Source organism: Ambystoma mexicanum, chromosome 3q (assembly GCF_040938575.1).
Source record: "Ambystoma mexicanum isolate Mex_15411 chromosome 3q, UKY_AmexF1_1, whole genome shotgun sequence".
NCBI classification, from domain to species: Eukaryota; Metazoa; Chordata; class Amphibia; order Caudata; family Ambystomatidae; genus Ambystoma; species Ambystoma mexicanum.
The window spans coordinates 792,152,419-792,296,597 of NC_090926.1; positions in this window are offsets into that span (position 1 = coordinate 792,152,419).

A 144,179-nucleotide genomic window follows, 5' to 3' on the forward strand; every position below is an offset into this window, starting at 1 on the left:
GGGGCACCCTCCACCAGGCCCCCACTCATGTCTCCCACCACCCCCACACCCCAGCAGTGCAGGGTCACCCTCCACCAGGCCTCCACTCATGTCTCCCACCACCCCCACCCCCCAGCAGTGCAGGGTCACCCTCCACCAGGCCCCCACTCATGTCTCCCACCACCCCCACCCCCCAGCCACCAGGGTCACCCTCCACCAGGCCCCCACTCATGTCTCCCACCACCCCCACACCCCAGCAGTGCAGGGTCACCCTCCACCAGGCCCCCACTCATGTCTCCCACCACCCCCACACCCCAGCAGTGCAGGGTCACCCTCCACCAGGCCCCCACTCATGTCTCCCACCACCCCCACCCCCCCAGCACTGTGGGGCACCTGCCAGCAGGCCCCCACCCATGTCCAATCCATGCCCCCCTGAACCTGGGTCCCAACATTCCCCAATCATGTCCGTAATGCCCATCCTCCCCTGCCAAAAGGCCCAACCAACTATCACACCCACCCACATATCAAAGGCAATTACATGTTACACCCCCAATTTAAATAATGCAATTGAACACATGTCTGTCACACACAATGGCTGCAAGTGAATGACAAAACACCCAACATGACATGCCTGAAAGCAATGAGATGATACGACACATTGAAGAATAAAAAAATAATATGTATTGAACAGCAAGTAGAATGGAAATGAAATAAGAAAAAACACAAAGCAAATCAAACAAAACAAGATGAATGTCCAAGAAAATAATCTGAAAAATTAAAATAAGCCAATGAAGAACCATGAAGAAGATCATCCTGGGTCCATGAGCCCAACCAAATTAAACCTAACTATGACTACTAACTAAAAACTGAACTATATACAAAAAAGTGGTGCATTGTCCAATCGCAACCAAAAAAAAATCAAAAAAACAAAGGAAACCTAACCCTAACTATACAACTATATACAAAGGCAGCGGGCTATTCGGACGGCTCACTGGTTGTTGTCATGGGCCAGGGCATCATCGAACTCCTGGTCAATGGCTTGGAGGCGGGCATGTTCCCTGGCCCCGAGGTCCCGCAGGGATAACGCAGTGTCAAGCTCAAACTCCCTGCGAAGACCCTCGAGGCACTCAGCCGCCTCAGCGCCCTCCGCATGGAGTCCTCCGCCCTGACCATCGTGAGCCGTTCCTCCTCTGCCCGCTGCCGCTCCGCACCTATCCGCTGGCACAACCGCTCCCACACGGAAGCCACTCCCATTCCAGGGTTCTCCTGCCCTCCGGCCGATGCCTGCACCCCTGATGTTGATGGCCCCGAGCCATGATGCCTCCCACGTTGAGCCTGCTGCTGCCTCCGACGCAACTGCCTGTGCCAGCACGACGGCATCCAGGCTGATGGAAACCACCGACGCCGTCGTGCACGTGCCCTGCCCGATGATGCCGTCACATCCTCCATCTGCTGGGGTCCAGTTGCTCTGGTGTCCACCCCTGCTGGATCTCTGACTCCCGACTGTGGCAGGGATGGGATCCCCACTGAGCTGGCTGCATTGGTCGGGGCAGGTCCACAGGGGGCCCTGGTGGCATCTGGGCTGGAAGACGGCAAGGAGAACGACTGGTGGATAGCCTGCACAGAGGAGGAGAGGGCCGCCACATTGGCCAACACATGCAGGAAACCCCCGAACATGGCCGATCCCAATTGGGCCATGTCGGCACGGTGCACTTCGTGATGACGTGCGTGCTCCTCCCGGGAAGCACGCACGGCATCACGAATCACAGCCGTGCGCATCGCGACCCCAATCAGGACCTTCTCCGCACGGCCAGGGGTTCCCACGTCCGCAGGTGGAGGGGATTCAGGTGACATGGACATCCCCTCTACCTGCGGACAGGCCTGGGACGGGGTATCCCTGCTGGTGCACGGTGGTGCACTCACAGGGTCAGGGACAGCGACATGCACAGGCCCCTCCACGGTGACCTGTGCTGCCTCCTGCCCCTGGCCCTGGACTGCACCACTTGCACCAGCAGGGATGCCCCCACCAGGCCCCATGTGTGCCCCAGTGGCGGCCTCCTCCTCCTCTGTGCAAACCACCAACCTGGATGGCTCCTCACCGTCTCCCACCGTAGCAGGCCCCTGTGGGGGCTCACCCACCCCTTCCGCTGCAGCCGTAGGGGCATCCCCGCCGCCTTGCTCCACAGCGCCGTCTCCGCCCTCTTCTTCACTAGCCGCTGCGTAGAGGGAGACAAAGAACACAAGCATCAGGGCACTGTACAATGGTCCCCTAGACAGGAAGCAATAGCAGATGAGCACCACAGTCAAAGTACACTTCCATCATGTCCCTCCACAACACATGGGTCAGTCCAGGCAAAACACACACAGTAACAGGCATGGTGCATGCCATGGACATTTCCATGCATGTCCAATGGACTCTTGAAACATTCAATGATATGTAACTCACATGCATCATGGCTCATGCCCATCACATGCACACACTTCACCTCAGTCACATCCATCTGGCCCCAAACACACCAAACACAGCGGATACAAGGGTAATTTGGCTGCTTTACTGAATCTGTGCATTGTCACGCACAGACACGCAGGTCAGGCACACAGACATGGCTACCATATATGTACCTGGCATCAGCACCCATCCCTCACCCCCACCCATGTCCAGGTACAGAGACTGGCATGCTCTCATGCTCAAAATCTGCATAGGGCTCCCCATGCGGCATTTCAACACATGCAACAACCATGTGCATCACACATCACTGGTCGCACATGCATTACCATGATGTCCCTGCACACATACATGCATACATGGCCTATGGCACACATACAGGCAAGTATCATAGAACCAGCACACCGCAACATGCCCTGTCTCACACAGTAATGCATGGACACTTACCGCTCAACTCCAGACGGGCCTCCCTCTCAAGGATCTGGGCGTGGAGCGCTGGGCGTACGCGTTCCAGGACCCTCATCTGGATGGAACTCATGCGGCCCCGGCCCCCCTCCACGAGGCGCCGGGCCTTCACAAGGGTCCTGGACCTCAAGTCCTCCCAGCGCTTCTTGATCTTCAGGACGTCGCGGGTTGCCACCCCCTCCGCGTTGATGGCAACCACACAGTCGGCCCAGATCCTCTGCCGTCCTTCCTTGCTGGCGTGGGACGATCCAAAGAGGGCATCATACTGCCCCAGGACATGCTCCACCAGGACACCAACTTCGGTGACAGTGAAGCTGGTGCCCCTCTGCCCCTCTGGCCTGGGGTTGCCACTGGTGCCAGATGTGGAAGTGCCCGACATGGCAACCCCAGAGGCAGGTGTGGGTGGGCAACTGGGTCCTGGGGCTGGGCTGTGGAGCGATGTAATCCCAGTCGGGAGTCTTCAGTTCCAGCAGGGGTGGACACAGCAACTGGACCCCTGCAGATGGCTGATGTGCAGGCACCAAATGGCAGGGCACGGTGGCAGCAGGCAGGCAGGCAGGCAGCAGCAGATGGCACGTGGGAGGCTGCTCGGGGCACTGGGGGGCAGTAACTCGGCCTTCTGGGCAGGAGCGTGGTCTTCCGTGTGTTTTCGCGTGGCCAGCTTGATACGGAGTGATTTGGCACGTGAAAATCCTGCACGTCAGCGTGAAATCCGAGGAAAGGCCCTTAGCGCGTAAGCGCGTCAGCACGCATACGCGATTCTATTGGACCAGAGTCCCTCAGCGCGTAAGCGCGTCTGTGACGTGACCCGCACGGGTGTTCCCCACTCAGCACGTGATGACGGGGCACACGTGGAGATACTGCACGTCAGAGTGTCATCGCGTGTAATTGGACAAAAGTGCGCGTACACGCGATTGGCCTATGTACGTGTATTTAATGGGTGCGCGGGCACTTACACACGCAAGTACGTCAGCGAACCTGTATCCCGTGGTGCGTGTGAATTTCCACACGCTATTGGACTGGGAACTGGATTCCAGGGGTGCGCGGGTCACACGCTCGCCTAGAACACGCGCAAAGCATAAATTTGCGGACTTTAACAATAACAAGCTCAGACGGCAGGATGAACATACCGTTCCTAGCAGCAGTGGCAGTGGGCTACCAAAGGAGGAGGAGGAGGATAGTCAGGGCCAGAATATTCACACCCAGAACCAGCCTTTTCGGGATGCCTGATGACCAGGTGTATGGGAGGTACAGGTTTCCACCACACATCATACTGGACCTGGTGAGTGAGTGGGAGGATGACCTCACATCACCCACCCTGTGCTCCCAAGCACTCAGCCCCCTGGAGAAGGTCCTCAATGTACTGCACTTCTTAGCCACTGGATCATTTCAGCGGACAAGTGCCATAGTGGGTGGGGTGTCACAGGCCCCCCAGTCACGCTGCCTACACCAGGTCTTGAACATCATCACTGCACGCCCATCAGTCCGCAGGCACATATACCTGCCCAGAACACCTGCAGAAAGGCATGCTGCCGCCCTGGATTTTTACGCTGTGGCACGATTCCCCAAAGTGCTAGGTGCCATCGACTGCACCCATGTGGCTCTACGTCCCCCCAGGGCATCTGAGCACATCTATAGGAACCGCAAGCACTGGCATTCCATCAACGTGCAGGTAGCATGTAATGCCAAGGGAATCATCACCTCAGTATATGCCAACTATCCCGGCTCCACCCACGACAGCTTCATTTACCGAATGTCCACCTTAAGCCGGGACCTAGAAGCTGGGCGGCATGGCGATACATGGCTGCTTGGTGAGTATGTATGCCACTGCACATGCATGCATGTTGGATACTGAGCAAGGTCACAACCCCACCAATGATACCAATCACCACCTCCACAGGGGACAGTGCCTACCCTCTCAGCCCCCACATGATGACGCCAATTCGGAACCCCACCACGCCACCCCAGGTAAGATATAACACAGCCCACATTACAACCAGGGGCATAGTGGAGCACACATTCGGAGTGCTAAAGTCACGCTTTCGCTCCCTTGACCGTTCTGGCGGGCAGCTGTTATACGCTCCCCCAGTAGTGTGCAGGATCATAGTGGCAGCATGTGTCCTGCACAACGTTGCAACACGCCGGGGCCTGGCCGTGGACATGGTGGTGGCCCCACATCCCCAACCACATGCACAGCCGCTGCGCATGGGAGGGGAAAGGGCACGGGGGAGGCAGCCCGTACACAGCTAGTGGCTAATTACTTCACATAGAAATCACACCCCTGTGGAGTGCACACTGCCCTGGCACATTCCATCTGACAATCAATGATGACTCAACCTGACACTGATCCTGAATGTCTGGAGAATGAACCGGGAATACCATGTCAGCCTGAGATTGTTCACCTGGAAGTGTCACAATGTGTGCATCCCTACCCACACAGACACCACCAATGCAGTTTTGTGAAGTTACACATTGAAGCAGCTAAAATGAATACCCACTTGCAAAATGCAACAAGAGGACAGTGCCATGTCAGCCAACCCAACCCCAGCACCGCCACACGACACACCGTGCCATGTCATGCTAATTGCAGGTAAACAAAGTAATCCCCACAACATGACATCAGTCTCACTATGTACAGTGGCACTATTAGAAACCTGCAACACCTGAAATGCTCACAGCAATGCCGGACCAACAACATACTTGAGCACGTAGTACCATTAACATGACATCACAAATGTTACATATTAGTAGTCTCACCACCTGGAAATGCCTGCACTCCCACCACTACCAACTGTGCAGTGTTGTCGCCATGTAGAGTTGTAGGTGCACTGCTGCCAACATGGTCCCCATCTCCAGACTAGAGGTCCTTGTGTGGACATGAGGAAGGGACCTGCAAATTGGGAGGTAGACACAGAAGAAGAGTTACACATCAATGCAACATGCAGTGTACAACACAACAGCAATATGCACTATGAATGTATACACAGTATTGACTACAGACTGGCCACACAGCTCATGAGAGTCCAACGTCACTGTGTAATTCACTGTCACTTGGGCACACCCTTTGCAAGCCCATGGAAACGGGAAGCAGGAGGGGTGTGTGTGACTCAAACCCAAGCATCTGAACCAAATACATTACAAGCCTGCATGTGCCCAGCCACAATGCAGCGTATGCCCACAGGAACCACGGAAGCCAACAGATCGTCCCAAAAAAATTGGGAATAAAAGAAATCAAAATAAAAATAAAAATAAGAAACAATCAAAAATGGCCATTGATGGGCCCGGGGGGTTGGGGAGGCCACCCAGGAGGTCCGAGGACAGGATGCACACCAGAACCCACCTGCGTGGATCCTGGGAAGATAAAACACCTCCATGGGCTCATGGCCCACACGGCTACCCTATTGTGGGAGTATCACTGCTGTCGCTATTATCACCCTGTGCAGCTGCATCCGGAGGTGGTTGCACTATGGGAGGCAGCCCACGCAAGGCCCTAGTCTGCTCCTCCATGGCTGCAAGCATGCGGGTGTGGTAGGTCTGGTTCTGGAGGATGAGTGTGCGGAGGTCCCCATGCAACAACTCACGGGATGCCCGGACCTCCGCCCTCGTTGCCTGCATCTCAGCTGAGAGCGTACGGGTGAGACGCTCCAGCTGCTGTTCTGTCCTTTGGTGTGTTGAAGCCTCAAGCTCAACAAGAGTCGTCCTGAGGTGAAGGAGCTCCTGCCTCAGGGCTTCCCTGTGGCCCTGGGACTCAATGGAGATGGCCTCCTGCAGAGTCGCCAGTGCCGCCCGCCTGTCCCTGTTGGACCCCAACATGTCCTCCCTGTGTGACTGGCAGATGGAGTCGGTTGCCTGCTCTAGTCGCTCCATCAGCCTTTCTGGGGGGACAATGGAAGTGGCCACCCTATCCAAGGCCTGAGCCATCATCTCGGATGATGCAGCCTGTTGGGTTGCCATACCGTAAATGGATTGCTCCCATGCGGTATTGCCGGGTGGCGTACGGCCACCACGTCAGCGGGCACCACACCTGTCTGGGGCAAGGCGAACTGCGCCTTGCTGTGCCGGCACTGCCTGAGGCTGCAGGACTGCATTCCCCCTCTGATCTGCTGGCCCAGGAACAGGATCAGATGTCGCGGAGTGTGACCCTGCATCCGTAACCACCGAAGGCGTAGCTGCCAACACTGACATCCCCATGGAGGGTCCTGACCCTGGTGCAGGTGGGTGAGACAGAACAGAATCCCTCCCTGGAACACTCACCTGCGATGGCACGTAGGTCTCATCCGAATCAACACCTGAGTACAGCTCGGGGGAGGTGCAGCCAGAGACACCCCTTGAGAGCACGACCTGCAGCACTTGTGGGTTCTCCCCCACCACCACACCACGTCCCTCACTGGTGGTTGGTCGGCCCTCGGACCCCTCCTGGGTCTGCACCATCTCCACAACCCCAGCAGTATCAGGTGCGTCTTCCCCTGCAAAGACATGAAAACAAAGAAATGGAAACAGGCATTAGCACCATGGCACACAATGAGGGCTGAGAAGCAAGAGAACCAGTACTTGATTGACACATGTCCCACATGACTAAAACCCTCCCATGCATGCACCCTCACTGCGTATGAAGTGCAGGCAAATGGCACACACTGATGACACCAAGATGGAAGATGAACACATTTTCTGCATGCTGCCTGGCAGTGGCATCACACATTGGCCTGTGATTGCCAGGTGAAACACACATGCCATCACACAGATGGCATGTACCATTGCTATTGAGTGAAGATGGAGAGGAGGGCAGCACCTATTCATTCAGTCCAGTTCCCGCATGTAATTGCTTTTCTAATTCTAACAGGTCAGATTTTTCACCTGGAGCTGCCAGTCTGAAATGGTCCAATTGCACAGGGACATGTGTGTACAAATGATATCCAGGTAACAAAGTCACTCCACTTTACCATACCCATGTCAGACATGTGACTAGTGGACAGCGACATGCCTAGTGAAAGTGGTGGAATGCAAACAAACTGACTGAATGAACAGTGAAAAATAAGCAAATATGTTGTGGCAAGGTGACACTTCAAGGGCAACTGGCGTGCAGTTGGGCTAGATGTCTACTGTTGGCAGAAGGGATACTGCTATGGCCAAATGCAGCTGCGCAGGAAGGATTGCATGAAGCACATGGCTGACCCATACGACTCAGGCGCACACACTCTCACCTGGCACACAAACAGAAGCCCTCACACACACACCATGCACATGGATGACACACACATGCATGTGCACTCACCGGACAATGCTTCGTAATCAGCCAGATCTCCCACGCCTTGGATCTGTTCCTCCGTGACGTAGGTCCCAGCGACTGACTCATGTGGAGTGAGTTCTATGTCTACTACTGGAGACCCACCTCCAGTCACTAGAGTTGCGGCATGACTTGAGGCCAGCTTACTCTTTGCCCTGCGCTTTAGGTCATTCCAGCGCTTATAGCAATCATTGGCTGTGCGCCTCACAATTCCAAGGGCACTTACGATGTCCGCAACGGTCTGCCAGTGTGCCTGGCGTTGTGCAGGTGTGGTCTTGGATCCTGCAACAATGACCATCTCGTTGTCATGTCCGGACACATACTCGACAAGTGCATTCAGTTCGTCATCCGTGAAGCTGGGCTTCCTGGACGGGCCGGACTGTGTAGCCGTGTCTGGGGCATCAGCCTGTGCCGGACGAGCACTCTTCCTCTTCCGCTTGGAAGGTGGTGGTGATCCTGAGTGTCCTGCGCCGCTCTGGACACTAGGAGCAGGAGCCCTGCTGGACTCTGTATCAGGAGTGTGGGATTGCACACTCAGCATGGGAGTTGGTGCAGGCATTGGCTCTAGTGTGATGGTGTCAGGGGGAATGTCAGCAGCATGGACTAGGACCGACACTGTCCTGGCTGGGTGTGTGAGGGCTGGGGTGGATGGAGCCGCAGCTGCCCCTGCAGCCTCTCCGCCCTGCCTCCTTGGTGCAGCAGATGACCTTGCTGCCCCAGATCCACGTGGCATGATGGCATCAACGTGCACCAGCGCACGTGTCGTAGCCCTGCTGACCTGGAAGTCAGCCATGGAGTCAGCCAGGTCTGGTGCCACAATGGGCTGGTCCAACAAGGGCTGAGCATGGATGGTGTCAGCCACATCAGCCTCAATGGGAGGGGGGAAGGGGGGGGGGATTATGGGTGCCCGTGACTGGTCCTCCACACATGGGGGGACAGGCTCACCCTGCAAGTTACGACCACGTCCCCTACCGGATCCACCACGGCCACCACTTGTGGCTCTTCCACCTTTGCCACCCTTACGGAATCCTCGCCTCCCAGCCATGGCACTGATGTTAATGTGCGTATGGGAGTGGATGTAGACTATTGTCCTGGGCAATTGGGGGTCAAAGGGGTTGGGTACCAGATGGTAATTGTACCCTAGTGCTCTAGCAAGGCTGAATGTAACCCCTGGGGAAAGATGACGGGTCACGCAACGCACAGGAGGCCCAAAAAAGGGAGATGACGTGCACGCAACCCCTCCTAGACCACGTGTGCAGAAAGAAAAACCTGCACTACGCTGTGGCACCCAGAAACACAAGAATGAACGTATGCGTGTCACACGCAGCCTAGAATGACCTCTGAAGGGGTAGGCTACACACGGGGCAAGCACAGAAGTTAGATACGTGCGTGACTCACCGTCTGCCTGGTAAACGAGCGTGTAAAAGGAGCACGTTTGGTTGGCAACACCCCCGCCAAAAGAAGATTTGTACACTGTCTGAGGAGGCAGGACAACAGTAGAAGGGAACACTGTTTGAGGGAACAGGCCCAGGTAAACCAGTAAAAGCGAAAGAAGAGAAAAAGCTGTCAGAGGTAACAGGGAATACGAACTTGAAACGCCGTGAAGTAAATCGCGTGTGAAACGACAAGAAGTACAGAATTCACCCACTCGCTCTCCACGAAAAGCACGTACAAGGAAGTGGTGTTCTACGCGTACCTTTTATACATGCCCACACGTCCAGCGTCACTTACGCGGCATGTACACGCTAGGGCCATTTCCACCAATTACACGCTTTGTCACTTCTGCGTGTAGGGACATTTCCTCCAATTACACGCTTTGTCACTTCTGCGTGTCGGGACATTTCCTCCAATTACACGCTTTGTCACTTCTGCGTGTAGGGCCATTTCCACCAATCACACGCGATGAGACTCTGACGTGCAGTCTTTCCACGTGTGCTCTGTCATCACGTGCTGTGTGGGAAACACCCGTGCGGGTCACGTCACAGACGCGCTTACGCGCTGAGGGCCTTTTGTCCAATAGAATCGCGTATGCGTGCTGACGCGCTTACGCGCTAAGGCCTTTCCTCGATTTTCACGCTGACGTGCAGGATTTTCACGTGCCAAATCACTCCGTACCAAGCTGGCCACGCGTAAGCACACGGAAGACCACGCTCCTGCCCAGAAGGCCGAACTACTGCCCCCCAGAGCCCCGAGCACGCTCCCACCTACCATCTGCTGCTGCCTGACTGCCTGCTGCCCACGTGCACTGCCATTTGCTGCCTGCACATCAGCCAGGGGTGCTGTTGCTGTGACCACCCCTGCTGGTACCGAAGACTCCCGACTGGAATTCCATCGCTCCACAGCCCAGCCCCAGGACCCAGTTGCCCACCCACTCCTGCCTCTGGGGTTGTCATGTCGGGGCAAACACCATCTGTGACCACTGACACCCCCCGGCCAGAGAGGCAGAGGGGCACCAGCTTCAGTGCCACCGAAGTTGGTGTCCTGGTGGAGCAAGTCCTGGGGCAGTATGATGCCCTCTTCGGAAGTTCCCGCGCCGACAAGGAAGGACGGACTCGGATCTGGACTGACATCGTGACTGCCATCAACGCGGAGGGGGTGGCAGTCCGGGACTTACAACATGTCAGGAAGCGCTGGGAGGACTTCAGGTCCAGGACCCTGAACAAGGCCCGGGGCCTCTTGAAGGCAGCGGATGCCAAGGGGCGCCGGGGCCACTTGTCGGAAGAACAGATGGGGGTCCTGGAACGCATATCCCCAGCGCTCCACGTCCAGGTCCTGGAGAAGCAGACCCGTCTGGAGTCGAGCGGTGAGTGTACATGCATCCTGATTGTGAGCAGTGCGTGTGGTGATTATTCGGTATTGTGCAGGTTGCACATCTGTTTGTATGGGGTCGAGTATGGGTGGGGGTGTACATGGCCGTGGGGCTGACACATGCGAGGGCTGTAATGTGTGAGACATGGATGGTGCTTGTGTGTGTAGGCTTGCATGGCAAATGCAGTTGTGCATGCACACATGTTTGTATGTATGTGTATGTAAGTAGACATGTCCGTGATGTCACGCATGTATGTTGTATTGGGCTGCATGTATGAGCACTGTGTACATGTGCATGTGTGTGTATTTGACAAGGGTGCAACAGTGATGCAACATGGATGCATGTGACTGCAGTATGTGTAAGCCTGATTGGCAGATGTGACATGGATGCCCGTCTGAACAGTGCGACACTTGGCAGAGGTGTACACATGCATGCAAGTGTGGTGGTGTGTGTACATGTGTGGTGCACTTCCTGTGTTGCGTGTGATGTCTGGGTCACCTTTGGCTGCTCATGCTGTTGTATGTGTATGGATGGTGGTGGCAGTTGCGATATGGCTGTGGTATGGCTCATGTGTGCGAGTTGCAATGACGTGTGTTGGGGATTGTGATGACATGTCTGAGGTTTGCCAATGCCACTCATGTGCAACTGTCATGTGTGTATGTGTCCATTGTACAGTGCCCTGATGCCTGTGTTTTGTTTCTCCCTGTCTGCAGCGTCAACTGATGAAGAGGGCGGAGAAGGTGCTGTGGAGCACAGCGGCGGGGATCCGACCGCCAGCCGGAGACGCAAGGCCCGGCTCCCCTCCCGTGTTGTCATCTCGTCGGGGAGTGAGGAGTCCGGTGCCGCGTCCCAGGCCGCAGCTGCCGGGGGGAGGTCCAAGAGGCGGAGGTTGGAGTTGGACTCCTCGGCAGCAGAAGGGGCAGCTGGGACCCCACAGGGCCCAACAGGGGAAGATGGCACGGAGTCATCCAGGTTGGTGGGGGGTCTGGTGGAGGAGGAGGCCGTGCAAGCACCAGAGACGGGGTCTGGAGGTGGGGATCCCACTGGTGCTAGTGGTGCAGTCCAGGACCAGGGACAGGAGGCAGCACAGGCCGCCGCAGAGGTGCCTGTGTGCAATCCTGTCCCCGATCCTGTCCCTGCATCATCTTGCACCAGCAGGGATGCCTACGTCCAGACCCGTTTCCAGGCAGGGGATGAGCTGACGTCAACTGGCCTTCCTCTGCCTGCGGACGTGGCTATCCAGGTCCGGGTTGAGCCTGTCCTGGCTGGTGTGGCGTTGCGTCAACGGGCCATGCGAGGTGACCTGCAGTCTTTTCATGGAGAGACTGCACGTCATCTCGAATGGCTCGTTGACCACGTCAGCCTGCTGGGACAGGTCACCCAGGCCGGATTCCTCCGTCTGATGGGGCTTGCTCCGACCCCCTCCTCAACTGGACCCCCTACGCGCCAGTCGTCCTCTGTGCCATCTTCCCACCCATCAGTCACCTGGGTGCCCTGTGGAGCTGCCTCTGATGGTGCGGCCAGGCTGGTGGAGGAGGCATCCCTGCCACAGTCGGGAGTCGGTGGTCCAGCAGGGGTGGCCACATCAACAAGTGCACCCCAGCCGGCGGAGGATGTGCAGGCAGCAGGAGGCAGTGCACGGGCAGAGGCAGAGCAGCAGCAGCAGCAACATGGTGGGAGCCATGAAGGCTCGGGGCTTTCGACATCGGAGGGGCAGGCATCGGCCGGAGGGCAGGGGGACCCAGGACAGAGAGTGTCTTCCGTGTGGCAGCGGTTGGGCCACGCCATAGGTGCGGAGCGGCGGCGGGCGGAAGAGGCGCGGCTCACAATGGTCAGGGCGGAGAACTCCATGCGGAGGGCCCTGAGGCGGGCCGAGTGCCTCGAGGCAATCCGCAGGGGGTTGGAGGAGGACACAGCGTCGTCCCTGCGGACCCTCGGGGCCATGGAACTGGACCGCCTCCGGGACATCGAACAGGAGTTCGATGATGCCCTGGCCCGGGACACCACAGAGTGAGCCGCTGGACTTGCCCGCCGCCTTTGTATATAGTTCTTTAGTTTTAGGTTTCCTTTCTTTCGTATTATGATTTGGAGTCGACGGACACTGCTCCACTTTTTGTATATAGTTGATTTTTATTAGTAGGTTTCCTTTGTTCAGTTGGGCTCATGGACCCTTGTTATTTCTCTACATAGTTCTTTATTGCATGGAGATTTTTTTACATTTGACTTTGGACAAAAAAAATTTCTATTTGGATTTCAAGTTTCATTTTTTCATACGGACATGCAGCTTACTTTTTTCTCATTCACATTGTAGTTAGTTTTCTTTCTTTAGCATTCTTATTTTTTTTCAATACAATTTTGTTTGCATACTTCACTGTGTGGTATCATCTCATTGGTTTCATGCATGTCATGTTGTGTGTTTTCCCATTCAATTGCAACCATTGTGTGTGACGGACATGGCTTCATTAGCTTCATGAACATTGGGGGTGTAACCTGTGATTTCCATTTCCATGTGGGTGAATGGGTTACTTGGTAGGGCTTTTTGGCTGTGGAGGCTGACCATTGCGCACATGATTGGGGATTGTGAGGACCTGGTGGGGGCTGCCCATGGTGGCAGGGCGGTGGGGGGTGGTGGGAGACATGATTGGGGGCCTGGTGGAGGCTGCCCCTGGTGGCTGGGGGGTGGGGGTGGTGGGAGACATGAGTGGGGGCCTGGTGGAGGGTGCCCCTGGTGGCTGGGGGGTGGGGGTGCAGGGGGACATGAGTGGGGGCCTGGTGGGGGCTGCCCATGGTGGCTGGGGGGTGGGGGTGGTGGGAGACATTAGTGGGGGCCTGGTGGAGGATGCCCCTGGTGGCTGGGAGGTGGGGGTGGTGGGAGACATGAGTGGGGGCCTGGTGGAGGGTGCCCCTGCACTGCTGGGGGATGGGGGTGCAGGGGGACATGAGTGGGGGCCTGGTGGGGGCTGTCCATGGTGGCTGGGGGTGGTGGTCGACATGAGTGGGGGCCTGGTGGAGGATGCCCCTGGTGGCTGGGGGGTGGGGGTGGTGGGAGACATGAGTGGGGGCCTGGTGGAGGGTGCCCCTGCACTGCTTGGGGGTGGGGTGGTGGGGGACATGAGTGGGGGCCTGGTGGAGGGTGCCCCTGCACTGCTTGGGGGTGGGGTGGTGGGAGACATGTGTGGGGGCCTGGTGGAGGGTGCCCCTGCACTGCCTGGGGGTGGGGTGGTGGGAGACATGAGTGGGGGCCTGGTGGAGGGTGCCCCTGCACGGCTGGGGTGTGGGGGTGCAGGGGGACATGAGTGGGGGCCTGGTGGGGGCTGCCCATGGTGGCTGGGGGGTGGGGGTGGTGGGAGACATTAGTGGGGGCCTGGTGGAGGGTGCCCCTGGTGGCTGGGTGGTGGGGGTGGTGGGAGACATGAGTGGGGGTCTGGTGGAGGGTGCCCCTGGTGGCTGGGGTGTGGGGGTGGTGGGAGACATGAGTGGGGGCCTGGTGGAGGGTGCCCCTGGTGGCTGGGGGGTGGGGGTGGTGGGAGACATGAGTGGGGGCCTGGTGGAGGCTGCCCCTGCACGGCTGGGGTGTGGGGGTGCAGGGGGACATGAGTGGGGGCCTGGTGGGGGCTGCCCATGGTGGCTGGGGGGTGGGGGTGGTGGGAGACATTAGTGGGGGCCTGGTGGAGGGTGCCCCTGGTGGCTGGGTGGTGGGGGTGGTGGGAGACATGAGTGGGGGTCTGGTGGAGGGTGCCCCTGGTGGCTGGGGTGTGGGGGTGGTGGGAGACATGAGTGGGGGCCTGGTGGAGGGTGCCCCTGGTGGCTGGGGGGTGGGGGTGGTGGGAGACATGAGTGGGGGCCTGGTGGAGGCTGCCCCTGCACTGCTGGGGGGTGGGGGTGGTTGGAGACATGCATTGTTGATCAGTAGTGCAAGGTGACATGTGGGTTGGCTGGGGGGCATGCCCATGGTGGATGGGCTGCCTGCGGGACATGAGCAGGGGTGCAGGGTAGTCCCCCGTGGTGTGGGCTGCCTGCAGGGGCCGTGGAGGTTGTGGAGCATACACCTGGGAGGACCCACACGGCCAATTCACGTGTAGTACTCCCCAGAACCCCTGAAATACACATACCCTGCAGAAATCGCGTGTGGAACTTCCCGCGCACCCCTGGAATACACATACCCTGCTGAAATCGCGTGTGGAACTTCCCGCGCACCCCTGGAATACACGTACCCTGCTTGCACGGGGCCAATCGCGTGTGGAACTTCCCGCGCAGCCCCTGAAATACACTTAGCCCGCTCCCCCGGGCCGATCGCGTGAGAAAGTTCACGCGAACCCCTGTAATACACGTAGCCCGCTCCCCCAGGCCCGATCGCGTGAGAAACTTCACGCGAACCCCTGAAATACACGTAGCCTGCTCCCCCAGGCCCGATCGCGTGAGAAACTTCACGCGAACCCCTGAAATACACGTAGCCCGCTCCCCCAGGCCCGATCGCGTGAGAAAGTTCACGCGAACCCCTGTAATACACGTAGCCCGCTCCCCCAGGCCCGATCGCGTGAGAAAGTTCACGCGAACCCCTGAAATACACGTAGCCCGCTCCCCCAGGCCCGATCGCGTGAGAAAGTTCACGCGAACCCCTGTAATACACGTAGCCCGCTCCCCCAGGCCCGATCGCGTGTGGAACTTCCCGCGCACCCCTGAAATACACATACCTTGCTCGCACTGGGCCAATCGCGTGTGGAACTTCCCGCGCACCCCTGAAATACACGTTCCCCGCTTGGCGTTTGCTGTTTGCCAGCACGGTGAACTGGTCCAGGGTTAGCGCTTTGCGATGATTTAGCGATTTTGATGGCTTTTCCTTGCGCGAGGTCGTTCTTCGGGGCGTTACTGGCGCTGCTGCAGGGTCGCTGCGATTCTCTGCGCCACGGCTGGTTTGGGAGCCTAAAATCCATGAATACGCTGTGCGCGGAAATCGGTTTTAGCGCACGTGCCTGGCGCAGTCAATCGCACGCGGACACTCTGCGCCAGCCGCTTGCGACACTTTTCTGCGAAATTCTATGAATTACCCTCTTTGTGTACAGCAAAAAGCCCTCGCAATTCAGAAATATCACTGGCAACATTATTAAGGATAGCAAACGCATGTCAACTATTCATTTTGTCAGAACTAAAGATATACTGTAGTAATTACATCAAACAAAACTTCATAAAAGTCAAGGAAAGAGGAAAGAAGGCAACATCATATGTATCAAATATAGGTATATCACAATAATACATGAAACTCATGATCTGAATTAAGGCCTCTGGTGACCATTCTATGTTTGAAAATGAGGTGTGCTTCAAGTTGTCTAAGCTTAAGTTCCATATTGCCCCCTCTCTTGGGCAAAGAGACCTGATATAATCCTGTAAATCTTAAATCCTTGGTATTATCCATTTGATGACAGGTCTGCCAATGATTGGCCAGTGGATATTTCGAGTCTTGTTTAGACAAGGTAGAAAAGTGCTCACGAATACGAATCTTGAGAGGCCTAATTGTGCTGCCAATATACATTTGACCACAAACTCAAATAATACAATACACTACGAATTTCGAATTGCAATTAATAATTGCATTGATTACATGTTTGCCAGTTATTCCAAAATCAACAGTCTCAGTCTCCCAAGTATACATGCACATATTGCAGCTCCCACATTTGTGGAATCCTTTGATCCTGCTTTGTGAAAGCCATGTCCCCCCACTTAATGGTTGAGGCAGAAAGGATGGGCATAAGATATTCTTAAGGGTCGGTGCTCTGCTAAAAGTAATAGCAGGGTTGGGCTCAAGAAATTTAGCTAAATCTTGATCTAATTGCAGTAAATGCCAGTGATGTTTTAGAATCGCATAGATGCTGTTGCTGTCACTGTTGTAACGGGTAATAAGTCTTATTTTGTGAGGGCGCCCTTGAGCACAATTGGATTTATTTTTAGGTGTTAGCAGATCAGCTCTCTTCATACTCAACACTACACGTTTGGCTTGAGTGTGTATGTGGGACTTATATCCCCGAGTTTTGAATTGACCATGAATAAAGTCTTTTTCCGCCACAAAATCAGCATCCATAGAACAATTTCTCTTGGCTCGAATGTATTCCCCTTTCAGGATATTATTGATCACTGAGATTTTATGAGAACTTGAAGAATGTAGGACCGCATTGACAGAGGTGGGTTTCCTGTATGTTTTAGTCTGGAAACCATCCTGAGATACAGAGATATTAAGGTCAAGAAAATCAATGGTGCGGGTACTGTGCTGATATGTAAATTGGAGACCCCAACAATTAGCATTGAGAAAGTTAACACATTGAGATAAATGATCCTCAGTACCTCTCCAAATCAAAATAACATCATCAACATACCTTTTCCATAGGTACACTGATTGAATAAAGTCAGTGTTGGTAAACACATATAGCTGTTCAAAATGGTGCATACAAATGTTGGCCACTGATGGTGCAAAGCTAGCACCCATGGCTATGCCAATTAATTGCTTATAATATGTGTTGTTAAACAGGAAGACATTATTCTGCAAGGCACAAAGAAGCAATTCTTTAATCATTTCGATATGTAGATGATAGGATGCAGATTGTTGGCGAAAAATGAAGTTAATGCTTTCAATAGCTTTAAAATGATCAATAGATGTATAAAGAGCATTGACATTGAGTGTGACCAATAAGACATTAGATGGTGGTGGAAAGTTTTCAAGTATATGAAGAATGTGCATAGTATCACGAACATGAGTAGGTGTGGTGCATACTTTGCAAACGGTTTATGAATTATTGGTAAAAAATAGGCCGTTGGCATGGTGGGATGGTCAGGAGCCAAAAAGATTTTTTCGACATCGGTGATAACCCCTAACTTATGCCATTTGTCGACGATCATTTGTACTTTCTTGCAAATACTCTGTGTTGGATTGCCATTCAAAATTTCCTAGCAGCCCGGCAAATTTAAATGAGATAGTGCCATACTGATATAATCATCTCTGTCCATAATTACAACGTTCCCCCCCTTGTCAGCTTCCTTAATCACCAGTGAATCATTGGAAACTAGCTTGTTCAAAGACAGAACTTGTGCTTGTGATAAATTAAATGATTTATGGTGAGGTCGCTGGGCACTACGGTCACAGAGTAAATGGATGTCTTTGGTCACAGCCTGGTGGAAGGTATCAATAATATTGTCTTCTGCAAAAACTGGCGTAAATTTTTATTGCTTTGAAAATTCTTTAATTTCAAAATTGTGTTGCTGTATATCCAATTCTTTCAATGTGTCCAGACATTAGATTCTCTGTCAGTAAGAGCATCATCAATAGACATCAGCAAGTGTGTTGACAACATGAGTTGTAAGGAAAACTCAGAAGGTTGAATAGTGGGTGATTTAGGGGAATATTTTTTAACTTGAGTAGCGAAATATTTTTTCAGTTTCAACTTTCTAATGAATTTAAATAAATCTCTCTGAATCTGGACATAATCATTAGTGCTAGAAGGTGCAAATAAGAGTCCTTTGTTAAGTAGGGAGTGTTCTGCTGGAGAGAGCTGATATTTGCTCAAATTATATACTAGATCTATCTGAATTGGCTCTGCGCATTCTGGTTCAGAAGAGATTTCTGATAGGATGCTCTTGTTAGACGTTGGCCGAGTGGAGTGGCGCTGCCTACGCCTATGTTGGCCACCCCTGTTGCCCCTTGGTTTGGCCCTGGGATTGTAGTATTGGCAATGGGTGGTAGACGAAACCTGACCTGTTTTCTTATAGCTTCTTGTCTGTTGCCCTTTTTGAACCGCCTGATTTGTTCTAAAAAAGGCACAGGGATCGGGGGTTCTGGTGGATCCACAGAATCTCCTTCTTCTTCATTAGCAAGCTCATATTCGAGTGGTGCAGTTTCATCCGAAATCTTCTTATTAGACCCCTCTATGTCACTGTCTATATCAGAACTGACAGGAGATGATGCTGCACTACTTGAGCGAGATCGTGAGGCATCATCAAATTTTGACTGGTAAGTGTATACACGATTATCTCTATAATCCCTATCATCTCTGGAGAATTTCCTGGATTTTCTCATTTTTACTTCATCCTGATGTTTCCTCAATATGTTATACATGGTTTTGAAATTCTTATCAATAGTGGCGCTGGGTGCGTCATAGAGCGCAATTTCATGTTTGAGTTCGTCAATTTGCTTAACAATACGAGCGTGCTCCCTTTCTGCATGTATAATAAGTAGTTGCATCATTTTGTTGAAAGTGGAGGTCAGGTTAGTTTCCCACTCAGTTGCTAAGTCACTATCTTGAGGATCCTCAAAGTCAGGTAGGATAATTATACGTAAACCCCGTGGTATTTTCTGTTCTTGTAGATAGTGTTTGAGCATTGTCATCTCCCAAAATGTATTGATCTCCCTTATGCTCAGCATTTATAATTTGATGAATTTAGATTTGAGGTCCTCATTAGTGCTAGTTAAGCGTTTAAATCGTTTGAGGGTAGACCCTCGAGGTGCAAATAATGCCTTGATATCCTCATCCCTAGTGAGGAGATATTCAGCAGCTTCTACCATGATAGTATAGAAAAATTGCGTAGCAGCTGGAAAGGTAGGCCAGTAATAAAGACAAGGGAAATTGGGCAGAGAGGCCAATTGTGCTCAAGGGCGCCCTCACAAAATAAGACTTATTACCCTTTACAACAGTGACAGCAACAGGATCTATGCGATTCTAAAACGTCACTGGCATTTACTGCAATTAGATCAAGATTTAGCTAAATTTCTTGAGCCCAACCCTGCTATTACTTTTAGCAGTGCACCGACCCTTAAGAATATCTTATGCCCATCCTTTCTGTCTCAACCATTAAGTGGGGGGACATGGCTTTCACAAAGCAGGATCAAAGGATTCCACAAATGTGAGAGCTGCAATATGTGCATGTATACTTGGGAGACTGAGACTGTTGATTTTGGAATAAGTGGCAAACATGTAATCAATGCATTTATTAATTGCAATTCGAAATTCGTAGTGTAATGTATTATTTGTGTTTGTGGTCAAATGTATATTGGCAGCACAATTAGGCCTCTCAAGATTCGTATTCTTGAGCACTTTTCTACCTTGTCTAAACAAGACTCTAAATATCCACTGGCCAATCATTGGCAGACCTGTCATCAAATGGATAATTCCAAGGACATAAGATTTACAGGATTATATCAGGTCTCTTTGCCCAAGAGAGGGGGCAATATGGAACTTAAGCTTAGACAACTTGAAGCACACCTCATTTGCAAACATAGAATGGTCACCAGAGGCCTTAACTCAGATCATGAGTTTCATGTATTATTGTGATATACCTATATTTGATACATATGATGTTGCCTTCTTTCCTCTTTCCTTGACTTTTATGAAGTTTTGTTTGATATAATTACTACAGTATATCTTAAATTCTGACAAAATGAATGGTTGACATGCATTTGCTATCCTTAATAATGTTGCCAGTGATATTTCTGAATTGCGAGGGCTTTTGCTGTACACTAAGCTTTTTGCTTTATGGAGCATATACTATTTACAGTGGCGAGTTCTGTGTAAATAACCATGGTCTTGTAATAAATATGTCAATTCAAAGAATTGCTTACATTTACATAATAATCAGAAGTGCAGTGATTCCCCATGGCCGCGGTGACACCGTTCGTCTTCTTTTTTCTTATTATTTGTATATATTATTTACCCTTTTGTATAATGGTTTTGGCCAATATTTTCTGCTAGCCTAGTATCCATAGCTCAATAATAGTCTGAAAAATGTTTTCTTCATTTTTTCTAATTAGCTGGGCTCCATTGTTGTAATTTACTTTTTACATTGGATTGGGTGCAGTATGACGGCACCCGACACTCCCAAGATGGCGGCGTGAGTGGTTCGCCGTTAGTATTGCAGTAATAGGCTACAGCTTTTAGTTTTAGCTGCTTGGAGACGCGGCAGCGCGCTCTCCCTTCGATTCATTTTTCGCCGACCGGCAGGTAAGCAGGATGTGTGAACCTGCACACGATCCCTGAATTAATTTAGTGGCTTTAATGGCTAATTATACTATTTCAGAGCTAATTAGGCAATTGCCATTTATTTCATTTTGTCTTTACAATTGTTGCACGTTGGAATTATGGACTGATGCCTTGTTGACACCTAATTTTTACAACTATGCCGGCTCTCCGGGATCGCTGCAGCCCGCAGATATATATTTAGAATGACAACTACAAGTTAATCAAGGTAACATTACTTTGATTTATTACTTTTAAATACATGTCTCCGCATGGTGGAGAGGACGCTAATTAGCGTATATATTGTTATTTCTCTTCTAGTTACGCTTTTCTGAGTTCGGCTTTGATTCATTCACTTATCTAATTGGTAAGTGATACTTATTTTCTATTCTTTGCTTGCAAATAGTGTCACATACCATCTCACGTTGGAATTATTTCGGGTTTTGATCCATACTCATTTTTTATTTTTTATTTTTTCTGTCTTATAACCAGTGTTTCAATTTGGAGCAGAATACGTGGTAAATATGCAATTTCCTTCTGGCGTACGCTATTGAATTAATAACTAATGGTTATTGAACAGACTTATTCCACGACTGCCTACCTACCAACTTTGCTAACTGCAGGTTTTGTTCTATTTCTCTCTCCTTCTTTGTTTTGGACTACCTTGGTGATATCCCTGACTGGGTAATATGAATATCGCGTATCGCTTTCTTTATGAATGGCACATGAATACTCTTTGTTAAATGCATAATTGTTTTCTTTTAATCTGTATCATGAATGATGACAATTGATGCTTCTTAATTGTGTATTTGCTGATTACACACTATGTTGACAACTTGTTGCCCACCAATACCTGGCCCATGCTTTCTGAATGGATGTGCTTAACTATTGTGTACATCTCTACATATGCTTGACTGTATGTACTCCAACAGCCTCAGAGGAAGAGCTACGCTCGAAACACGTGTCAGGCTGTTCATGGCATTGATTAAATAACTGTACACTTGTACTTTGTGGCAGAAATCTTTTGTGCGTGGCGCAGTTCGATTGTTATACTTGGTCTAATGGTTTAGATTGTGTTTGGAATGGGAATGACCGTCAAGCGCTGGGAAGGTGGTGTTATAGGAGTATATACGTTGGGAATGTGTATTAATGGTAAATGTGTATAAATATGGTAGCATTTTAGTTGTTCTAACATTTTTTTGAGGACTTTCAGGATATAATGTGCATGCACCATGGACATTTTGGATTAAAGGGACTTATACGAATGGTGCATTATTAGTTGGAATGCCAGAATATGTGTATGTTATTGTACAAGTAGTATAATAGATTTTGAGGATTTTCAGGATTGATGGTGGACGCACCATGGACTCTTAGGAATATTGATGAATTTGGTTTTTAGGTGTATGTGTACATTTAAGGTAATGGAGACCTGAATTTAATGTCATTAAATGAAATATGTACAGCAAATGTTTTATTTGCACAGCAAATGTTTATGCAATGTAACTGATGAAAAAGTGTGTGATGTGAAAAGCAGCAAATGTTTTATGCAATGTAACTGATGTGTGTGATGTGAACAGTAGTGAAGTGAGATGTTTTGGTATATGTAATTGGGCAATTAGATGTGCATGAATATGACATGGTACGTTCATTAGGAGAATGAAGTGCGAGGTGTCATGGAACGGATATATATATATGCAAGTATATGGTCATGAGTACATTTGAGTCAGACTAAGTGTGAGTCCAGATTGAGCAATGGTGGAATGATAAATTGTTGAAGTATATGATATATGTATGTTGTATAAGTGAATGAGAAGCCCATTTGAGAAGTGAATTGAGTTATGATGTATGGGCAGGTGCTCTAGCCGGCATAGTGTAAATTAGTTAATGTGCATGTAGTTACGAGAGATATAATGCATTTTAGGAATAACAACTGGTGTGATAGGGTCTTTGATCAATTCCCTGTCGTGCTGTTTTCTTCTACGTGCTGTGTCTGTGCAGCTACGTTGTTTGCTGGTGTTCTTAGTTATGTTTGTATCTTTTCTCTGTTATTCCTACTTTTGATGTTTCTTTGGGGTAGTGTGTGAGTGAATGAGAGAAGAGGTGCAAATGACAGGTTTCTAGTAGTGTGAATGAGTGGTGGTTCTGTGTGAGGACAAGTGGTGTGTGTTAGATGAGTTCCTGGTTGATTGCGTGTGGTACGCCTTTGAGCTGCAGGCGTGGCCATAGTCTCTGTGTGGCAGACTGAGTGGAAAGAGTGTAAGATGAGAAGGTGATGCAATGTAATTTGGTTATGGTTTGTGCTTGCAGGTGGCAGCTGCGAGACTCAGGTGTGGCATGCCTGAGTAAGTGGTGGATCAGTGTTTTTGGTTGTTGGGGAATGTTAGTTACGTGAATGTTAGTTACACCGAGAGGGTTTTGAGTGTGGTTGGTTTTTCTGGTTGGTTTGTGGTGGATGGTGATGTGGTTGTTGGAGAGAGCCTAGTCTATGAATTCTGTTGTGTGTGTTTTGGTGAAAGAGAAGGGATGTGCAGTATCTGGTATCTGGTTGTATCTGTCCTGTGCCAGGTGCACTGATGTAGGCAGCGGAATGCGGTGAGGTAGCCTGGAACCTAATGGGGCTCAGAGGTTCCAGGACTGGCAGTTGAGGTATTCAGGATGGGAGACATGACAAGAGAGGACGCATATTAAATAGCTCCTACCTCCCTCTTCCTAGCTTACCCTGTAACATAAATAAAGCCTACATTCCTTTTATACACATATTCCTCCTGAGTCATCTTTGCGTACCTGATGAACCCAGATGCTTCAGATGTACACTTTAGTTGTCATTTCAATGTCTCGGGAAGATAGCTCAGTGGCAACGTGCTCGCCTTGGAAACAAAACGACACAGAGCAACAAAGGTTCGATCCCCAGGTCTGCGCTTAGAAACCTCTGGGTATTAAGCGCGTTATAAATAACCTATCATATCATATTAATGGCAGTGTGCTATCCAAATAAACCATCTCATTCTCAAAAGAGCTCTATTAGTACTTACTCAGACAGTCAATGAATTGTCCAAAATAAGATGGGTTAACAGCAGTGATGATAAATATGGCCGAACCATTGGGTCACGTAGGCCCTAGATGTGGCTTCCCGTAGGCTAACAGGCCCACTTACAATACATGTTTCACATAAAGAGGTCCCCTTGACAGCAAATTACAAAGATGGATGAACAATAATTCTGTCCCTTAGTAGGATGTGCTATTTACTATCTGTGTTCCCTTAAACCCTTGATCTCAAATCAAAGCTTCAAATTTACATGGAGTCCTACTCTTCCTCGTCACAATCCTCAAACCTTACGGCTGTCCCCCTCGCCACATGTGCCTTATCCTCCAAAAACACTTGTTTATGGCTTTGCCCCGCAGGGGATGAGTTGGCAATAACCTAGGAGTGGGTCTAGAAAGAGTGGAACTTCATGTAATGTAGATTATCAATAATGATTGGGGTACTGTCCCTCCCTCCTCGTCCCACTCCTCAATCATGGGGATATACAAATCACAACACATGATTTATGCTGTCAAACATTGGGAACTTTAATACAGCAAAGAGGCGGAACCCTAACAGCAGTACCAAAGGATTCGCCTGCCGCCCTAGCATCCAACCTATGGAGGGAAACGAATGTGTCTGGACCACAAGGCAGCCCTACAGATATAAGACACTATGATCCCTCTGCAAGTCGCCCATGAAAAGGTCCTATACTTAATAGATTCCTCTTCCTGATCCAGGGTAGTTCTGAAAATAATCAGCCCATAGAGGTAACTATGGACTGGAGGTGCCAGTGGAGGGCTTCTTACCCTGTGACAAAACAGCAAAAGAAACAAAAAGAGTCTGTAAATGGAAACAACGCCTGCTCAAGATAGATTCTGACAGCCACTCCGAAATCAAGCGGCAGAAGTGGAGAGGAAGAGTCACACCGGAAGTTGACGCTGAGAAGAACCACGTTCCGGGTAAGGGAGAAATCTGTGAAACAATAAATAGCCTGCTGTTGCCGGGGAGAAATCTGACAGGAATGAAAGGTGTCTGGAGGAACACCTGTAAAGTCGATAGAGTAGCCTCACAGAACCCTTCCCATACGTCCATCCCCAGACTGAGGTGATTACAACTAGGAAAGGTACAGAGGCTGGCAAGACATTGAGGGGAGATAAGCCAGGTAGTCAAGAAGAACAACCTAGAAAAGTAATCGAACCATCGGAAGGTGCCAGCGCAGACAATGGAGCTCTTACCCAAGGTCTGCAGAGATTTAAACATCTGGGCAGAAGAGCTCTGCAGGAGGAAATGGTCATGCAAGGTTCTCTAAAACCTGAACAGCCACTAGCTGAGCCTAAAGGCAAGCGACTCAAGCGCCCATGACAAACACTTCCTGATGAAATTCTGTTCTAGTGTTGTCTCATCTCCTGCTGGTATCTCTGTTCCATTTCCGGTATTCTCTTGCACACTCGCATTCTAGAATTAGTTGATGCACTATCTTAATTCAGGAAGATGGTGTATCTACTTAAGCAATAGAACCCGAGCGTCGGAGGCACTACCGACTCAGATAATGCCCTGGGGCCCGTAGGTAAGGACCCGAGCAAAGCGATGGCCTTACTGAAGGAGTCGGTAATGCCCCCGACGCGAGGGTTCTATTGTTATTAGTACCCCGGCCCGCAAAAATTGCTGCAGCGTTTCGGGAGAAAAAAAATAAATAAAAAATAAATGGCCGCCGCCATGGAAAGGGAAAACGGAGTCCGTTTTCCCTTTCCATGGCGGCCATCGGGAGTGGACGCGCTGGGAACACAAGGGGATGGCCCGCTCCGAGTCTCCACACAGCTGGAGGTTTCCCTCGTCCCCCGCCGGGTACGCAGGACCAAGAAGGTAAGTTAGGGGGGGTGGGAGGAAGGGAGGGAAGGGAATTTAAAACTTTTTTAAAAAAAAGACTTACCCGAGTCCCCGGTGGGGGGCGAAGGCAGCCTCTCAGCTGCGGGGAGGCTCGGAGCGGGGATAGCCCCGCTTCGAGCCTCCTCATTGGCTGAGGGGCTGCCACGACCCCCCGCCGGGGACAAAGGCGTGGAATCCCGATGGAGGGATTCCCGGCCATGTAGGGACCTGGCGAGAGCCAATCAGACTGCTTGTTGCATTCAGATTGTCTCTCGCCAGGTTCTAATATGAAATAAACTAACCGAAACCTCCTGTGTGTACATTTTCGTTTGGGTTACAAAACAATCCTACACGTTGAGGAGATCATATGAAAGGGGCAGCAAATACATTCTAAAACAGCACCCCAATAAGGAGAGCCATTAACCGCAATGCACCCTAAGATTGAGTGTTTTCTGGAGTTCTGAGGTAGGCCTGAATTGAAGGTCTCTCTATTCAGATGCCAGGGAACCGGCTGTTATTTACAGAAAACCTAAAACAAGCAGTTCCACCACTGAAGTAGCGACAAAGAAAGGGAGATGCACCATCTCCATTGAACTAGAGGGAGGGAGAAGTAGGCAACTAAGACTTTCTCTTTCATCTTGGAGTAGAGCGAATGACTGACAGCCTCTCTCATCTTATCTTGCTTAGGACCTTTGGCACATGATGAATGGAGGGAAAGGCAAACAAGAGTTCAGGAGTCCAAAGAATGAGCAGCGTGCTTGACCATTTGAAGGGCAGCTTGTTCTGGCGGGATGCAAACAGGTCCATTGTCCGGCACAGAGCCAGAGGCTTGTCTGTTTGAAAAGAACAACGGACAGAGCAGAGCCCGGAGAAGAAGGGCCCACCCAGCTTAATCTCCCTGCCAACACATCCAACTGGGATGCATGAGGCCCTGAGGGAGAGGGGGTTCAGCTCAGCTACCTTGAACAGCTGGTGAGCCATCAGTGCCAATGAGTCGGACCTCGGAAGGGCCCTGCTTGCTGACACGCCTCACAGCGACCAGGCCAGAGTGAACCAGAACGCCTGAGTTCCACAAAAAGGCAGGGAATGGGCATAGCGTGGGGCGACTCCCGTGGGCACAGGAAACGGGGGACGGGGTGATAAATCCCACCACACAATAGTAAGCAGGTGGGATACAATATGATGTATCCCCAGCGCCCACAATCTGAGCAAGGAGAAAGAAGGGCTGTTCATTTTTTCATTTGCAAAGCTGGGCTGTTTATTTAGGAATGTGCATTTCTTTTCCCAAGTGGTCAAAATACAAACAGACACAGATTTCCAACGTGAAGGACAGACAGTATGGGGAGAGTGAGTGCACAGCTGTATGGTGTCAGACCCCTTTCCACCTTCCTATCAGAGACTTGAGCGCTGTCAGAAAACTCAAAAAGATGTCATTGTTAATCCCAAAAAGTCACTCTGCATGATTCTGAGCAAAAGTGCATTGCAGTACAGATAGAATTGCTCTAAGTTTGTAATTTGTTAAATCAAGATGACATGGTTTCTTAATCCTGTGCAGTTTTTCAGAAAATACAACCATTAGGGGTTTCTTCTCCAACTAGGAGAAATAGCGAATAATGATTTGCTAATGCGCCACCACCCTACTGCACTGTGCACTCACACTGATCAGCACTGCACAGGACTGTACGTACGCCTTACCCCCTGCACACCCACACTGATCTGCACTGAAACCACCCCACTAAACTACAGACATGCACACAACGCCAACACTGCTCTGCACATACACCATCCACACACTGCATGAACATACACAGCGCCAACACTGCTCTTCACACAGAGTCTCCAGCCATGTACTCACTCCAGCCCTGTACTCACACCATCCCGGCAGTGCATTCATCCACACAACCCCAACACTGCTCATCACACACTGGCTGCAGCACTAGCCCCGCACTGCAGACACACAACCAGAACACCTCCCTGTACACACTGCCTCTGGCCCTTTACTGCACTCAGACCATCCCAGCACTGCATGCAGGCACAGAGCCCCAACACAGCTATGCACAATGCATCCAGCACTGTACGCACACACACGCCATCAGCACTGAACTGTGTACAAACACACCACCTCGTGCACTGCACACATGCTCACAAACTGCCACAGTACACATACACAGATCACCTTCAGCAACACACACATTGTTCTCAGCACTGCATTTTAATGCACACATACTAACCCCAGAACTGCACAGACATACTGTGTAAACAAACTGCACAGCACTGCACACAGATCACCCTCAGCACTGCCTGCACATGCATGAACACACACAACAGAAGTGCACTTCATAAACACAAATAGGCGCGCACGCGCGCACACACACACACACACACACACACATTTATAGACAACACCATTAGGACTGTACTGCGCACACCATTCGAGCACTGCACTTAACACTCAACAGCCCGGTGTGCACCCTGTCACAACACTGCACTGCACAATCACACAGCAACACATACATACATCCCGTTGCACCACACATATACAGCCCCTACAGAATATGCCAATGCAGTGCTATCAAGGACCACTGAAGGCCGGGTTTATTGTGCTGGTGGTCATAACAGTGCCTTGCTTTACTGCGATAACTACAAGTAATGGAATGTGGCATTACTGTACTAGCTGGACATATTTGAATCCACCATTGCATGTGATCCCTTGGCATATTGTTATAGCCCTTCTGAGCTAAGTGGGCATGTAACAACCAGCACTGCTATGCTAACTGGGCATTGTATATCCAAGGAATTCTTTGCTAACTAGACCTCATGGAATCTAGCACTGCCTCCTAATTGGGCATCATGAAAACTGGCACTCAAATGCCATTGTACACATCGGCAATAATTAAGTTAATACCTAGGCATTGGGTGGTAATGTTGCAAGAAACATGTTTATTGATGGTAGTACCTGCAAAGGTATGAGTATCCTGGATTTTGATAACAAAAACTTTAAATGGTGAGTGCCCAGGTTTTTATTGCATTACTTTTATTGGGTGCCAATATATGGTGCATGGTGTAAGTCACAGAGAACCTAATGCCAATACCTGAAAAAGTGAGGCACTTTCCGGGCCTATGACGGAAATAGCTTTTAATTAGCATGGCCACCTAGAGTTATGAAGTCAATGCCTATACAGGCATATTCATCAGCAAAAACGATTGGCTTTGTCAGTGTTCTAAGTGGAATCTAAAGTGTTATAGCAGGCATGTTAATAGGCATGACTAATTGGTTCTGGAAACCTTTTGTGTGGTCATAATCCATATGTATATTCCACACCCCCCCTGATCATCTTCTTTTACCACCACTCTCACTCTAATCTGTTAACAACGCTCCTCCTGGTCACTCCCTTCTTTCACTCTCCCCCCACTACCACCTTCCAATGTCTTGCCCCACTCTTCCCCCAACCAGGGAGGAGCTCCAAAATGATTGCTAAATACCCCCACACAAAAAATGAATATTTCCTCCTCTCTGCACAACAACCTTATGAAGTATTTTTCAGCTTTGCAATGACTGAAACTACAAAACAATAGAGGTGATGGCTGGAAGGTGCATTGGCATTGCTCTGGGCACCCCTCCAAAACATTGTTCTTTGCCTGCCAAGACATTACAAAAGAGGAAAGACCATATGCAAATCAGGCTATGTTCAACTATGGCTCAAAAAAAATGGAATCCTGTTGCCGTATACAATATGCATAAATTATCATTGATCTGGAAGAAACACAAACAAGAGCAAAAGAATGTGTCATGCTTGCAGATTGACCATAACATTTGACTTTAAAAAAAACAGTTGTGCAGGATTATCACTGTCTATTAAATAATTGTCCCTTTTTACTATGTGACTATGCCTCTGAAGACAGATGGTGAAAGGGAGGGGGAACATCAGTGCACTCAAGGAAGGTAGATGGGGCTGATCAGCCTTGATGTAATTTCATTTTTATCCTTGCAATAAGTTGCCATCTGGCAAGGTCGTAAACGCCCTGGCCATTTTGATTTCTATTAATTAATACAATGGTGCACTATTTTCATCTCTGAAAAAAAAATAGGCTGAGCAGACTCCCCTTTCATAAACTCCATGCCAACAGTATAGTGTGCACCTGTCCCCTGCTGCATCAATATCCATATCTGCAGTGCCTGTTCTACCAGTGGCACAGAGCAGGTTCAGAGGTCACAGTGACAGTCAATTCTCTGCAGTACACAAGCTGCATTTATAGTATGCATACCTGTTCCAAAAACGACATAACTATAAGGGTTATGTGTATTGTTCCCAGACAGGCTGGACCTTGCCTCACTAGCAGGAATATAGTGGGGATTGCCTTTCGTTGTTCCTTTGTAAGGGCAGGTAAAATAAAAACTTTCCCATGGCCAGCCACTCCAAGGCAAGCTGGCCTGGGAACAGGAATCAAACAGCACATCCATTCACAAAAGGCTTGGCCTCAAACCAGGGTACTGCATATCTGAAGGCTGATCCTATTGAGAGGGGAAGGGGCAGCCCCAGTGCAGATAGGGAGAGCTCTATACTGTTGGAAAGGATCCCATCATGTTGCTTCTCTCTGCCTGCCTCTCTCCTTCCTGTCCAACCCACTTCCTGTAGCAGAAAGAACTTTGGGTGTGATGTGAGAAGAGCAAAGTCCACTCCTTTCAAGAGCAGGGATTGTATCCCTAATGCATGCTTTTTTAGACTAATCACCTTTGGACTTTTACCTTTAAAAGAAGGGGTCGCCCACCACTTCTTTGAATCATGTTTTGGACTCCAACCCTTAAAGAAAAGTTCATTTGAACCCTGCCCGGAGAGCAGTTATTTCCATTTGAGGGGTGGAGGCAGGTGTTACAAGGCAGAGGTGAGGTATATGCCCTAACCATCCCTAAGGACCATGGGGAAGAACCTGCTGATGGAACAAGACCTGCCTCTCTGCCGGCCAAAGCTGTACCACAGCTGTACCCAGGACCTCACCATGTTGAATGACCACTGCAATTATGTGCCAGCCTGCCTCATGTTTGGGATCCCGAGAACAATGACCTATTGTGTCCCTGAGAGCTTATATTGAGACTGAGAGCAACCTGAAACATGACCCACTGCTATTACAAAACCTACAGACTGCCAAGATCATTGTTTTTTCTTCATTATTGATCTGCATTGAGCCATGAGTTTCAAAGTGGTGAGGAGTTTTTAGTGTCGGGACAGCCGGTCCTCTGCGCACCTCCTGTTGATGTTTGTAGTTTCGCCTGGCACATGGTTTGTCTGGGGACCAACTCCTAGGTTCCCGGTTGATTTGATGCTTGGTGGGGGTGACAAACCTTTGCTAATTGTGGACGCTGGCTGGATTTGATAGTCCAATTTTAGAAAATTGTGACAGTCTAGTAAGAGTCCAGTCCTTGGCTCATGTGCTTGGTAATTTTATTTGCGTTTTTGTTAAAAGAACAACAGGGCAATACGCATTTGGTGCCAAATTGGTGAAACAAAAAGCCGACGCACGTTTCAACCGAAGTCTTTATCAAGGCAGAGGTCATGTGGCAGCAGACTCGTGGTAGAGCTGGCGGCTGGTGGCCCAGGTTAGGGTTCCAGGTGAGGGCTTGTGAGCCTTGTCTGTTGCTGGGATCGGCGCTTCGTGCTGGAGGCGAGCTGTTCGGAACTGGCTACGACTGGACCATGTTTCAAGAACTGTTTAACACATTTAAACCATCAGAACCCTCCGTTGCTGCACTCACCCAATCTTCAAATTGCATGCACATCGCCAGGATGTCTGGCTTGGTGCTGCTGGTCCATCAAGAACTGGTCAATTTTTGAGCCCTTTAGACTGGTTAGGTCACTTTTATCCATTTTGCACCAAAGAAAATATCCTTTTAAAGAACATTGTGGTGAGTGTGTTTCTTACACCCGGACTCATTACTTAGAGTGCTGCATTTTGCTATCTTTACTTATTCCTTGTTCTTTTGTCAGGGGTGGGTTTTGGGTAGTGTGTTTCTAGTTAGTTATTATTGTACATTGTGTGTGTAATTTAATTATTTATATTTTAATAGAACCTTGTTTGGACATTCATTTATTTTAGACTGTTTGAGTTGCTACTGAACCACATTCACTCCCCTCTTGAGAGTATAGCCTTACCTCAGCAACTTTACAACAAGAGGCAAAGAAGGTATATATATTAACTCTGTTTTACCTTTAGGATTATGTTGGCTCTTATAGATGGTTTGTAGAAGTGTGAGGGCTGAGTGGGTGCTTTAGCCTCTGTTCATCCTTGCGCTCCTGCAGGGCAGAAGTCATTGGGCCTCACAACACGGTAGGCGCTAAGGGATTACCAGCACCGGTAAGGACACTGGTGCCGGTAATCCCTTACCGCCCTACTATGAGGTCTCTTAGCGGGTCCCCTCCTTAACGTCTGGTTTTACCAGGTGTTAAGGACGGGACCCGCTAAGGGACTTCAGAGCTAATAACGGTACCGCAATTTGCGGTACCGTTATTAGCTCCATCCCCATTCCCATTGAGCCCTATGGGGGCTCGAATGGGATTGGGGAATGGTTCCCGGAATGGGGACTTACCGGGTCCTCCAAGGTCGGAATGACCCGGTAAGTCCCTATTGCGGGAACACGGACCCGGAAAGCGGTAAGGGGGTAGCCATGGCGCTAATAGTGCCATGGTTACCGCCTATCGTGTAATGAGGCCCAATTTGTCAAATCTTATTTGTCATATTGTATGTATTTCATATAATTGTATTGCCCGCTTATATTTGTTCATAACTTTGTAGATCAAACAGTTTGCGGTATGTAGTGTATATGTATGAAAACAAAATATATTGCGAAAAACATATTTTTTAATTCAATTTATTGCTTATGGACCCGTGAGATTTTTCATCAATAACACGATTAGCCCGCTCCACACTCTTAATGCTGCCTATGAATCGTGTGTGGCAGCGTCAATGTTGTACACATGTGAATGGTGTGGGGATGCGTCTGTCTTTGTCTCTTCTCATTCACCGTGTGGTAAGGCCAGCATTTTGAGTAAGCTTCAACCAGTAATCCCCAGGTAGTGCTCTGGCACCCCAGCAGTGGCGTGTCAATGGAAAATAAATCACACTTTCTTCCAACTATGCCACCTTACGGCCATTGGACACAGGCAGTTTGGCTTTCGCCACCAATTTATTGTCAGTGAACACAGCCATGAGCTTCTCTCTACTGCATCCAATAATACAGTAATCCAGCAGTGCACAAACATATCTCTGAACTGTATTTCCACATATGGATGAACCTCATTCAAATATTGACTGATGTTACCCCTTTTTAAATAAAAGACAAGCAAATTTGATTGTGACCAGGGGCGGCTCGTCCATAATAGGCGAGGGGGTGTCAACCCACCGTGTCTTGGGCTCCTGTACCCTGTTATGAAGGAGCCAGCCCAGTGCTCCCTCGGCTGTTTTTTTTTAGCTCAGGTAGCTTTCTGAACTGTCAAAAGGAAACACTGTTTCCCTTTGACAGTTACTGTTCCCCGGCCATGCCAGCTCAATGAGCCATGTAAGGCTGGGGGCGTTGTGCTTCCCCAGCCTAGCATGGCTCATTGGAAATGCTGGCTGGGGAACCGCATGTCTGTATGTGCAAGGGGGCGCTCCTGCGCCTCCTCGCACATGCAGACAGAGCAGCCTGGAGTGGGGCGTCTCGTCACCAACGCTCAGGCCCCTGCACACATGTGCAGGAACCAGGAAACTTCTTGATTCCTGTTCATGCTTGCAGGGGCTGGAGCACTGTAGAGGAAAGACCAGCGGCAGAAGGTAACTTTGATTATGTTCATGTATTTATTTATTTATTTAAATTATGCGTGAATGCTTGTGTTGTTAGGTGAATGTATGATGATGGATGCTGGTGTGAATGAGAGTGCTTGCTGTGTGCATGTTATGAAGTTCTGAATGATTGTATGTTCATTAATTTATTATTTAAATAGGTGTATGTATGCATGTATGCTTGTTTTATGAGGGAGTGCATGGTGGGTGCTTGTCTGTATGAGACAGAGAGTGTTTGCTCTGTGTGGGTGTGTGTGTTTGCTTGTTTGTTTATTTATTTGTTGTGTGCACCGGACCCTCGAGTAGCAGGGCGCATAAAACAAGGAAGTTTACAGCTTAGATGCAAAAAGGTTGCAGTTACAGCATATGACAGAAAACAGAAAAACCGATAAGCAGAAAAACAAAATATACAGCCACGCATTCAATTTATGGTTAACATTTGCATAGTAAAAGGTCAGTCTATAACAAGTGAAATGCATGTAGTGATGGGTGGGAGAGTGCCAGTTAAGTGGCATTTTCGGTAAGCCGTTTTATAGTGTTTGTTCTGAATTTATTGAATGTTAGGTCAGATCTAAGTGCCTAAGGTAGGGAGTTCCACAGTAGAGCTGCCTTGACCGGGAAGCTGGAACCTCCTATAGTGGTAAGTTTAAATCTGGGCACTAAAAGGGAGTTAGGGCTGGCTATTCTAGTGAGTCTGGTCGGGTTTTTTCTGGTAAATCGTTCTATAAGGTAAAGGGGGGCTTCGTTGTTTAGTCATTTGTGGGTGAGGGATGCAATTTTAAGGTTGATTTTTTCTTGGGCGGAGAGCCATTTGTGTTTGCATCTTATTTCAGAAATATGTGCTCTTTTCAGGATGCATAGGGCCGCTCTAAGTGCATTGTTTTGGAGCACTTGTATTCTGTTAATTATTTGTTTGGAGGTCCCTATAAAAAGGGAATTGCAATAGTCTAATTTTGATAAGATGAGGGCCCTAGCTAGGATAAGACAGCTGTCTTCTGACAGGAATTGTTTACCGGCTCATATTAATTTGCATGTATAGGCCGTGGATGAGGCCAGTGAATTCACCTATTTGGCAAAGGAGAGAGTCGAGTCAAGGTAAAAACCTAGAGTTTTTACTTCTTTAGCGACCTTAATTGTGTTCCCATTGATGACAAATGCAGAGTAGTTACAGTTGAGTTTGGCGATACGAGCTGCAGTGCCCAGGATGATCAGCTCCGTTTTGTCATCGTTCAAGCAGAGGCCGTGGTTGGCCATCCATGCTTGAACGATGCTATAGACTCTGTTCACCAAAGCCAGATCTTCCCCATAATCCACGGTAAGTGGTAGGAGAATCTGGGTATCATCCGCATAGTTAGTGTAGGTGATACCCAGATTGTCAAGATTGTCAAAGAGTGGCTTGGTGAAGATGTTGTAGAGTGTTGGCGAGACGCAGGATCCCTGGGGCACTCCGCAGGTGATGGGTATCGGGTCTGCTGCCGCTGAGGGGGAGAACACCCTCATGGTCCTGTCACTGAGGAATGATTGTATCCAGACTATGGCCTCCTCTGAGAAGTGGGCCGCCGAGTCCAGATGGTTGCATAGGACTTAATGGTCCACCAGGTCAAAGGCGGCTGAGAGGTCTAGAAGGAGGAGGAGAGCTACTTTGCCCTCGTCTCTGAGTGAATCTATTTGGGCTTTCAAATCAATGAGGGCAGTCTCTGTGCCATGTAAGGGTCGGAAGCCGGATTGGCGGACGCCAAGGAGCTGGTTCACCTCAATGAAATTCTGGAATTGGGTGTAATCTACCTTGTCTAGTATTTTTAGTAAGAAGGGCACCGTGGTGATGGGCCTGTAGTTTGTAGGAATGTTAGGGTCAAGTGTTTGTTTTTTCAATAGGGGGAGGACCCAGGATTCCTTAAGGTTACGTGGAATGGTGCCTGTGGTAAAGGAGGCATTGATGAGTTTAGTGATAAAGGGGGCTAGATCTCTAGCATCGTCCTTGATCAATTGTGCTGGGCATTGATCTCCTTTGCAATTAGATGGTTTGAGAGCCAGAATGGTTTTCTCTACTTCTATTACTGAGACCTTAGAGAAGCTGAATTGAGTACATTCATTAGGTTTGGGTGTGGGGATTTTGTCCCCAGAGGTAAGGATTTTGTCCCCAGAGGTAAGGGTTTTGGCTGGTAATGATGCTTTCTTTAGGGCAATTTTAGTTTGGAGGTTGGATACTTTAGTGGTGAGAGCCAGCTGTATGTCTGTGCACCAGGTTTTATCTTTGATAGAGTCATCCTGTACAGCGATAGGCGTTTCCAGTTCTTTTAGGATGGAGAAGAGCTCCTTCATGCTGGAATTGGCTTGGGTAATCCTATTGTTATATGTTTCTTGTTTGGCCAAGATGATGTCCTTTTTATATTGCTTAGAGATGTTTGTTAGATTGGATTTGTTTTCAACATCCAGGCCGTGCTGCTGCCCAAGAAGACCGAGGGCCACACGGCAGGGGGCAAAGCCAGCAAGTAACAGCCCAAGTTACACCCTCTTCAAAACAAAACCCAGTGTGTGTGTGTGTGTGTTTTCTAGATGTGTGTGTTTGTATGCTCATTTATTTATTATTTAAATATGTGTATGGCTGCGTGTGTGCTTGTGTTATGAGTGAGTGCATGATGGGTGCTCGTGTGAATTAGACAGAAATGCTTTCTGTGTGTATGTTGTGCATATGTGAGTGTGTGTTTGTGATGGTCCGAGCTGATTTGGATGAGTGGGGGGAGGATGTTTGTACAACTAAGCCAAATTCCTTTGTTGCACAATCCCCCTCCCCACCGACCAAAATAAGCTCTCCTTCTGAGGTGCTGTGGGGCCCAGGGGATATGGATGGTATTGTTTTACTGGACATCTATGATAGATGTCTAGTAAAAAATCATACCTGCCCCCCTGTGCCCCCAGTGCATTGCATAGACACATAATTACTTTAATTGTGTGCGTGTGTTTGGTGCTGTGGGGTTCAGGGAACAGGGATGGCATTTCTTTACCGGATATGTAACATAGATGCCTAGTCAAAAATACCATGTCCACCCCCTGGGCACTCCAGCAGCTCACATACACACACAGGGCCTCATTCCGAGTACGGCGCTAACCAATGGCGCTATTAACGCCTTGGTTGACGCCGTACCCGGAACGGCAGCGCCTTGGTGGATGGCGGAATTACCGCCCCATTCCAAGGTTGGCGGGGCGGTAATTCCCCATTCACCAAGGCTCGTCCCCATTCCCAAATGAGCCCCCATAGGGCTCAATGGGAATGGGGAAGATGCAAATAACGGTGACCATTCATTACAGTCACCGTTATTGGCTTGGAGGCCCCTTTGCGCCCTCGACTTTAACACCTGCTCAAAGCAGGCGTTAAGGGCGAGGGCGCAGAGGGAACTTGGAGTATGGCGGTAAGGGATTACCGCCACCGGTCTCGTTACCGGTGGCCGCTATCCCTTACCGCCATACTCGGAATGAGGCCCATAATCATGTTGATGGACTGCACGTGATAGGCGCTGCAGAGCCCAGGGGACAGTCATGGTCTTTTTATACTGGACAAGATGTCTTGTAAAAAATACCTTACCTACCCCTTTGGGCCCATCAGCGCCTCACATACACACACAATCACTATTATTGTGTACGTATGTTTAGCGCTATGGGTCGCAGGGGACAGGCATGGTATTCACTGGACATCTATGAGAGATGTCCAGTAAAAAATACCATGCCCGCCCCCTGGACCCTCAGTGCCTGGCATACACACATAACCACATTGATTGTATGCGTATGTGAGGAGCTCAGAGCTCAGGGGCCAGGCATGTCGTTTTTTTATTGGGCATCTTTGATAGATGTCCAGTACAAAATACCATGCCTGACCCCTGCGCCCCCAGTGCTTCATACACACAATCACACTAATCATGTGAGGCACTGGGGCCCAGGGAACAGGCATGGCATCTTTTGGGTATACCCAGTAAAAAATGCCAGCCCAGTCCGCTGAGATTTCCAGCACCTCACTTGCAATGTCAATCTTGACCCTTAAGCCCCCCAACACCTCGCATGTACACATCATTGATTATCTCTGCATGTGAGGTGAAGGGAAATGAGGGAAGGAATACTGTGTATTAATGGGGATCTGATAAATGCCCAGTAAAAAATAACATGACCCGGTCCCCCAGCACCTCTGACAAGCAGCCAATTAATGTGTGCCTGTGAGGCTCTCGGGTGCACCAGCTCCTGACACGCATCAGCGCCTCGCAATCACACATAATCAAATTAATCATTTTTAATGGGATTAGGATTATGTCTGAGTGCAGGGTGTTGGCGCACCATGGAGCAGGCATTACATTTTTTACAGTGCCTGGTTGATAAAGAAAGTATGATAAATGATATTATGTAGCTATACTGGCAATTTAATGCATACAGTCTAGCCATTTCTTATTGTGGCATGACATTTTATATTGGGCAGCTTTGATAAAGCAAGCATGATCAGTGGTAGTATTCTTTCTGCGGCATGACATTTTGTATTGGGTATTTTTGGTAAAGCAAGCATGATAAGTGTTATTACGAAGCAAGCCTGCCATTTTAGCGCAGTTAGTTTGGACATGTTTTCATACTTTGACATGCATTTTTAATGGTAAAGCCAACTGGAGTATGTACTTACGTGGGGATCATGCCATATATTGGCAGGACAAACATGAACATGTTTTCCTATGGTATCATTACTGGCATTATGCATAAGGCTAACATGAGTCTGTTCTTATATGGAAATACTAGGGTATAATGGTGCAGTCAGCATGGAAATGTATGAGCCAGTGTGAAAATGTTGTATACTTGCACATATTGTGCCAAAAGCATCATAACAATGTTTTGGACAAATCCTCCTGTGCACTGTTGGTGACTTGCATCTATTGGATTTTTTCATGAGCCCAAAACCAATTGCAAGCTGTTTGGCTTTTTAACCACTTTTTCTAAAATGTCTGCTCTAAAATGCACCATTTTAACCCATTATTTTGAAAACGAATACCCCTTTATTGGTGTGCGCTCCCTCGCTACGCATCTGTGGCTGTGGCATATCTGGGACATATATTTACCCCTCTCCAGTTAAAATATTCACCGGCCACCACTGATTGTGACCCTCAAAAACATTGTACAAGACCAACAATTGTCCATTGAACAATACCCCAATCCCCTCACTACAACTGCATTGAGAGTTTCAAACAGATTAAGAGATTCTTGTGCTGTAAGATCACAAATGTTTATATCTTTGTTCTAGCAGTGCACAAATACTTTGTTTCTAACACCACTTTCATGAACATTTGTTTACAATCATCTTTAAACCATCTTTAAATATTGGGTAATAGATGGGAAATCTTCAATTTATTGGCTCTGTTTCTAAAACTGCCAATATTTTGTCACAACACATCTTTATTGGGTATTTAAGGATTGGCAATCTGCCCTTTGCTGTACGTAGTGGGCTGGGCTGTGTCTGTAGAAAAGTCCCCAAGGTGTCCCCTGTCCCTTCCAGATTCTGTGTGTCTCCTATGTCGCTGGCTACTCCAAATGAAGAAAATCGCAGAATCTAGCTGAGAATACATACCCTGCTGGGGAAAGGACTCAAAGGTGGCAGACCCCCCAGGCTAGCATCTGACATCAGGATTAATGGGATGGTGACTCTAGCTCTAGTCTCTCAATAGGTTGAAGTTAGTAATCACAGTTGAAGAGCCTGATGTGGTGAGAGACTGGAATTAGGGGCTTGAGATATAAGGATTCTGGAAAGCCAACACACGTTGCATCAGTGGCTGTAGGTGTGCCCAAGCCCATGAAGACTATGAAGAACTGAGTTGTCATATCTTCCTGATTGTTGTGCCTAGGGGTTAATGCAGGGTGATGGGTTTAACTGCAAAACACCATCTTTTTTTGGAAAACAGTTTGACACATTTCATGATGTGTCTGGCAATCATACATACAGAACAAAACCAGTTGTTGCCTAACAATGGTCCTATAATGCACTCCTTGGAGGACGTATAGTCCCAAAGAATTCAGTGGTCTTGATTATGGAGCACCCAGACTGGGTGAGTCTAAAGCAGACCAGTACAGTAAATATTTTGATGAACTAGCAGTTTAGCAAATCATATTGTAAAAGGGGGTGGGGTAGCCCTCATTGCCAAGGAGTCAATCGCAATCAAAAAGGTCCAAGCTGAACTAGGCTGTAACAGCGACTATCTGTTTGTGAAAGTTAGCCCTTCACCCAACTGCACCATCACCCTCCACATTCTGTACCGTCCCCCTGGACTCATTACAGACTTTCTGGAATCCCTCTTACATGCCATTTCTGACAACCTAAAAAGATCTACCAAATCAATCCTCCTGGGAGACCTTAACCTGGGCCTGAATGATCCCTCTGACTCACACGCTGATGCACTCAACAAAGCCCTCTCTACCTTAGGCTTCAAACAAGCAGTCACCAATCCAACCCACATAAAAGGTTGCACCCTTGATTGGACCCACCACAAGTACTATCCCTCCATCACCCCATTCCTTGGTCACATCACCACACCATCCATTTGAAGTCAATCTTACCAAGGGACCCATGACTCATCTGCCCCCACTCCCACCTTCCCCGGCCAGGAGCTCCCGTCTTATCACCAAGGAGAGACTCCTTCCTCACCTTCTGGTTCCTGCACTTCAACCCCCCTTCTGTACAAACCCAGATACTTTGGCCACCAACTTCATCTCTACCATCAATCAAGCCGTAGACGCTGTAGTGCCTCTCACCCTCAGGAAGGCTTAAACATACCAAACACACTAACTCCTGGTTCTCACTGAACTCCTTCAACTACGAACCAAGAAACATACTGCTCCTCACCCTGGCTAGCCAAACCTAATGCCTGCACTAAACTAACGTTCAAAACCTTATCAAAATAATACAAAAATGCCATTATTTAAGCAAAAATAAACTCATTTAACACCAGGATCTCAAACGCCAAGTCTGGATCTAAAGAGATATTTGGCATTTTTAGAGAATTGGAATCGCCAGTGCCCACCCTGCCTACGCTTTTTAAGGACAAGGAGTCGTGTAACAGTGTCCAGGAAGCCATGTTTGACAAGTTGAATTCACTGCAAAATAAAATCATAGATCGCCAACAAGCCTTGGTAAAACACATCTCAACCGTCCACTGTAAACCCCCCACTGACGTTCCTCTCTTCTCCTTTAAGGAAATGAGCGAGCTAGAAGTGGAAGTGCTCCTTAAATCTATCAAATCTTCTAATTGTAAAGGAGACACTTGCCCAGCCCAGCTGATTAAAGGCAGTGCTACAACCCTCGCCCCATTCATCATAACCTTCATTAATGCCTCTTTCATCTCTGGTCATGTCCCTGCATGCCTTAAAGAAGCTTGGGTATGGCTGTTTTTTTTTTTTTTTTTCAAACTTCTTTTTATTGAGTTTTCAACGCAAAGAAATTATCGGTTCTAGGCTGGACTATTGCAATGCTCTTCTAGCTGGCACTTCTTCCAATAATATCAGAAAACCTCAGATGGTCCAAAACAATGCACTTAGGACAACTACCGGCATCTCCAAACGTGACCACACTTCAGCAACAAGAAAGCTTGCCCACTGGCTTCCGGTCAGGGAACGCATCATGTTCAAAACCCTTGTTCTCACCCACAAATGACTACATGACACCACTCCCCCTTACCTCTCACAAAGGATTGCCAAACCCACCTTCGATAGACCTACCAGAACGGCCTGCCTAAATAGGATCACCATCCCCAAGACCCTTAGGGTGAGGGCTGGAGGAGCCAGCTTTCCAGTCATTGCAGCATCCAACTGGAAATCCCTCCCTCCACACATAAGAAACATTGGGCCTCATTACGAGGTTGGAGGTAGCCATGCCCCCCAAACTCGGGTCCGGCTCCGGGTCCCACGAAAGGGGAATTACCGGCCCATTCCGACCTTGGAGGGCCCGATAATTTCCCTTTCACGGGACCCAGAGCCGGTACACCCCCATTTCCATTTGAGCCCCCATAGGGCTCAATGGGAATGGGGAGGATGGTAGCAGCGGTAACATTCATAACGGTTCCGTTGCTTCCATCCTGTTCTGCTTTCGGGTGCCGCTCTGCACGCCTGGTCTGACCAGGCGTGCAGGGCGGCACCCGCAAGCAGCACTCATAATGTGGCGGCATGGTAACAACGCCGCCGGGAGCACTACCGGCGCCGTTGTTGCCTTACCGCCACAGACGTAATGAGGCCCATTGACTCTTACACTGCATTTAGAAAACCTGTAAAAATGTTATTGTTTGTATAAATGCATTAGCTGAACGTTTTCTGTATCAATCTTCCCGTATGTGAATGACTGTACTGTACTATGCTTGGCCTCCGCTCGCTGTAACCACGCAGGGCATCGTGGGGATAACCCTCAGAGCCTCACAGCCTTGAAGGGAGCACATTTGTTGAACACGTTCCATATTTTAAGGTCTGTGATGACTCTGAACTGTTGCACACGATCACAGCCTTCTTCCAGAGTTCCTGAAAGCCAGTTGTCAGTGACTTTTTCATCTCCGGGACTCTGGTGCAGGGAGGCAATGCTGACCATAGGTCTGAATCAGAAGGCACACCCATAAAGTCGATTGAGTAGCCTTTGCAGACCACTCTCTGTACCCAGGTATCTGAAACATGTGCATCCCAGATGAAAGTGGAGCAAATCAACAGGAAGATGGACTACTCTCAATAGTGTTATGCAGGTTCCATAGTCTGGATGTCTGTTGGGAATCATCCGTGATCTGCCCACCCCGTATGCCAGTTCCTTGATCTACATCTTAAGCTTAACTCAGAGAAGGATTTATTGGAACCAGCCGACCAATATGGGTTCAAATATGCAGGAGCCAGACGTCTTCAGATGCAAGTTGTAACAGAGATAGAAGGGTTTGCATTGTCTGCTGCTACCCTAAGCCCGTTCCACTAGTTTAGATGCAAAATGTTTTTGGCCCATAAAGTGGAGTGCATGGGGCACTGTTTTCAGCAATACTTCTCCCTACCATAACCGGAGCCAAAATCGGCACTTCCCTGCCACAGTCCGTGTCAAGCCTAAGGCTGTGGCATGCAAGACGACAAATGACATTTCAGAAGAAAGTTGTAGCTGCTTCCAAAACTGGCTCAATATCAAGCTGCCCTCAACAGTAGAAGAGTGGCTGAATGTTCCTAGTAAGGGACATGGCCATATATGTGGCACATTTGCCTACCCTGAGAATGAACATAGAGGTGGTCAGTGATATCTCTTGTCTTGTCTTTGTGTCAGTGTTGTCTGTTTGTGTAGCACCCTCGGAGGCGGCTGCAGTTTTCCCTGTGATGCCGCAGAGGAGGGAATCCACATTGATTGACTCAGGATATGTCCTGAGCACATACATGGGGAAGCTAGCCTTACTGGTTCCATCCATTCCTGTATTCCTATGGATATTATGGATGCGTAAAAGCAGAGGTAGCCCTCCCATAAGACCCGGGATGGACCTGAAATAGCCATCTTCCCTAAGTAGGGTAGAGGATGTGCATCAAGTATCATGTAACTCCACAAATTCACTGAGGTGTGCAGTCACTATCTTAATGTCCTCCCTGCAGAGGTATATGCCAGATGTTTCCCAGTTTATTTCCTGTGTGCCATATGAAGAAGTGACATCAGGTACATGGAGTAGGTCTGCAAAAACAGGTAACTGGGATGAGGCTGAGGCAATTGGACACTGGAATAGACTGGAGGGACCGCCAGGTGTGAGTTTAGAGCATTGCATTAACTTGCATTCAACCATCCTTTAAAGATCCCTGGCCAAAAGAGTACTCAGGCCTCCTTGAGTGGGGGATCTGACAACATTCCACGTTGCCGGCTGTTGGTGATGGGACTCGGGTGACTCTGAGGGTCTGGCGCCACCACTGGCATCGTGATGAAGGACCCAGAGGAGGTAGACAGAGGTTCCTGCAGGTTCGCCACTCCATCACCAGCCATAGCTCTCTATTTGCTACCTGTTCATTTTCAATGATATATGGCACATAGTCAGTGATGGTTAGGGTACAGGCCAAAGAGAAGTGTAGGGCCACAGACCAACCTGTTAAGCCCCATGACTATGACGGCTCCCTCCATTACCAAGATGGGATAAAGATAAGGTAGAACATTTTATCTCCCCTCCACAAAAACTGCCAGTATAGCAATGATATCCCTTGTGTTTATACCATAGGGTCTGCTGCCTTCACTACACATATCTCATCAGGTGACCAGGAAAACTGTGTGTATTATCTCACGCATAGATCAGAATTTAATATGTGTGATCAGAGGAGACACTTGTGCGTTCCTGCAGGTGTCTGCAGAGATGAGGAATCCACATGTATTTTAAATCTTTTGTTTAAAAGATTTATGGTTTAGTTTGACAACCTTTATCAGTTCATAGGAAGCAACAAAAGGGAAACAAGTGGACTGATACATTCCCATGACATCTTAACATTTCTAAGCAAAATAGCCATGCCATCAAATGATAACGAAAGACATTACGGAAGCGTCCCCTCCCCCTCTCCTTTTCCAGTTTAATACGAAGCATTCCTTGTTAACCCTAAACTTTCTTTAAAAAAATTAATGATTGCAAATATCAATGGACAAGATTTACCCCCTATAATCTAAGACCAGATAGCTTCTGCATCTCCCATACATCAGCCTTCAATGAGTTTACCATTGTATCTCGTGCACATCTCAGTTAATCCCGGGCAAAACAGAACAATGTGTTTCAATGTTTCAAGATTTTCCTGCGCGGTGCAGAATCTAAATTTGGAATCCAAGACTTGTCCATATAATTTCAAAATGTGTCTGAGCAAGACGTTCAAATTAAATTGCATGAATTGCATTCTATAGCATTCAGATGGAAAATGCTTCAGATATTTGGGCAGGGAGTCATATGCCTTTGTTTTGTCCTTCAAATGTCTTTGACGAAGGTAAGATCCCCTTACCTTCATGGTACCATTCCAGTCATCTTCTTTAAAAGTCTTTTGACTTTCTCTGGGTTTGTTAGAAGAGTATCCAAACAAGAACCTGAGGAGTCCACCAGGGCTAGAAATATTTTCCCCGATTGATCTAGGAGCTTGTTATATTTCAAGTGTTTTTAGATAAGGCACAGGTTTTAGTTCAAAAATGCATTTTCTAAATAGTGATAGCGATATCCAGATCGAACTGGCATAGATCAATGTCAGACCAAGTTTGTATCTGATCACCGCTATTTCAACCTTTTGAGGTAATCTCAGTATCTTTCTCCAAAAGAGAGCCTCTAGTTTACCCCATATTTTCCAGGGGGTGAATGTGCAAGCCTCTGCTCCATAGGTCAAGCATTCCATTACCTTTGTTTTGTAGGACAGTATCGGTAAGATGGAAAATCCACAGTATTTCCTATCGATCAATCAAACGGCCCTGGGCCGTGAGGGCTTGTACTTTTATTTTTCGATCTTGCTAATGTGGAATATCTGCCAAACTAGAATTTGTTTGTATACCAAGGTATATTATGGAAGTGACCTGAGTTAAGACATGGTTGGCTTCTGTCTGCCCTTCCTAGAGGAATAGACTAGAGTATTTGTTTTTGCAACGTTTATTTCTAGTCCATTTTTTTCCATATGTTTGTCGATCTGTTAGCGCTCTCTGTAGATTAAGGGCGTTTGATTCGTAAGGACTGCGGCACCTACATATACAATGCGCAATATTTTTTGCCCATTTATCTAGAGGGGGAAGGTGTTAGTCTGATCCCGTTTGTCCTTAGATCTGCTAAAAACAGACTAAATAAGGTAGGGGCTAGTGGACACCCCTGTTTCAATCCTCGGTATGTTCTTTATTAAGATCTCGAGATCTAGCCTATCCATAGGAAGGGTTCATGGTAAATTCGCATTGTTAGGCTTTCTTCGGAAGGCAGGATTCCAGCCCATAGAGTTCATTATAAAAGTTGCACCAGGCCTCTTCTGTCACCACCTTAATTAAGGCAGATTGATTTGAGGTGGTAAGACTATTTAGCCATTGCCAGATCTGTTTAATGTCTTTCTTCGCGAAGGCCCTAAGCATAGCTTTTGCATCTTTTTGAATTAGCTCTGCTTTGTAGCCTCACATCCAGTTCCTATATTTAGCTCTTCTCTTTTTCAGTAGATTAGAAATGGGCATTTGTTGGCAGATTCCCTATCAGTTTCAGATCTTTGTTAAGGAGTTTTCTCTACTCCCTGATCTTTCTGTCGCTACCGTGATTATGGGGACGGTTGCTGAACTCTTCCTACTTTAACTGGTCTGGAAAATTCTAACAAGTGAGCAGCATTTATATTCGCTAGTTGCTCCCACTGCCTGTCAACATTTTCCAGCATCATTGGAACAGTTTGGGATCTCAATCTTAGTCGAGTTCTTGTAGTGGTGACCTCCACTCTGCTTCCCCAACTGTTCTCACTCCTGTTGTTTATTTTTCCCATGGTAACCTCAAAAGGGAACAATCACTCGTTTGTTTTGGTATAACATCCATTAGATCTGTGTCAGCTAATATATTTAGAGAAACAAATATATAATCTAGAATCGAGGATTGGGTGCCATTTCAGTCGGCTGATCTTCCTTAATTTGGCCATTAAGTAAGTACAGAGTTTTAGATTACATTGGGTCTCATTATGAGTTTTGAGGTATTTCAGAGGAAAATCCTCTAAAATACCACCAAATGGATTTACAGTTACCGCCACTTGGTCAGGCAGAATGGTAGTGGTGTAAATCCTCATTTATTTTCAGTCCATTTGACCCAATGGGGCTTTTTTTGTGGAATAACCCCGGCAGAATTACCGCCAATTCTGCTGATTATTTGGCATTGAGTGGCAATATTGACCTTCAGGGTTTTGCTGGAGGTAAATCTTCCTTTGAAAGCCAAAACTCATAATTTGGCGTAGTGGTAAAATTGGAGCTAACTCAGTTACCTCCAATTTTACCACTCACCGCCATACTCATAATGAGGCCAATTGTCCTAAGCCATGTTGCAGCTCATTGCATTCGTCCACTAAGGTGTGCTTCTTCTTTGTTGATTATTCCCCCGATTTCATCAATGCAAGAAGTGTTTAGGTTGCCTCCCAGTATCAGAAATATCTCCTTGTGTGCTGCGGCAAATAAGTCTAGAATTTCAGTTATCTCGTTCACCAGTACATCTGCTTGATCATCAGGGGATTCCAATAGACGTCTATTAGTAACTCCAATATAAGTTGTTTGGCCGCACCATCTTTTATCGTCTCATGTAACATCGGTAGGAAGGAATTTGGATTACTGACCTTAACTACCTCCATGCCAGTTCCGTTCTTTATTAGAGTTAATAGGCCTTTAGCAGGTATACCCTTCCCACTACTATAGGCTGGATTTAGATAAGAGGTATAACCAGCTAAGAACGGGGGTTCCCTCAACAACTTCTCTTGGAGGCATATAATGTCCATATTCCCCATGCCTTTTTTCGTTTTTACTGGATATGCCTAGAAAGGGCGTTTGTAGCTCCATGATTTGTAGATCTCCACAATACCTTATAGGGTTTATCATCTGTTTATCTAACTTAACGATCAATGTTTCCATTAGTTTTAAAGGACACTTTAAGTGAGCCCCTTTGGCTCTACTTGATGGTATTAAGTGACTCACTCATCTTTCCCTGTGCGATGTGCACTGTTTCCGTTCTCTTTTCTCTTATTGGCTTCGGTCCTTCCTGCTGTCGGACCCTTTAACATCATTTCGGCTAAGTAGTGGTGGTCCATGGGTTCTTTCCTACCGCTCACTTAGCTTTCTGTCCTCAAACCAGTCTGATTTGTTTGCAAAAAAAAATCTTTTAACTTTCTTTTATTCCTTCACTCCAGGCCAAAGCCAAGACCTCGGGGTGAAGGAATAAAAGAAAGTTACAAGAATTTTTTTTGCAAACTGATACACTAACGAAAGACCCAATGGGGGGCTTCAGGAACTTCCATCCTCAGCAACTGGGACAAATGCCAAGAACACACAAGGCTTGTCCCTGCCCCCGGAAGTCCTGCCTTTTTTCTATCTTTTAGAAAACTATCTTGGTTAGCTAGAAAAAGCATAACCTCATGGAGCCCAAAAAGACAAAAAACCTCTGTTCGATCAAAAAAAGGAAATTTAACATGGGAAAGAATTTTGTTTCTCCCAGTGTTTCTCCCATCCCCCTCTGACTATTGGGTTTTTGGTGCATTCCATGCTCCACCATCTCCTCTCCTTCCCTTTTTAATGGAGGGTTTTAATTTTGTCTGCAAAGCCTGTGGGGTTGTAGTATTTGATAGTTAAGATGATGCACTTCTTTTTTCCTGTGCCATTTTCATCAATGAAGTTAAAATCAGATTTTTTTCTTGGCATTTTGCTTCCAATGTCATCTGCAAGATCCTTTGCAATTGGTTTGCTGCTGCAGCCTCTTGGTCAACCCTTGTCTGAAGGGAGGCAATGTAAGCCTCAATATAGATGACTTTCTAATGGACGATTGCAAGTAGAGTAGCTTGGTCTTCAAAGCTCTCCTGCATTGCTTCATATAGTTTTAGAAATGGCACAAGAGATATTGTCAAAGCTGACATCAAGCTGTTTTGGGTATTTATGGTCGATGCTGTTAATGGATTTAAGCAATCTAGCTATTTTTTTGGCACGAAGACTGAGTCGTCCAAGGTTGTGGAAGAAGGAACAGGTGTAATTTCTATGGACTCTCTGTGAGTTGATGTTCGATTTAGAGTTTTAGAAGACATCTGGGTCTTTCCTAGATATGCCTTATTGTTCAGGATTATTATTGGTAACTTATCTTTGCCCAAATTCTTCCCTTCTTGTATAGGGCTGTGCCGGACTGACGACTCTTATCTTTCTGCCATTGGGGGCTGCTTATTCTCTCCCTCTTCATTTGATCAATATAGTTTCTTTCCTAATAACTCTTTGATGTATGCTATGTCTTTCGCTAGTCTTTGCGCTGCAGGCAATGAATTGGCTTCTGACTCCCTTCATTGTGTTACTCCTAAGGGAGAATGCCTTTCGCTTGATATGATATGATGTGGCATTTATAACACGCCTGTACAGAAGTGTTTCTAGACGTGCCAAGAAAGGAGGAGGAAACAAAGGGAGGACAAAATAATGATCTTACTAGGCCTTGTGTCATTCTGATCATGCTAGTGTGGGGAAGAGTGAAGGGAATAAGTACCAGGGGTGAGGGGAAGGGGGAAGTGCAGTTAACTCACAAGTGCAGCCAGCGGGTGGCTCATAAGTGCAGAGAGAAGGGAATGTAGGATTGCAGATACAGACCCTTAAGTGCTGGTGAGCCCGGAGGCAGTGCAAGGGCAACTGGACATGCAGGAGCCAGTGTGCAGAGCAGTCAGTTGCATCAGCAGGGGGGAGGAAGTGAGAAAGTGGAAGCCTGCCACCGCACTGATTTAGCTGAATCCAATTCAACAATTATTGAGGATGTCGATCCAAGTCAGAAAGATGTGGGAATCAGGAGTTAGAGGAGTGAGGTAGACAACAGTGCATTTCAGAGCAGAGAGGTAGAAAGAAAGAGGTTGGTGAGAGCAAGAGAAGCCAGGGTGGAGGAAGAGGAGAGGAGAAGAATGAAGGAGCACAGGGTGAGGTTGGGAGAAATTAAGAGCAACGGGGTTGAAGAAGGAGGAAAGGAGTAGAACAGAGGTAGACAGGAGGCTAGATAAAGTGAGCAGAGTTATGTAGAGAGTGTGGGGCACTAAGCAGGAGGACATGAAGTTATCAAGGAGGAGAAATATAGATAGGAGAAGGCAGAGGAGAGTAAAGAGTGTATGTGGGTGGGAGGAGATTATGGGAGGAGAAAGAGGGGAGGAAGAAAAGAAGAGCATGGCATTATGGAATATCGAGGAGGAACATGTAAGCAAACACCAGAATGAGAAGATAGGGAGATCTGGAAAGCTGAGGTGAGGCTGTCAGACATGTGTTCCCTGACTGCTCTACTAAAGACACCACCAGACACACTCACGGACCTTGCATTAAAAGCAGAGAAATGTCCACCTCCTTCTTATAGTGCTGTGTAAACCTGAAGTACGTTATCTTACTGCCTACACCTCTCACAGCCCGTCGTCCTTGATGACTGCTTGGCATCGTATCCCTGTACCACTTTTAAGACCTTCCCTGCATTAAACATTCATACTGGACAAAGAGGAGAAGGAGGACTGGCATTGCATCTCAGTCCTGGTGCCACCATTCCTTGCAGCATGAAATTGGACCAGGGAGTGGAATGCAGCTGCAGTGGTGCATAGCTGTGCAATCTGTGGTCCTGACCCAGCGTCTTGTGACATCTCATATTCCTATATCTGGTGGAACCAGAATCCTATGGCAAAGAGAAAGAAAATATATTTGAAAACCCACCTGAAGATGGAGCAAGAATCCACACCCCAGCACGGTCCCTCAGACACGACAAACTGAGGAGTCTGAGGCTCCTTTTACCCCTTCCTTGGGGAGAATTATTGATTTATTGATATTTTATTTATATTGTGCTCGTACACATGTGTTTCAGAGCACAACGAGGCATGGGAGGGTAACAAGGGAGTACAAAAAACAATGATCTGACTAGGCCCAGTGACATTGAGAGCGTGCAAGTACATGGGAGAGTGAAAGGGAAAAGTGCATGGAAGGGGGGCAAAAGTGGAAAGCGCTGAGCAAAGGAATACGGATAAACAAATAAAATAAATAAATAGTAAAAAGCAACAAACAGTGGTAGTGCAGCCAGCAAGTGGCAAGTGCTAAGTATAAGGTACAGACAGGATGTGTCTGATAAGTGCAGAAAAAAGGGGGGCTGTATGGTTACAGATACAGACCCCAGTGCAAGGGATCACCAGGAGGCAGTGCGGGTGGGTGGCAGGGTTTGCAGGTACCTGAGCACGAAAGTCAGAGGGTAAGCCAGGTGCACGGTGCCAAGACAGAGCAGATCAGCAGGGGAGAGGAGGATCAAAGGCAGAAGCAAAGAGGAAGTTCTTGAGGTTCTTCTGTTACCGGAGATGGTTCTCCTCAAGTTTCAGGGACGCTGTTCCAGAGGGAGGCCCCAGCCAAAGACAGATCTACACCCAGCTCGTTTCTTAGAAAAACAACTGACCCTAAGGGAGTTAGAGGTAGAGGAGCGAAGATCTCGGGAGGGCAGGTTTGTACGGAGGGACATCTGAATGTATTTTGGACCCACGCCCCAGAAAGCCTTGTGGACAATGCAAAGGGTTTTGGATTTAATCCTTAAAGCCACTGGGAGCCAATGGAGAGATACAATCCCAGGGCTTGAGGCTAAGGACAAGACTTGCAGTCCTGTTCTGGATAAGTTGCAAAGGGCGGAGAGTAGAAGCAGGTAGATTTAGAAAGAGGCTATTGCAATAATCCTACCTGGAGAGAACTAGGCTCGAGAGACAGTGAGCTTCTGTGGGAAGGAGAGGAAAGGCAGAATACCTCTAAGGAGGTGTAGTAGGAAGTTTGACTTTTTTGAGACATCAGAGATGTGGGCAGAAGAGGAGAGCGTGGAGTCAAAGATGACCCAGAGGTTCTTACCCTCACAGGTGGGAGTAGGAAGAGGGCCAAGGGAGGCCAGCCAGAGAGTGACTGGAAAGGTGGGTGAAGGTGTGCCGATGAGGAGGATTTCCGTCTTGCTGGCATTCAGGCAGATATCGTTAGCAGCACACCAATCCTGAATGGCAGATAGGCAGTCAGATATGAGAGAAGGAGAGGAGGTGGCCGAGGGGAGCCTGAAAATGAGTTGAGTGTCATCAGCATAGCACTGAAAGTTGGAGCAGACATGGCAATGTGGTGGGCGACAGTTGCCATGTTTTGGTTGAAAAGCCAGGGTGAGAGGTTAGATCCCTGGGTAAAAACACAAATATTTATTTAGGATTCTAAAATGCCTGTCTCAGGACCCATGATGGGGACATGGACAACGTGATATGCAATAACAGGCTTTAATTGATCTCTGTCATATCTTTTGTTTCAAAACATTTAATGGGTTTCCTTGATAAGACTGACATTAAACATGTTTATTTTTATATACAAAGAGATAAGCAACTTACTAAAAGAATTACAAATTGGACTGAATGTTGATGGCATATTAGGTTGATTTCTAGGTTGGTATTTCTCAAATGTTTCACTTTTAATCCTCCAAGGGGCATGGCCAATGACCAAATGGGATGGTCGTGGGAGTCTTTGTGTCTGCCTGAACGGGCTAAATACCTACTTATTTATGGCCCCATAACACTAACTTTTTTGTATTTTTTATTTCTTAATGCATTTTATAAGGTGATGCATCTATCTTTGTTGCTCCTGGGGGACGGAGCTCGTCTTTGGCGGCAGCCTTCTAATTCCACGTTCCGTGAGGTGTTGTCGATGGTGGGCATTGGAACTTCGCTCGGATAGCGCAGAATCTTTTTTCGCCTGGCTAAATAGTTGGTGTCCGGCTGAGGTCTGGCGCTAATTTACCAGGACACATATCCCGGAAGCCGGTCTGCGGCACTGCTAACCTCAGAGCTGTTCATAAGTGCACGGCCGATGCACCTGAGGTAATCATTCCACATCATATGTCACATAAGTGCATGGCTGCAGTGAGAACAGAGATCTGCTCAAGTCTGACACCTAGGCCACAAGTCTGGTACTACCTTTTACTATTCTTTGTGTGTTGTCACTATAATTCTGAATTTCTGCTCTCATTTAAACTCTGCTGCTTCATTTATTGACTTTATAATGGGGGAACCTTTCTTCCTCTCCACTGGAATTAAACAACATCAATATGGAAATGGCAAAAATATTGAATGAACCAATTACTATTCTATCCTCAATATCTAAGCTAGACTCCAGGTCCCTGGCAATACAAAATGATATTGGGTGTTTAAAAATTAAATTAAATAAGTTAATGGAGGATTAAATGAGAATGAAGATCATTTTTCTTCTGCTGAGGATAGATTGGAGGGATTGGAACATATGCAGCACAAATCGCTTCAAATGCAGGCTTGTACTGACCTATAGGGCAATATGCCCATGGGTGAACCAAAAATGCAAAATGCTGGTGTGGGGCAGTTTTTTTGGTCAAAGTGGGCCACTTTTTTGGCCAATGTGGGCATGTGTGATGAGTTACTTCACTATACTGCTAATAGTTTTCACCAGTGTTCCTGAATAGATATTCTTTAAAATCCACAATTTGCATCTCATTTTGTCAAAAAAATCCCCCTTGGGTACTGTTCAAACAAGGTCACAAACGGAATGAATAGCCATTTGCAACTGTGGGCCATTTTTTCATTGGTGCCCGAGAAAATGTTATGGCCCAGCCTGACCCTGTTTAAATGGAATGAGAAATTTCCAATCTAGAGAATAGGAACCGAAGAGATAATATAAGAATTTATGAAATTCCAGACAATACTGAGCTCAATGATCCTGTTAAACCCCTGTGTCAATGGATGCCTGAATAATTAAATTTCTCCTTCAATTCAACCTCTGGAATTTCAAAGGGTGCACAGAATCAGCCCTCGATTCACTAACAATACATAACCCAGGCCTAGCTTTGCTTCTCTTTTACGCCATCAGCAAGCGCGTTTAATTCTAAAGATAGCAGAGAAGCATTCTCCTCTAATCTTTCATGGCAATAAAATATACTTTTCTCCACACATTTCAAAATCAATACAGGACAAGAGGAAAAGGTTCCTAGAGTTCAGACCAGGGTGAAGAAATTGAATATTAAATATGGACTATTGCAACCAGCAAGAATGATCATTACCCCCTCACGGCATCACCAAGAATACTCTGTTCCAGATTAACTGTATGCCCTGATCAAGTACACAGATGGATACCTCATCTGCTTTTTCTCTTTCATCATCGTCAAGCTCCAATAAAATCATCCCATTAAGAGGCAAATCATTTTGAGCCATATTGGTAAAAGTAAGGCTGGCATTGCCTGTATTCATTTTATTTATTTATTTATTGTGCCTTTGTTAGGCACTTATACAACAAGTAAATTGTGTTTCAAAGCATCCAAAGGGCAACAGGGAGGGAACATGGGATTGAAAATGTAATACACTGGAGGATAAAGACAGGCCTACTAGGCCTTGTGAGGATTCAGGGTGTGCAAGTGCAGAGAGAGTAAAGGGGAAGAGGGAGGTGGGTAAGTGCTGGAGTTCCCGTGCTCGTGGGTGAGCGGAAAATGTAAGTGCCTAGTGTAGGAAGTGCTAGGGATAATAGTGCAATAAATAGGTAATGCAGGCCTACAGTAGCATAGGCCAGTGGGTGCCAAGGCAAGTGCTGTGGACGGGCGGAGGCTGAAGGTGATTGGGTGTGGTAGGCCAGCGCCCCGAAGGACACATAAGGACCCTGGTCACCAATCTCAGCAACTAAGGAATTAGAAGAGGAGGGAAGAAGGGAAGGAGGAGGTGAAAAGGAAAGTCTTGAGGAGCCTCCAGAATTTGATGAGATCCAACTCAAGACAAAGAGGAAGGGGGAGGTTGTTCCATAAGAGGGAGCCAGTAGATGAAAGAGATTGGCCTGCGGCCCTCTGTTTACCAAAATCCTTAACACACAGAGAGTTGGTACAAGAGGAACATAGAGGTCTAGAGGTAGAGTATTTAGTAAGAGCAAGTTGCAGATAGGGTGATCCCTAGCCCCGGACAGCTTTATGAATGATGTAGAGGGATTTTAATTTGATCCTTGCAGCAACCGGGAGCCAGTGAAGAGTTCTAAGGCCGGAGAGATGTGGTCCCTTGACTTGAGGCCAAGGATAAGTCTTGTTGCCCTATTCTGGATTAGTTGGAAGGGCCATAGGGAGGAAGAGGGTAGATTCAAGAGAAGGCTATTGCAGTAGTCTAGGCTAGAGGGATCCAGGGCTCTGGTAACAGTGAGCTTCTGTGGGGAAAGTGAGAAAAGGGGGAATTCTTTTGAGAAGGAAGACAACCAACAAGTTCAGTCTGTGAAGTAAGTTGGGGAAGGCCAGCTTCTCCAGGAGTTTCCCGAGGAAGGAGGTGATAGAAATAGGGTGGTAGTTGGCTGGAGAAGAGGGGTCAGCTGAATGTTTTTTCAGGATGGGGCGCACAAGGGAGTGCTTTAGGGAGGAGGGGAAAGGTCCAGTGGCAAAGGATTGGTTGCATAAATCAGATTGAAGCCAATAATAATAAGGTACCGGTTACTATTGTCAATATTCACGGTCCTAATGTTCCAGACCCATAAATCGGGTTGAATTTTAAATTACGAGTTGTCCAATTAAATTATGAGCTTATCATCATTTGTGCTATCAAATATGTTATTTTGTCGTACCTACCCAGCACCGAACTGAGGACACTAACAGTATATACAATACAGTGTTCCTGCTGGAATTTGTAAAAATCTATTTATTAATTTGCTGAATTCACATAAACATTAAATGCCATTAATTCATGAGGCAATATATACACAGAAATGTATGTGGGTATTAAGTCAGAAAAACATACATATAATTAAAATTCAAAACACAAGCGTGACAATACTCAAAATTATATCAAATATATAAATAAAGCAAAAAAGACAGTTAAATAAGTGCAGTGAAAAACACATCAATTTCACAAATTCAAAAATAGTAGGTTAAATCAAAAGCGAGTCTCTGAACAATTCCAAGACCCAATGTCTTTATAGATGGTCGATTAAATAAGAAGGTAGTCTCCAAACAATTCTAAGAGCAGAGTATCTCGATGTTCAAAGACCTTTCAGCATTATATAATTGTGTCGCCTTCGTTAGGACCACCCTAGTTAGTGATGAAGGGCTTCTTTACCTGTCTTATTCAGTCACCTTCATACGGACCCCTCAGGTTAATCATTGAAACCTTGATGGACTGGGACAGAGAAGGGTCGAAGAAGGAAGGTTTTTGGGGTTTTATTGAACCATCATTTTAATTATAAATTGATTGCCTCTTAAAAATGAAATAAACTCACCCAAATCTGTTAATTCTTAAATTAGTCCCAAGTATGCTGACATCATAGTGTTCCAAAATGTGAGGTATAATTCAATTCCCTAAGAGGTGAAATACAGTGTGCCAACATACATATAATTTAAATTCAAAACACAAGCATGACAATACTAAAAAGTATATCAAATATATAAATAATGCAAAAAAGACAGTTAAAAAAGTGCAGTGAAACACATCAATTTCACAAATTCAAAAATAGTAGGTTAAATCAAAAGTGAGTCTCTGAACAATTCCAAGACCCAAAGTCTTTATAGACCTCCAATTAAATAAGAAGCTAGTCTCCAAACAATTCTAAGAGCTGAGTGTCTCGATGTTCAAAGAATTTTCAGCTATATACCATTGCCTTCGTTAGGACCACACAAGTTAGTTATGAAGGGCTTCTTCATCTGTCTTATTCAGTAACCTTCATACGGACCCCTCGGTTAATTGAACCATGAATTTATTGATTTAATTATAAGTTGATTGCCTCTTAACATTGAAATAAACTCACCCAAATATGTTAATTCTTAAGGTAGACCCAAGTGTGCTGCCAGCATAGTGTTCCAAAATTTCAGATTCAAATTCAATTCCCTAAGAGGTGAAATACACAGTACAGGGTCTGTTTTAAAGTTATTTCCTCAGGCATTAATCTATAATACGAGAAAAAACTAAAATAGTAACATATTTACCTTATTTAATCGAGGTGTATATTTCATAAAGGAGCATATGTTCTCCACATTTAACTCTTAGCTACCACATCCTTATTGCTTTTGGGGTTCAGGTATGCTCTCTATATTCATTCTCTAGAATGATGAGGACAGGGTTCAGTCCAAGTAGACATTTTAACATTTCGACTAAGCCTGTTAGAATCTTATGCCATTAGCTGCACATAAATACAAAGGTTCTTACCTATTTGTTCACCAGCAATATCCTGGCATCTGCCACGCGGTATAGAGCCCTATTAATCCCCCACACCGGAATTGCTATCAATTGTACGTTGGTGATGACGTAATAACGTAATTGCGTAATGTTTGACATACATGCAGCCATTTTTTAAAGTCTTACCAATCGGTATTCTTTTAATACCATATTCCAACTCCAACAACTTTTGCTATGTTGTCTTTTTGATGTAATTCTTTTTTCTGTTTACAAATAAGTTATTGTACAGGGCAAAATATCCTATTTAACAATGTAAAAGCACTTTTCTCTTGTCAACAATTAGTTTATGATCTTGTTTTACATGACTGTTTGAGTGTATTTTTTCAATAAAAGAATATTAGGTTATGTTAGGATGTACCTAACTATCCACATCATGGTTGGCATGTACAACATTGGGGGAAGTTGCACAATTTGACGAAGGATTATTCCCTTTGCCCCTCAACATAAACAACTGTACTATTGTTAATTTAATGTTATACAACTATCAAACGATAGCACAGATATTACCCTAAAAGCAAAAATGAGTCACATCTCATAGATGTGTCAACAATGTTTTTTAACAACATTATTTTAACATAGAATAGTGAAATGATCATTAAGTCCCATAATATGTGTTTCCAATCTATGGATGCACTGGGCTTCTTTAAACAAAAGCGAGTTTTCAACATTCCTATTATTATTTACTGTATCTATGATCTACCAGAACATATCATCTTGGGAGTGATTTTTCTCTATGAAGTGTTGGACCATGCGAGCAGTACTATTTTTACATTGAATTCTGGATCTGTGCTCCGCTATCCTATTAGGTGCTGATCTCATAGTTTTTCCAACATATAGAAGGTCAGAGGGGAATCTAATACAGTAGATAAACTTCATAACCTTACAATTTGTCATAGTTCTCATAGTCCAATCCTTTTTACATACTTTAAATATTGTCTCCTTTCCTGTAAATGTGCATACAGAAGAGGACTTGCATCGAAAATACTCCAACAGTTGCCAAGATTCAGAAGTGTTTGATGCTTTTTAACCATCGAATGTCTGGAGTGGACTAAATTGTCCCTAACATTGCTAGTACTTTTCAAAGCAAATAGTGCTAAGTCTCTTTCAGGTAGTTTTAGCTGAATAAGTGGCCAATATTTTTTTAACTATTAGTTTAATTTCCTGTGTTCTAGGACATAATGTCGAAACACATGTTATTCAGTCCCTATTTGGTTCTTTCTCTTGTTTTTGTAGTACATCTCTAGGTTGTACTTAGCTCTTTTTGGGCAACATCTCTTTTGTAGTCGAGCAACAAAAATATCTGCTTCAAAATGGAAGTCTTCAATGGAAGTACAATTTCGGCATATTCTTAAGAATTGGCCACAAGGTAGATTGTCCCTGAAATTATGTTGGTGGATGATAATTATGATAATGAAGCAGGGCATTGCAATCAGTTGGTTTCCTGACAATGCATATGTAAATTTCCCACATTTGACTTTGATTTGTATTTTCAGGCAGTGTATTACTAAATGAGTATATTCCCTTGTAAACTGGATATTCCTATTACAAGGGTTGATCCAAATACAGAACAATAGCAACTCACTTTCCTCTATAACCCAAATCATAATCACGTCATCAATATACATTTTCCATATTCTAATTTGATCATGAAAAGGATTATTTAGGAACAAAATATTTTTTTTAAACATCTGCCATAAACAGAATGTTCAGGCTAGGGTCACCACCATACCAGTGCCACTAACTTGAAGGTAATTTCCATGCTATGGTAATGAGTAATATGAATTCATTAGGTGTTACATCCATCTGACGAGAATTGGACAGAGTATGTCTCACAACATCAATTGCCTCCACTTGTGGGATACTCATTTAAAGAGATTGAATATCCATTGTGACAAGGAATTCATGATGACCATCAAACTACATATGCTCAAACATATTTATGACTGATGTACTGTCACGTAAGTATGGTCTGAATTTTTGACTACACCGAAGGTCATCTACAAACTTACAGATCAGTTCCAAGACTGAGCTACAACCAGCTACCATGGGTCTACCAGGGGAGAGGTGGAGGGGTGCAGCGGGATTTTCTACATTTTTGTGGATTTTTGGCAATGTATAGAAGTTAGGTGTACTTGCATTTGAAGCCTATAGAAATTCATATTCAGTTCTACTTATCTAGTAGCCAAGTTAACGGTGGCACTGCAAAGCTAGCACTAAGTATTAGCATTACCTGGGTGACCACTGTTGGCCCCTGAACACTGCCATGCAAAGTAAACACCACTTCTGCCTAGTCCTGGTGCCATTGTTGGCACAGGAATCCATGGCTTCCTCAACTGCTTTCACTTGGCATACCCACTGCTACATAGCACAGTCTATTATGCTCTGCCAGACGTGCTGCAAAAATCTAGAAATTGAATACAAAACTGCGAAGTTTTCCTTAATATAGAATTTTGGAAACTAATAGCAACACTGTGGTACTATTTTTTTCTCACTTCCCCATCAACACCAGACTTGCCCCGTTGCTTCTACATTTCGGGAAGTAGCTCAAAACCCCTCTTTTCAGGGAATGGCTCATCCTTACCATCGAGGTCCACACCCCTCAAGTTCACTCCTCAAGTAACCTGACACTGGGGGATTTGCTCCTCCCTGTATCCTCCTCTGGTTGTGTGTAAATCGCTTGGTGCCAAACTGCATGCCCCGCCCTCCCCGTTGTGAGCTCCCCACTCCCTTTTATTGATCCCTTGCAATCTGCTTCCCTCGCCGTGTACTTCCCCCATGACGTATCCCCAGTGAGGAATAAAGAATATGATCATCAGCGGAAGCCCAGGAGACCCTGAGATGCAGGGGTGGACTGGCCTATAGGGAACTCTGGAGATTTCCCGGTGGGCCTCTGCACCCTGGGCCTCTTTTGTGTGGTATTTTTAAATTTTCCCATAGGAAAAGTATTGGGCTTGCTGAAAATGTGTCATATAGGGCCACTTTGAACATTATTTCCAGGGCCTCTTTTGGTCCCCAGTAATTATTTCCAGGGCCTCTTTTAGTTCCCAGTCCACCCCTGCTGAGATGTTTTTATAAGGACCTGATGTATATCCATGCTTTAAAATGAAATGCTGCTTATCTCAAAGGTGGCAGGCTCCGGGGTTTATGGCCGTGAAAGAAAGCTCCATTAACAGTGCGTGACTGCAGCATAGTTCAAATCTACCTTTGTACATTTTCCAGAAAACAAACAAATAAAAGCTTACTACCTGCCTCAACAACAGCAGTGTGTTGCCAGAGCACCAGTGACACAAATAGCAGCTCAAGTCATGCAAGATTATCAGACCCATAAAGCCTGGCGATATGCAAGAAGATGATAGATCCGTGCGACGCGCGCGCATGGACATGCTCCGTCCCAGGGCCATCTTGCCTATTTATGCACCATTTCAGATCTTTACTATACGCCATAGTGCTCTGCATGTCACATCCGTGCGACGCGCATGGACATGCTCCGTCCCAGGGCCATCTTGCCTATTTATGCACCATTTCAGATCTTTACTATACGCCATAGTGCTCTGCATGTCACATTCGTGCGACGCGCATGGACATGCTCCGTCCCAGGGCCATCTTGCCTATTTATGCACCATTTCAGATCTTTACTATACTCCATAGTGCTCTGCATGTCACATTCGTGCGACGCGCATGGACATGCTCCGTCCCAGGGCCATCTTGCCTATTTATGCACCATTTCAGATCTTTACTATACTCCATAGTGCTCTGCATGTCACATTCGTGCGACGCGCGCGCATGGACATGCTCCGTCCCAGGGCCATCTTGCCTATTTATGCACCATTTCAGATCTTTACTATACGCCATAGTGCTCTGCATGTCACATTCGTGCGACGCGCGCGCATGGACATGCTCCGTCCCAGGGCCATCTTGCCTATTTATGCACCATTTCAGATCTTTACTATACTCCATAGTGCTCTGCATGTCACATTCGTGCGACGCGCATGGACATGCTCCGTCCCAGGGCCATCTTGCCTATTTATGCACCATTTCAGATCTTTACTATACTCCATAGTGCTCTGCATGTCACATTCGTGCGACGCGCGCGCATGGACATGCTCCGTCCCAGGGCCATCTTGCCTATTTATGCACCATTTCAGATCTTTACTATACGCCATAGTGCTCTGCATGTCACATCCGTGCGACGCGCATGGACATGCTCTGTCCCAGGGCCATCTTGCCTATTTATGCACCATTTCAGATCTTTACTATACGCCATAGTGCTCTGCATGTCACATTTGCATGGGCAGGAACCCATTTTGAGTAGCTATTTACAATCAAACTTGCACAAGGTGACCACATTAAATGCAGAATATATTTCTTGTTCTCTTTCCTTTTTAAAACTGCAAATTAAATTCACTAGCTCTCATTTACCCTTCAAGAATCTCCACCCTCTTGTCCACTTCTTGGATCGTGGGTTAATACTGATACTTTTGCAGAACTCACATACCAGGGAAACATTTATCCTCCTCAGAGGACTATTTGAATCTCGATGAAAGAAACACCCCAAAGGTAGGAAAGGGGAACCAATTGAATGAATCTTCTGGGAAGTTTAAGGCACAATGGCATCCTGGTTGCAGTGGGTAGTTTATACCAGAGTAGCCTCGGGTACACACATAAGGAGAATCTACTTCCACTCTCCCCTCCTCACACTCTACACTCTCCCCTCCTCACACTCTACACTCTCCCCCCCTCACACTCTGCACTCTCCCCTCCTCACACTCTGCACTCTCCCCTCCACACACTCTGCACTCTCCCCTCCTCACACTCTGCACTCTCCCCTCCTCACACACTACACTCTCCCCTCCTCACACTCTGCACTCTCCCCTCCTCACACTCTGCACTCTCCCCTCCTCACACTCTGCACTCTCCCCTCCTCACACTCTGCACTCTCCCCTCCTCACACTCTACACTCTCCCCTCCTCACACTCTACACTCTCCCCTCCTCACACTCTACACTCTCCCCTCCTCACACTCTGCACTCTCCCCTCCTCACACTCTGCACTCTCCCCTCCTCACACTCTACACTCTCCCCTCCTCTGTCCTCTTCTTAGCTGGGTCATCTGCTACATGATGACAGGGACCAATGCCTTCCAAGGTCAGAGGCGGGAGGATACCGTGGGCATCCCTCTCCACCTAGGTGAGATAGAGGGGGCCTAGGGCCCAACTAAACAGAAGCCCCAGTCACTATTCGTGCATAGTGCCTTAGATGGGCATATGGCAGACAGTTCTGATGTGTCGTGGTTGTCATTTAATGTAACGTTATCCATGTAATTTTCTTCATTGTTTTGACCCTTTCTCTGGTGTTATTTCATCATTCTTAATGTTATATTCGAACGAATTGCATTTAGGTGATTTTACTTTAATAGATTCTGAAAACATTCACAAATAAAAAAAATGTAGTGGCATATTCTGTCCAGCAGCTGATATCTTCTGAAACACATATGTAGAGAAAAAATAGATTCGACCTCGTCATTAGAGACTTGCCTTCAATCAAATGTGTCCATTCAATGCCCATGTGGAGCTCCCCGGGAAATACTGGTGGTATGTACAGTACATCTGCAGCACAGAGGCCGGTGGTCTGTGGGCCCCAGAAGCAGACATTCTGGTCATGCCGTGGTTTTGCAGCACAGTTGGAAACAGTAGTCAGGCGAAGCTTGCCCTAGGAACAGGTGGCAAAGAAACGCCTATGTGGGCCGTAATAGCTGTGTTCAAATTAGAAGGATGATGAGAACCAGGGTGCTTTAAATGTTCATTGAAAGAAATGGACAATCAAGTCTTTGAATGGACAGCAATGCGTTCCAATTGGAAAATGGATCAGCAGAGCTGGAACTTTCCTCAGGTCAGGGCTCTGAATCCCCTCAAAGCAATCACGTCTCCTCTGCCCCCATCTTTGCCCTGTGTTTGTCAACTTCATGGCACCTGGATGAGAGGATGCCCCATCTTGTGACCTGATACATGCCTAGCATGTGTTGACGTTTTCATGAATGTACTTTATTTAATCATAAATCATTGTGTGACTCTGTTATCCATAATTGGTTTGTAGTCTCACTGTTTTTTCACAATTTTTCAAGTCACATTTGTGTCGAAAATGCATACTTAAAGCACCCTCACTCAGAGTTTGGTACTTGGTACATCCTTCCTGAACCCCCATGTACCTGTCCTTGGTATGTTCCCAACTCTTTGAAAAGTTGAGCCATGGCATTGTTTGGTACGCCGACCTTGCCTGATCTATATTTTTGCATCACCCTTTGCTTTGCATAACCTCTTTCAGGGAGCCTAGGCGTGCACCCAATTGCGCTCTGGGCTACACCTGGCAGGCCTTGCTGGTTGGTGCTTTGAACCTGTGGCCTCCCCCTATCCTGCACTCAGACTTGGTTGCTGTTGTGGGGACTCAGCTTAGGTAGTTATGTTCCCCACAGCACTGCAGCCCACCTCGGACTAAGAAAGAGCGTCTCCAGCTCCAAAGCCAAGGAACCAGAGAGGGGTGAGGAAGACGGTCTGTGGCCCTCTGCTGCAGCTGCCTGTCCTGTGAACCGGAGTCATCCAGCCTCAGGTACTGTAAGGAGACTGAAGGTTGCTAGAGCTGACCTTTGCTGAACCTTGCCGGCTGCGGTGTCTGAAGACCAGAGGAAAGAGAACGGATCTCCAGATCACGGAGGCCCAATAAATTCATTTCCCGCACTGTAGTAAGGACCTGCGGTAGTACTCGGCTACCGCCTGCAGACACTCCTTAAGTTAACACCTGGACAAACTTCCCCCTAGCACTTGACTCTGCCAGTTTTGCCCTTTAAGTACTGTTCAGATAACCCACAAATGTTTCTAAAACACCAGTTTAAATAAGTGATATTATTTCAGATAGGCCCCAGGTGGCGAGCTTCCACATTCGAGTTAAAGGTGAATAGTAAGAGGTTTTTGGGCGTGGATTCACTCAGTCTCTGTTCTGGAAAATGTGCATGGAGTTATTTGTAAGCTATGTTTTCCTGTGTGAAATATATAAAGCAGTTTATAGTTAACAGTGACACCTAACCTTATCGCATGGGCGATTATTTCATGAATCCTATTCAGGGCAGAACACATGAAGTTTCCCCTTCACACTGGACTTGCAAGCATTCCTTGCACTCCAACACGAGGCACAAGCTCCCACAGTGGAATACATGCGATAAAGCATATATACAGATCACGACATACTTAGTGACGTCCCAAGGTTTGGTTACATCAGGAACATCAAAATAACTTAAAACAGATTGTTTCCCCCTAGACAGTGGCCATCCACAGGGGAGTGTGCACTCACCTGGGCTTTTTTGAAGTTTTGTAATTAAAATGAATGATGGGAAATCAAGCTCAGAAAATGTGGGGGCCTAATCCGTACACATTTTCCTATGCTCTCCGCACAACAAACACATAGTCAAGTGTACTACGGGACGACACAGCCTACAGGCACTGTCCTCCCGTTCACATTTAGCTGGAATGTGACAGCCAAAGAGACATCAAAGCCTCTCTGAAGGGGGAAGGCAACACCTTCCTCCGGCCATAGCCAGCTTAATTAAAATATCAAAATCTCCATGGATCCGCCCTGTTCTATTGTCAAAGTTCTGTGTGGTGGCAGCGCATACTGATGAGAGTTAAATGAAAACAGGCCTGCAAAGAGGCCCGGTCACAGAACTAACACAAGGGACATGAAACACCAACACCTCTTTGATATGCAATGTGTCACCTTGAAGCTAGCTCCCACCACTCTGTATGAAGGGCAGTCATGTCTGGGACAACTGTTTGCAGTAGACAACCCTTGCAGGGAACCCCATTTCACAGGGAAGAAGTATGTGATTTGATCGAGACAGAAAGTCTGTTCCCTCCACAAACTTCAAGAGAGACCTGCGCTTTGATCAGGATTCACAGAGAGCTCAATTAACCAGAGAGACACTTTGATCCACAAAAGACAGGAAGATGGGTGGGACCTAGTAGTACATGCTGTCACTCCTTACCTTTCCTGTTGCAAAGCACTCTGGTTATTACCTCACGCATAACAGAAGATTGTTGGTGGGGGCACAGTATCGGTTCATTAAGGTAGGCTTAGCCTATACCAATCACTAGCGTCCATCTTTTAAGGACATTTTCGAGACAGTCGAGCCCTCGATCTGCGACTGGATGCACCACTGACTGTTGTCATGTTACAGTCACTAAAGCCGTCTGAAACCAGCATTCCAGATCCACCAACCAGCACAGAGACAATGATTCTTGACCCTGAGCCACCATGTAGGCCAGCCTGCACCCGTCCATCTAGCCTCGCATGCTGAACTGCCTGCCGCATGATACCCGCAGCTGTCTCCCGTCTTGAACTCTGTCGCAAGAGCTGCAAAGCATCCTGGAACCGGCTTGACGCTGTTGAGCATCAAGATCATCTCAAGCACCAGGTACATTGTGATTCTGTCCCCCTGGTCCTTCTCCGAAGGCCCCTAGTGACCTTTATGACCCCTGCACCCTTGGTGCTGAAATCAAATAACCTTGAACAGTTAAGAATAATTGCTTAACTGACTACCCTCCTGTCAGTATCCAGAGTGCATCCCTTTCCTTTGTGAAACTGTCTGTCCTCTGTGTTCCTTTACAGGGTGGGTTGTATTTTGTAATGTGCTAGAACTGTCTGTTTTAATAGTGATAAAATAGATATTTGTATACAACCTTGACTGGCCAATCCCATTTATTATTGGTTAATAATTGTATTTTCGCTGTGCTGCAACTAACTAATGATCCACGACCATGTGGAAATAAGCCTGCCGTTGGATAAGGTGGTTTATAATTTACTTGTGTTTTCTATTTGTTCAGATCCCTTCTGGTGTACTAGAGGTGTGGGGCTGATTGATGGTTTAGAAACCGATATTCATCCCTGGACCACTCTTACCCCGGAAGTTGATTATTCACATTGGTGGCAAGTGATTGGATCAGTTGGAGTTCTGCTGCAGGCGAAGTTTAGTCACTGCTAGGTATTAGTAATAGTCAAGAATCTTAACATGGAGACTGTAAAAGGCAGGACCAAGGATGTCCTGTGCATCTTATATCAAGAGAGGGAACTTCCTCATAGCACCAAGGTTGATAAACCAGAGTTTCTGACCAGCCTCCAAACTTGGTTAGAAGTGAGGGCAGTTGGGGAGGAGGCCCCCAAGGGACGGGCTAGGCCCCGTGTACCCGAACGGACAAGACCTTCCGGAGGGGGAATATGGCAAGGGTGACCGCATGAGCAGTGTTTCTCGCCAATCATCCCGCCGGGGGGGCAAGTGTGGTTTCTCAACACTCAAGAGTGTCAGTGAGGACAGGGGCTAGTGTGGCATCCTGCAGGTCCCAGGCCTCAGCACAGTCTCTAAGTGGCCCAGTAAGTGTTCCGGCTATTAATGAAGTAGCGGCTAGGAAGCTCATGCTCGGGGAGAGGAAACTAGCGCCGGAGTAACAGAAACAGCGGGACAAAGTCACAATAGAGCGGGACAGGACCACCATAGACAGGGCCATCTTATGCACTTTTAAGGCACGGGGCACAGACCTCTTTGTCCCCCCCCCGCCCACTGAACCAAATCAATTAAGGGGACCAGAATATCTGGTTGCGCTCCCCCGTCCCCCTCATCACGATCACAACCTATAGATGGTTTTGCTACCTCTCTGCAATCAAAAGAGCCATAGTGAAGGCACAAACTATGTATAGTACAGTGAACGCAGAAAGCATTACAGGATGAATTGATTGGAGCAGAATGTACTTGTCAACAACAGACGGGCAATAGGATTAGAGCCGCAGCAGCATGCCATAAAATATCCTTTCGCGTGCTATTTAAGTCTGGTGAACAATGGGAAATGACTTCTTTAGCTCAGGCAGCCTTGTGGGGCGCCCCCTCTAAGGTGGGGGCCCACGGCAAGTTCCCTGTATGCCCTCCCATAAAGACTCTGACCATAGAGCTGCGCAAAGTGGCTCTTGAAGAGAAGAAGGAGGCCAACAGATTCACTTATAGCAAAAGCAGCAGTAGTGGCTCAAACCAGAGTGCCCGGGATAAGCCCCAGCAGCACATTCCAAAGACTTAGTGCAGGCTGATGAAGTGGGTAAGGACATTTCTGACTGGTTTGAAGCACTTGAGCTGGCTTTCCAGCTGCAGGTAGTGGATGAGGTACTGTGTGGTGCAGCCCAGATTAGTCGCATACCAACACCAGGGACTGATGCAATTTTTCAGTTAACTCCTGAGGAAAGGCCTGTTTATGAGAGCATGAAGACATCCCTCATCAGGAAGTTCTGTAAAACCCCAGAACAGTATCTCAAGAGCTTCAGAAAGCTTGGAAAGAAAAGTGGGCAGAAATTTGAAGCGTTCACACACTTGCCATTGAAATATCTGAGCGGGTGGGTTACTGGTAACAAAGTTGACACATTTGAAGGAATGTACAATTTGATTGCGTGTGAGCATTTATTGAAAAATGTTGAGGTCGGCCTACACCAGCATCTTGTAGACAAGACTATCACAGACCCTAGGGAGCTTGTAAAGGCTGCCGACATGTTTGTGAGGATTCAAGTCCAGAAAAAGTCTCAGGTGAGCAAACCCAAACCAGAAGAGAAGTCGGTGGCCAAAAAAGTAAACAAGGATGGGAAGGACAAAGGTCCAACACAATCCTATTCGAAGTGAGGTCCCCGAAAGAACTAAGGGAAATCCCAAAACTCTAGTTCAACACTGCACACCGACAAGAAGAGCACAGGCACCCCTAACACTGGGACAGCTGCGTTCTCACCATCCAAAGGCTGTTTCGTGTATAAGGAGCTGGGCCATAGGAAAGTGAATCCTGCTTGCAAGGGCCTGCCCAAGCAAGCCATAGTGAATGTTGGACTTGTGAAAGAGGCTATCATTAGTGTGGGCCTCTTAGAGGAGGACTTCCCATTAGGCCAGGGATTGGCCGAATGTGGATTGGTTACACAGAACAGTCCCCAGTTCCAAATAATACTCTACTCTATCTAGAACATGTGTATATCAATGGACACAAAACTCCTGGGGTCCGAGACACAGCGGCTAGAGTCACTACTGTCAGCTGGGAGTGGGTACAACCAGGCCAGGATATTGATGAACCTCATTTGTGCGTCAGTGGGTTGAACGGAAAGAGTAAGTGCCCCTTGGCGATAGTAGAGTTCAGATGGTGAGGTGAAACGACCCAGTGTCGTCTAGCGATGAAAGACTCCATCCCTGTCCTGTGTCTGTTGGGTGATGATCTTCCTGATCCCAAAATAGTCGCAGTGGCTACCCGATTGAGGGCAAAAGAGATCACCAGATTGAACACTCTCAGAGCCTTGTTGGAAGGACCGCAGTGGCCGGTAGCCCCTAGTCCAGTTTCACAGACTACTGTGTCGCCTACTCCTGCAGGAGAGGGGCTAGTAGCCACTTAGGACCCAACTTTGGTAGCAGGTGACTCAGTGCCTTCAGAGTTTCCAGGGCCAGCGCAGGAACCTGAGGTGGAAGGCCAGGTGGGTGCAGATCTGAAGGGCCTGCCCAAGCTGGATGAGGTTGCATCAGTTTGGGGCCCAGCTCAGACTAACATCTTTATAGCCCAGAAAGAGTGTCCCACTCTGGAGCGTCTGCGGAAGCAGGCGGAGGAGCAGGCTAGAGGAGAGGCCCCTGGCCTGTTCAAAGAGTACTGGGATGATGGATTCCTGTACAGTGAGCCAAAAGACTCTGAGGGCGAGGGCACCAGGAGTTTGGTTATTCCCCAATTCCACAGAGACCTATGTTTGGATTTGGCTCACCAAATTCCTTTAGCGGGTCACTTGGGAGTGACTAAGACATCAGACCGGGTGTCTGTGCACTTTTACTGGCCGCAGTTGGATGTAAAGGTTAAGGAATTTGTCCGGTCCTGCCCGACTCATCAAGTTTCTGGTAATTCAGGTGGTGCCACAAAGGCCCCATTAATTCCACTACCCGTGGTTGGGCGGCCTTTCAAGAGAATAGTTATTGATATTGCGGGTCCTTTGGATCCTCAAACCAGCTCTGGGAACTGATATATCTTTGTGGTGATAGACCATGCCACAAGATACCTTGAGGCTGTCCCTCTGAGGATCATCAAAGCCCCCGTTGTTGCAAAGTCTCTGATTGTGATATTCTCATTTGTTGGATTCCCCAAGGAAGTTGTTTCTGACAGGGGATCAAACTTCATATCAGCATATATGAAGGCCATGTGGGAAGAGTGTGGAATCACCAATAGGTTATCTACATCCTTCCATCCACAATCAAATGGGCTTGTTGAGCGGTTCAACATGACCCTGAAAGGCATGATAGGTGGCTTGGAAGAGCACCTGAGGGGAAAATGGGATAATTCTCCTACCATGTTATGTTATGTTATGTTATGTTATGTTACTTTGCATTTATATAGCACCTTATGTACCATTGGTATGACCTCAAGGCGCTGATAGGTTGAACGCCCTCGGGAACTGAAGTTCAGGTCAGTAGAGAGAGTAGAGAATCATAAAGTGCGTGTGAGCACCGGATATATATGCAGCAGGTGTGGCATTCATGTGATAGCTGCTTCTTAGCGGTAGGTGTGGTGGTTGGGAGATTAAGAGTATGTGTTCGTTCTGGGAGGTTGTTAACCAGATCGATTATGGCTGCGTTAGGCCTGAGGAGAACGCCTAGGCTGGAGGGTGTGTAACCAGCTGTGTTTAGTTAGGATGATGGGGAGTATGAAGCAAGTGACCAGTATGAGAACAGCTATACCGAAAGGTGTCATAGTATTGCTGTGTTTTAGTTGAGTGGTGGTGTAAAGAAGAGAGTAAGCGTGGAGATGTGATATGGTGGATAACCTTAGGTGCATGGGATCGAGCACACTCCAATAGTACCATGCACTCCAGCCATTCCATGTATTCTGACCGTTCCGTGCATTTCGACTGTTCCATGCACTCAAACCGTTCCATGCACTCTAAACCGTTCAATGCACCCCAAAGCGTTCCATGCACTCCAATACGTTCCGTCGACTCCAAATTGTTGCCTGCACTCCAAACCGTTCTATGCACTCCAAACCGTTCTATGCACTCTAAACCGTTCTATTCACTCCGTTTTATGCACTCCAACCATGTTATGGACTCCAACCATTCTATGCACTCCAACCATTCTATGCACCTTCACACGTTCCATCCACTTCGCCCGTTCTACTCACCTCACTGGTGCCACCCACTTCGCCGGTTCCACCTACTTCACCTGTTCCAACCACATCGCCCGTTCCATCCACATACTTCATCCGTTCATCCACCTGCTTCATCCATTCTACCCACTTCACCCGTCCACACTTCACTTCATCCGCATATTTCACACGTCCTTCTACATACTTCACCTGTTCCATTCATCCACTTCACCCGTTCCATCCACCCACTTCGCCCGTTTCATTCAAGTACTTGACCCGTTCCATCCATATACTTGACCCTTTCCATCCACATACTTGACCCGCTACATCCATATATTTGACACGTTCCATCCACATGCTTCACCTGTTCCATTCACACACTTCCCTGGTTTACATCCATCCATTTCGCCCAATCCATCCACATACTTTATCCTTTCCATCCACATACTTCATCTGTTCTACCCACTTCACCCATTCAACCACTTCATCCATTCAGCCACTTCACCCATTCACCACTTCACCCATTCCACCCAGTTCATCCTTTCCACCCAGTTCATCCGTTCCACCCAGTTCATCCGTTCCACCCAGTTCATCCGCTTCCACCGCGTTCATCTCACATACTTCAACCGTTCCAACCCCATACTTCGTCTGTTCCAATCACATACTTCACCCGACTTCACCCGTTCCGTCCACATGCTTCACCTGTTCCTTCCACCCACTTCACCTGTTCCATCCACATTCATCACCTGTTCGCTCCACGCTCTACATCTATTCCGTCCACATACTTGAACCATTCCTTCCAAATACTTCACCCGTTCCATCCACATACTTCACCCGTTCCTTCCAGATACATCATCCGTTCCTTCCACCCACTTCAGCCATTCTTCTATACACTTCACCTGTTCTTACACCCACTTCACCCGTTCTATACACATACATCACCCGTTTGCTCCACACTCTACACCCGGTCCACACTCTACATCCGTTCCGTCCACATACTTGACACGTTCCGTCAACATACTTGACACGTTCCTTCCACCCACTTCACCCATTCGTTCCACCCACTTCACCCGTTCCTTCCAACCACTTGACTCGTTTCTTCAACCCACTTGACTCGTTCCTCCAACCAACTTCACCTGTTCCATCCACATACATCACGCATTGGCTCCACACTCTACACCCGGTCCACACTCTACATCCGTTCCTTCCACATACTTGACCCGTTCCTTCCACATACTTGACCCGTTACATCCATATATTTGACCTGTTACATCCACATTCTTCACCTGTTCCATTCACCCACTTCCCTGGTTTCCATCCATCCATTTCGCCGGATCCATACGCATACTTTATCCGTTCCATCCACATACTTTATCCGTTCCATCCACATACTTCATCCGTTCTACCCACTTCAACCATTCAACCACTTCATCCATTCATCCACTTCACCCATTCACCACTTCCCCCAGTTCATCCTTTCCACCCAGTTCATCCGTTCCACTCAGTTCATCCGATTCCACCCCGTTCATTACACATACTTCACCCATTCCAAACCATACTTCGTCCGTTCCAATCACATACTTCACCCGACTTCACCCGTTCCGTCCACATGCTTCACCTCTTCCTTCCACCCACTTCACCTGTTCCATCCACATACATCACCCGTTCCCTCCACACTCTACACCCGGTCCCAACTCTACATCTGTTCAGTCCACATACTTAACACGTTCCGTCTACATACTGGACACGTTCCTTCCACATACTTCACCCATTCCTTCCACCCACTTCACCCATTCGGTCCATATACATCACCCGTTTGCTCCACACTCTACACCCGCTCCACACTCTACACCCGCTCCACACTCGCTCCACACTCTATACTCACTCCGCATCCTATATCCACTCAACGCCCTACATCTGCACAAACACCCAACATCCGCTCCATGCTATTATCCAATTCGTTCCGTCCACATACTTGATCCATTCCTTCCACATACATCACCTGTTCGCTCCACACTCTACACCCGGTCCACACTCTACATCCGTTCCGTCCACATACTTGACACGCTTAGTCTACGGACTTGACACGTTCCTTCCACATACTTCACCTGTTCCTTCCACATACTTCACCCGTTACTTCCACACACTTCACCTGTTCCTTTCACCGATTTCACCTGTTCATTCCACCTACTTCACCCGTTCCTTCCAACCACTTCACCTGTTCCTTCCACCCACTTCACCTGTTCCTTCCATCCACTTCACCTGTTCGTTCCGCCTACTTCACCCATTCCTTCCACCCACTTCACTCGTTCCTTCCACCCACTTCACTTGTTCCTTCCACCCACTTCACCCGTTCGGTCCACATACATCATCCGTTCACTCCACACTCTACACCCGGTCCACACTCTACACCCGGTCCACACTCTATATTCGTTCCGTCCAGATACTTGATCCGTTCCTTACACATACTTCACCCGTTCCATCCACATATATCACCCGTTCGCTCCACACTCTACACCCGATCCCCACTCTACATCCGTTCCATCCAAATACTTGACACGTTCCGTCTACATACTTGACACGTTCCTTCCACATAATTCACCTGTTCCTTCCACCCACTTCACCCGTTCCTTCCACCCACTTCACCCGTTCCTTCCACCCACTTCACCTGTTCGGTCCATATACATCACACGTTCGCTCCACACTCTACACCCGCTCCACATTCTACACCCGCTCCACACTCGCTCCACACTCTACACTCGCTCTGCATCCTACATCCGCTCAACACCCTACATCTGCTCAAACACCCAACATCTGCTCCACGCTATTATCCAATTCGTTCTATCCACATACTTGATCCGTTCCTTCCACATACATCACCCATTCGCTCCACACTCTACACCCCCGGTCCACACTCTACATCCGTTCCATCCACATACTTGACACGCTCCGTTTACACACTTGACAGGTTCCTTTCACATACTTCACATGTTCCTTCCACCCACTTCACCTGTTCGTTCCACCTACTTCACCCGTTCCTTCCACCCACTTCACCTGTTCCTTCCACCCACTTCACCTGTTCGTTCCACCTACTTCACCCGTTCCTTCCACCCACTTCACTCGTTCGTTCGTTCGTTCGTTCGTTCGTTCCTTCCTTCCTTCCTTCCTTCCTTCCTTCCTTTCTTCCTTCCTTCCTTCCTTCCTTCCTTCCTTCCTTCCTTCCTTCCTTCCTTCCACTTCTCCCGTTCGGTCCATATACATCACCCGTTCGCTCCACACTCTACACCTGCTCCACACTCTACATCCGCTCCACATTCTACACCTGCTCCACACTCTACACCCGGTCCACACTCTATATCCGTTCCGTCCACATACTTAATACGTTCCTTCCACATACTTCACCCGTTCCATCCACATACATCACCCGTTCGCTCCACACTCTACATCCGGTCCTCACTCTACATCCGTTCCGTCCACATACTTGACACGTTCTGTCTACATACTTGACACGTTCCTTCCACATACTTTACCTGTTCCTTCCACCCACTTCACCCGCTCCTTCCACCCACTTTGCCCTTTCCTTCCACCTAATTCACCCGTTCGGTCCATATACATCACCCTTTCGCTCCACAATCTACACCCGCTTCACACTCTACACCCGCTCCACACTCTACACCCGCTCCACACTCGCTCCACACTCTACACTTGCTCCGCATCCTACATCCGCTCAACGCCCTGCATCTGCTCAAACACCTAACATCCGCTCCATGCTATTATCCAATTCGTTCTGTCCACATACTTGATCCTTTCCTTCCACATACATCACCCGTTCATTCCACACTCTAAACCGGTCCACACTCTACATCCGTTCCATCCACATACTTGACACGCTCCGTCTACACACTTGACAGGTTCCTTCCACATACTTCACCTGTTCCTTCCACCCTCTTCACCTGTTCCTTCCACCCACTTCACCAGTTCATTCCACCTACTTCACCCGTTCCTTCCACCCACTTCACCTGTTCGTTCGACCTACCTCACCCGTTCCTTCCACCCACTTCACTCGTTCCTTCCATCCACTTCACCCGTTCAGTCCATATACATCACCCGTTCGCTCCACACTCTACACCTTCTCCACGCTCTACATCCGCTCCACACTCTACACCTGCTCCACACTCTACACCCGGTCCACACTCTATATCCGTTCCGTCCACATACTTGACACGTTCCGTCTACATACTTGAAACGTTCCTTCCACATACTTCACCTGTTCCTTCCACCGACTTCACCCGTTCCTTCCACCCACTTCGCCTGTTCCTTCCACCCATTTCACCCGTTCGGTCCATATACATCACCCGTTCGCTCCACACTCTACACCCGCTCCACACTCTACACCCGCTCCACACTCTACATCCGCTCCACACTCTACACCCGCTCCACACTCTACACCCGCTCCACACTCTACACCCGCTCCACACTCTATACCCGCTCCACACTCTACACCCGCTCCGCACTCTACACCCGCTCCGCACTCTACATCTGCTCCACACTCTACACCTGCTCCACACTCTACACCTGCTCCACACTCTACACCCGGTCCCCACTCTACATCCGTTCTGTCCACATACTTGACACGTTCCGTCTACATACTTGACACGTTCCTTCCACATACTTCACCTGTTCCTTCCACCCACTTCACCCGTTCATTCCACCCAATTCACCCGTTCGGTCCATATACATCACCCTTTCGCTCCACACTCTACACCCGCTCCAAACTCTACACCCGCTCCACACTCGCTCCACACTCTACACTTGCTCCACATCCTACATCCGCTCAACGCCCTGCATCTGCTCAAACACCCAACATCCGCTCCACACTAGTATCCAATTCGTTCCGTCCACATACTTGATCCGTTCCTTCCACATACATCACCCGTTCGTTCCACACTCTACACCCGGTCCACACTCTACATCCGTTCCATCCACATACTTGACATGCTCCGTCTACACACTTGACAGGTTTCTTCCACAGGTTTATACACAAATAGTGAGCACGCTTTTATAGCATGAGTCCTCTTTTTTCTGGGGTCTGTTGGATGAGGACCAAATGTACAGCGGAACACAAGAAGGATTTCCAACAAACTACCATTACATATCCTCACCAGGGGTTAACATAACTAGCTCTCACAACAAATCCATGTAATCACAAACCATCAATCTTTTAACAAATATAAAGAGATGGAAGGCTCAATTTTAGCAAAAATAATTCATCAATTTATTATGTTTTCTAATAAAACAGACCATTGGGTCACATTTGTACAATTCATTATACATACATAAAAAACACAAGAAACAAAACACAGATATAAAAACCTAATCTACAATTTAAATCTTGTGATGTGTTCACCTAATATTTGGTCGTCAGACAATAGTGGTGTTAGTAGCACAGTGGGTGACTTTACAATAGCCTAAATTTATATTGCTACAGCGTCCCCACTCCTTTTGTGTCGACGTGCACAAATATGTTTCCAGCCTTGATATTTTCACACCGACTTCTCCTAAGGTTTTTGTCAATTAGTCGTGTATGTAAGGCTTTCCTCAGGACACAATATTAACAGGTACAGCTTGTTACACAGTCAAGTATACAATGTCTCGAGATATCTAAAAAAAGAAGAAAACAACACAATAAATTACTAAACGAGCCTAATATTATTCTTCACATGTATTTATAGCAGAGAACCTATGTTTCACCCTCTCCATCTACTTTGGTGGGTACGTTTGTATTTCAGAGACACATGCACAGGTACATATCGTGGCATTGGCAACTTAGTATGTGCCAGCCCTACAATTTGGCTTGTCATATCACAGTATCTTTTTTTGGCACATATTATTCGGCCTAACGTTTCTTAATATAAATAGTGAAGAAAACGTTTCTTATTGTCAAATGGCACCATTCTATAGTTGTGCCATTCGGAGACTATCAAACGGAGATCTTACAGACTAGTGGTGTTGATTCCACATAGATAACTTAATTTGATCCTAAATGTATACTAGGTACTAGTCAGAGCATCACGTACCGGCAAACAGTCAGGAAAAACAAGACCTCTATGTTGTTGTGGCCTTCATATTTTGGATGGACACATTCCCACTTCACACAGTGACGTTACAACTCAATCCTGTCTGAATGACAGAAACGAGAAACACAGACCAATCAATGACGGTGTGTTTGTTCTGACACAACAATGGATGTAATACTATTAATGTCGCTAAAATTTAGGTGTGATTACAAACGCTAGAGACAGGGGACTTACCAGCAAGAAATCACTGTGCCGGGCTTTGTGATACCACAAAGATGTTTTTCATCCACATGCAGAAAGACAGACGTTTGTCACTGCTTAGCTTCGCACGTTTACTACAAAGGAAAAAGATCACACGTGCACGAGTGTGGTTACTCCACCGAGTCTATTTGTGCATCAAAGGCTTGTTTTGTATTTTGGCTAGTATAAAGATTACCTTATAGTCATAGATGACTCGTGTCAACTGGCCTTGGCGATTACCGCCAGCGACTGGAGCAAAACAAGTTATTTCCTCTGACGTCATCGCGGTATTAACGTCTCACAACAAGTCACGTGACCTGCACCGCGGAAGGGCAGCTAGACATATCTGTATGTTGGACGGACATATTTGAAAGGGCAGTGTATGCTGCAATATGGCTAAGTGGCATAATCTACGCATTGAGAAAAAACTGTTTATTACAAAAATGGTCTCGGTATGTGTGCGCGCACTCGGAAGATCAACTAAATTATTTTTGCAAAAATAATCCCCATTCAATATACAAATTTAGACCATGTTTAACCGAGTCCAAATTATATATCCATTTTTGTTCTAATTTACGTAGTTTCCTGTCACGATCACCTCCCCGTGGGTGATAATCCATTATTTGCAACACGCACCAGAATATATCATTATGTGTGTGTTTCATCATTTTGTAATGTTCCACCAGTGGTTTATCCGCCGTGTTGTTTTTAATACACCCACGGTGTTCCCCAATTCTTGTGCGCACCGGACGTTTGGTCTTACCGATGTATATGAGGCCACATGGGCATATAATGCAATATACCACCCATTTGGTGGCACAGTTGCTAAAGAAATCCAATTTCCAGTTTCTGCTTTTCAGAGCTATGGTTTTAGTGTTCTTTGTAAATTGACACATATTACATTTCCCACATTTGAAATGTCCTATTACGGGGGGTAGTTGCCACAGTGTGGATTGGGCGTTTGGACTGGATTTCGGCACTGGATAGGTGTGGACCAGTTTATCTCTGATGTTGGTGAGGCGTTTAAATGCAAAACGGGGAGGTGGAATATTAAAATCCTCTGTGTTGATCATTTTCCAATTAGCTAAGACGGTTTTCCTTAAATCATTGCTAATTGGTGTAAAAGAAGACACACAGGTGATTTTGTCTAAGTTAGTCGTGGTGTGTTTCGATAGGCAATCTGTCCTTGTTATATTGGCAGCCTTTTTATAGGCCCTTCTAATGATGTGGGACGGATATCCTCTTTCTTTCAAGTTCCTTTTTAGGACCTGGCTATGATTTTTGAAATCATTTTTCTCAGAGCAATTACGTCTGATCCGGAGAAACTGGCCGAATGGTAAGTTTTCTCTTAATGCTTGTGGATGGTAGCTGTTGAATTCTAGTAGGGTATTTTTTTGAGTAGGTTTTTTATATAAGCTTGTACCAACCTTATTATCTGCCATTCTCTGGATGGACAGATCCAGAAAAGGGATTACATTTTCATTCGACTCACACGTGAATTGTATAGACGCCTCTCTGGTATTCAGCCAACTTGTGAACACTACTAGTTCTTCTTGGGTACCTTGCCAAATCATAAAGATATCGTCTATGTAGCGGTACCATGCCTTTATCTTGTCGTGGTGTGGATTGGCCGTCACATAAATATGAGTGGTTTCGAAATTGTCCATGTACAGATTAGCCAGATCAGGGGCAAAAGTTGCTCCCATACTCGTACCATGGAGTTGTTGGTAAAAAACTCCCTTGCATATGAAAAAATTCCTGGTAAGTGCCAGATGGATGCACTCGGCCAGGAAAGCTGAAGGTGGACATTTGTCCACACGCGTTTCTAGTATGTTGTTCATAACCTCCACACATTTAATCTGGGGTATATTAGTGTAAAGGGACGTCACGTCCAATGTGACCAACAAATCATGTGTTTCTATTTTCAAATTGTCTAGGATTTTTATCATTGACGTGGAGTCTTGGACAAAAGATTTCATTTTATTGACAAAGGGTCTAAGGAATACATCAACATAGACCGACAGAGGTTCCAACAATGAACAAATGGCCGAAACAATCGGACGCCCCGGAGGGGAAGTAAGGTTTTTATGCACTTTTGGTAGGCAATAGAATGCTGGTATCACTGATTGTTTGTTTACGAGGAACATCTTTTCATCGTCATTTATCCAACCTTGTAGATGAGCATGTGTCATCAGGCTCGTTATCTCCTCCAGGATAGTGGGGGTTGGATCATTTGATAGTTTTTTATAGACCAATGTGTCACCAAGTTGTCTGTCCACCTCTAAATTGTATAGGATACTGTCCCACAGGACAATACCCCCTCCTTTGTCGGCAGGCTTAATGACAAATGCAGGGTTATTTTCAAGACTTTTTAGGGCGGCCCGTTCTGCTTTTGATAAATTGTCTTTAAAATGATTTTTTTGCTCGCACAGACGTTTTGTTTCTCGGAGGATTTTATTTTCGAAAGCCAAAATTTCTGGTGATACCATAGATGCTAGTGGTATAAAGGTGGAGGGTGGCTTTTTGCCAGAGTGGTTATCATCTGTATCATTTTTGGGTGCTTTATCATGGAAGAAGTATTTGAGCCTGATGATACGGAAAAAATTTCTCATTTCGATTTCGGTCTGGAAGGCATTAGCCTTGCAGACCGGAACGAAAGATAAACCCCTACTCAAAACCGAAAGTTCTGCCGATGTTAGAACATGTGTGCTCAAGTTGAAAATTGGGTTCACCAAGTTGGCGGTGGCATCCACTGTCGAGTTCGCATTGGGTGTGGGTTCCACGGTCGGTTTCTTCCGCGGTTCCCTCGTTGTTGAAAAAATTGATTATGTGGGCCACTGTGTGGTGTCAGTGCTCCACTTGTATTTTGGCCACTCTGAGACGAGTCAGAGTCACTACTGTTGGACGAGTTTGAAAAGGTTACCAATTTCTTGTTTCGTTGGAATCTATTTTGGCCTTTTTGGTTGGTTTGACTATTTCTATATTGCAGGAAAAAAACGGGAACTAAGTACGGATATGTTGTTTCTTCCTTATAGTTAGCAATGTCTTTCTTGAGTTTCCAAATTTTTTTGTCTAACGTGAAAGTTTTAAATTTGGCCATTTCGTCATTCATTTTTTCCAGACTAGATTTAATATCGGGAATAACTGATTCTTCTTTGATTTTTGCTTCGAGGGAATCAAGTTCTTGTTTCTGTTTCTTCCCTTCTTCTTCTGCTGTCTCGATTATTAAGATTACCCAGTCGCGGGAGCATTTGTTCCCAACACCGCTAAATCCTTTCATGAATTTAGGGTTCTCTAGGAAGACTCTGGGAATGTTTTTTACTTGGAGGCCTTCGGGGATAACCCCTGCTTTCAAGTATTCAATCATAAATTGGCCATGTGATTGAGTTCGAATAAATTTCTTAGTTTTTTGTGTCAGCAGGTCAATATCATTAGGGGTCACGGGTTGTGATGGGGCAGATCCCGCGACTGGGGGCACTAAAATCGATGGTAGGCCCAGGCATTTTTTAAAAATATCATCGGTAAACGATAATATATGTACATTTTCCATATTAATTTAGGAAACTGCTCAACCAACCAAAGGGTTGTCCACAAAGGTTTATACACAAATAGTGAGCACGCTTTTATAGCATGAGTCCTCTTTTTTCTGGGGTCTGTTGGATGAGGACCAAATGTACAGCGGAACACAAGAAGGATTTCCAACAAACTACCATTACATATCCTCACCAGGGGTTAACATAACTAGCTCTCACAACAAATCCATGTAATCACAAACCATCAATCTTTTAACAAATATAAAGAGATGGAAGGCTCAATTTTAGCAAAAATAATTCATCAATTTATTATGTTTTCTAATAAAACAGACCATTGGGTCACATTTGTACAATTCATTATACATACATAAAAAACACAAGAAACAAAACACAGATATAAAAACCTAATCTACAATTTAAATCTTGTGATGTGTTCACCTAATATTTGGTCGTCAGCCAATAGTGGTGTTAGTAGCACAGTGGGTGACTTTACAATAGCCTAAATTTATATTGCTACAGGGTCCCCACTCCTTTTGTGTCGACGTGCACAAATACGTTTCCAGCCTTGATATTTTCACACCGACTTCTCCTAAGGTTTTTGTCAATTAGTCGTGTATGTAAGGCTTTCCTCAGGACACAATATTAACAGGTACAGCTTGTTACACAGTCAAGTATACAATGTCTCGAGATATCTAAAAAAAGAAGAAAACAACACAATAAATTACTAAACTAGCCTAATATTATTCTTCACATGTATTTATAGCAGAGAACCTATGTTTCACCCTCTCCATCTACTTTGGTGGGTACGTTTGTATTTCAGAGACACATGCACAGGTACATATCGTGGCATTGGCAACTTAGTATGTGCAAGCCCTACAATTTGGCTTGTCATATCACAGTATCTTTTTTTGGCACATATTATTCGGCCTAACGTTTCTTAATATAAATAGTGAAGAAAACGTTTCTTATTGTCAAATGGCACCATTCTATAGTTGTGCCATTCGGAGACTATCAAACGGAGATCTTACAGACTAGTGGTGTTGATTCCACATAGATAACTTAATTTGATCCTAAATGTATACTAGGTACTAGTTAGAGCATCACGTACCGGCAAACAGTCAGGAAAAACAAGACCTCTATGTTGTTGTGGCCTTCATATTTTGGATGGACACTTATTCCCACTTCACACAGTGACGTTACAACTCAATCCTGTCTGAATGACAGAAACGAGAAACACAGACCAATCAATGACGGTGTGTTTGTTCTGACACAACAATGGATGTAATACTATTAATGTCGCTAAAATTTAGGTGTGATTACAAACGCTAGAGACAGGGGACGTACCAGCAAGAAATCACTGTGCCGGGCTTTGTGATACCACAAAGATGTTTTTCATCCACATGCAGAAAGACAGACGTTTGTCACTGCTTAGCTTCGCACGTTTACTACAAAGGAAAAAGATCACACGTGCACGAGTGCGGTTACTCCACCGAGTCTATTTGTGCATCAAAGGCTTGTTTTGTATTTTGGCTAGTATAAAGATTACCTTATAGTCATAGATGACTCGTGTCAACTGGCCTTGGCGATTACCGCCAGCGACTGGAGCAAAACAAGTTATTTCCTCTGACGTCATCGCGGTATTAACGTCTCACAACAAGTCACGTGACCTGCACCGCGGAAGGGCAGCTAGACATATCTGTATGTTGGACGGACATATTTGAAAGGGCAGTGTATGCTGCAATATGGCTAAGTGGCATAATCTACGCATTGAGAAAAAACTGTTTATTACAAAAATGGTCTCGGTATGTGTGCGCGCACTCGGAAGATCAACTAAATTATTTTTGCAAAAATAATCCCCATTCAATATACAAATTTAGACCATGTTTAACCGAGTCCAAATTATATATCCATTTTTGTTCTAATTTACGTAGTTTCCTGTCACGATCACCTCCCCGTGGGTGATAATCCATTATTTGCAACACGCACCAGAATATATCATTATGTGTGTGTTTCATCATTTTGTAATGTTCCACCAGTGGTTTATCCGCTGTGTTGTTTTTAATACACCCACGGTGTTCCCCAATTCTTGTGCGCACCGGACGTTTGGTCTTACCGATGTATATGAGGCCACATGGGCATATAATGCAATATACCACCCATTTGGTGGCACAGTTGCTAAAGAAATCCAATTTCCAGTTTCTGCTTTTCAGAGCTATGGTTTTAGTGTTCTTTGTAAATTGACACATATTACATTTCCCACATTTGAAATGTCCTATTACGGGGGGTAGTTGCCACAGTGTGGATTGGGCGTTTGGACTGGATTTCGGCACTGGATAGGTGTGGACCAGTTTATCTCTGATGTTGGTGAGGCGTTTAAATGCAAAACGGGGAGGTGGAATATTAAAATCCTCTGTGTTGATCATTTTCCAATTAGCTAAGACGGTTTTCCTTAAATCATTGCTAATTGGTGTAAAAGAAGACACACAGGTGATTTTGTCTAAGTTAGTCGTGGTGTGTTTCGATAGGCAATCTGTCCTTGTTATATTGGCAGCCTTTTTATAGGCCCTTCTAATGATGTGGGACGGATATCCTCTTTCTTTCAAGTTCCTTTTTAGGACCTGGCTATGATTTTTGAAATCATTTTTCTCAGAGCAATTACGTCTGATCCGGAGAAACTGGCCGAATGGTAAGTTTTCTCTTAATGCTTGTGGATGGTAGCTGTTGAATTCTAGTAGGGTATTTTTTTGAGTAGGTTTTTTATATAAGCTTGTACCAACCTTATTATCTGCCATTCTCTGGATGGACAGATCCAGAAAAGGGATTACATTTTCATTCGACTCATACGTGAATTGTATAGACGCCTCTCTGGTATTCAGCCAACTTGTGAACACTACTAGTTCTTCTTGGGTACCTTGCCAAATCATAAAGATATCGTCTATCTAGCGGTACCATGCCTTTATCTTGTCGTGGTGTGGATTGGCCGTCACATAAATATGAGTGGTTTCGAAATTGTCCATGTACAGATTAGCCAGATCAGGGGCAAAAGTTGCTCCCATACTCGTACCATGGAGTTGTTGGTAAAAAACTCCCTTGCATATGAAAAAATTCCTGGTAAGTGCCAGATGGATGCACTCGGCCAGGAAAGCTGAAGGTGGACATTTGTCCACACGCGTTTCTAGTATGTTGTTCATAACCTCCACACATTTAATCTGGGGTATATTAGTGTAAAGGGACGTCACGTCCAATGTGACCAACAAATCATGTGTTTCTATTTTCAAATTGTCTAGGATTTTTATCATTGACGTGGAGTCTTGGACAAAAGATTTCATTTTATTGACAAAGGGTCTAAGGAATACATCAACATAGACCGACAGAGGTTCCAACAATGAACAAATGGCCGAAACAATCGGACGCCCCGGAGGGGAAGTAAGGTTTTTATGCACTTTTGGTAGGCAATAGAATGCTGGTATCACTGATTGTTTGTTTACGAGGAACATCTTTTCATCGTCATTTATCCAACCTTGTAGATGAGCATGTGTCATCAGGCTCGTTATCTCCTCCAGGATAGTGGGGGTTGGATCATTTGATAGTTTTTTATAGACCAATGTGTCACCAAGTTGTCTGTCCACCTCTAAATTGTATAGGATACTGTCCCACAGGACAATACCCCCTCCTTTGTCGGCAGGCTTAATGACAAATGCAGGGTTATTTTCAAGACACATACTTCACCTGTTTCTTCCACCCACTTCACCTGTTCCTTCCATCTACTTCACCCGTTCCTTCCACCCACTTCACTCATTCCTTCCACCCACTTCACTCGTTCCTTCCACCCACTTCACCCGTTCGGTCCATATATATCACCCGTTCGCTCCACACTCTACACCCGCTCCACACTCTACATCCGCTCCACACTCTACACCCGCTCCACACTCTACACCCGCTCCACACTCTACACCCACTCCACACTCTATACCCGCTCCACACTCTACACCCACTCTGCACTCTACACCCGCTCTGCATGCTACACCCGCTCCGCACTCGCTCCACACTCTACACCCACTCCACACTCTACATCTGCTCCACACTCTACACCTGCTCCACACTCTACACCTGCTCCACACTCTATATACGTTCCGTCCACATACTTGATCCGTTCCTTCCACATACTTCACCCATTCCATCCACATACATCACCCGTTCGCACCACACTCTACGCCCGGTCCCCACTCTACATCTGTTCCATCCACATACTTGACACATTCCGTCTACATACTTGACACGTTCCTTCCACATACTTCACCCGTTCCTTCCACCCAATTCACCCATTTGGTCCATATGCATCACCCTTTCGCTCCACACTCTACACCTGCTCCACACTCTACACCCGCTCCACACTCGCTCCACACTCTACACTTGCTCCGCATCCTACATCCACTCAACGCCCTGTATCTGCTCAAACACCTAACATCCGCTCCATGCTATTATCCAATTCGTTCTGTCCACATACTTGATCCTTTCCTTCCACATACATCACCCGTTCATTCCACACTCTAAACCCGGTCCACACTCTACATCCGTTCCATCCACATACCTGACACGCTCCGTCTACTCACTTGACAGGTTCCTTCCACATACTTCACCTGTTCCTTCCCCCCACTTCACCTGTTCCTTCCACCCACTTCACCTGTTCATTCCACCTACTTCACCCGTTCCTTCCACCCACTTCACCTGTTCGTTCGACCTACTTCACCCGTTCCTTCCACCCACTTCACTCGTTCCTTCCATCCACTTCACCCGTTCAGTCCATATACATCACCCGTTCGCTCCACACTCTACACCTTCTCCACGCTCTACATCCGGTCCACACTCTACACCCGGTCCACACGCTATATCCGTTCCGTCCACATACTTGATCTGTTCCTTCCACATACTTCACCCGTACCATCCACATACATCACTCGTTCGCTCCACACTCTACACCCGGTCCTCACTCTACATTCGTTCTGTCCACATACTTGACACGTACCGTCTACATACTTGACACGTTCCTTCCACATACTTCACCTGTTCCTTCCACCGACTTCACCCGTTCCTTCCACCCACTTCGCCCGTTCCTTCACCCAATTCACCCGTTCGGTCCATATACATCACCCGTGAGCTCCACACTCTACACCCGCTCCACACTCTACACCCGCTCCACACTCGCTCCACACTCTACACTTGCTCCACATCCTACATCCGCTCAACGCCCTGCATCTGCTCAAACACCCAACATCCGCTCCACGCTAGTATCCAATTTGTTCCCTCCACATACTTGATCCGTTCCTTCCACATACATCACCCGTTCGTTCCACACTCTACACCCGGTCCACACTCTACATCCGTTCCATCCACATACTTGACACGCTCCGTCTACACACTTGACAGGTTTCTTCCACATACTTCACCTGTTCCTTCCACCCATTTCACCTGTTCCTTCTACCCACTTCACCTGTTCGTTCCACATACTTCACCCATTCCTTCCACCCATTTCAATTGTTCCTTCCACCCATTTCACCTGTTTCTTCCACCCACTTCACCTGTTCCTTCCATCTACTTCACCCGTTCCTTCCACCAACTTCACACATTCCTTCCACCCACTTCACTAGTTCCTTCCACCCATTTCACCCGTTCGGTCCATATGCATCACCAGTTCGCTCCACACCCGCTCCACACTCTACACCCACTCCACACTCTATACCCGCTCCACACTCTACACCCACTCTGCACTCTACACCCGCTCCACATGCTACACCCGCTCCGCACTCTACATCTGCTCCACACTCTACACCTGCTCCACACTCTACACCCGGTCCCCACTCTACATCCGTTCCGTCCACATACTTGACACGTTCCTTCCACATACTTCACCTGTTCCTTCCACCCACTTCACCCGTTCATTCCACCCAATTCACCCGTTCAGTCCATATACATCACCCTTTCGCTCCACACTCTACACCCGCTCCACACTCTACACCCGCTCCACACTCGCTCCACACTCTACACTTGCTCCACATCCTACATTCGCTCAACACCCTGCATCTGCTCAAACACCCAACATCCGCTCCATGCTATTATCCAATTTGTTCCGTCCACATACTTGATCCGTTCCTTCCACATACATCACCCATTCATTCCACACTCTACACCTGGTCCACACTCTAGATCCGTTCCATCCACATACTTGACACGCTCTGTCTACACACATGACAAGTTCCTTCCACATACTTCACCTGTTCCTTCCACCCACTTCACCTGTTCGTTCCACCCACTTCACCTGTTCGTTCCACCTACTTCACCTGTTCCTTCCACCAACTTCACCTGTTCCTTCCACCCACTTCACCTGTTCCTTCCACCTACTTCACCCGTTGCTTCCACCCACTTCACTCATTCCTTCCACCCACTTCACTCGTTCCTTCCACCCACTTCACCCGTTCGGTAAAAATACATCACCCGTTCGCTTCACACTCTACACCCGCTCCACATCCTACATCCGCTCAACACCCTACATCTGCTAAACACCCCCACACCCTACATCCGCTCAACACCCTACATCTGCTCAAAAACCCAACATCCGCTCCACGCTATTATCCACTACACACCCTACATACGCATCACACCCTACATCCGCTCCACGCTCTCATCCGCTCCATGCTCTCATTCATTCTGCATTCTCTTCCGCTCTATGCTCTCATCCGCTTTACGCTCTCATCTGCTCTACGCACTCATCCGCTCCACCCACTTCGTCCTCTCCATCGACAGTCATCCATTCAACCGACTTCATCCGCTCCACCAACTTCCTTTACTCCATTCACTTCATCCATTCATCCTGGATTTTCGTATCAGCCTACATCACTTGTCATACGCAATCGATCCGATCCATGTTCTCCATCTGTCCCATGCACTACACCCGTCTTATGCACTCAAATCGTCTATTCTGTTTGTTCCATTTATACCATGCTCGCTTACATTCATGCCATCTATCTGTTTCATGCACTCTGCCTGTTCCATGCTTTCTGTGCGTTCATCCGTATCTTGTATTCATCTTTTCCCTCCTCTCACTTTATTCCTCCCGTCCATTTTGTTTCTCTCGTCCATTACATTTATTTCATCCCATTCATTAATTTCAACGCCTTTACTGCTTTCATTTTGTTCCTCTTGTGCATTACTTTAATTTCATCCATTTCATTATTTTCAACGACTTTACTGCTTTCATACAATTTATTAATTGTATTCACTTCACTGCTTCAATCCACCTTACTCATTCTATTCTGATTGTCTTTTTTAGTTTACATTAGAGGTTATTAGTCTTCGATTTCTCGCTTTGATCTAGAGGTTGGATTGTTATTTATGGTATTGTTATTTATGATCTAGTAGTTTGGGATAGTTGAATTTCTGTTATCCACTCTATTCTTCTCGTCCACTTTGATCCTCTTGTCCATTACATTTTTTTCATTCATTTCATTAATTTCAGCCACATTACTACTCTCATACAACTTATTCTTTTTATCTACTTCACTGCTTTGATCCTTTTTACCCGTTCTATTTTGTTTGTCCTTTTTAGTTTACCTTAGAGGTTATTAGTTTCGATTTTCGCTCAAAGCATGATGCTGGATTACTATTTATGATGTAGCATTTTGGGCTAATGTCATTGAGTTGCTGTTATACAGTTTGAGTTAGTTTGAGTTAGGGGTCCTTTTTATGGGAAAAGCCATATTTTCAGTAATTTGCGGAAAGACATGAGGTCCTTGGTGAGTCGGATGTGGGGTGGGAGTATGTTCCACAGCGTGGGGGCCAAGGCTGAGAATGATGATCCACCTAACCTTACTGAGTTTGTTTTTGGTATGACTAGGAGGCCAGCTGAGCTTGATCTTAGAGTATGTGCAGGGTGATAGGGGTTTAGTTTGTCTTGAAGATATTGAGGTTTGGTTTTCTGCAGTGCTCGGTGAGAAATGCATAAGGTTTTGAAGGTCACCCTTCGGGCAACTGGAAGCCAGTGCAGAGTTTTGAGGGCTGGGGAGATGTCGTCTCTTGGGCCAAGCGCTAGTAGCAGTGTGGCTGCAGTGTTTTGTGCTCTTTGTAGTTTAATCAGTTGGTAAGCATGGACTCTGAGGTAGAGTGGGTTAGCATAGTCCGGTCTTGATATAACAATTGATTGGACTGCGGAGAGTCTGTTGGGAAATGAGAGGTATGGAAAAATGCCCCTAAGAGTTTTAAGGTGGTAGTGGCAGGACTTTGAGACATTGTTGACTTGGCGTGAGAGGGTTAGGTCTGAGTCTAGGGTACACCCAAGGTTTTCTACTGAATTAGAGGGTGTCAGTGAGTTGCCCATGGCAGACGGCCAGGGTAGTGGGTGTGGAAGAAGTTCGGTGTTGCCACGTACCATGATTTCGGTTTTGGAGGTGTTTAACAAGAGGTGGTTTGTGGTCATCCAGAGATCTATGTCGAGGAGGCAGGAAGCGAGGTCAGGTCGGCTGTTGGGTTTCGAGTTCAGGAGTTTTAGAATTAGTTGAGTGTCATCGGCGTAGTTGTAGCACAGGATGTTGTGCGAACAAATTATTCGTGGGAGGGTGGCCATGTAGAGGTTAAACAGGAGGGCTGATTGGCATGCTCCTTGTGGAACTCCAGTGTTGACTGGTCAGGCTTGAGAGGAATAGGTGATGAGAACGGTTATTTGGTTCCTATTATTGAGGAAAGGTGCTATCCATTTGAGAGCGGTTCCACAAATTCCAAGGGAGTGGAGGCGGTCAAGGAGGATTGAGTGGATGATTGTGTCGAAGGCTGCGGATGGGTCAAGAAGGATTAATGAGTCTGCCGTGTATTTAAGGTCATCCCAGATTGACGTTAGGGTGGTTTTGGTTCTGTGTCAGGCTCTGAAACCTAATTGAGCGGGGTCTAGGAGATTGTTAGCTTCGACAAAGGCATTTAGTTGGGAGTAGGCGGTTCGGTCAATGAGTTTGGCAAGGAACCTGGTGTTTGAGATGGGGCGGTAGTTTTTGGGCTCGAGAAGTTCGAGGGAAGGTTTTTTTATAAGAGGTTTGACATGAACCGTTTTGAATGCATCGGCGAAAAATTCCTGAGGAAAGGGAGTTATTTATGATGCTTCTTGCGTGTTTCCCTGCGCAGGTAGAGGCGAACATTTCTTTGAGGGTTGTTGCTGGGCAATGGTCCAGCGGATTGCCAGATGGTTTGCGGGCAGAGAGAAGTTTGAGAAATTGGTCGGTTGATATTGGACTGAAGGAGTCAAACTTTGGTTGGGTGGTGGTTGCAGGTGGTGGGTTGGCCGGTATGGTGGATGTAAGAGAGCTAGTTTGTTGGTTTGAGCGTTTGTTCTTTCGAGAGCTGTCATACAGAAGTGGAGAGAGAGTGAATCGCACAGCGATTGTGAGGGGGTCGGGAGGGTGGTGGTGCATGATGGATTGGTGAATTATGTTTGCCTACAGTGAGGTGCCACAGAACAGAGTAGAGTTTAGCCCCTTTGAGCTTCTGTTTGGGCACCCTTTACGGGGTCCCCTCACTCTAGTGAAAGAGGGATGAGAAAGCAAACCATCATCCCCTACACGAGATGTGGTGGACTATGTACTCGGCCTTCGGTCTAGAATGTCATGGAACAGTCGACAAAGAACCTAAGGGCCAGTCATGAGCTGATGAAGCACTGGTACGACCAGAAGGCCACAGTGATAGTTTATTTGCCAGGCCAGTGGGTGTGGATTATGGTGCCTGTCCACACAGTGTTCTTCAGGAAAGGTGGACTGGGCCTTATTGTGCTAGAAATGGTCAGTGAGGTGAATAATCTCAGTGATGTGAAAGGACCTAAACAGCCAGGATGACATGGTCATAGCATTAATGACTGACAGAGAGACTGAGGAGACCGATCCCCTCCCACACCTCTTGCACACTGAAGCCACAGATGGGTCAGTTTAAGGTGTCAACCTTACAACGGACCTGTCAGAACAGCAACTGACAGACTGTCACCATTTTACTGGGACAGTTTGCTGGTCTGTTTTCTCTGACTCCAGGTCGCGCAGATTGGTGCAACCATAATGTGGACACTGGAGACAGTAAACCGGTGAAGAGTGGGATTCACCAGATGTCCGATTGCGTGTTGTCCTGCGCAGGTAGATGCAAACATTTCTTTGAGGGTTGTTGCTGGGCAAGGGTCCAGCGGAGAGACGGATGGTTTGCGGGCAGAGAGAAGTTTGAGAAATTGGTCGGTTGATATTGGATTGAAGGAGTCAAACGTTGGTTGGGTGGTGGTTGCAGGCGGTGGGTTGGCCGGTATGGAGGGAGGATTGCCTGGTGGGTGTAAGAGAGCTGGTTTGTTGGTTAGAGCGTTTGTTCTTTCGAGAGCTGTTGTGCAGAAGTGGAGAGAGAGTGAGTCGCACAGCGATTGTGAGGGGGCCGGGAGGGTGGTGGTGCATGATGGATTGGTGAATTATGTTTGCCTACAGTGAGTTGCCACAAAACGGAGTAGAGCTTAGCCCCTTTGAGCTTCTGCTGGACACCCTTTACGGGGTCCCCTCAGTCTAGTGAAAGAGGGATGAGAAAGCAAACCATCATCCCCTAAACGAGATGTGGTGGACTATGTACACGGCCTTCGGTCTAGAATGTCATGGAACAGTCGACAAAGAACCTAAGGGCCAGTCATGAGCTGATGAAGCACTGGCACGACCAGAAGGCCACAGTAATAGTTTATTCGCCAGGCCAGTGGGTGTGGATTATGGAGCCTGTCAACACAGTGTCCTTCAGGACAAGTGGACTGGGCCTAATTGTGCTAGAAATGGTCAGTGAGGTGAATAATCTCAGTGACGTGAAAGGACCTAAACAGCCGGGAAGACATGGTCATAGCATTAATGACTGACAGAGAGACTGAGGAGACCGATCCCCTCCCACACCTCTTGCACACTGAAGCCACAGATGGGTCAGTTTAAGGTGTCAACCTTACAACGGACCTGTCAGAACAGCAACTGACAGACTGTCACCATTTTACTGGGACAGTTTGCTGGTCTGTTTTCTCTGACTCCAGGTCGCGCAGATTGGTGCAACCATAATGTGGACACTGGAGACAGTAAACCGGTGAAGAGTGGGATTCACCAGATGTCCGATTGCGTGTTGTCCTGCGCAGGTAGATGCAAACATTTCTTTGAGGGTTGTTGCTGGGCAAGGGTCCAGCGGAGAGACGGATGGTTTGCGGGCAGAGAGAAGTTTGAGAAATTGGTCGGTTGATATTGGATTGAAGGAGTCAAACGTTGGTTGGGTGGTGGTTGCAGGCGGTGGGTTGGCCGGTATGGAGGGAGGATTGCCTGGTGGGTGTAAGAGAGCTGGTTTGTTGGTTAGAGCGTTTGTTCTTTCGAGAGCTGTTGTGCAGAAGTGGAGAGAGAGTGAGTCGCACAGCGATTGTGAGGGGGCCGGGAGGGTGGTGGTGCATGATGGATTGGTGAATTATGTTTGCCTACAGTGAGTTGCCACAAAACGGAGTAGAGCTTAGCCCCTTTGAGCTTCTGCTGGACACCCTTTACGGGGTCCCCTCAGTCTAGTGAAAGAGGGATGAGAAAGCAAACCATCATCCCCTAAACGAGATGTGGTGGACTATGTACACGGCCTTCGGTCTAGAATGTCATGGAACAGTCGACAAAGAACCTAAGGGCCAGTCATGAGCTGATGAAGCACTGGCACGACCAGAAGGCCACAGTAATAGTTTATTCGCCAGGCCAGTGGGTGTGGATTATGGAGCCTGTCAACACAGTGTCCTTCAGGACAAGTGGACTGGGCCTAATTGTGCTAGAAATGGTCAGTGAGGTGAATAATCTCAGTGACGTGAAAGGACCTAAACAGCCGGGAAGACATGGTCATAGCATTAATGACTGACAGAGAGACTGAGGAGGAGACCGATCCCCTCCCACACCTCTTGCACACTGAAGCCACAGATGGGTCAATTGAAGGTGTCAACCTTGCAACGGACCTGTCAGAACAGCAACTAACAGACTGTCACCGTTTACTGGGACAGTTTGCTGGTCTGTTTTCTCTGACTCCAGGTCGCGCAGATTGGTGCAACCATAATGTGGACACTGGAGACAGTAAACCGATGAAGAGTGGGATTCACCAGATGTCCGATAAAGTCGGGGACACCATTAAGGAGGACGTTTCCAAGATGTTGTCCCTAGGAGTGATAGAGCCATACCACAACCCCTGGGATAGCCCAGTGGTACTGTTCCCTAAAAAGACCAGTGGTGGGAAGACTGAAGTTTGCTTTTATGTGGACTACTGCTAACTCAATTCTGTCAGGAAGACAGATGCTCATCCCTTTCTTCAGGCAGATGAGCTCTTTGACAAGCTTAGCTCTCCCAAGTACATGACTACTTTTGACCTCACAGCGGGGTATTGGCAGGTCGGCTTGATAGATGGAGCGAGAGAGAGGTCAGCATTCTCAACCCCGGAAGGACATTATCAGTTCACTGTGATGCCCTTCGGATTGAAGAATGCCCTGCAACTTTTCAGTGGATGGTTAACCATGTTTTTTCTGGTCTGGAAACCTCAGGGTCACCTATTTAGATGACATTGCTGTGTTCAGCCACACCTGGGAGGATCACTTATCCCACCTGAAACAAGTTATTCAGGTGCTGCAGAATGCAGATCTGACTATCAAGGCCTTATAGCACAGGATACCATCACTTACCTAGGCCACCTGGTCAGTGGAGGTAAGAAACAACCTCTTAAAGTGAAGGGTTGGGACATCCCCACCAGACAGACACAGGTGGGAGCCTTTCTAGGTCTCACTGGGTACTACCGGTCATTCATCAGAGGATATGGGACCATTGCCATGCCCCTGAATGATGTAACTTCCAAGAAGATGCCAAAGAAGGTTAACTTGGACCCCTGCCTGTCAAACCTCCTTTCAGGATTTTACAGGGCCCCAGTTCTGAAAGTGCCAGAATATGGTCAGGAGTTTGTGTGTGTTGGTGCAGTGCTTTAATCCATCCAGGCCCCCATGGTGCTGGATCAAATGTTGAATAGAGAAACAGATGAACAAAGGCACACAACTTCCGTGCCGAAAAATGGGCTGGGCATGGGAAAAAAGCATCTAGAGAACATTTGAAAGGAAAGACATTTAGAGGACAGTTGAAGAAAAGTAAGGGAAAGAAAAGGCTAGAAGGAGGCAGAAACTAAAACCACAGGGAGAAAGAAGAAAAAACAACCCCTTTATGGCCCGCGGGTTCGTGCAATCCCCCAGGGCCCACAGACATTGTTGCACCAGGTCACGTGTGAGGGGTGTCCCGGTGGGTGATTCTGCGCTTTGTGCCAGGAGCAGCTTGGGCACAAAAATGGCTGTGTCGGTAGACGGGCCAGACCGGACTGGCCTAGTGATGTTAACTGGCCCATGCAGAGTGTGCAAGGATGCCCTGTTCTCACTGGGTAGAATGAAAGAAAGCCCTGGGCTGCCAGAGCATCCTAGGGGAGAAGGGAAGTCCTGTGCTGTGCCCTCCTCATGGCCAAGGTGAGGATTATGTGACTGTTGGCAAGCCCTCACTCATGCAGGGAGCTGCCCAGTGACTTTTCTATGAGCGGGGAACATGCACAGTGAGTCGGTTGGCCCCATGTGGTGGACAGGGCCACCCAGTAGAATGGAGCTCCGCCCATCCCCCATTCAGTCCCTTTACCATCAGGGGGAAGAAGCCACCAGAAATACAGCCCTTAGGTTACTGTGAAAGGGTGGCTGACTGCAACAGTCACCCCATTGAGACATAATGTATCATATGTTTTATATGTCCCCTGTCTGGGCCTGCTAATGTGCACTTCCGGCAAGCAGGGGAGACCTCAACTTCCACACCCTGCCACAGACCTACACCAGGTAAGCCTTGCTGGCTTGCACGTGTTTCCTGATTGCTCTTTCCACATACAAACAATGGCCGCGTGGCCTGCCCAGTTCTCGTGGGGACCTACAATAGTGATTTCCCACCTACGCTGTCGGTAGATTGGCTGTGGTACTGATGACCACTTCCCTCTAAGGAAGCCACCTACAAGGACATTTTCTACCCTATCCAGGCCTGCTCATGTGCACTTCCATCGTGCAGGGAAGACCTCAACATCCAGGCCCTGCCACGGACCTACACCAGGTAAGCCTTGGAGACTTACACATGTTTCCAGATTGCTTTTTTCACTTAAGAATGGCCACTTCAGCCTCGCCAGTGCTCGCAGGGATCTGCAATAGTGATGTCCCACCTCCGCAATCGGCGGATTGGCTGGGGTACTGATGACCACTTCCCTCCAGGGGAAATGACAAGCGAAGCCGCCCTTTCAAAGGGCCACCAGCAATGGCATTTTCCACCCTGTCTGGGCCTGCTCCTCGCACTTCCAGCATAGAGAGAAGACCTCAGCATCCAGGCCCTGCCACAGACCTACACAGTTAAGCCTTGCTGGTTTACACATGTTTCCAGAATACTTTTTCCACTTAGGAATGGGTGCCACAGCCTCTGCAGTGGTTGTGGGGACATGCAATAGTGATATCCCACCTTTGCAGTCAGCGGATTAGCTAGGGTACTGATGGCCACTTCCGTCCAAGGGAGCGGGCAGACGAAGCCGGCCCCCTCAAAGGGCCACCCACAATGGTATTTTCTACCCTGTCTGGCCCTGTCCGGGTACGTATGGTGTCACAGATTTATTTCGCCATCTTCGCACTAATGTTATCCAACACTCCACGTCTCATCAACTTCAGGATATTCATTCAGTCAATCTGTCCCGAGACAAACTTATCACCTTGTAAACCATGCATAAGAAGGTAAGGAGCCTATTATCTCTGATTCACTCACATTGCTCATTGACTGAATTCAGCAACGGTACCACCAATGTCTCTTTCAACTGCTGCGCTACTATCAGATGCTGTCTCACAGTGTGCGCACATCGGCATAGCCCAAGCCACGCTGGTGCAGCTTTGCTGATGCGCGTTGTACGTATGGAATGTTGCCTTCGCTTCTGATATGATATGATATGGCATTTATAACGCGCCTATACACAGGTGTTTCAAGGCGCGACGAGGCAGGGAATGGGAACAGAGGGAAGACAGACAACGATCTTACTAGGCCAGGTGTCATTCAGATCGCGCAAGTGCATGGGAAGGGGAAAGGGAAGAGTGCGAGGGGGAAGGGAGCGGGGAAAGTGCAGTACAAGTGATAGTAGAATAAATAAGACAAATAAAATGGCCAGCTGGTGGTAAGTGCAAGGAAATGCAGACATAAGTGCAGATAGGGGGAATGTATGGATACAGAAAACTGTCCCCAGGTGCAGGGGTTGCTAGGGAGGCGTTGCAGGCGTGCAACAGGCAGGGCTTGGGCCCGAGATCAGAAAGAGTGGCCAGGTACCCAGTGCAGTTTCAACCAGGAATTCAGCAGGGGAGAGGGGGGAGAGAAAGCGGAAGCAAAGAGGAAGGTTTTGAGGTGGTTCTCCTCAAGTTTCAGGGAGGCAGGAAGGCTGTTCCAGAGGGAGGCCCTGGTAGAAGAGAGAGATCTACCACCAACTCGTTGCTTGGAGAAGCGACTGACCCTGAGGGAGTTGGAGGCAGATGAGCGAAGAGCTCGAGAAGGAAGATATTTAGGAAGAGCGAGTTGAAGGTATTTCGGCCCCAGGCCTCAGAAGGCCTTGTGGACAATGCACAGGGTTTTGAACTTAATCATCGCAGCCACTGGGTGCCAGTGCAGAGATTTCAGTCCTGGAGAGATACGATCGCTGGGCTTAAGGCCAAGGACAAATCTCGCAGTCCTGTTCTGGATCAGTTGAAGAGGGCGGAGAGTAGAGGCAGGCAGATTTAGATAGAGGCTGTTAAAATAGTCCAGCCTAGAGAGAACCAGGGCTCTGGAGAAGGTGAGCCTCTGGGGGAAGGAGAGGAAAGGAAGAATACCTCTGAGGAGGTGCAGCTGGTAGTGTGACTTCTCAGAGACGTCAGAGATGTGAGGAGAGAAGGAGAGTGTGGAGTCAAAGATGACCCTGAGGTTTTTTGCCTTGCAGGTGGGAGCAGGAAGAGGGCCAAGAGAGGTCGGACAGAGAGCTGCAGGGAAGGAGGAAGTGGGTGTGCCGATGAGTATAATCTCAGTCTTCCTGGCATTTAGGCAGAGGTCATTGGAGGCACACCACTCCTGGATAGCAGAAAGACAGTCAGAGATGAGGGAAGGAGAGGAGGAGGCCGAGGGTAGCCTGAAAATGAGCTGGGTATCATCCGCATAGCACTGAAAATTGGGGCAGAGAGCGGCGATGCTGTGGGCAAGGAGTGCCAGATATTGATTGAACAGCCAGGGAGAGAGGTTAGATCCCTGGGCGACACCACAGGTAGAGAAAAAGATATCGGAGAGGAAGGACCCAAGTTGGACCTGGGAGGGTCGGTGAGGAAAGAAGTCAGCCACGCCAGAGCCTGACCAGAGATACCCAGGTTATCACGGAGACGGCTGAGCAGGATGGCGTGGTTGACAGTGTCAAAGGCAGAAGAGAGATCAAGCAAGATGAGGACGGGGTGTTTGAGTCAAGGTTGGAGAGCAGGTCTTCACGGACGTTCAGGAGAGCAGTTTCTGGCTTCTGGAAGCTCTGAAGCCAGATTGATGGTCATGAAGACAACCAACAGATTCAGTGTGGAGATTAAGCTGGGAGATGGCCAGTTTCTCCAGGAGCTTGCCCAGGAAGGGAGTGATGGAGATTGGGCAATAGTTGGCCGGGCAGGAAGGGTCGGCATTGGGTTTCTTAAGAAGAGGGTGCACAAGGGAGTGCTTCCGGGGGGATGGGAAGACTCCAGTGGCCAAGGAGTGATTGCAGAAATCAGCCAGGGCAGGAGACAGGGAGTCAATTTGGTCCTTGATAGTTTTGGAGGAACAGGGGTGAACCTGTTTCAACGAGACTTTCATAGATTGGACTTGTCTAGAAACCTTGTCTGGAGAGAAAAGGGGAAAGGCAGAGAAAGAGGGAGGAGGGGTGACTGCAGAAGGGCCAGAGGAAGAGCAGGGAATAGCGGGGGGGAGGCGATAGGAGGAGAGTGAGGACAGGATGTCCTGAGTTTTCGAAATGAAGTGAGAAGACAGTGCTGTGCAGAGGGCCTGGGAGGGGATAGGAGAGTTAGAGACTGCGGCAGGATTGTCCAGTTCCTTTCAGATTTTAAAGAGTTCAGCCGAGTTGTTAAATGCTGCAGAGATGCGGGCTTGGATATGAGCTCTTTTCTTGGTGAGGAGGGAGAGCCGGTATTGCCTTTGCAGCAGGCGGCAGGCCAGTTTGTCAGAGGATGAGCAAGAAGCACGCCATTTCCTCTCGGCCACCCTGCACTTGCGTTTTATGGTGAGGAGGTCTGAGTCATACCAGGAGTTACTTTCTGCATTGGTAACTCTCTAATACCCATCGCTATCCATCGCTAACAACTCTCTATACCTATGTAGAGGAGGAACCAAGTGCCTCTACTGGAAAGTCCAGCCCCCGTCTTGCCTATATGTTGGGAACCAGAAATTGTGACAAGCAAAACACCAGTAATGATGCCTATAACACGAAAAGCCTTTGAGACAAGGTATCCATTCAGAAAACCGTTCATGCATCCTCAGAGAGCTCACAGCCTCTTGGGAGAGAGCCAGGAAGAAGTGTAAAGATGAATGAAAGAGGAGATTGGTGACATCACTTGAAGCAAAGACGACGCGCCAAGAAGAGATGCCAAGAGTGAAAGCGAATGGACCTTATAGAATCTGATAACGAAATAAAGAGTCGAGTAACATTTCATGTGCAGAATGAAAATTATCGCTTTATAACTGTGCAGATGCTGCAACGCAAGTAGACTAAGTAACAATGAAGGCCAGCTATACGTAGTGAATAGACTGCATCCGGTGCCGCCAATATATATATATATATATATATATATATATATATATATATATATATATATATATATATATATATATATATATGTGTATAGAATCTGGATGTTCCACGTCGCATTTTAGCAAATCAAGCCCTCAGTAGCAAAAGGGCTGAAAGTGTGGCGCAGCAGAGAAAAACAGCTGAAGGTGGAGGAAGAATCGAAAATGCTTGTCTGGCCCAGTGTCAAGGGTTGAGGTTGCCAAGAAACTGGTTATCTACTCAAGAAGATACAATGAACGTGAGGAGCGAGGCAAGCTCCTATTGAGGTGCAATGGAAAAACACCATGAGTGCCAAGTAGTATTAATTTAATAGCATTAAATGCAAAGCAAAGAAGGAGCTAAAACACAGTCTCCTGTCACTTGGGTTTAGTTGGAAATAGACTTTGGGCAAGCTACATCGAGAATGAAGATAAGAACGTGCTCACACTCCCTTCTATTCTCAGGCACAGTGATACTTTGCAAGGCCAAGATCAAAGACAATTTGAATGTTAGACAGCAGGAGTGATGATGGATGATGGGCTAATTGGGTGGGGAGGCATGGTCAAGTCCACCCACAAGCACCTGGGGCACCAGCTTGCCTGCGGCTAGCGAGTGGACTATTCCAGAAGGGTACAAGCATGCCAACCAATTATAGAGGGCACCGTAGCAAAGATCCCAATAGCTTGAGAGCCAATGAAACGTCATGTACTTGATGACAATGAAGATGACTTGCACTAGGGGTGGGCATGGTTGTCCACCTGGCTATAGAGACCCAATCATAATCCTATCCCCCAGAGAAAGTTTACCTAGATGTTCCCCGTAGACCAACCATAATCACAGATAGGTTTTCTTCGTTTCCCACATAGCATGACGTCAATGATGACAAGTTTTTGCTATAAAAGTGTAAGTTTTCATGTAAAACTTTGAGAGATATGCTGTGAGACGTCTGTTGATGTCCGTTGTACACCCTGTTTTAGACAATTGACAATAAAACAGTTATGTTTTCCCAACTTCCTGAGTTGGTCTTATTATTGGTGTAAAAGTAAAATTCTGCATCCCCATCCATCCAATAAAGCGTTACCTCATTAAAAGGGCCTACGGGTTCACCTACAATATCGTATTTCAACTGGAGCAGGATACTAGGGCAACCCTAAGCCACCTGGTTGCTGTTCCGCTGGCTCATAACTCTTTTCCCTTTCTAAATGTGCCTGTCATAGCCCTTATTTGACTCTCCACTATACTAAATCTTCTCACAATCCCTATTTACCATTCAGCCTGCCACAATAATGTTATTCTCACTGCCTTTTAAACTTTGCTTGCACTCTTTATTAATATATTTGCTACTTCTCAAGCTATGTAAGTGGATGAGAATAGACCTTGCCAAATCATGTACCCACTTTACCCTTAGTATCTTATGACTGGTTGCTTCTGCTCTACTTGAAACCTCTCTTGTCTACAACTACATGTTCCGCATATGCTTGTCTGCATGCCTGATGAGGTAAGGCTTTACCGGTCTGTATACACACACACCTATTTTGTCTCATATACTTGTCTGCATGCCTGATGTAGCCCCTGTACCTTGAGGAGAGGCTTTACCAGTCTGTATACACACACACAAATATTTTGTCTCATATACTTGCCTGCATGCCTGATGTAGCCCCTGTACCTTGAGGAGAGGCTTTACCAGTCTGTATACACACACACACCTTTATTGTCTCATATGATTGTCTGCATGCCTGGTGTAGCCCCCGTACCATGAGTTGAGGCAAGGCTTTGCCAGTCTGCATACACCCACAGACCTATTTTGTCTCATATGCTTGTCTGCATGCCTGATGTAGCCCCTGTACAGTGAGGTGTGGTTTTGCCAGTCTGCTCACACACACCTATTTTGTCTCACACGTTTGTCTGCATGCCTGATGTAGCCCCCCGTACCATGAGGTGAGGCTTTACCAGTCGGTATACCCACACACCTATTTTGTCTCATATGCTTGTTGGCATGCCTGGTGTAACCCTCCATACCTTGAAGTGAGGCTTTGCCAGTCTGTATACACACACTCACACCTTTTTTGTCTCATATGCCTGTCTGCATGCCTGATCTAGCCCCTCGTACCATGAGGTGAGGCTTTTCTAGTCTGTATTCACACACAACTATTTTGTCTCATATGCTTGTCTGCATGCCTGGTGTAGCCCCCCGTACTATGAGTTGAGGCGAGGCTTTGCCAGTCTGCATACACCCACTCACCAATTTTGTCTCATATGCTTGTCTGCATGCCGGATGTAGCCCCTGTACTATGAGGTGTGATTTTGCCAGTCTGCTCACACACACCTATTTTGTCTCACATGCTTGTCTGCATGCTTGATGTAGCCCCCCGTATCATGAGGTGAGGCTTTTCCAGTCGGTATACCCACACACCTATTTTGTCTCATATGCGTGTTTACATGCCTGGTGTAACCCTCGTACCATGAGGTGAGGCTTTGTCATTCTGCTCACACACACCAATTGGTTCTGTAACCAATATGCGTGTTCTTGCATTTCGCAAAATTTACTATGCACTTTCGGCAAAATAAATGAATAAAAACATTAAATATGTCAGTGTGTATATTTGTGTATTTATATTTTAAGTGTATAATAAGTAGGGTAAATGTTATGTAGGGGCTTTTGTGTATAATGTTAAGTAGCTTAAAAGTTAAGGAGGTATGTTTAGTATACATAGGGAATAAGGGGGGGAGACCTTAGAGGGTGTAAAGACCCTGGTGTGTGGATAGTGATGAAGTGGCCGCCTGCCTAAGGCTGCCAAGGTAGGTAAAACCACCCACAGGGGCCATCCTCTGGCTTCACGCTTCAGTGGGTGGTAGCAGGCATTAGGCAGGAGGTCTGTTGCGTCAGTCTCACCCATTGGGTCTCCCTGTGGGTCTCCCGGTGACCCCTGCCAGGAAGGGTGGGCTGATGGACAGATTACCACATTTAGATGGGGCTCATGCCAGTGGAATAATAGGATGGGAATTAGGAATAATAGATTAGAAATGTTTAATAATAGAACAAGTATTTTTTATTATAATTCCCTACAAAATCCACCTTGGTGTTGGTGTCCTGTTTAATAAGGTAATAACTTAGGGTGTTGCCCATCTCCTGTTATCAGTAATTTTATTTTACAGGTGCAGTGCCCCTCCCTATCCAGATTGCCTTAGATGTGGGTGGGGGGTTTGTTCCCCTGGAAACTGTCTCTGGTCTGGGTTGGCAGAGGTGTACACCCTCGCCAGGACCAGGGTTGGAAATCAGGGGCTGCACATATACACTGACACACACACACACACACAAACACCTATATATATATATATATATATATATATATATATATATATATATATATATATATATATATATATATATATATATATATATATATATAATAAACATCCTCTAAAACCCAAAAAGAATATTGCAGCTGGAAAACATTACAGAATAAAAAAGAAAATGTGAGCGGGAGACCTAAGTTGCAGGCAGCATATTCCAGAAAGGACAATATAGACAGGCAAATGCTGAGAGAAGATCTATTAATGTGAAAAGTACTGACCAAATCTGCCAAAAGAATGACTTTTGCAGAAAAGGTAACCATTATTACATATTTGCACACAGGGAAGAGCGCTAAGCCAACCAGATGGCTGGAACAGCGGGTGAAAATGCACATTCGCCACCTGCTGTTACCAGCCACAGGGAGGCCCTACCCCGGGTGGCGCCACCTTTTTATTTATTTTTCTAATGCCTGGAGGCAACAGGGAGCCTCTCCTTGTTGCCTCCCCACCTCCCAGCCCCCCCAAACAAACCATACCCTTTCCCCACTCTCTCCCTCACTCCCCACGTACCTGCTGGACCGGATCTTTGTGCTCTGGTCCCGGTGCTCATCCCGCTCCTGGCCACCACCATAGAAATGGAAAAGGGACTTTGTCCATTTGCCCTATGGAGGCGGCCATCTTTTTCTGTTTTTTCTCAGGAGATTGGCATCGGGCAATAAGCACAGCCCATCTCTCGGGAACAAAAAAAAAACGGATAAACCTGGGGTGCTAATGGCTTTCACCTCCGTTTAGGCAGGCGGACATGCCAGTAGCGGCCCTCAGCCCTCGCCGAGGCCCTCGCTTCGCTCTGGGCTCAGCCTGGTAGTCCGGTACCAGCCATGTCCGCCCACCTATGCGGGGGTGAAACCCATAATATAATTGCAACCACAATCAACTTCACAAGGTTTTGCAACATGCACTTCCAATTTTATCTACTGAAGCCCAAACAATCAAAAATATGTTTATACCTATCTTCTTTTTGACAACATGATATGTGATTATAAAAATGACCAGAGAGGATTTCTTCAAATGTGGGAAGTGACTAGTTTGGCATTCCGTTTTTGACAAAACCACAAATATGAAATTTGAGCCTTCTAAAAAGTATAACATTCAATCCTTGATCAACTATATGAGAACCTACGCTCTTTACGTTCTCTGCCTTTTCTGCATTACATTGGCAGCACCAAGCAACCCTTGAAAGATGAAACCATGGAACATTTAAGAGATGTCAAAAATAGGAATAAAAAAATCACTTGCCAATAAATCTGTTTGAGAAACACAACAATAAACACTTATTTGCAGAATAGTTCATTGGATTAAAACAGATGAAGGCACTTCTCAGGGGAGGAACAGCAGGCGCACTCTGCAGCAAAAGCAACCTCATGGCTTCAAAAGCCATCAATACTGAGCAGGACTTATATGTGCTCTTTGGAACATACGGGGCATAACATTCAGCAAGTTCAGTCATACATATGTTAGCTTAACCGTACACATGTATTTAACTACAAATACCATCATGCACCACAGGCGTAACTAACACTATGTCTACCATTTCTATGGCATGCAAGGAATGAAACGCCAGCATTTTCTCAATGCCTGATTCAATGGTGGTCCCAGGAACCCATGTTTTACTCTGATGCATTAGCAAAGGATTCTTTAATCTGTGTGTATACATTCATTAAAAAAATAAATCACATAGCAATGTGTCAGGATTAAATTGCACGCCTTGAGAAAGTTGAATAATCGGAAAAATACATTGCCGCTTTTGGAAACACATATTTCTCGAATGTGCACTTTCATCTGTTTTTAAATGGGCTTTATTGACATTTCATTCTTGACAACAAAATGATTCTTTATCCTAATTGGATCATGCTTTTTTGGCAATGAAATGGACATAGATAGCATGTATGCAGAATCACACAACACGAGCATTACAGAATGCAATTACTTGCTTGTTTAATAAATGAGGGGTTTCTGAATGAAATCAAAGTGGTTTTCTTTGTAGATGTTTACATGTAATTAAAAAAAAAGATAAGGAAAATCCCTTTTGCCAGACAGATCATGTTATCGAATATTTGAAGTGAATTGTTTGTCTCCTGGGGCACTGTCACTTGAAACAGTTGGCTGATTAAAATAATGACCTGCCAACATGCAGCAATGGTTGGAATACGTCACTCAGCAAAGCATGATGAATTCCTTCTGAAACACATATTTAAACCAAGGAAAGTAAAGGTGACTGGTATCACAATAATAAAAATTTTAGGCAGGCAGTACACCAGATCAATACAAGTAAAATTAGAAGCCAGCTATTGATGTTGGCGCACCCATTGCGATAATTAACATGACAGAGAGTTTGTACGTGTTTGTTTGGGTGTTTTATACAGCACTCACATGCTGCCCTGGGGCTGCTGCCTAACACAAGCCACATCAAGCGGAAGTGTCATCCATGCCACATAGGGACTGTGCAGCGGCTCTGGTCTCTCTTAGGGATTGTGAGAAGGCCTTGTGCCCATGAAAGACCTAGGGCTGTGCTGCGGCCCTGGGTCTCTCTTATGTGTGATATTCTCGGTATCCCCTGGGATCCCCGTGGTCAGGCCTTGCCCATTGTACGTTGAATGAAACACAGGACACAGGACTTCACTCATAGGGCTACTGGCGAGCACTGCCGAGCCTGGGCACACCCACTTTAATTTGACAGCGCACGCGCAACGGCGGACATTGCCATCGCACCCACGTGACACCATCACATTACTCCTTTTTCATAACAAAATTTAAACACAGCCGTTAGGCACGAACTGCTGTCAACATGATAGACATGCATGTAATAACACATGGTGGGGTGGGCCCAACGTGGGCAATACAGGGAAATTCAGTTTGTTTTCAAATGTGGTCCATGATGTAGTCTTTGAACTGCATGGAACAGTGACGGCCTTCTCTATTGGGGTATCGCTCCTCTGCCGCTGTCTCCCCCCTCTCTCTTTCCAGGTCGCCTGGTGCAGGTTCTCTCGTTGATCTCTCTGCTTCTCTCCCCCTCCAACCTTCCGAAAGAAGCTGGAGTTCCTTGTCACCGCTCCTCTGATCAGCAGCGGTCACCATGGAGCCTTTTACTTGGGTTACTCCCATGGGAGTAGGTACATAATTGAGGGACAGCTTTCCTTCAGGATGGAGGTTTCTCACCAGGACAGTGTCACCCACCTCAATGTCCGGTGGTTTGAGCCGACATCTGACGTTTCCTCCCTCGTTGTGTGCTAATCGGTCCTCTGATGTCGTGTGGTCATTGATGATGCCTGGTGGTCGGCCTTCGGTCTCTGGAAAGACCCATTGTGGGCATCTGTAGAAAAGGGCTTCAGCTGGAGGTACCCCCGTGGACTGGTGTGGGGTGGTTTGGTATTCCCTGAGGAACTGGTATGGGGTTCTCTTCAGTTCTCCTCCCTCACCCTGGGTTATGCGGTTATACTTTGTTGAGCGTTCATTTGCCCTCGTCCATCCAGGCATCACTTTCCTATGCGTGATACCGCAGTCTGCCATGAACTCTGCACAGTTTCCTCCCTGAAATGGTGGTCCATTATCGGAGCACATTACTCGTGGGAATCCATGGGTGACAAACACCTTTTCCATCACTTGGATGATGTGTTCGCAGGATGTAGACTCTACCAGCTCTACCTCCGGGAATCTTGACCACTGGTCGATCATTATGAGAAAGTAAATTCCTCTTCCTGTCGAACCGAAGTCCATGTGTAATATGTCCCAGAGGGTGTTACTTCTCGTCATGAATTCAATACTTGGCTCCCGGGTTACAGGGGCTGTTGCCTGGCACCAGACCCATCTGCCGACATACTCATCTACCCTTGTCTCGAGACCTGGGAACCACACTTTGGGGCGTAATCTCGCCTTTGTTTTCCCCTTGCCCTGGTGGGCACAGTGTGCCAGTTCCACCTCTCTCTCTACCAGCGTCCTTGGAACAAAAATCTGGTGGCCACGTAGCAGCAATCCATCTCCGGTCACCGAGAGTTCTTGTTGGACTCGCCACAACTCTTCAAGTTCTCATTGAGTCTCCCGGCTTCCGCGAGCGGTACTGGATAGTACCGAACTCCACTCGCCACTGATCATGGCCTCTTGAATTAGTCGGAAACACTTGTCCTCTTTCAGGGCCTCGGCTACCTCCTCCAGCATAAGGGCCACAGGCTTTGCCGCGTCCACCACCAAGCGGACATGCTCTTCACTGTCCACCGTTGTTGTCACTTCCTGGTCACTGCTGCTCCTGGTATGTTGTGACAAGTAATCCGCAGGATTGTGGGTTCCTGGCCTGTAGTTCAGTTTGACTCCATACTCCATGAGAGCTAGCATCCACCGCTCTATCCTGGAGGTGGTTTGGATGAGGATCCCGCCTGATGGCGAGCAATGGCTTGTGATTAGTAATTACTGTGACAGGCTTACCTAGAATATAAATGCGGAAGTGCCGGCAACCCCACAAAACCGTCAGCACTTCCCTCTCAATCTGTGAGCACCTTTGTTCTGTTGCAGTGAGCGCCTTGCTGGCATAGGCGATAGGCTTAATTTGCCCTTGGGTATCTGGCTGGAGGAGCACAGCCCTTAGTCGGACCGGTGTCCACAATGATTTCGGACTCCTTTCCTGGATCAAAGAACGCCATTGTTTCATCTCCCTTGAGTGCTTTCTTGTTGGTGTAAAATGTTTTTTGTTTAGCTTCCAACCATGTACAGTCGGTGTCTTTCCTGGTCAGGGTCCAGAGAGGCTCTGAGAGGGTTGCCAAATTCGGATTGAATCTCCCGCAATAGGTCACCATGTCTAGGAAACTCCTTACCTCTGAGATGTTTTCTGGAGGTTTTGCCTCCTGAATGTTTCTGACCTTTTGTGGGTCTGGGGAGATCCCATTGGCATGAAAGACAAAAACAAAACATTTGATATTGTCTTTAAGGAATTTGCACTTTTCACGGTGCAGTGTCAACCCTAGACTCCTAATCCTCTCCAGCGTCTTCTCCAGGCGAGCTATATGTTTGGTTTCTGATGTAGCATAGACCAAGATGTCGTCACTCAAGTTTATCACACCCTACAGGCCGGTCAGGGCTCCCCTGATGACATTTTGACAAACCTTGGCCGCCAAAGAGACTCCGAAGCTCAGTCGCTTGTATTGATACAATCTGTGATGTGTCATGAAAGTCGTTATGTAGCACGAGTTCAGATGTAGCTCTAACTGGTGATACCTGGGCCGCAGATCAAGTTTGGAAACCACCTTTGCCCCTTGTAGCTCCCCACCATGTCATTCAGTGTAGGCGTGATATGTCTCTCGCGTTTTATGGCGAGGTTGGGAAGCCTCATATCCACGAAGATGCGGACAGATCCTGGTTGTTGCGGTTTAGCTGCTACCACAATGGGGGACTCCCACGGGGTGGGGCCTTCTACTCTCTCAATTATATCTAGGCCAACTAAGATTTGTAGTTCCTTCTCCACTTGTTTGCTCAGGTGGAATGGTATGTGCTGATGTTTTAGTGCTGTTGGGCGCACTGTTTCATCAATGTGTAATTTAATGTGCTTGCCCTTGAGCTTCCCGACCCCTCAGAATACTTTGTCGAACCTCTCCAATATGTTGTTGATTTCCTCAGCGTACACTCTGAGTGTAAAGTGTGCAATCCCTAGCACTTCTGACGCAGCACAGCTTAAGAAGGAGTGTGTGCTGATGTCTGTCACAAAGAATTTCGCTCGGATGACCTTGTCCTCAAGGGCCACCTGAGTCACAAACGGGCCCCACAGGGGCAGAGGTTGGCTCCCTCCAAACAAAAATATTTTGGTGTGTGCCTTCATTAATGCTGGAGGCCCTGGGAGTGCCTCATAATGGCGGGTCGCTAGTACACACAGATGCGCCTGTGTCCACAAGCACCAGAGTCAATGTCCCACATACAGCAACCATGCACGTGGGTTATCTTCTTTTCTTTTTTAATGAGTCGATGCTCGAAATAAAGGAGACCTCTTCATCTTCTCCAGCTATTTTCAGACCCTGCATTTCCTGTTTAACCACGGCCACTTGTCTTTGTCGCCGAGGCATGTCATTGGTCATTCTGCTCGGCCCTCTGGGAATGGCAACTTGAGCGGCAGGCCGGCAAATTCTGGCAAAATGCCCTGCCGCTCCACAGCGCCCACACAATCTCCCCTTCGCCGGACAGTCACCTGCATGTGGGAGATCGTAGCCCCATTTGGGGCATGGCTGTGGTGTTTCGGCTCTCCTCAGGGTCCTGCTGGGTGCTGATGGGCTGACGTTCGATGGGCCCCAATCGCATAATAGTCTTCCCCTTTCAGAGACTTATCTGCGGCATCCATTTTGGTGGTGCAGCTGTCTGCAAGTTCATAGGACCTCCCCATCTCGAGAATGTGAGCTAGTGTCAGCCCTGGAGGACTTGTCTGCATAGTTTTCCTGAATTGCATCCCTTCAGCAGCTGGTTGGGGACCATGCCCCCCAATGGCACATGCTCGCTAAGTAACAGAGCCTTCCACAAAAATTGATCGAGGCACTCTTCTTCCTGCTGCTTTTCGCTGCACATGGTGAATCTTTTGAAATCCTGATTCAAAAGCGGCATAAAATGTTCCTTGAGGCAAGCTTTGGCATCCTGGTATGAGTTATCGGTGGGAGCGAGGGATTTGAAAATGCGATGTACTTCGGACCCCAATGCGCAGATGAGCGTTGCCACTTTGGCTTCATCAAATGTCACACCAGGTGCTTTAAAGTACAGATCAAGTTTTTCGACCCACAGTAGCCATTTTGGCCCCAGCTTTGAGGTGCTACCTGATGTGTCGAACACAGGCATTGGGGCGAATGTGCCTTGCTGACAGGGTTTTCTTCTTCCTTGTGGGGCCCCTTACGCACCTTGGACTGCATTGCTGGCGTTGTTCATGCTGACAGATCACAGAGGCACCTTTCACACATGTGAAGGCCGCAATCTGCATCTTCCGATGGACCACCGTGGTGTCGCAACCACACAGGCACCCTCACAAGGGCCTGGGTGTGTGGTCTTGTCCCAGGCTCTCCCCTCAGGATGATGAATGTTGTCCTCAGAGGAGATGATCCATCCTCTCTTGAAGATTTAGGCAACGAGGAAAAGAAAACAATTTTTCTTTTCAAGGGAGGGCCCCACTGGCCCCCTTATGGCCCCTGTGGCCTTCTCAGGAAATTCTAGCGCTGGTGGCCTCCAAAATGGTTTCTTATGACACACGAGCACTCCACACTTGGAGCCGCGACCATAGAATCCTCAAAATGGTGGTGGAAACGTCCCTGCGAGGGTTTATGCTCCTGGCAGGCCTTGCCCACCGTACCTTGAATGAGACACAGGACACAGGACTTCACTCATCGGGCTCCGAGCGCCCATTGACTGGGCACGCCCACTTTATTTTAACAGCGCACGCGCGATGGCTTACGTTGCCGTCGCGCCCACGACTCACCCACTGGTGTAACAGGGGCCCCCGCAGCCCCCGCGCTGCGGGGGGCCCCGCCAGCACATGTCCTGGGAGGGGGCCCCAATAAAAAAAATAAAAAAATGAAAATATTTTTTTCAAACAAAAAAAACAAAGTTTCTTTTGAAATTCACTCTGCATTCATAAAGAACATTTCTGAAACAGAAATCCTTTCTTTATGAAGGCAGAGTGCCTACAAAAAGAAACTTTCTTTTTGAACTCCTAGGGCCTCCCTACCCCATGACATGGAAGACCCTAGACTGGAGGCCTCCATGTCATGGGGCGGGGGGAGCCCTATGACTTCAAAAAGAAATAGTTTGTTTTGAAGTCACTCAGCCTTCATAAAGAAATTATTTTGGTTATGGTTCGGTCCTTAACTGAAATAATTTCTTTATGAAGTTATAGTGGGCCTCATCACGAGTTGGGTGGTAATGCCGGTGGTATTGCCACCGGCCCTATTAGCCCTACCGCCAAACCCCCCGGCGCTATTAGCACTGGATCACGGGTTTGGCGGAACGGTTAGTGCCCATTCCCCATTGGGCCCATTCGGGAATTCCTCATTCCCAATTGGGCCCAATGAAGAAAATTTGCACTATTACCGTGGGCGGATTTCCCGGCGACGGATATAGCGCCGAAAATCGGCTCTGAGTCTGGGGGAAATCTGCCAAGGCCATGATCTGGCAGACCCTTAAATGCGGTGGTAATTGCACTACCGCCGCATTTAAGGGTTACCGCCAGACTCGTGATGAGGCCCAGTGACTTAAAAAAGGAACAATGGGGCTCATTCTGACCATGGCGGTCTGGAAACAATGGTGCTGGTAAGCTTACAGGCAGTGTTGTTTCCAGACCGGCATATTAGAGGTCTGCCTGCCGGGGCTGCCGTGCCCGACAGGTCTGACCCTGCCAGGCACAGCAGCCACGGTAGGCAGACCCGTCATGGAAGCACCGGCACTGTTAACAATGGTGCAGGTGCTTCCGTGTCCCCATTCCCGTGGAGTCTGAGGATTAACGAAATTACCGGCGCCTGATTTCCCGGCCGCCGGACTTGAAATAGCACAGTGGCACCGGGAAGTTAGGTGCTAGTAATTTTTTACGGGTCAGGCGGCAACCCGCCAGTAGCACCGGCAAGGTTACCGCTGGACTCGTAATGAGCCCCAATTTCTTTCTTGAATTAATAGGGCTCCCCTCAACTCCATGACGTGTGCGTGTGTGAGTCTATGGTGAAAAGGTGCACACTCAAATGTATAGGTGGCTGCCTGTGTGTGTATGGTGAAAGGGTGCACACTGAAATGTATGGGTGGCTGTCTGGGTGTGCCTGCATGGTGAAAGGGTGCACACTTAAATGTACGGGTGGCTGCCTGAGTGTGCCTGTATGGTGAAAGGGTGCACACTTAAATGTATGGATGACTGGGTATGTATATGGTGAATGGTGTGTGTGCTTGTGTACAGGTGCACAACAAAACCTTCATTTCGGGGGGGCTAACCCTTCAAATGCTGGGAGAGGCGCTAACTTCACAGGCAGTGGGGATTGGGATACTTATTTGTGTGGGGGCATCCAACTTATGTACGCATTTAAATGAGACTATTCTAGTGCAGATTCAATGTTACAAGCAGTTAACTCTCTCCTTTAAGTCTCCTGTTCCCTCTATACCCTTCCAATGACTCCCCTGGCATGCAAGTACTAAACCCACATCACGATTTCAATTGCCTAAACAATGTGGCATTTGAATGCAGGTACTAACAGTGAAATGCTTTACGTTGGTAATTGCTGGGTTCTTGTTAACAGCAAAAACCAGGTGCCGTTTAATATCTGTGACCTGTTCGGTCCGGCAACTGCTCTAAAGGTTAGCCAGGTTCAGTCAATATAGCCCAACATTTCAGGGGGGGGTAGTGCTGAATCCCAGTCAACTCATTGGTGTTGCGCCACTACTTGTGTTTAATGCCTTGCTTACTACTAGCCCTATTCTTCCTCGTCCCAGTACTTATGTATGAGGCAGTACTTGTGTGTGAGGCACTCTGCCTCATACACAAGTACTGGGAAGAGGTATAGGTACATGGAGGTAATGCCTGATTTAGCTACCTGTAATCTTCATCACTCCTAGTCCCACTGTTCCTCATCCCAGTACTTACCTATGAGACAAGGAGCCTCATACGTAAGCTCTGGGACAAGGAAGAGGGACGTGGAGGTAATTCTGGGCCAAGGAGCTCATTGTGGACGTTGGGGTAGTAGGTGGGAGGGAGAGGGGATGTGTGGGGGGGTGGGATTGTCTGATAAATCATAATGGGTGTCCATGTCCAGGCTAAGCAGGCATGATATGTGGTATTAGTGGCTAGAGAGGCAATTTGGTGCAGCCAGTCTAGTCATTCCTCAGTTTGGTATAACATTATTTTAACTGGACATTTCTGATAAAGCAGTCCTGCTAACTTTAATTACCTGGCTAGATTGGCATTTGGGTGCTGCCAGTCTAGCCATTTCTTACTGCAGCATTGTATATTTTTCTAGGCATTTGTTATAAAATTATATGATATGATACAAGTCATGTATAACGCGCATGTACACAAGTGTACACAAAGGGAGGGAAGATAGAGGGAGGACAAGACAAACGATCTCACTAGGCCTTGTGTCATTGTGAGAACGAGAAGTGCAAGGGGGAAGGGAGGGGTGGAAGTGCAAGGGAGAGGGGAGGGGAAAACAGGGCAGCAATGCTCTGAGTAAGTGCAGCCAGGGCAGAGCGGCTATTGGTTGTGCAAGGAGAACAAGGGACTGCAGGGTTACAGTTACAGCCCCTAAGTGCATGGTAGGCCCGGAGGCAGTGCCAGGGTGACCAATCAAGGAAGAGCCTGGACTCAAAGAGACTCTGAGGGTAGCCAAGCAGCCAGTCGGTAAAGCAGACAGGTAGGTCAGCAGGGGAGGGAGAGAGAGAGAGAAAGCAGCAGAGAAGAGGAATATTTTGATCTGCTTCCGAAACTTCAGGTTGTCCGGCTCAAGTTTGAGAGGGGCAGGGAGGCCATTCCAGAGGGAGGCACCAGCAGAGGAGAGAGGTCTACCCCCACTCTCTGCCTGGAGAAATGTCTAAGCCTTAGAGAGTTGGAGGTAGCTGAGTGAAGGGCTAGTGAAAGAAGGTATTTTGGAAGAGAGCATTGGATGTAGTGCGGGCCCCGGCCACAGAAAGCCTTGTGGACAATGCAAAGGTTCTTGAACTTGATCCTTGCAGCCACCGGGAGCCAGTGGAAAGATTTCAGAGCTGGAGAAATATGATCCCAGGGCTTGAGGCCAAGGGTAAGTCTTGCAGTCCTGTTCTGGATTAGTTGCAGATGACGGAAACTAGAGGAAGGTAGATTCAGAAAGTGGCTGTTGCAGGAGTCCAGCCTAGAGAGAACCAGGGCTCTGGAGACAGTGAGCTTCTGGTGGAAAGTGAGAAATGGAAGAGTCCCTTTGAGGAGGAGCAGCTGGTAGTGGGACTTCTTGGCGATGTCCAAGATGTGAGGAGAGAAAGAGAGTGTGGCGTTGAAGATGACACCAAGGTTTTTTGCCTCACAGGAAGGCAAAGGAAGAGGGCCCAAGCCGGTCTGCTATAGTGAGAGAGCAAACGCAGAGGCAAGGGTCCCAATGAGAAGGATCTCCCTCTTACTGGCATTATGGCAGAGATCGTTGGAAGTGCACCAATCCTGAATCGTGGATAGACAGTCAGGAATGAGCAAGAGAGGAGAGGAGGCTGAGGGGAGGCTGAGGGGAGCCTGAAGGAAAGCTGAGTCATCCGCATAACACTGAAAGTTAGAGCAGAAGGGAGAGATCAGGGATGCCAAAGTGGCCAAGTAGAGGTTGAAAAACCAGGGTCGGATAGAGCCCTGGGGAACGCCACAGGTAGAGAGAGGTGGCAGAGAGAACGGGACCAAGATGGACCTTGGAGCGGAGGGGCGGTACAAGTGGAAGGAGGTCAGTCACTCTAGGGTCTGATCCGTGATGCCCAGGTTCTCACAGAGTCGATTGATCAGGATGGTGACGTTGACCCTGTCGAAAGCAGAGGAAAGATGAAGGATGAGAACAGAAGGAATGCTAGAATCAAGGTTAGAGAGCAGATCTTCACGGGTGTTAAGGAGAGCAGATTCCATGCTTCTGGCAGATCTGAAGCCAGACTGATGGTCATGGAGACAACCAACAGATTCAGTGTGGAGAGTAAGCTGGGAGACGGCAAGCTTTTCCAAGAGTTTGCTCAGGAAAGGGGTGATGGAGATTGAGCGATAGTTTGCCGGCCAGGTAGGATCAGCAGATGGCTTTTAGAGGAGTGGGTGCACAAGGGAGTGCTTAAAGGTAGAGGGGAATGTTGCAGTGGCAAAAGAGTGATTACAGAAATTGGCCAAGGCTGGAGCGAGGGTGTCAATATGGTCTTTGATGGTTCTGGAGGAGCAGCGGAGCACCTGTTTGGGTGACACTTTCACAGATCAGACTTGTCCAGAAACCTTGTCAGGTGTTGTCAGAGAGAAAGAGGAAAAAGGAGGAGGAGAGGTAGAGATGGCCAAAGGAGGGCGAGAGAGGAAGAGGAGATAGAGGACAGGATGTCCTGAGATTTAGCAGAGAAGTGAGAGGTCAGAGCTTTACAGAGGGCCTGGGAGGGAACAGGAGAGGTATATACCACAACAGGATTGACCAGTTCTTTGCAGATTTTGAAGAGTTTGGCCGTGTTGTTAGAGGCCGCGGAGACACACGCTTTAATGTGTGCTCTCTTCTTGATGAGTGTTATTGCTTGGAGTGGCATTTTGGTGCAACCACTCTAGGTATGTCTCAATGTGGCCTGTCATGCTTTAGTATGATGTTATTACGTGTTTACACTGGTCTACATTGTGCAGCCAGTTGGACATGTTTTCATTGTGGCATGGCATTTGTAATAGCAAAGCATTAATGTTCCTGTGCACTGTTGGTGACTTGCATGTATTGGATTGTGTTACCCTACAAAACAATTGCAAACACTCTGGCTTTATAACCAATTTATCTCAGAAAGTGTGCTGCATATTGCATTAAAACACATATTTATATCTTTCTCCTAGTGCAGTGTGCTGCATACCCCTTCAGCAGCACGTTCATGCGTATTGCGCAAGCGTGACAGTCTAGGCCGGTCCAGAGTGTGGCGCGACCCTTGATTTGTTGCCGAGTTGAGGGGGCCCCTCAGCATGGCTCGCAGGGGGGCCCCCACATTTTGTGTTACAACACTGGTCATACCATCAAATTAGGGATCCTGAGAAGGCCTTGTGCCCATGAAAGACCTAGGGCTATGCAGCACCACTGGGTCTCCCTGAGGGATTGTGGTAAGGTCTCATACCCATTAAAAATCTAAGGCTGTGCAGCGACCTTGCAGCCTATTTCTCTCTGAGGGATTGTGCGAAGGCTGATTGCCCACGAATGCCCAACTATGAACGGGGGGTATGTGTGTGGCCTTCTGGAACCTCAAGTAAGGGTGTGGCTCACTGTACCAGCACCCTTCCTTAATCCTGTCAGTTTTCATTTGGGGTTTCAATGGTGTGAAGACACAGCGGTGCTAATCTGTTACGGGAATCATCAGCTACGTAAACAATTACTCCCCAAAGTCTCTCCCTGTGCTCCCGTTACCTCTTTGCAGTAAAACAGTGGTCTGCAACCTGTGGCTGTCCAGGTGGTTTGGACTACGACTCCCATGATGCCTTCTCATTGACTTTCCTAGCTAAGGCTGGTGGGTAATGTAGTTCAAAACATCTGAAGCACCAAAGGTTGCAGATCCCCGCAGTAAAAGGTGGCACTAGGTCGAACACTGAATGTGTCCCCCAGGGATCACAACTTGTTTTGATATCCTGTTCTTTACACAAACACCTGAAGTGGCTCCAAGTCTACTGGTGGGAAGATGCATGTGGAACCAAGGAAGTATAGCACCCGTTCCAGAGATCAACAGGAAATGCACATATGTCCAATGTTTGTCAAATTTGCTTTACTTTGTGTGAAGCTGCTGGGGAGTCCTATTTACTTAACCATCGCAAGTTTCGATTTAGTCACTGAAACCATTTTGGTGAGTGCTACATGCAATCCTGCAAGTGCTTCAAAGCGCTCGTCAGGTACGAAGCTCGATCCCTATATTTTCTTGTCAGCCTGACTGCTTGATTGACTCATGACTTATTTAATTTGGGGTAAAAGGAAAGCAACAAGAGGAGTGTTTTTTGTTTGGCTGCTGTAGCTTCTTCAGCCTTTAGAGGGCGGAGGGTCCCTGTCTGGTCTTGTATGAGGGAGAAAGCTATGCTTAGCTGATTCACTTAACTGCAAAGACATGTCATGCTTAAATAGAGTAACATAACTTATTGTGATATGACATAACCTACCATAACTTAACAAAGCCAAATGACGTAACCGAAAATACCATATGTATCATAGCGTAACAGAACAAACCTAACAAAGGATAGTATTTGAGAGTAAGGCCTTCCATGACAAATATAACAAAGCCACATGGCAAACAAAACAAGCCCTTTCTTTCAACTCCAAATATAGCACAGCATAACGTCACACACAGCAAAGGTGGCATGTGTGAAATAAAGTATCAGAGTGGTTGTTGAGAGTGGGAGTTTAGAGGAAACAATTGTCAATCACCCTTTAACACTTATATTCAGGGGCGTCATTTCACCAAAATGCCACGGGTAGCAGAAGTGACATCACATGACCCTTGACCTCTGATGACATCACAGAATATGATATAATTTGACCCTGCCCCCAAGTGACATCACGGGAAGTGAGGGCACACGACCGTTCATCCCTTGACAAAACAGGAAGTGGCATCACATTGCATTGTTCCTCATTACACTAAGAAATATATGGTTACAATAGCACTGCGATATGATGTACATTTCATACAAGAATGGATCACCATATGTAGCGATAACATTAGTATGTATAGGCCAATATTACCAAATGACTCTGTAAGCAGACGTCCAACACAACAACCTGGACTATTGTACATCACTCCGGCTAAACTGTGAACAGCCCAATTATCTCGAAGAGGCCTAAACCCCAAAGCGTAGACATCCAGTGCATGCCAAGTGCCTGGCCACAGACTGGAACAACACAAGTCCAAGCAGAAAAACAATGGTCTGGAGGGTTTCTCAGGACTGTGCCAGAAACTACAAAAACCTACTTGGGGATGTGATAGGTTTACAGGGAACAACTAGGTATACGTTCCTTACTGACGGGGGAAGTGATTGGGTCTCTACTGTCAGGTGGGCAACTAAGCCCATTCCAAGTGTAAGTCATCTTCCGTGTCGTACTAATACTCAAAACTTTATTGATTACACAAATTATAGGGCTCTTTGATACGTGGCCCTCTATCATTGTTTGGCACCCTTGTACCGCTCAGGAATATTCCACACGCTAGCAGCACGCAGGCTACCATTACAGGTGCAGCAAGGGTCAGCGTGTTCATGCCTACCCTCCCAATTCACCCAACATCTATCATCACTCTTGCAGTCTGCCAGTCAATTAAGGCTTTCAACTTGGCCTTGCAGAAGCTCTCTGTGGCTGAAAATAAATAGGAGTATCATCTTGGTTTCGGTGTAGCTCGACCCAATGTCCATTTTGATCTGACCATGTGACTGAAGGACACAAGCTTCAAGCTTCTTGTTGCATTTAATTCCATTAAATGATGAACTTTTGACACCTTCATTGTTTTTCCATTCCACCTAAAACAGAAGTTTCTTTCTCACGTTCATGTTACTACTGGATGGACACCCAGGCCCATGGTGGCTTCGACTTCTTGGTGCTGGGCCAGCCAAGCCTTTCTTGAATTTCTCCTCTGCCATCAGTAATTTTCCAACTGTGCCACACTGAAAACTCTTTTCAATCAAAGGGTTTCAGGCCCTGCTAAAGTGCATTGTGGAATATCCAGGTTCTGTATATTGCTATGTATATATATTGGCGCACTGCTGCAAAATATTCACTACGTAGCCAGCCTTAAGATCACTTTGTCTACTTGCCTTACTGTGTCTGTACAAGTGTAAACTGATTTGCATTTTCTTCAGCGTTTCTGTAGCATGAGCATCTTCATCTCGAGCCTGAAATGTTGCTCATCTTCGACACCTCCTCTTCAGATCTTATAGAACGTCTATGTTATTTTACCTTGTGCATTATTTCTAGGTGCGTCAGCTCTACTCTGCATGATGTCACCAGTCTTCTCTTTCACTTATTTTCACACTTCTTCTGGGACCTTGTCCAAAAGGCCATTACTTCTTTGTGAATGCATTTAGGGTTTTCTCAATGGATACCTTATCTCCAGGAATTTTTGCGCTATAGGCATCCTCACTGGTACTGCACGTGTCTCAATTTCTGCTCCCAACATTTAGGCAACATGGGGGTGGAGATTTTGGTGGGGGTACTTGACTCCACCTCTATACTCCCCCCTCTGGGCGATTCATCGACCACACTCTCATCAGTCTTCACATCAAGATATCCTTATCTGAAGAAGTGTGTCTTTGGGACCCATATCTTTATGACTCCCTTCAGGCATCCTGCTGATTTCACATGCTCATCAGCACTCCAAGTCATAAGCATGCATTGCCCATTGGAGCGGCAATAGATCCATCTCCCCACATACTTATTGTGGTTCTTTGGGTACAGGAACTTTGTTCCCGCAGGTGCATGGATGCTGGCCTTTGCGTATTCTGTGATTTCTTCATCTGTCAGATCTCGGTACAAATCCTGATTTGACATCAATCACAATCTTCATTCCTACTGCTTTCATTGCTGTCTTGTTGCATTGTGCGATTATTATCCTAATCACACAAAACCCAAACATGATCATCACCAACAGGGCTGCAAGTAACTTAAAAATGTTTGCCATCCGTTGTGGAACCCACGAGAACATTGACCCAAACCAGCTGTCATCGCCAATGTCTTCCACTTCATCCTCCATTTGGACGTGTAGGTTTGTCAGCAACGTTATGGCCTCTGTCAAGGTGCCATTTTCATTGTCGTGAGAAGGTATGAATGTGCAACATGCTTCTCCGACTTTGGCACAAACGCCTCCATCCATAGCTGTGATCATGTCCAGGACATATCTATTCTGAAGAGTCATCAGTCTTATGGCTCTCAGCTCCTCCTTGATAGTATTGAAACCCTTTATGGTGCTGTTGATCGTCTGCAGAAGCTTCCCTCTGGTTATTTGTCATCAGCTGGATCATAGGCATGAAGATTGTCGTGAATATTGGTGAAGTCTGACTGAACAATGTGTGTTCATATGGAATGGCATCAAAGGCTTCTATCGACTTGGCTGAGAAATAGTTCTCCCTTCATTTTATTCAGAAGCTCAGTAGATCTCTTTTTCCTCAGGCGAGCATCTGCTTTTGGATATTCACCAATGTTCAGGTCAATCTTCGGGATCACCAACGCAGGAACATGGATAATCCCTATAGAATATAGTCCTCCCCAATCTCTGAGCAGCTTCATGGAAGCTTTGGATCCATAGGCCCAATAGTGTTCCATTATCACTACTGTCCCGTCCTTCATTCCTGGTACATCAAAGATTTGTCCACATTGCTGATTCTCTCCAACTTTTCTCATGCCATTGTTTCTGAAGCATAGTTCTGCACTAGCCAAAGGCACAATCTGCAATGGACCTCCTTTGTCTTCGACCCATGTCACAAGTTTTGCAACCCTTGGCCATAGAGGTTTGCACAATCGTTCTGCATTTTCCACAGCTGCTTTGTGCGATCCCTTTACTGCATGTGCCTTGCACATGACCACACCTTCTTTCCCCAGATCTGCATCTGGCCTCTTTCCTTGCAGTTTTGAACCTCTTCATCAGTTGTTTTCCTTGACAATTGAGTCTTCTGTTTATTTCCCATGTAATACTTCCTCCCTTCACGCCGGGCTGTTCATATCTTATCACATGATTTCTGGTGTTTGCTCTTGATCTTGTCTTTATATCTTGCACATAATTATCTTCATCTGGTGCTGACCATTCTGTTACCCATATCAAAGATGCTGTTCGGCCCTGGAATTGACCTTTTGTAAGGCAGAGTGCAAGGGGAGTAAGGTAATGAGCCGTTTGAACATCTATTTCAATAGCTGTGAATATCTTAGACTTTCCCATAGCACAAGGCAGGAGTGCACATACATAGCAATCATCCTCAGAGGTACTCTTTCCCACCTCTTTCATGTGCTGACACCACATGTTGTTCACCAAATGTACTCTACTGTCCAAATAATCATTCAATTCATAATCATCCTCCCTTGTACTTCTCTTAGGTCTCTTTCTTTGTCTCTCTCTCAGAATTTGTATCTGGCGCTCCGTAAGGATATCTATAAGAGTCCTTCCTGAATAAGGATTTCTAGGGACTATTGTCACAGAATCAGGAGTCTCCACATAAGCTACTGGAGTAGGGACAATCGCATAAGGCCTTGGCTCACAACGTCTAGTTCTGCCGAGGTAGCTGGAGTAGGAAGGGTCAAAGGGACCGCTGCTTTCTTGGGACCAATGAAATACATAGTGTGAATTGGCAGAATCAGAAAAACAATGATGAACGTGGAGCGAGCATATATTATGCACCAGTACATGAGGCTCGACCATCGATGCCTCTCCACTCTTTGTTGACTCTGCTCACTCTCTGGACCTGCAATATGCTCTATGGACCACATGATTGCCTGTAATTACTTTTAAGGAAGGAAAAAACATGTTTTCTTCAGGCAAACTCGTCATATGCTCCGGTAGTTGACAAATCTGCCTAATGATTTCCACAAGTAACTGGCTGATTGCTGGACGGTTTATAGGATTTCGCATAAACACATAAATGTTGGTGTCTCGCCAAACAAGGTAGGAATGAACTTGAAGCAAATAGTAAAAGATCATAGAAAGTAGTTTGGGGGCATCATCGTTAGACAGGACCATCTGTACCTCCAGTAAAAGGCTCAGGTAATAGTCTTATCTGCGTCATTATTGCTGCCAATAAGTGTCTAATTGTTGGGCCATTCTTAGGATCCTGGAAAAATCATGTATATCAGTGCTCCTCCCAACAAGAGCAGGGTAAGCTCAGAGTATAAATATGAAGACAGTAAGAAGTAGACTGTGTATATCAGCATTGGATAGCCCCATAGGCACCTCCAAAAAGAAATTCAGTAAGAAATGAGTCAGGGAACTATTCCCTCTTCCAGTCGTCGAACACAAAGTCCAAATCTGGCATGTTTTGCTTACTTCCGCACTCCACAGTCCAATGTCAACAAACTCCTGTGGCTCAAGAACAATAGCAATTTTCACTCCTTGCTTAGCAGCTTCAAAAAGTGTCTCAGGAGAGCCACAGTCCAAATGTACAGTTGTATCTGTCTACTGGACAGTCTCTGTGTCCTTCTTCCTCATCATTGATCGAGTTTGCATGTGCTGAATTTCTTCTCCTTCACTTGCTTCCGAATGGGTTGGGGGTGCTGCGGCCTCTCCAGTGTAGACTTTCACGTCACCTTGGTGTATCCAAGCTCGTCTTCCAAGGACTTGGACTGCTGATGGAGTAATGTCCTCCACCACAAAAGGGCCGCTAAATCTGGGCTCGTGCCACTTTCGTGTAAGGTTTCTGATTAAAACTCGATCTCCAGTAAATATCTTTGGTAAACATAGTTCTTTAGATCCGGTTGCTGTATGGTCTTCATCTGCATTCTGAGACCGACACCCCGTCTGCTTGACTTGATCTGAAATGACAGTGATACTATCCGTCATACATGTTAAGTATGCATAGAGCTCATCACCTAACAATTCTGCAGTTGTCTGGGTTTCACTCCTAGTCCTCAATGGAGGAGTTAAAGGTGTTCTCATTCGCCTCCCTGTAACTAGCTTGTGGGGCGTGAGGTGATGGTCAGAACCGGGCTGATTTCCTAATGCATATAATGCAAGGGGCAGGCAATGCAGCCACCCCTTCTTCAGGTTCAGTTTTAATTTAGCTATTCTCTCTATGAGCAGCCTGTTGAGTCTCTCACATATCCTGTTCACTTGCGGGTGATAAGCAAAAGAAAACTTGTGTTTTATACCAAGCAATAAGCTAATTTGTTCAAATATCTCACTCACAAAATTGTGGGCCATTGTAAGATCTCAACACCTCACATACTCCCCATCTAGGGAATACTTCACAGTCTAAGAACTTTGCAGTGCAAGTGGCGTCAGGGTGTGTACATGGACCAGCCTCGATCCACACCACCACTGTCATATATCTATATCCACTACAGATCTGCAGCCTATCAACATAATCGATATGTAAATGCTGAAAAGGACCATTTTGCGAGGAATTACTCCTCTGACTGTTCGCAGCGTGTGCCCAACAGTAAACGTTTGACATACAATGTAATTTACTACATAAAACGCAATGTATTCTCACAGCTTCATACACACCAGTCCTCTGCAATTGATGCTGCAAGGCTCTCCCTAGTGACATGTGCAGGGAAGTGTAGCTGTTCTAATGCCGCCCTCAGTAAGGCACAGGCATCACCGGTTTACCAGTGCTGTCTTGTCGCCACAGTGCTTTGGAAGGGGATAGATAACACTCCCTCGGTGTCGACAGGTCTTTCTCCTCCTGTGGGGCTACACCCTGAATTTCCATTAACTGTGTTTGCGATAAGTGATTAAAGCTTTCATTCACAATCATCATTGCAACCATCTTCTCTTTCACATCAGGCGTATCAAAACTCATTATATCAGGTGAATATGCAACCCTTTTTGCTCTTCATCTGTGGCTTGGTTTCTGCGTGAAATAAAGTATGTTCACTTAGTGTGCACTGCACACTTAACTATTGCAATGGCTACTGGGAGTTGTAGTGCTTTAATAAGCCTGCCCAATAATGCAGCGTGTTGCACTGGAGTGCCGTCCGCTCGGAGGTAGCCCCTCCTTTTCCAACCTATTAACCCTGCATGCACGGTTGATGTCACGTAACCAGAGTCTCTGTACACTGTTACTTCCTGGTCTGCGTGTTTCTCAAACGCGACAATCAGCGACACTAATACTGCAGCGTGTGCTGAAAAGTGAGACAGTAGTCTTGCACTTCACATTACTTCGAATTCCCTATCAGCCCTGTGTTTTACTATGGTGACACCTAAATGCCTTTCTCCATCAGTTTGATCGATTCTCGAAGAACCATAAATAAAGAGAATCTCCCCTGCTGCTAGATCATTTTCTTTCACTCTTGGGATATCATCATAGAATTCCTCATAATTTGAGCAATCATGCACTTGTTCATCCTCTGCCAGTGGTTCAGCTACAAACGTGACAGGGTTCACCATTTTACACCTGACTATTTTAATCCCCGGATTCATTATAACCACCTCATAAGCAGAAGCTCTTTGAGACGTCAGTGTACAGATAGGTTTCTACAAAACAGCAAACAATGCATACTCAACAAATAACATCATGGAACACCCCATTACAATGGTTGCAGAGTTCTCAATACTGAACGCGGCTGCTGCCAGCGATTGTTCGCAAGGGAAGTGGCCCCTCATTACTCGGTCCAAAATCCCACTGTAATATGCTAAGGGTTTGTACCCAAATGTAGTTCTCTGCGTAAGCACTGCTGTCATGACTTTTCCATTCGTATGTGAGAATAAAATGAACTCCTCAGAATAAATGGGAATCCCTAAAACTGGAGCTGTGCAAATTGCCTTTTAATTCATCAATCCCCTCCTCCATTTCCTCAGTCCTTCCAATTTTTCCCTAATTCACCTGTGCCTTTTTTAGGGCCTGCAACAATGGCCTTGTGTATGAACTATTATCAAATACCCATGCCCTGACATAATTACACAGTCCTAAAAACTGTTCATTTGCTTCATTGTGTGCGATTTTGATGTTTTTGATGTTTTCAAAATTGCCTCAGCTCTTTCAGGTGTAACCTATTTCCTTCATGTGAAATTAACTGACCTATGTACAACACCTCTTCTTTGCAATACTGCTATTTCTCTTTTTCCACCTTATATCCTTTCGCTGCTAGAATAATCATTAGCTGAATCGAGTCACGTCTGCACTCTTCTTCTGATGTGCTACATACCAAAATATAATCTACGTATTGCAGCACGACAGATGGCAAATCAACATTGCTTAGGTCCATCTACAGGACCCTATTGAAAATCGATGGTGACTCTTGGGAATCTTTATGCAATGGAATTGAGAAAAACCCATTTTTCAAGTCAATCACCATGAAATATTGTGCTTCAACTGGGATACTACATAGGATCGTCACCGGATTAGCAACTAGAGGAAATTCTGCCTCTACAATCTGGTTAATCAGCCTCATGTCCTGAATCAAACACCACAACGCCCCTTTTGATTTTTTGATAGGGTACACTACGATATTGCATGGTGACTCTGACGTCACTTAGATGCCTTGATCCATCATGGCTGATACAGTCTTAAAAAATCCCTTCATCTGCCTCTCGAGACAAAGGATACTGCCTTGCTCGAGGTAAAATTACTCCTGGCTTCAACTTAATCTTAACTTCTCCCATCCCTTTCAACAGGCCTACATCATAGGGGCCCTTAGTCCATAAAGAAGTTGTCTCTCTCTCCATATCTTCATCAAAATATGCGGGCGCTGCAGAACTATCAATATTTTCTTTGGAACCTCTCGTCTTTCTGTCTTGATCCAATATGTAATGCTCATTTCAAACACTAATTCATCATCTGACCGGTCTTCTCTAAACATATCCTCGTCAGTGACGTGAGTCAATCTACATCCTTCTCCAATAGCAATCACTGTTCTCCATGGCCTACCTCTATCCAGGGGTGTTGCTAGGTCTGGAAAAGACCTGGGGCTACGCTAATATTGAACTGTTGGGACTGGGGGCTAGCTAGCCTTTTGGTTGTAGCTCCTGAGATTCTACCAACAAAAGACCAGTGGATATACCCCCATTAGCCCCCCCTTGCAACGCCTCTGCCTCTATCCCAACCTTCAAGTATGGCCAATTCTCCTTGCACTATGGCTACCTGTAATTCGAAGGGAAAAGCCGGTCCCACCTCTTCATCCATGGGTATCTGCGGCCTGAACAGAAATTCATCAGGTATTCTCATAATAGTGCCCACTATACCGGGTAGCCATGTTAACAAAATGCACACCCCATAAAAACATTGGGTTCTAATGGTGCTCCTTGCAGCGCTGTTTGTCCTGTAATGCCAAGATAAATTTGCCCACGTTTAAATAATGTATTCCTGGCGTTCAACACACTATTCCTTCATCAGTGATGGAGATTGTCTTATTTATCTTCGTCATTAGATCTCAGCGCAGTATATTAACTCGTGTCTGTCTGGAATACAACAATGGGACAGACATATCACATTCTCCCATAGAGAATGGCAATTTCTCAGTAAAAGGAACTCTACTTGTAGCTCCAGAGAATCCCTGAGCATTTATGGCATTTCCAGATAACGAAAATGTTCCCTCTCTTATACATGAGCAAGTTGCCCCTGTGTCTACTAAAAAAGAAAAGGATTTGCCTCCTATGGTAACGTCAACCCTCGGTTCCTCTTGAGGATTGGGTGTCACAGATAGTACTGAAGATATCAAGTCACCCTGTGAGCTGTCCTATTGTGGGTACATACTTATTCTCGTTCCTGTGAAAGGATTCCCACTCATCACAGTGACACCCCCTACTTTAGGAGTCAATAACTGTCCTGTATTTGCGCTCTGCTCTATCTGCATGGGTGTGTGCTGTGACTGCCCTTGCGGCAGAATCAATGCTGCTTGCTATGGTGGCAAAGCCTGCTGTGTTTGCGGTACCTGTGTTTGATACACTGTCTGATCTTGGGCGAACCTGTCCCTACTTTATGGGCTATATGTTTGCGGATAAGCTGTTCCCCCCCTCTTGAGAATTGCTCATTCTGCACATACCCTTGGCTCCCACATGTTTGCGCGATGTGCCCTGTCATTCCACATGTCCAACATACAGGAGGGAATCTCCTAACCTGCCCTCCGTGCATGCCTTGATTATCATTCTGCATATTCTGAAAACCACCTTGGTTACTCTGAAAGGTTCCCTGATTATTCTGAAAACCTCCTCTTCTGCGAAAGCCTCCCATGCCTCTCGGCATAAACCCGTTTCCTCCTTGATCCGACTGCTGTTGGTTATTCACCAGTGGCATACCTGTTGCCTGTTGTGATCCTGGCCCTGGCCCTTCTCCACTAGTCAACATCGCACCTTCCATAGCATGTTTTGACAGCTTTTTCTGTATAACTTAGCTTCCTCGAGCTTCCTAGCAACCTCTTTCCTTCAATTTTTCTCTTGTAACAGTTGGCAGTGGTGCGCAATGGTCAGCTGTATTTCTGGCCATGGTTTTGCCTCCATACCCACCAGCTTCTTGAGCTGTCTTTGTACCTGGTCTGGCAACTCCTGACATAGTATGGCTCGCGAGTTTCCAAAGACCACTGCTCTTGAAAATTCTGAATGTAAGCAAGCGGACCCTCCCCTTCCTGCATCTTACGTGCCATTATAGCACCCATGTCTGACGTGTCAGGAAACTGTACTTTAAGCGCTTTCCAGACTGCCGCTCTACAATTATTAAACGGCGCTCTGTCATGCGCTGTATTCTAAACTGTGACACTTGCGTAGCCTGCTCTAGTCCAAATGTTGTTGGCCCTCTTGCTCTCCCCAAGGATAGCTGCTAGAAGACCCTTAATGTCCCCTATAGCTAACGTGTTTCCTCCTGTCATTTTTTCTAATTCATAGATCCATTTTCCAGCACCCAAAGTCAAACTCGGGAGCTTACACCTTAGATTACCCTTGTCCATCTGGGGCCACGGGATATGCTGCGGTCTGGCCAGTCTTTTTTCTGACAAGGGAAATTGTGAAATCACAAAATCGCAATCGGCTTCCATTGTCTGCCTATCCATATTATTGACAATGGTTCCTGATCACCGTCTTCCCGGTAATTACCATAGTCTGCTCACATAGGTTGGCGAATCCCCCTCTCACTAAGAGGTTGCCTTTTAGGTCACTCTGGCCATGCCATAGGCTCTGGTGTCCTTTCTTTAGGCAGGTCCAAATCCGACCACCTTACTTCCTCGTATATCTGAAAACACCCCTCGTGACCACACATACCACCCTCCTCCCCTCGCAAGGTTTCCCTTTCTTCGTCTGACATATCTTGCCCCAACTCGTATGACTGTCTTCCTTCTTGTCTCTGTTCAGAGTCATCCTGTCCAAAGACAAGGCTCTATGCCCGTGGCTGAACAAGCCTCCCTCTTTGCCTAGTGACTGGACACTTTCAGATCGATCATCTTTCCCTTTATTTCTTGATTCACCCTTTGCCCTCATCTCTTGTTAGGCTTTTTCGATTCTGTCTCCAATATTTCCTATCTCAAAATTCTCTTCTAGATTTACTCTAGAGGGTAGTGTTGTAGGTTCTTGTGACGGGAGGAACTCCTCTATGTCCTCCCATAACACTACTGGATTTGGTTCCATTAGCTCTCTTCCAATGCAATCATTGTCGCGTGTCCTCTGCCTTCTCTTTCATTCCATTTCCTCATCAAATTCTCTCAGTTTCTTTGCTTCCTCCCTGACCCTTTCCTCCTCCTGTCTTTTCGCTTCCCATCTTTCATTTTCCCTATGCAACTCGTCCTCTCTGTTTCTTTGCATTCTTTTATCTCTTAATTTCTTTTCTTCCTCTTCTTCTCTTCTCGTTTCAAGCCTGGCTCGTTCTTCGATTGCTCTCTGCCTGTTGTCATATTTTCTTTGCTCTTCTGCCCTTCCCCCTTTCTTAACTGCTCTTCCTGATACATTTGCTCTCGTCTTAGTCTGCTGTTCTTTTTAGCCTCGTATTCTCTCGTTCCTTATCCTTTTTATCTTGCTCATCTTGATCTTCCCCTTGCCGTACTTCCTTGATGCTCTTCCCATCAGGTTTCAGCAATATCTGACCACCCATCCATTTGTTCTGTATGAGAGGTATCTCGTCAGTTTGATCCTTTTCTCCTTTCCATCTCTTTATTTCCGTTCTATATCTAGAGTCATACTTGGTCGTTCACTTCTCTCTTTGCCCGTAAGACTTTAGAGATCACATCACTTTCTGGAGTTTTTTCTGGAGTTTTTTCTGCATTCTCATCACTACCATAAGCAGCTTGCTCATGCGTCGGATTACTGTATCCTGCCATTGCTGTAAACTCCCTTAATGGATACACTACTTTGTCTTTTGTGCTATCGCCATTTACTTCAGGAGCGCTAGGGGGGGCAGAAGGCTCAACACGCCCCTCTTACCACTTGTTAAGCATCCAGTCTTCAGGAGGCGGGTCTTCCCTTTCCTCCTGGCACATTTTCCAAAGCTCTAGGCTAGCTAACCTTTTTTCGAACTTCTTTCCTGTGTACTCTGCGAGTAGGTATGTAGTCATGTGGTGTAAAACCGCTTTTGACAATGATCCCCCTTGTGGCCATGGCATGATCATTTTATCTGCTGTGCCCTTAACCCATTCTGCACTGTATTGCTTAAGCTTGGGTGCATGTTTTGGCAGCTGTTTGCACAGGGCATGATCGGAGTAACATCTTCCATCATGACTAGTCACACTCGACAGTCAATACATACCGTTATTTTACACAGAAAATACTTTTCAGAAAAATAATACAACATGAGCGTGCACCACTCGTTGCAGCTCCAAATCTCTATATCTCACTTTACTAATTTACTAACTATATTTAATAATATAATAATATAATATAAATATAATATAATATATAATAATATAAACTTCAGTCTACCTTTTCAATCAATACTTTTAACAACTAAATAAATAATTTACTCTCAGCCCTTTACCACAATCTATTGGTTGTTGCTCTTCGACATTTCATAATTTCCTTAACACATACAACACATACAATATACAGACAGACAGACTGACCGGCCCCACATATATCTTTGCCAGTGCTCCTCATGGGTATTCTTACCCATAATAATGACTCTAATCGGAGTGTGAATTGTTTTCTTTAAGCAATCTATCTGTTTGTAGCCTATATATCCATTCAGATTTTAAAACAACTCCTTCTAGACGTCCTGGATGTAGGATTCTGGGTTTATTTTATGGATCGCTCCTCGTCCACAACTAAATACTTTTACTTGATGCTGTTCATCATTAACTCAAATACCCCACCAACCATCCGTTACTTTCTCCCCATTATCACTTTCCCCATTTAATACACATTTATTTTTGCCACTCCTCTCAATCTACTCACCATTCGCTTTTCAGCTCCTGCCCCTCGGGATCGTCTCCTCCTCAACCGGCAACTAAGCCTATCCCAAGTGCAAGTCATCTTCCGTGTCATACTAATACTCAACACTTTATTGGTTACAAATGCTATAGGGCTCTTTGATACGTGGCCCTCTACCATTGGTTTGGCACCCTTGTACCATTCTGGAATATTCCATACGCTAGCAGCACGCAGGCTACCACTCCAGGTGCAGGGAGGGTCGCTGTGATCATGTCTCCTCTCCCAATTAGCCCAACATCCATCATCACTCTTGCAGTCTGCCAGTCAATTAGGCCTATGAACTTGGCCTTGCAGAAGCTCTCTGAGCCTGAGAATAAAAGGGAGTATCTTCTTGGTTTCAGTGTAGCTCGACCCAATGTCTATTTAGAGCTGACCATGCGACTGGAGACCGCGTTTTCAAGCTGCTTGCTGCATTTCATTCTATTAAATGATGAACCTTTGACGCCTTCAGTGTTTTTCCATTCCACCTCAAACAGAAGTTTGTTTCTTTCTCACGCTCATGTTACTACTGGCTGGACACCCAGGCCCACGGTGGCCTCGAATTCTTGTTTATGGGCCAGCCAAGCCTTTCTTGAATTTCTCCTCTGCCATCAGTAATTTTGCAACTGCGCCACACTGAAAACTCTTTCCAATCACAGTGTTTCAGGCCCTGCTAAAGTGCATCATGGAATATCCAGGTTCCATACATTCCTATGTATAAACATTGGCCATCGCCGCAAACTATTCACTACATAGCCAGCCTTAAGATCACTTTGTCTACTTGTTTTACTGCGTCTGTACAAGTGTAAACTGATTTGCATTTTCTTCAGCATTTCTGTAGCATGAGCTTAATCTCGAGCCCGAAATGTTGCTTATCTTTCGACACCTCCTCTTCTGATCTTATAGAGCATCTATATTCTTTTACCTCATGCATCTTTTCTAGGTGCATCAGCTCTACTCCGCATGACGTCACCAGTCTTCTCTTTCTCTTAATTTCACACTTCTTCCGGGACTTTGTCCAAAAGGCCATTACTTCTTTGTGAATGCATATAGGGTTTTCTCAATGGATACCTTGACAGCTCCATGACATCACCCATAGAAAAGGCCCAATTTATTATTTTCTTTGGCCCTGTATATGATATGATATGATATGATATGGCATTTGTAACGCGCCTATACACAAGTGTTTCAAGGCGCGACGAGGCAGGGAGGGGGGAACAAGGGGAAGACAGACAATGATCCTACTAGGCCAGGTGTCATTCAGACCGCGCAAGTGCAGGGGTAGGGGGAAGGGAAAAAGTGCAAGGGGAAGTGGGAGGGGGGGAGTGCAGTACAAATAAGTAGAATAGAAATAAAATAATAAATAAATAGGGCCAGCTGGTGGCAAGTGCAAGGTAAGTGCAGACAAGTGCTGGGGGGGGGGCTGTAGTGATACAGAGACAGTCCCGCAGTGCAGTGGTTGCCAGGGAGGCAATGCAAGTGAAGAGTGACTGGGCCCAGGACCGAGGTCGGTGAGAGTGGCCCAGTTGCAGAATCAGTGCAGTTTTGGTGAAGAATTTAGCAGGGGAGAGGGAGAGAGAAAGCAGGAGTGAAGAGGAAGGTTTTGAGGTGCTTCCGGAACCGGAGATGGTTCTCCTCAAGTTTCAGGGAGGCAGGAAGGCTGTTCCAGAGGGAGGCCCCTGCCGCGGAGAGAGATCTACCCCCAGCTCGTTGCTTCGAGAAGCGGCTGACCCTGAGGGAGTTGGAGACGGATGAGCGTAGGGCTCGGGAAGGAAGATATTTAGGAAGAGAGAGTTGAAGGTATTTAGGCCCCAGGCCCCAGAAGGCCTTGTGGACAATGCAGAGGGCTTTGAACTTAATCCTCGCAGCCACTGGGAGCCAGTGTAGAGATTTCAGTCCTGGAGAGATACGGTCCCTGGGCTTGAGGCCAAGGACAAGTCTCGCAGTTCTGTTCTGGATGAGTTGCAGAGGGCGGAGAGTGGAGGCAGGCAGATTAAGATAGAGGCTGTTACAGTAGTCCAGCTTCGAGAGAACCAGGGCTCGGGAGACAGTGAGCTTCTGGGGGAAGGAGAGGAAGGGAAGAATACCTCTGAGGAGGTGCAGCTGGTAATGTGACTTCTTAGAGACGTCAGATATATGAGGAGAGAAGGAGAGTGTGGAGTCGAGGATGACCCCGAGGTTTTTTGCCTTGCAGGTAGGAGCAGGAAGAGGGCCAAGAGAGGCCGGCCAGAGAGCTGCAGGGAAGGAGGGAGTGGGTGTGCCAATGAGTAGGATCTCAGTCTTACTAGCATTAAGGCAGAGGTCATTGGCAGCACACCATTCCTGGATAGCAGACAGACAGTCAGAGATGAGGGAGGGAGAGGAGGAGGCCGAGGGTAGCCTGAAAATGAGCTGGGTATCGTCCGCATAGCACTGAAAGTTGGGGCAGAGGGCGGCGATGCGGTGGGCAAGGAGTGCCAGATACTGGTTGAACAGCCAGGGAGAGAGATTAGATCCCTGGGGAACGCCACAGGTGGAGAAAAAGATGTCAGAGAGGAAGGACCCAAGTTGGACCTGGGAGGGTCGATTGGAAAGGAAAGAGGTCAGCCACGCCAGAGCCTGACCAGTGATACCCAGGTTATCACGGAGACGGTTGAGCAGGATGGCATGGTTGACAGTGTCAAAGGCAGAAGAGAGATCGAGCAGAATGAGAACACACGGAGTGTTGGAGTCGAGGTTCAAGAGCAGGTCCTCACGGATGTTCAGGAGAGCAGTTTCCGTGCTTCTGGCCGCTCTGAAGCCAGATTGATGGTCATGGAGACTATCAACAGCTTCAGCATGGAGGTTAAGCTGGGAGATGGCCAGTTTCTCCAGGAGCTTGCCCAGGAAGGGAGTGATGGAGATTGGGCGATAGTTAGCCGGACAGGAGGGGTCGGCAGAGGGTTTCTTAAGGAGAGGGTGCACAAGGGAGTGCTTGAGGGGGGATGGGAAGACTCCAGAGGCGAAGGAGTGGTTGCAAAAGTCAGCCAGGGCAGGAGCCAGGGAGTCGATGTGGTCCTTGATAGTTTTGGAGGAACAGGGGTGAATCTGTTTAGACGAGACTTTCATAGATCGGACTTGTCTGGAAACCTCGTCAGCAGAAAAAAGGGGAAAGGCAGAGAAGGAGGGAGGAGGGGTGGCTGCAGAAGGGCCAGAGGAAGAGCAGGGAAGAGAGGGGGGGGGGGTGATAGGAGGAGAGTGAGGACAGGATGTCCTGAGTTTTAGAGATGAAGTGGGAGGCCAGTGCAGTGCAGAGGGCCTGGGAGGGGACAGGAGAGGTAGAGACTGCAGCAGGGTTGGCAAGCTCCTTGCAGATTTTAAAGAGTTCAGCCGAGTTGTTAGATGCCACAGAGATGCGGGCTTGGATAAGGGCTCTCTTCTTGGTGAGAACAGAGAGACGGTATTGCCTTTGGAGCAGGCGGCAGGCCAGTTTGTCAGAGGATGAACATGAAGCACGCCATTTCCTCTCTGCCACCCTGCACTTGCGTTTTAGGGTGACGAGATCTGAATCATACCAGGAGTTACATTTGGCTTTGGGCTTCAGGCGGATTTTCATGACAGGGGCAAGGATATCAAGAGTATCAGATATAGCAGAGTGGAGCAAGGAGAGGGCTGTGTCAGGGTGGGAGTCAGCCTCCTCCAGCTTCTAAACACTGGAACAGGAACTGAACCCATGTTGTACTGCACCCTCCAAAAGCAAGTGTGTTGCTCCTGAGCTATCCTTTCAAATATATGTATTTTTTTGTGTGAGGAAGCAACAGATGGTTTATTTGAAAGGCAAAGGGCAATTTCACGAAAATTAATTATCTCACCTTGCGTATACCTACAGTGTGTCTGTGATGCAGGTCTGGCAGATCTGTGTCAGGTCACACAGTGCCCAGACCGGATTGGTGACAGAAGCCACTCGGGCACAAACCTCTCACCACAGGCCCAGTGGCTCACTGGATGCGCAAAGCAGACAACGAGAACCACTATATTTGCGTTCATGCTGTGCTTTCACTGAGTACTGCAGGCTGCTCTTACCCATTCCCAGCTATCTAGACCTAGCCCCCACACCCTTCTTGTTGCTACAGTACTGGGATTGAGCTGCACAGACAGCCCCACCTCTGAACCCAACCATTCAGGCATTCTTCACTAATGGACTGCCAACCTGTTATTGATGGCGTCTTCATGGTTTTCCCTGCATCCCTGTTATTTCTCCAGCTAACGAGAATGTGATTCGAGGTGCAAAAAGCTACGGCACATTTAGCTATATGTACAAATGCCTTTTTCCGGTGCAACCCAGATGTCTGCTCTTGGCACTGCCTCCTTGTCCAGTGGCCCAGGGGTAGCAAGGACATGCCTTGGGGTCAGCAGAGGGGGGCCAGGGGTAGCAGGTGCTACCCCTGGAAACCCCCTAATTACATCCCTGCTTACATTGTTCTACCACATGTCCACTACAACACCTCAGCACACACACACATACAACCACGTGCACACAACACACACGCCACCCAGTTCCAGACTCACCCCTACCATTCTCGAGACCTGCTCATCAGTTTGCAGGTCAGCTGCAAACTGAGACAGAGACTCTGGTGCAGAGCAAACATTACCACCACCAACTCGCTGCTTGGAGAAGCGACTAATCCTGGGGGAGTTGGAGGCGGATGAGCGAAGAGCTAGCAATGGAAGATATTTAGGAAGAGAGAGTTGAAGGTATTGAGGTCCCAGGCCCCAGAAGGCCTTGTGGACAATGCAGAGGCTTTTGGAACTCAATCCTCCCCGCCACTGGGAGCCAGTGCAGAGATTTCAGTCCTGGAGAGATACGATCCCTTGGATTGAGGCCAAGGACAAACCTTGCAGTCCTGTTTTGGATGAGTTGCACAGGGCGGAGTAGAGACGGGCATATTTAGAAAGAGGCTGTTGCAGTAGACAAGCCTAGAGAGAACCAGAGCTCTGGAGACAGTGAGCTTCTGGGGGAAGGAGAGGAAAGGAAGAATACCTCAGAGGAGGTGCAGCTGGTAGTGTGACTTCTTAGAGACGTCAGAGATGTGAGGAGAGAAGGAAAGTGTGGAGTCAAAGATGACCCTGAGGTTTTTGGTCTCACAGGTGGGAGCAGGAAGAGGGCCAAGAGAAGCCGACCAGAGAGTGACAGGAAAGGAGGGAGCAGGTGTGCCGATGAGGAGAATCTCGGTCTTACTGGCATTAAGGCAGAGATCATTGGCAGCACACCACTCCTGGATGGTGGAGAGGCAATCAGAGGTGAGAGAAGGAGAAGATGTGGTTGTAGGCAGCCTGAAAATGAGCTGGGTGTCATCCGCATTGCACTGAAAGTTGGCACAGAGAAGGGCAATGCGGTGGGTGAGAAGTGCCAGGTATTGGTTGAACAGCCAGGGAGAGAGGTTAGACCTCTGGGGAACACCACAGGTAGAGATAGAGTTAGAGGAGTGGAAGGACCCAAGTTGGGCCTGGGAGGGTCGATCGGAGTGGAGGGAGGTCAGCCAAGCCAGGGCCTGATCAGTGATACCCAGGTTATTACAGAGGCGGTTGTGCAGGATGGCATGGTTGACCGTGTCAAATGCCCTAGAGAGATCAAGTAAGATGAGGACACAGGGGGTTTAGGAATCGAGGTTGGAGAGCAGGTCTTCACGGATGTTGAGGAGAGTAGTTTCAGTGCTTCTGGAAGCTCTGAAGCCAGACTAATGGTCATGGAGACAACCAACAGATTCTGAGTGAAGATTAAGCTGGGAGATGGCCAGCTTTTCCAGGAGCTTGCCCAGGAAAGGAGTGATGGTGATAGGACAATAGTTAGCCAGGCAGGAAGGGTCAGCAGAGGGTTTCTTAAGAAGAGGGTGCACAAGGGAGTACTCCAGGGGGGAAGGGAAGACTCCAGTGACGAAGGAGCGGTTGCAGAAATCAACCAGAGCAGGAGACAGGGTGTCAATGTTGTCCTTGATGGTTTTGAAGGAACAGGGATGAACCTGTTTTGACAAGACTTTCATAGATCAGACTTGTCTAGAAACCTTGCCTGGGGAGAACAGGGGAAAGGCAGAGAAGGAGGGAGGAGAGGTAGCTGAAGAAGGGCCAGGGTAAGAGCAGGGAGTAGAGGGATAGGAAGAGAGAGAGGACAGGATGTCCTGAGTTTTTGAGCTGAAATGAGAAGCCAGGGCCGTGTAGAGGGCCTGGGAGGAGACAGGAGAGGTAGAGACTACGGCAGGATTGACAAGCTCCTTGCACATTTTAAAGAGTTCGGACGAGTTATTAGATGCCGCAGAGATGCAGGCTTGGATGTGGGCTCTCTTCTTATTGCGGACAGAGAGCTGGTATTGCCTTTGGAGCAGGCGACAGGCCAGTTTGTCAGAGGCTGTACCGGAAGCACGCCATTTCCTCTCAGCCATCCTGCACTTGCGTTTAAGGGTGACAAGGTCTGAGTCATACCAAGATTTGCACTTGGCTTTGGGCTTCAAGCGGATCCTCATGGCAGGGGCAAGAACATCAAGAGTATCAGATATAGCAGAGTGGAGCATGGAAAGGTTGTGTCAGGGTGTGAGTCAGCCAAGGGGGTCGGGGGATGACAAAGTGGCGGAAAAAGCCTCAACTGACACACGCTTCATGGGTCGGATAACCGAGAAAGTAGGTGGCAGAGCTGGAATTGGCTTGGCCTGAGGGGTGGAGAGGGTGAGATGGGAGGAAAGGAGTAAGTGAATCCAATGGGTTAGCAAAAGGGACCCCAACCTGACTGCCAAATGCAAAGATGTCAGTGCACATTTCTTTTACAGAACATAGAAAACACATTTAATATAATTGTATAGTGCACTGCTGATGGTGCCTGGCTGACACCTAAGTTCCAATCTGATCAATTAATCTTTTAAAGTGTTCTGGCTTCACCGTAGTACATAGTGTGTTTACTATAGCACAACCTATGCAGCATTTCCACCTTGCTTTGCGGAATACATTGATCAAGTGCACCAGTCCAAAGTTGAAATTCATATTGATTAGTCAGTGCAAAGATGATTCAGAAGACAGAGTTCAGTAGATGTGTTAAACTATTTTTTTTGACACATCACAGTACCAAATCCGAGCAAACTGGACTCAGCCTTATCATCACATTTTAAAGTGGTGTACAGTGATGACTTTGGTCAAATGTTTTGGTCAAATGTTCTCAGCCAGGCTGTGTGGGTGTTCGGTGTAGGAGCTTTTGAAAGGCTGTTATTATGGGGAGGAGTATCGAGGAGGCTGCAGAGCAAGGAAAAAGTTTGGAAGGGTTTGGAAAGAGCGAGGACAAGTACTGTTGAAGGTGAGTACGGCAAGATGAGGTGGAGAGAGACTTGGAGGAGGTGGTAAAAACCATCAGATGGAGGTTGGTTCCAGAAAGCATGAGGTTGTTTGGAGAGATTGGAAGGAGACTGGAGTAGATCATCAGGTGGCTAGCAAGGCCCTAGTGAGTAAGATCAGGAAAGTACAAGAGGGCTTGCTTGGCCCAAGGCAGGGGGAAGAGGAGATTTGAAGGGGCCAAACTGACTGTGGGTGGAGGGACACACCTGTGATGTGGCATCAAGGATGTTCAGTACCGAGGGGCGTGGCTAGCAATGCAATGAGACAGACGTGAGTCTCCGGCGCTCCCGCGGCTGCAGCCGAAATCCTGCTAAAACCGCCTGTTTTTTAACTTCTGAGGAGCTCCCCGTGAAGAAGACAGCCTGGAGCATAAGCAGACCGGAGGACGTCGAGAAACGGATGCAGTAAAGGGGAAAACGGAGTGACAGAGCCAGCGCCGGCGCCAACTCACGAGTCCTCCAACATGGCCGCCCAAGAGTAGCCGACCTACGTGCAACACACGGAGAGCAAAGCAACACTGTGGGAATCTGGACCGGAGCTCCGCGCAACACCTGTGAAGCGGGAGGCCACCGGCTCGTACACAGCACCACAGGCGGAAGAACAGAAAACAACGAACGGGCAGGGTGCACCCCTCCTACAGACCTGGTGAGGCCGCTGACCGAGAGACTGTGCAAACATGTCCTGAGGCGGTGCCTCCAGCCGGCGCACTGGGCCCGGGTGATGCCACGAATGCAGCGGGTGAGCAGGGGCAGGCAGTGAGCCATCCCGAACTGGTCTTACCCTGCCACGGCTCTCCCTGTCGCGGGACCACAGCAGAGGGCCAACGTGGTGAGGGGAGAGGACGGCTGCCAGCCGACCGCTTCAGTGAATGCCCGCCCGGCAGCCCAGGTGACGTGATCGGCAACAGCCCCCGGGCTGGGTGCCGCCTGTGGGTAAGCCTCTCGCGCGGCCAGTGCACGTATTGCCACGAGCAGAGGGGCCGTAGGGACTGCTGTGTGCTGCGGTGCTGCGTGACATGCTTGGGGGATGAGTACTCGTTCCAGCCTGGACCTGACCAACCCGGAGGGAGTAGGCCAGCCACACACCCTTCTGGAAACCAACTCGAACACGGCCCCGAACACCACCCCGGGAGACCCGTGACACAACAGTAGAAGAACAAGCCTGGACCCAGGGACCCTTCCATAAGCATAATCAACACCTGCTCACCCCGGGGAGCCCACCCAGCCAAGTGGCTGCCTGCGGGGGAGGTGCACACGCTACTCTATACAGACAATTGCAGGAACGGAGCAATATCGTGTGCCACACCGGGAGTCGGTGTAACATCCTCAACCTTAAATAATCTCACTGAATCGGGACCAGCGCAACTGCAGGCTTGCGCAGTAAAGATAACACCTACATTGGCCTGAGCAACAGTGGAAGGAACTGGAGGGATGAGCCACACCAACCCATGCTATACCAACGGTCGGTGTACCTTCTGACTAGAAAGTGACCCAGATAAAGTCCTGGTGTGACCTGGGTCAGGAGACACACACCATACAGGCTGATGCGCTGCAGGTCACTGCCCTGACCGTGCAGTCTACCGACACTGGGAACTGGCAAAGCAGTGGGAGACATGTTTTGGGCTATTAGAGGAATATGTTTCTTTTTTGCCAGTACCTGGAAATAACGCAGATCATCGTTCACCCATATCTGGGTGTCGCATGACCGCAGAGAGTTTGGTTTGCGCAGGTGAACTTCGCATGGCCTGATGTTTTGAATGACCAGGTCAAGGAAGGAGGAATGAAGAAAACCATATTCGGGCAGCTGGCAATAGCATCAAATGGTTACTTGAGGCGAAGATTTAATGAATTAAAGAAAGAAAGCTAGGCTTATTGTTATAGCTGGTCTGTTAGGCGACTTGTTGATCACAATTGAGTTTCAAAAGGTTCCACTAATTGTTACAAATTGAGCACATGTGGAATGGGGACAGGAAAAACCCCTTAGTTCCATATGTCCAAACCAAATTATCGTCTCGTCACAGGTCACCAGATTTGACGGTAAGCCAAGAAAAGCCTGTCATAAACTGTAATGCACGTATGCCATAGCATGCAAAGAAATCCAGGACATTGAGCCTATTTATACTGTAATTGTTTTATTATCCTTATTAAGTCTTCATATTCGCCCTTAATTAGACTCGTGTTTCGGCCAATACTGGCCTTTTTAAAATCAGGGCTTGTAAACTCATACTAATCAAGTGTAAAAATAAAAATAATAATGATAGATGATATACCATGCAGAATTGTGAAAGCGTCCATATATCCAATGCCAAATCAACGGAACCAATGAGACACGAGTCATCCGATATTACGTCATACAAGTGTAAAAAATAATAAAAAATGTAAATAAAGTCCACCATATTCATATGTAATCAAAAGCCATCATACACAAAACAAAAAAGAAAGGAATATTTGGCATCGATACAAAATAGCATGTTAAGCACCAAGAAAGCATTTGGACATGTAATGATTAGACATATCATACAAATTGTGGGGGAGGGTGAGAGAGAGAAGGGAATGGACAAACAAACATACGGAGACAAAAAGTGGATATTGCATTAGTCACGGGGATGCCAGTCCTAAACGTATTTCATGAAACATAATTATTTTACATCATGACTTACCCATGCAGGGAGTCATTGCTTCCTCTCATTTAAGTTATTTATTGTGGGTCAAATCCCATTTATATGTAATCTAGTGCCAAAATAGATACAAGAGGGTTATTTAATCCTATTGTAGTCCTCATGAAATTCGCACATTAATCTGAATCATGCCCCATAGGGGCATTAGTAGCATACCTCAGTCTTTCTGTATAACTGCTAAACAGAAAACTACAAGTCGGCTAAATTAAATGCAACGTTGCATCTAACATATCCAATCTCACACGTCCGTTCTTTATAATTGTTAAGTTACTAGTCCGACCCGACTTGATTAGTATATCTTCTAATGCGGTATGTGACTGAAATAAAACAAAGCGCATTGCGCAAAAAATGTAAAGGAACACTTACTTTCAAGAGCTGCAGTCATACGCGTTGGCTTCATACTAAGGAAACTATCTTGGGACTTTTTGTTAGGTTTTCATGGTGACGCGTCGCCATACGCGGATTGCTAAGTTTGCTCAAGGGGATTGTGTCGGTTCGTCGCAGGTCTAACCACGATAAACTGCATTCTAAAATGTAGTTGTCGGTTAGTAGAAAGTAACAGCCAAACTCTATAGATTACAAACTATAGTAAAAGAAGGTTTATAGTGATAATCGCGAAAGCAAAAATGTCGAGTCATTTTTGTGAAAAAATAATGTCGAAAAATAATAAATTGAATTTCTTTTTAACTATGTTTTTTATTCGAAATGGGGGGGTTCCCACCAATCCCCCTTTTTTTTAAATCTTTTTTTTACTCACGAAACCCCAAAAGAGATATATAAATTATTTTTCGACATTATTGTTTCGACATTATTGTCATTCGACCATTTGTTTTCGAAAGTATGACCGACCACCGTAAAAGAAATCGTGTTCGTTGTCATGTTAACTGGACTACACTCATAAGTTTGTTAAAGGTGTATACCTACTGTGAGAGAGATCGTGTTCGTTGTCATGGTGATTGCACTAAAGTCCTGAATTTATTACAGGCTTATACCTACTCCTAATAGCCGAATGTTCTACCATGTATTACCGTAACATCTATACTGCTGTGCAGGTCATATCCATGACCATCAGATTTGTCATAATACATTGTCCTATGTCTCCGCAAAAGACTTTTGGGAGTGTTATGGGGAAGTATACTAAATGGGAAAACAGAAATACAATGATGTTAATCACAATAATATGGTTTAGGAACAATTGAGTAAGGAAAGAATAATGCATGATAATAGTACATCGTTTTCATTGAGCCCATATAATGTGAATTCATACACATGTTGTAGTAAACCTAACATAGTACTATAAAAATGAAACCATTTCTAAATTCTAAATGTCTAAATTCAAACCGAGCACAGTTGTATTAAAGAGGCAAATCGATCTTGCTTCTGCTTGGCGTAATGCTTGGACCCTCTCTCCACCCCTTTTAGTTAATTTAATATGTTGTAAACCAATGAATTTTATGGTTAGCCTTATCATCCATCTTGATTTTTTTTGCCAATGTGCTGCTAGAGGCAGGGTCAGGTCCTGACTTCCAATTTTAGCCAAGTGCTCATAAAGTCTTACCCTAAACTCTCTTTTGGTATTGCCTATGTATAGTACATCTAATAGCATAAACAACATATTTTGTTCTACAATTGATCATGTGTTTGGTCGTGAACACTCTTCCATTTTGGCCCTCTAATTTTTTAGTTTTATCGCCCGCAAATTTGCACATCATGCAGAACCCACATTTTCTGAAGCCTGGTTCAGTTGTAGTAAGCCAAGTGGTTTCTCTATCCTTAGCTGCATCTGGTAACAGGGAGGGGCAAATGATTGTTTTTAGAGTACTGGCCTTCTTGAAAATAATTGTTGTTTTGTCATCAACAAATGTACTCAAATGTTCATTTAACTGTAATAGATACCAGTGTATTTGTAAAGTCCTTCTGATCAGTTGGTGGTCTTTATTAAATTGTGTTATAAACATAAGTTTCATCTGCTTATCCTCTGATGAATTCTTAGGGGTTAGTGTCTCTTTTTGTTGTAGATTCTTGGTTTTCTCAAATGCTTTTTGCAGACATTTATTAGGATAGACTCTTTGTTTAAAGCGGTTCCTTAAAAGTGTGCACTCTTGTTTGAATTTGTGGTCATCTTCACAATTACGTCTTGTTCGAATATATTCACTGTAAGGAATGTTATGAATGGTTGCACGCTGGTGACAACTTTGTGCATGTTTAACTGAGTTCACTTCAGTAGTCTTACGAAAAGTCCAAGTTTCTAAATGATCACCTCATACATGATTAGTAAGATCCAGGAAGTGAATTACTTTGTCATTATTTTCTCCTGTGAATTCTATCTCGAATTGATTCTGATTCAGTCTTTCTGTAAATTCTTGAAATGCCTTCTCTGATCCTTCCCAAATCAGGAAGACATTGTCAATGTATCTTACCCAAAGTTTGACTTTGTCCTTGAATGCTGGGTCCTGATACACTGTATATTCTTCCAGCATCCCCATAAAGATGTTGGCTAATGAAGGAGCATACTTGGTCCCCATTGCCACTCCTTTTAGTTGTTGGTATAGGCAATTATTGAAGATAAATAGATTAGAGTCCAAAGTTATCTGCAGCATTTCTTTCAACATGTCAATTTGAAAATAATAGGATGCAGAATCATCTCTGAAGGTATAGTCAATTGAGGCTAGCACCCATTTATGTTGTATAGACGTATATAACGCCTTGATGTCCAGAGTAGCCAATATGTAGGAATCCTGCCAGACAAATGTTTGGAGTCTGCGAATAAGGCGAGAGGAGTCCTTGAAGTAAGAATTTACTAAAGTAGCACATGGTTTCAAGATATCATCCAAATATTCCGATAGGTTTTCTGAGACCGAACCAATACCACTTAATATCGGACGCCCCTCAGGTATACTGGAATAATGTTTATGAATCTTAGGTAGGAAATACATTGTTGGTGTTATGGGATTTTTAGTGATAAAATAAGAGCGTTCTTCATCTGTAATAAGGCACTTTCTGTGCCAGCTCATTATTGATTCCTCAATTTGGTTCAAAATTGTTTGACGGTCTGTTAAGTTCAATTTTCTGTAGCATCCAGGTGTGGATGAGTGGTTAGCAGCCATGTGTAAATAGTAATCTCTATCCATTACCACGATATTACCTCCTTTATCAGCCTCTTTTATGACTATTGATGTATTTTCAGATAAGGTCTTAAGGGCTTTTCTCTCCCCCTTGGTCAGGTTATCTTGGTCATGAGGCATCCGACTATGATCATATTTTGTACGATGAGATATGTTGTATAGATCTTGTGTAACCCCTCTATAGAATGTGTCGATAATACTGTCAGATGACAATTGTGGGTTGAATTTTGATTTTGTCTTCAGTTCTTTAGTACTTAGAAGATCTGGTTTGATTCTCAATTCATGAAGTAAGTTATGCATCTCAAAGGTCTCATCTTCAATTAAGGATCTTAAAATGAAGGTATCTTCTATATCTTGTATTGACAGCTCACTGATAGGTGTCGGTATTTCTTTAGCTCAGAGGTTCCCTGATACCTTGGTCGCAAAGAATGTTTTTAACCTCAATTTGCGTATGAATTTAAACAAGTCAATATGTATATCAATATCATTGAGCCCTTTAGCTGATGCAAAGGACAGTCCCTTGTTAAGTAACTTCCTCTCATCTTCAGAAATAGGTCTTGTAGAAAGATTCAATACCAAATCCTTATTTATTTGTTTTTGTTGGCTTCCTTCGAACTGGCCCTCGTCTGTCTTTTGTTTTGTGTTGTTGTGTCTTGTCCTACATTGTTTGTGTCCCCCCTCCTTCCTCTCCTCCTTCGGGTGGAATCGGTGTGTTCACCATCGATGGTAGCTGAAAACGGACCGTTATTTGCATTTGGTTTCTATTAGCCTTCTTGTATCGTTTTATTTGGTTCAGATAACCTTTGTCCTGTTTAGTTGGTAATACCTCAGCATCAACTGAATCCGGTTCTGAGTCGGCTTGCAAACTCTCAGATGACAAATTAGGTGTAGAGTTTCTTGATGAGGATTTAGTATTACTGTCATATTTTGTTTGGAATGTGTTCACTCTGTCTTCTTTATAATCTCGATCATCTCTATAGCTTTTCCTTAGTTTTCTGATTTTAACTTCATCTTGATATGTTTGCAAAACATCATACATCTTCTCATAGTTTTTAAATTTGGTTTCTTCACTAGACTTCATCTTGCATTTTTTGCGCAATGCGCTTTGTTTTATTTCATTCACATACGGTATTAGAAGATATACTAATCAAGTCGGGTCAGACTAGTAACTTAACAATTAACAATTATAAACAACGGACATGTGAGATGGGATATGTTAGATGCAACGTTGCATTTAATTTAGCTGACTTGTAGTTTTCTGTTTAGCAGTTATACAGAAAGAATGAGGTATGCTACTAATGTGGGGCATGATTCAGATTAATGTGCGAATTTCATGAGGACTACAATAGGATTAAATAACCCTCTCGTATCTATCTTGGCACTAGATTACATATAGATAGGATTTGACCCACAACAAATAACTTAAATGAGAGGAAGCAATGACTCCCTGCATGGGTAAGTCATGATGTAAAATAATTATGTTTCATGAAATACGTTTAGGACTGGCATCACCGTGACTAATGCAATATCCTCTTTTTGTCTCTGTATGTTTGTTTTTTCATTCCCTTCTCTCTCTCTCACCCTCCCCCACAATTTGAATTATATGATATGTCTAATTATTATATGTCCAAATGCTTTCTTGGTGCTTAACATGCTATTTTGTATCGATGCCAAATCTTCCTTTCTTTTTTGTTTTGTTTATGATGGCTTTTGATTATATATGAATATGGTGGACTTTATTTACATTTTTTATAATTTTTTACACTTGTATGACATAATATCAGATGACTCCTGTCTCATTGGTTCCGTTGATTTGGCATTGGATATATGGACGCTTTCACAATTCTGTATGGTATATCATCTATTATTATTATTTTATTTTTACACTTGATTAGTATGAGTTTACAAGCCCTGATTTGAAAAAGGCCAGTATAGGCCGAAACACTGTCTAATTTAGGGCAAATGTGAAGACTTAATAAGAATAATAAAACAATTACAGCGTAAATAGGCACAATGTCCTGGATTTCTTTGCATGCTATGGCATACGTGTTTTGAAGATTTAATAAAGTGCCATTGGGTCGTGGATTTCTGAAAAAATGGGTTTGTGGATATTGGGAACAAATCTTCCTGGGAGCACAGAGTCTTGTTGTTAAGTCCAGCCAAATGGTGAGTCGAACTCAGGTTAGTTAATAAAACACATAGAAGGGGGGCTGGAGGGCAGAGTTTGCTGGTGCTTTATGGATTTCGTTTGGGCTTCAAGGAAGATAAGCCGGATCTGTGCTGGAGGCTGTATGATCTGAGATGGTATTCGCAAATAAGGTAACGTAAAGGAATGCAGTAGGAGTAAACATGGGACGCCAGTGCATCTTGAATGATAACATGTTTACCGCTTCATCAAAAACATGGTTGTTTGTTTCTCTCCCTCCTCTTGTTTGAAGTGTTCTTGTAAAAGTCTTGCACACCACATACTGGGTTAAAGGTTTCCTACCAAATGGGACAAGTCATAAATTTAATTGTTTTTAGATAATAAGGAGATTATGCTTAGAATGTCAAGACTGATTATGGAAATAAAGCACGTGGGGAAGGGGATTGTGTTTTGTCAATGTGTCCAATGAGGTTTGGGAACGTAGGTGGATTCTTTATTTATTTATTAGATTTGCTTGTACAGGGTTAGCAATGGGATTTTGAGGGATGACTTATAACAAAATATGTTTGATTATGCAAATTGTTCAAATGTATATAAAAGCTGCAACGTTGTTGAACACTGGCAGGAACTGTTAGTTTTCAGCTTCAGGAGGCTGACTAACCCCTTCCGGCCGACAGCAGGCAATTAAGTTGCTTTTCTGACTAAGCGCATTTACTCTCCGTTGGAGCTGTTTCTTTTGCTTTGGATTTTGGATTCACATTCCTAGCAACTGCTCAGACTTCCATGTTCAACCCCAGTTGCATCTGTACTAGCCATACATCTCTATAAGTATATTAATTTCTATTCTGGTTGTATCACATGTGCCTGAGACACAAATCTAGCTTTGTGCACTGTCACGCACATACAGTTGAGGAAGAGCCATCTTCTCCCCAGCTGGCCGTTCAACAATTCTGCACAGTTAGACTTGCCCTAACAATTGTCCTTGCTTTTGGCAATCCAGGCATGGCAGCAGTCGAGTATGTGGAATGTAAAAAATTCCCGAAGAACATGATGGCAAAGACAACATAAACAGAGCAGTAAATTCAAAAGAGTCCAGAAAAAGCACACAGGGCAGGCAGAGGCAGATAGATTCCTTACAAGGTGACACTGCCTTTTGATTTTGTGTGTCTAATTCGTACATTTTCTCACTTTAGGGTCAAGTACTGAAGAACAGACCTACAAGTCATGATTCCTGACATTCATAGATCTTATTCAGCTTGTTTTCAGGTTTACACATCTCTACCCAACCTGGAGCCAGTTTCAGTAGGACAACATAAAAGCCACAATCATTTTAGTGAATGTGTTTATTTTGTTTCAGTAATGTAATGGGTCTGATTCATCTTGGTTTACATTTTGTAGAACCATCGTCGGTAAAGTGTCCTGTGTTGGAGTCCTTCATTTTAT